This window comes from Mercenaria mercenaria, chromosome 2, assembly GCF_021730395.1.
Source record: "Mercenaria mercenaria strain notata chromosome 2, MADL_Memer_1, whole genome shotgun sequence".
Taxonomy (NCBI): domain Eukaryota; kingdom Metazoa; phylum Mollusca; class Bivalvia; order Venerida; family Veneridae; genus Mercenaria; species Mercenaria mercenaria.
In genome coordinates, this window is record NC_069362.1 from 35,492,819 (window position 1) to 35,636,997 (window position 144,179).

General features: G+C 36.7%; 7 protein-coding genes and 1 long non-coding RNA gene across 11 annotated transcripts; 6 read left to right on the plus strand and 2 right to left on the minus strand.

Moving 5' to 3' along the window:
* Positions 1–2,430: 2,430 nt before the first annotated feature.
* LOC128553743 (uncharacterized) lies at positions 2,431–15,046 on the plus strand. Its single transcript, XR_008369426.1, has 3 exons — positions 2,431–2,549; positions 7,734–7,834; positions 14,948–15,046. It is a non-coding gene; the product is annotated as an uncharacterized LOC128553743 (long non-coding RNA).
* A 13,409-nt stretch (positions 15,047–28,455) lies between these two features.
* Positions 28,456–35,790, plus strand: LOC123563702 (phospholipid scramblase 2-like). Of its 2 annotated transcripts, none has more exons than XM_053534933.1 (7): positions 28,456–28,467; positions 29,085–29,163; positions 29,486–29,613; positions 30,562–30,682; positions 33,515–33,660; positions 33,850–33,908; positions 35,467–35,790. In XM_053534933.1, the coding sequence occupies exons 2-6, from the start codon at positions 29,110–29,112 to the stop codon at positions 33,857–33,859; spliced, it is 459 nt and encodes a 152-aa protein (XP_053390908.1). In that variant the 5' UTR covers positions 28,456–28,467; positions 29,085–29,109; the 3' UTR covers positions 33,860–33,908; positions 35,467–35,790. The 2 variants fall into 2 exon arrangements, with proteins under 2 accessions (XP_053390908.1, XP_053390903.1); XM_053534928.1 differs by having other exon boundaries at positions 33,515–33,617.
* Positions 35,791–44,637: 8,847 nt separating this feature from the next.
* Positions 44,638–45,354, minus strand: LOC128549073 (kinetochore protein Nuf2 homolog). The gene has a single exon (XM_053525206.1). The coding sequence runs from the start codon at positions 45,352–45,354 to the stop codon at positions 44,638–44,640; it is 717 nt and encodes a 238-aa protein (XP_053381181.1).
* Positions 45,355–54,913: 9,559 nt separating this feature from the next.
* On the plus strand, positions 54,914–87,092 carry LOC123563703 (phospholipid scramblase 1-like). Of its 2 annotated transcripts, none has more exons than XM_053534952.1 (11): positions 54,914–55,020; positions 67,131–67,228; positions 70,898–70,965; positions 71,236–71,331; positions 72,213–72,290; positions 73,875–73,951; positions 75,179–75,306; positions 76,721–76,847; positions 80,771–80,855; positions 81,716–81,774; positions 84,274–87,092. In XM_053534952.1, exons 3-11 carry the CDS (start codon positions 70,935–70,937, stop codon positions 84,319–84,321), a joined length of 729 nt encoding a protein of 242 aa, XP_053390927.1. In that variant the 5' UTR covers positions 54,914–55,020; positions 67,131–67,228; positions 70,898–70,934; the 3' UTR covers positions 84,322–87,092. The 2 variants fall into 2 exon arrangements, with proteins under 2 accessions (XP_053390927.1, XP_053390933.1); XM_053534958.1 differs by lacking the exon at positions 54,914–55,020 and adding an exon at positions 55,496–55,757.
* A 4,003-nt stretch (positions 87,093–91,095) lies between these two features.
* LOC123563705 (phospholipid scramblase 1-like) lies at positions 91,096–113,497 on the plus strand. 2 transcript variants are annotated; one of them, XM_045356665.2, is made up of 10 exons: positions 91,096–91,253; positions 102,768–102,846; positions 103,876–103,980; positions 104,803–104,880; positions 105,285–105,361; positions 105,564–105,691; positions 110,981–111,104; positions 111,741–111,843; positions 112,567–112,625; positions 113,187–113,497. In XM_045356665.2, exons 2-10 carry the CDS (start codon positions 102,813–102,815, stop codon positions 113,238–113,240), a joined length of 762 nt encoding a protein of 253 aa, XP_045212600.1. In that variant the 5' UTR covers positions 91,096–91,253; positions 102,768–102,812; the 3' UTR covers positions 113,241–113,497. The 2 variants fall into 2 exon arrangements, with proteins under 2 accessions (XP_045212600.1, XP_045212601.1); XM_045356666.2 differs by lacking the exon at positions 91,096–91,253 and adding an exon at positions 97,196–97,218.
* A 6,893-nt stretch (positions 113,498–120,390) lies between these two features.
* Positions 120,391–127,259, minus strand: LOC123562666 (riboflavin-binding protein-like). The gene is made up of 2 exons (XM_045355282.2): positions 126,308–127,259; positions 120,391–122,685 (listed from the first exon to the last, which is right to left on the minus strand). The coding sequence occupies exons 1-2, from the start codon at positions 126,547–126,549 to the stop codon at positions 122,346–122,348; spliced, it is 582 nt and encodes a 193-aa protein (XP_045211217.2). The 5' UTR covers positions 126,550–127,259; the 3' UTR covers positions 120,391–122,345.
* A 3,107-nt stretch (positions 127,260–130,366) lies between these two features.
* LOC128549074 (uncharacterized) lies at positions 130,367–131,201 on the plus strand. The gene is made up of 2 exons (XM_053525213.1): positions 130,367–130,537; positions 130,794–131,201. Exons 1-2 carry the CDS (start codon positions 130,523–130,525, stop codon positions 131,199–131,201), a joined length of 423 nt encoding a protein of 140 aa, XP_053381188.1. The 5' UTR covers positions 130,367–130,522.
* On the plus strand, positions 131,198–132,607 carry LOC123550708 (uncharacterized). Its single transcript, XM_045339136.2, has one exon. The coding sequence runs from the start codon at positions 131,198–131,200 to the stop codon at positions 132,605–132,607; it is 1,410 nt and encodes a 469-aa protein (XP_045195071.2).
* The last annotated feature ends 11,572 nt before the right edge of the window (positions 132,608–144,179 follow it).

A 144,179-nucleotide genomic window follows, 5' to 3' on the forward strand; every position in this document is an offset into this window, starting at 1 on the left:
GGGAAAGAGGGTTTTTTTGGGGAAATAACTTTTAGCTAAATAGTAAAATTTAGAGTTGGAATCTACTGTACTTCCTTCAGTTTTCAATAACTGTTGTGCTGTTTAAAACAAGTACAGTATACATATATGACATAGGAGTAGACACTGTTGTGTTAACAAACTGTTCATGTAAACTTAAAAATAAATGTGTAACGTTAAATTAACATGTTATTATTGTAACAAGTATTTTAAATAGACAAATAAATTTTTCATTTTGGTAAGGTACCTTTTTGAGATAAATTCTATGGAATACATATATACCATATTCACAAATTGTTCATGAATATGAGAAAAGAAAAAAAGCACAATTAGTCGTTTAATTATTAGGGGTGTATGGTTACAAAAGCTGTGACTAATTGAACTATGCATACCAAAAGCATATCAAAATTATAAACATTTATATTGTATAAAACATGTACCTATTATTGTGTAAACTTACAGGTACCCTTTAATCATTGACGAAACGGACAACTCCTGTTCCTTTCACAGCCGATTTAGCAAATATTAAGAGCTGCGCCATGAGAAAACCAACATAATGCGTTTGCGACCAACATGGATCCAGACCAGCCTGCGCAGCCGCGCAGTCTGGTCAGGATCTATGCTGTTCGCTAATGGTTTCTCTCATTGCAATGAGCTTTGAAAGCTAACAACATGTACCCTGACCAGACTGCGGGGATGCACAGGCTGGTTTGGATCCATGCTGGTCGCAAACGCACTATGTTGGTTTTCTCATGGCGCGGCTCAATTATAACTTTGTTGAAACTGATGAAATAGATTTAAATGCAAACATACTAGCGGGAGATTATGTACAAGATATCAACATTCAAAGGGCGTCTTAACATACAATTATGAATAGAAATGGTAGATTTCTAATAGTTTTACAGATAAATCGGATTACGCATTACGAACGGACGGATAGGTCGAGATGCTCGAAAATCAAGATCATACTTAGCAGTCAAATGTTAACATGGCATGAACAGGATCTGTTTCGTGCCAGGTCTAGAAGTCTGCCATCCATCAAGACTTACTGTTTTACTTGACATAAATGTTCCCAATGTTGAGACGACGATGAATATTACGGGTTCTTCCAAATTAAACAAAAATCAACCGGGGGTCGTCTCAAAAACTTAACATGATCCTAACTTTGGCATCTTATTTGGTTATACATTGAGTGCACTTTTTTAATATTTCCCCGTTTAGGCCTATACTTAGTTTATACAGTTTATACCAAAGTGCATTTCTGTAAACACATGTACATAGAATCAAAACACATGCACATATCTATGAACCTGAAATATAATGTTCAAAAATTGAATCAACTGTAGAATAGGCTTCCTAAAACCGAACTGGGCATCTGAAGTTACGTTATTTCTGTCAGTCAGTTCGTACTTGGTTAGGAAACTGTACGACTTGGGTGTGCTTTCTTGCCATAATGGCACATGTAGTGTCATAACTGCCCGAGAGATTCAGCCCGAGGGCCATTATGAAACTCAGTGTGCTATTATGGCTTTGAAACTCAGTGTGCTATTATGGCTTTGAAACTCAGTGTGCTACTTTGGCTAGAAAGCATAATCAGCCGTTTATTGAATTTTTTATTATATACCTACGCTTCATATTCACCTTGGTATTTTCATTTTACATATTTTTTTCTACAAATTTATGGGGCCCAAGCATAACTTGCATTTATTTATCGACATTAGCATCAGTATTTGACAATCGATCTGAAAATGATTCAGTACCCTTTCACGCGCTATAATGACGTTGCTACATGACGTCAACATCAGAACGCGCTGACGTTCCGGTTACACGGCCATTATGATAACGGCGCGTGAGGCGCACTGCGCCATTTTGGCTTAGTCAATAGAGACCGTAATGAACGTTTTAAACGGTTGTTTTGATACTATTTATAGTAACGTATATAATAAAGTCGTTTATTGATCACTGAGCTAAATAATTTTGCTAAGGTACTTCTTGACGCAATACCCCTAAAACTGCCAGCATTACTGTCGTTTCCTTCTGTTACTAATTTTGGCCTCTTTTTGTCCCTTTTGATGACCCAGGCATTTCACCTTTTCTGCAATTTTTTCGTTTTATTCTTTTTGTTTTTAGCATAGTTTCATAACCATTCATAATTACAAATATTTACAATTTTGCTTTTATAAATTAACACTTTATATCCAGGTTCACTCATAAAATCCGAAAATGTCACCACAGTTTCATCTGACATACACTACTTTACCCGACATTGACCTTCATTATAGCAGACTGAGTCAATGAAATGTTCAAAACCTGCTAATGTACTATATTATTCAAAACGACCAGAATATACTACTACAATCATATACAAGACAGCTCCGGCTTCCCATAACGCTCCGCCAGTGTCATAGATTTTGACCGTATCGATTGCTCCTATATATAGACACAGAATACGGGTACTGAACGGGGCGTGGTTATACAGTACAATACATTCAGTATCGGCTTTTGTGGCTTTGATAAAGAATTCCACCACAGTAAGTTAAAACATTTTATACAGAACATGTATTTTAGTTAATCATAATGTTAGGAGAAAATTATAGTCTGTTAAGGTATTTAGAATTGTAATCAGTGTAAATTGCGGTCAACAGCTGATGACACTAAATAAATCTAGATCTACGACAAAAACTAGAAATAAAGGCTTTTCTGTCAAGTTCACTAGCGGATTCAGGCGCGGATACACCCGGCGCGCTCCCCCTCTAAAATCGCCGAATCATAGGTAATTTGTCTTATGTTCTGGATCAAATTTTCTTACTCGCTATGCTCGTGTTTACAATTTATCTTTTGATTTGACTGAAGAATATAAAATATGCACTTTTTCTCGCTCGCTACGTTCGAGTTCGAATTGCGGGGCCTCCGTGGCCGAGCGGTTAAGGTCGCTGACTTCAAATCACTTGCCCCTCATCGATGTGGGTTCGAGCCTCACTCGGGGCGTTGAATTCTTCATGTGAGGAATCCATCCGGCTGGCTTACGGAAGGTCAGTGTTTCTATCCAGGTGCCCGCTCGTGATGGAATAATGCACGGAGGGGCACCTGGGGTCTTCCTCCACCATTAAAGCTGGGAAAGTCGCCATATGACCTATCATGTGTCGGTGCGACGTTAAATCCAAAAAAAAAAATTCGAATTGATGATTTATCTTTTGTTCTGCGTGAAAAATATGCGTTTTTTTTGTCTCGCTCGCTCGAATACTTGTAGTAATTGTCTTCTGTTTTTTTTTTGTTGTTGTTTTTTTTCGTTTTTTTTTTTTGTTTTTTTGGTAAAATATAAAATATGCTCACACAGGTAACTTGTCTTTTGGTGACAAAGTATCGCTATGCTCGCACATTAAAAAAATTGGCAAAGTCTGCATGAGCTCCTATAAATCTGTTTACAATTTTTATGTTAAATAGTCCTGACCTAGGTTAACCTACCAAAAAAAAAAATACTCAGAAATCGGGCTAAGAAATTCCGAGATACTTGCGCGAGAATTTGTCTGACAGTTCATAAAACGTTACTATAATTGGCATGTTATTTGGGTTGATTTTGTCACAAAATGTGTCCTTTGTAAATAGCAAATAAAGTACCTCAGAACGCCCAGAATTCACCAGATGGATCCATTGTTTTAAAAATTTTCCTGGGGAGCATGCCCCCGGAACCCCTCTACTTCCTCTACACTAAAAATAATTCGCCCCCTCTGACACCAAATTTGTAACCACCCTTGAAGTTTGATTATACCAGTATACAGTATTCGCGTTTAACAACCATAAGTTATAATACATGTATATTTACAAACTGTAGATGTACACGCGATAAAAATATAGGGGGGAAAATATTGACTCGAGATTCTAATCACGGTCGGTTGATTTTTTTTTTTTTTTTTTTTTTTTTTTTTTGCCATTTAATTACATTGTATTTTGTCTCCCTCTGTTGTGCCTCCGCTGTATAAGCATTAGTTATGAATTGTAGGCTCTAGAGAATAAGAAACTGAAGAAATATTCTAATTTGCTGTAGGTTAGAGACATTTCAGTTCGTGACCAGAAACGTTTAAGCATGTCCTTCGTACCAATAGACTCTTGCGGTCGTGTTCCACCACCCTCCTCCGCCCTTCCTCCGTTTCCAGTGCCAAAGATGATGAGAGTTGAGTAAGTTTGAACAGTAATTAGTGGCAGATATCGTTAAAAGTGGAAAACAAACTTTTGGATAAGGTGTTTTTCAGCATCTTAATTTTATCTCGATATGCTTTTGAATTCATCTAATAGAAACAAGAAATATCTTTAAAAATGATGGTCGGCGAATTGTAATAAGGAAAGAAGTTTATGAATTTTTCATCTAACATTCATCTTTCATCTAACATTTTTCAAATTGCAAAACTAAAAACCGCACTTTAATAATTTAAAATGGTTTCTTTTTTTTTCGCAAAGCTTGTAGGGTTGCAATTTTGTTTTGTTTTTTTCCTTAGACGAATAATTACAGCAGTAGTTTGATGAAGATTCATGAAGCGGTTCATGAGAAGGGCGTCATTAGACCTGTTTATATTTTTAGCTAAATTGGTCCCTATCCCCATTTGTAACAAAATAGCAGGAGACCTTACGATATTGTTACACATCGAGTTTTATAAAAATCCATTACATTTTAGTGGTTAATGCGAAGAAAGGCATATCTACTTTTAGCTATAGTGGTCCCTAATAGGGCCCAAGTTCCTATATAAATAAATTTGGAAGAGGACCTTATAATGATGCTCCAGACGAAGTATGACAAAGATCCACCAAGCTGTTCATGAGACGCTGTATAAAGGCATTTCTAGTTTTAGCTCTAGCAGCCTCTAAAAGGGGTTAAATGTCCCAGCTGAACAAAGTTGGCTGCGGGCCTAATAAAGATGCTACAAATCAAATTTGATTAGAATACACGAGAAAAAATCAAAGTATTTATTATTTTTATTCATTTCTAAAATAGGCCAACTGATCCCGCTTTAACAAATGCATATTCGCTATTCATGAATCTTTGGACAATGACGTCACACCTATAAAAAAGTGAAGGTCAAGCAAAACATACAATTGTAATTATTTCAATACATGTATTTCTTTTTCATAAGTAAAGTTTGACCGTAGTCATATCACATAGATAAACTGTATTCAGCGTACCTTCATTTCAGAGTAATGAGATTCAGTCATTATATAGCATATATAAAAATAAAACAGATTTCAACTGAGTTCAATATTGCATCCCATACTAAAGAAAAATATTCATATATAATAAATCAGTTCAATAATTTATAACAAAAAATTTCAAAGCAAACAAGTTTCTCATTTTAATATGCAATCTGAATAAGTCACAAAGCAAGAAACCTTTTCATATCAGACGACAATTGTAACAAGGAAAATCTTTTAAAAAACACTTCTCTACATAAAAGGGCTCTTATTACACCCTTATTCTGTGATACGCAGACCGTATTTAGCTCTGTCTTTAATTTGTATATGTTGGTATTTTAACAGGTTTTTATCATATTTTTAAAGTTACTTATCATTTTGAGATATATCAATATTCTTGCTAAATATACTGAGCCAAAGTTAGCTTTAAAACTGTGAACAGCGTCGTTTAGGATAAACGATTTGTCTACATTTCACTCAGCGTAGCACAATCAACAGAGTGAAAGAAATTGACACTCTCGTCCTATCAGGCAGAGTGTTGCATAAATCTTCCATTTTGATAAATTATCTATAATGCGTTATCAAGTAGTTTGATTCGCAAACTGAAGTCACGTGGCATAGGTAACGAAAACGAATTTAGACGGCGTCGCCGAAAAAAACTACTTTATGGGACTTTTTGTCTGATTGTTGTTTCTGGAATTACAATTTTATTTATAACTCTTACAAGTATTGACATTGTTCTATATGTTGGCAACATCCTTGTTTCTATTCTGATCCATAGAGATTCTGATAATCCCTTAAACTGTGCCTCCGTTCTCTTTCATTACTCTTAAATAGTCTCCAGATTACCCTATTCATTTGAAAATGTATTGGAGTATCACTGCAATTAGCTAGCATGGACCATTCTATTTTCAATGTTTTCTTGACGGTCTTATTGTTTAAATTTATAATTTTGTATGATTTGCACGATCATACAATTGATAAAGCGTTACTGAATAAGAGTCTGTCGGTAGAATTACCCAAAATGGCCGAATTTATTACGGTCATTAGGCAATGTAAGCGATATGTGATACCTTAAATGGTCTGTTCACGAATACGTACATGTTGAAGCGTCACTTACATTTTAATTTTCTGAACACATTCTGCCTTTCATAATTTTATACAAAATGTAATAATTTCCACATATACGAAGAAAGAATATATTTTGAAACAGTGAACATCAAATCACTCGCAACTCCGTGATCAATATCCTATTGCCATCCATCATCGCATCCCTGCCATATCACGTGTCTCCAACGCTACCACTCCCTACTTCCCTACATCATCGCATTCCCTGTCACATCACATGTCTCCAACGCTACCACTCCCTACTTCCCTATACATCATCGCATTATCTGTCACATCACGTGTCTCCAACGCTACCACTCCCTACTTCCCTACGTCATCGCATTCCCTGTTACATCACGTGTCTCCAACGCTACCACTCCCAACTTCCCTACGTCATCGCATTCCCTGTCACATCACCTGTCCCCAACGCTACCACTCCCTACCTCCCAACATCATCGCATTCCCTGTCACATCACGTGTCTCCAACGCTACCACTCCCTACTTCCCTACATCATCGCATTCCCTGTCACATCACGTGTCTCCAACTCTACCACTCCCTACTTCCTTACATCATCTCATTCCCTGTCACATCACTTGTCTCCAACTCTACCGCTCCCTACCTCCCTACATCATCGCATTCCCTGTCACATCACGTGTCTTCAACGCAACAACTCCCTATTTCCCTACATCATCGCATTCCCAGACACATCACGTACACTGCCTCCTTCTCTTCACTATCACATCCCATGTCACATTTCTTGTCCTCGATATTATCACTCCTCAAAAATCAGAACTTTTTTACAAAATATTTGCGACAGATTTTAGCTCCTACATATATACTGTACTTTGATGCACAAGATCAGTCACTCAGGTTTTATATGATATTGTATATATAAATAGTGCGTTGCATTTGAGATTGTATAATGTTATGCGTTATTGAATAAATTTTAAATGGATTCTTGAGTCTTTGTCATAACAACAACAACGATTTAAGGCAAAACTATAGATGATACATATCCGGTTTTCCATGAGTAGTTTCCGGTGCATTCCATTTTCGAGGTATGGGGTCTCGCTGGTTCAAACGGATCATATCGCAAATCAAGAGAAAAGGTCGTGTTAATAATTAAAGTAGTAAACAGTAACTATATCCCGACTTATTGAAGCATTATTACATAAAATTTGAAGGTAAACCTCGTAACTTGAGTAACATTCTTTAATTCATAATTTAAAAACCAGTTCTATAATTATATCTCGTATATTTCACGTATATTTCAGTTTTTGCGTTGTCATTCTAAAATCTGATATGTGGATATTGAAGAAACCATAGAAACATAAGGTGTGCCGGAAAAGGTGAAATCGATAATGCCATTTCAACTAAACATAATTTGCAAGAATCATTTAAGATCTTTTATTTTTTATCATTCCAGAAAAGTTACGAAAACGAACATGCCGGCTGAGGATTTGTAAATTTTGGCGGAATAGTCGCTCAATAAAAGGGGGCAGAACATATTACTGAAGTTAATGTTTTGTAAGTATGGATACAATTCTTTGTGATTTATACACTTGAAATATTCTTTTCATATGCCACCAGGCCCCTTGTTCACAAAACATTTTCAATCTCAGTTGAGTTTGATAATGAAACTTTAGTTTGTATTTATATCTAAATAGCATGTTTAAAAGGCAAAGAAAGTCTGATTATGTGAAAGCCATCTTCAGACCTTTCATAATGCTAAAAGGATTTTTAAAATCAGACCACTATTGAAAAAAAAATATTACAGTTTAAAAATTTAAAAAAAATAGATGATCATGGAGGCGATTTAGGGTGTTTCTATCTATCAAAGCGCTGCTCTTAGTAGTTATAATCTACACTGGACACGTAGTTCCCAGTTCTTGCGATAACAATAGTTTGAATTTCATTAACCGAATCAGTTTTACTTGAAATGATAGTCACTTTGACCTGTTTTTCGTCAAATTTCAAATCGCAACCTCCAAGTCTAACAAGTTCACCGAAGGGTAAAAATCCTGCAAAACTCAAGAGGCATATAACTGTGAATCTAGCATCTATCAAGCATCTATCAAGTCCGACGTAAAGCCAAAACGTTTATTGCCAAGAACATAAGCAACAAATAATATTGTATTCCTTCTGTAGAATTTATTCTTATAACTGAAATGATTACAACATTCTTTTGTTTGTAGTACACATGTCAATAAATTTGAACATTAAAGGTCGATTTAAGAAATTATATATAGATAAACCATCTTTTAATTCAAGAGGTTACATGCCTAGGTTCTTATTTTATAGTCTCCAGAAAAACAGTTATGATTAAAAAAAAAATAAAGGAAATTGTTTCCTGCAAAGTAGATATTTGATAGTTAGAACTAAGTGTGTGATATTGCGACGGACCTCTACATGTACAGTGCTTTAGGGTTGACAATTTTTGTATTTAGATTTAAATGATTAAATAAACTGTTTACATAAACTTTCATTTTATTCTTTTACTGATAGGCATTCTGACTTACTCTTCAAATGTTTGCTTTCTGTGAAAGTTGTCATAAGCCATCATCATATGAAAATCGAAGCCATTGTTGCTGGTACATATCAAGGGCTCAGAGCGAAACTAGTATATCTGTTTCTGTTTCTATATACACTTAGACTAGTTTTGCTCCGAGCCCTCGATATGTGGGCTTCTGCCTCACTTGTTTCCATTCCAGCCAATTGTTTTCAAATTAGATATGCTCATTAGAAAACTTACCGATGACAGCGGAAATACATTTGTCCGGCCATATTTATAAAAACCGTTTCTGCGACACCGGCACCGCTTCTGCGAAAATTACTATCAGAATGGTAATGACGAAATCATGTTCCGCTTGGCTGGACAAAAGTGGCCGCCAGAGCTAAAGGTAGAACAATCTTGTCCGGCTTTCACAGGTCAAACTGCTGGCTGGATTTTGACGAAACTTCGCAGGAGTGATCTTCTGCATTGTCACTTGCATGTTCTGCTTCGCTTCACAAAATGTCAGCAAAAGCTAAAAATGGAAAAATCTTGTCCGGCTTTCACAGGTCGACCTGCTGGACGTATTTCGACGAAAATTCCCAGGATTGATTAGTATTAGACATAGTGTTGCACATCGCCGGCACGTTTCGCTTGGCTGTACAAAATGGCTTCATTTAAAGTGACAATGTTACAAAGTCCATCGGGGTGGCGCAGCTCGACAGTATCCGTGAAAACTAGGATTGTGAAGCGCGAAGTACGACGGGGAAGCGCGACAATACATGGTGACATTACTATGGTGAAGCGAAATAGTACGATGGTGAAGCGCGACAATACGATGGCGAAGCGGGACATCATGATGGCGAAGTGCGAAAGTACGATTGACTGTCACCATTGTACCTTCGCGCTTCGCTGTCGTACTTTGGTGTAATCGCCAGCATATTGTCGCACTTTGCCACCCTACTGTCGCGCTTCGCCATCGAGCCGTCGTACCTTCGCGGTCAAAGGAAGCTAACGCTGGCCCTAACAGAACACCTTACATAACATATGCCCTGCCATGTGACGGTTGTGAAGAAACAAAAAAAATAGACATTGTCCGCTTACTTTTTTATTATTATTATTTGTTTTTTGGATTTAACGTCGCACCGACACATGATAGGTCATATGGCGACTTTCCAGCTTTAATGGTGGAGGAAGACCCCAGGTGCCCCTCCGTGCATTATTTCATCACGAGCGGGCACCTGGGTAGAACCACCGACCTTCCGTAAGCCAGCTGGATGGCTTCCTCACATGAAGAATTCAACGCCCACCACCCACATCGATGAGGGGCAAGTGATTTGAAGTCAGCGACCTTAACCACTCGGCCACGGAGGCCCTTTTGTCCGCTTAAGTTCATTCTCCACCTAAACTTGTCCGCTTAAGTTTAGGTGGACAAAACCCAAACTCTGAGCTTCACTCTGTATGGTTTTATTCTCAAAAGGACATTAGAAGAATTACTGCAGCATTCTCATTATGCGCCTCTTATCACTTAGTCTATGTATAGTTAGTTCTCTTTACGTTAATAATTCTCCAAAATTTATATTAAAAACATTGTTAACCTAAAAAAATATATTCATTACCTATATTTTCCCATTTCATCGGGCACACTGCCTTTGTCATCTGTTCGTCCGTCCATCCGCCTGTCTTTTCTGCAGCGTTTAACTTGATCGCGCTATTCTGGTTGGATTTTAACGAATCTTCACAATACTGACATATATGAAGCCTCGTTGTGCATATCCTTTGATAATTTTTTGCGGAGTTGGGAACCCTTACAAGTTAATGTTAAACAACATTTTCAGATGTTATTTAAAGTCTTTTATTGGGGTTTTAATGTAATTACCCAGTGATCAGTAGGAATCCTTGTTGCGTTAATTACTGAAAAAGTTTGCACTGAGTTATGGCCTCTTGATTATCATACTCCTACTGTAACCCTCTGCCCAGATTTCACTGAAGAGTCACACAAACCAAACCAGATTTTTCTCTTTTGGATTCATCTGCATCGTTCAGCAAAATAAACGGCATCTTCTCGATTTAGGAACAATTCATGGTCGTTTGAGATACAAAAAAGTTGTTTCCCGGGAATTTTTCGCAACATTCCCGGGAATGAACACTTTTTCCGCGCTAATGTATGCTCTTAAAAACGCTTGCTTAAAATTTTTTGTTCAAAATAAATAAAAAATTTTTCTACCACATTGTCCCTTTTGAAAATTATTCCCAATGTTCCGATTAGACGCTGAATGAAAAGGGGAAATAGCAGTTTTTAAAAGTCATTTTGTCATTGGGATCTTTTGACCTGTATTCGATCCCTGGGCGAGATGTAGTTCTCGTAAACGATTTGTTTGAAAAAAATTTACGTCTAAAATAATTCGTTCCTTATCTCTTATTAATTTGGAGAACTTGGCAATTACTTGGTGAGAACATGTAACCACTGGTACACATCCATGAACACTGGTTATGTCAATTGTCCGCCATTACATAACTGGAACACTATCGGAAATGGTACGTAACTCATACTTCTCGAATAAATGAAAAACTGTATTTTGAAACGCCCTCAGCCCACATTCAATGTTCAAAGTCAGGCTTCACGTAAACCGACCATGTCTAATAGCCTATTTCAATATACTTTTCTCGTCTGAAGTACGGAGTTCGCCAATAGATAAAATACAATAACGCGCATCTAAATCAACTCCCCCATAACTTTGCTAACAGCAAAAAAAAACCTGTACTTTTTTCATTTTTTTAACTAACGTTTTTTGTCGACTATCCGCCAAAAAAATTCCCCCGCTTTCTAAACACCCGGGTCGGCGTTTGGGTTTTGGGTCGGTGTCAGCCCCTGCGTCGGCGCCACTTTGGCGGGGTTTATAAAATAATAAACCAAGTTTGTATTTTCAAAAATTTATTCTCTGAAATTTTTTTTTGTGTAAGTGGTTACTTTGGCTAGACCTGCAATACTTCGGTCAAGTACGAAACTCGAAAGACAATTAGGTCTAGAATATTGAATATAAGCCTAGATCTATTCATATGACGCAAAATAAACTTGGCACTGGTGCCATTTAATAATTAAATAGCGTGATTGAATAGAGAGATCGATATCCAGGATATCATAGATTTTAAACTCCTGTTTATATTGGCAGCAGGGAGTTCCCAGGGTTCATTAATTGTTAAAGCGACTTAGCAACACTGTGGTCCGTGAAAGATGAAATAAATTATAGAGCTTTAGGTCTAGATCTATAATGTTATGTAGCCTACAATCGTTTAGGCCTAGATCTACTCCAGATCTGCAATTTATAACAAGGCTAGCTAAACCCATTTCAAGCTGCAAATAGAGGTCTACTCACAAAAGATCTTCTTAGACAAAATGATAGGAAAACTCTGGTTCAGAGTAGATGTATGTCTCTAAAGGGGCTGCGTTTGAGGATCTCCAGGTAGAGGCCTATTCATAGAATCGTGTAAAATATGGCCAGCCAAAAGCAATCACAATCTTTCAAAGACAGCAGACAGATCTAATTAATCATATTTCTAACATTTCTAACACTACCCAAGACTTAGTTCAAGCAACCTACACACAGTTTGAACGTCACAGTTATTAGGTCTACGTCATAGCGCCAGACGCTGTTGTGGTGAGCTGGAAAAGAAAACCACACAAAACTGGTAAATATTCTAGGTCTATTAATATATCAAAAAATATAGATCTAGATCTGGATAATAAGTATATCTTGATAACATTTTAGAATCGAAATATTGTGATTTGCTCTTTCTTTCTCTCAGCACAACTAGATCTAGAATTTCTGATAACGATATCTTCCGGAAGAATAGATTAGCTCTAGATGTACTAGATTCTATCTCTTTCGGACGCTTATACGGTGCACCCTCCCTCCACTTCTCCCCCCAATACACATGCGCGCAAACAGTTTACCTCAAACGTCATTTCCTGTAATATAGAGGTTTCAATAAGGATTTATCATTCATAATGGAGAGTGACTTTGTATAATCAAATCTAGTAGATATCTATATCTAGGTACATGACTGCAATATCTAACTAGTACGTTACACCCTGGTGTTCAACGTGCAGTTCCAAAACCGATCATTGTGCCATAGATCTACGCAGGGCTACGATAGCATGCTTCTCCAGAAAACTTTGAATTATTTTGCATTTCTGGTTTCATGATCTTGTAGTCAATTAGGAAAAAATGGCGTCTTTCTCCCCATGTGCCGCAATTACGCGTTAATTAGTGTTTTTCTTGCATTGACTAAAGGCCAAAATTCCACAAGGAAACTGCGATATGACATTTAATCGTGCAATGACGAAGGGTGATCCATACAGTTATCATTCTTAATTTCTTATCCTTCCCTGTGTTGCTTTCATCAAAGTATGACCGGTCTTAGTGTTTGCATTTCACAGATCTACCAAAAATGCAGGGTAATAACTGAAAAATGCTCTCGACGGCATTTATTTCCTGAGTTTTGTTAAATTAAACAGCTTATGATTACCATCTCAAAAGCTCAAAATCTAGGAAGCGAAAATATCATATACCAGCCAGTCATGTCTGTATGGGAGAGATGCCGAAATTATACTGGACATGCTGAGGCTCTAGCGATTCGCGTTTTACACCGCCACGTGATCGTTTTCAATCACGTTAACGTCACCTACGTCTGAGTGTTGCAACATTAAAACCATTTTTCCCTTATCACTGGTTAATTTGTTTATCTTTTACGTGATATTCTTATCTGTATGCAATTTAATTCCATCAAACTTGTTTTTTAATTTGTCTATTTAAACTCTCCAATATGGACAATTTCGTCAAATTGCGCTTGGAATTATTCATTCTTTACTAGAATGAACTGTTTTCTCCTTGACATAAAATTACAATGCAAGACAATACAATATAATTTGAAATGATTTGCATAGCAGACTACAAAAACAATGAATTCCTATCATTTAATTAAAGTTAAAAGCTAGCTCAAACAAATACGGATAGAATTTCACGGACGTAAAAGATATCGGTATTAATCAAAGACTAATGCACAATAAAATTCTATTGTTTTTTTAAATTCAGCTTTTGTTCAATGGCGCGCATTTTCCTTCGAAGTTCGAAATATTTATCGATTATGATTTACAAATAATTAAGTAATGTATATGAAATGGTTTATTATAGATCTCACCGCATCATGCATGGATTATGCGACGCGGACCGGTATTGAATAAAGTAGCATATTTATATTCAAAAATACTTCGTTGAATTATTACGTATAAAAAGATAAACTTTTTGGCACACATTCAAACTTTTTCACATGTTTAATATTTTGTTATTATATAGAAGAACTATTTAAAATACTAGTAGTTACGGTTCAATAAGTATTGTCCGTAAGTATTGACCTGGCACTCATGAATATTCCGTATGTTTCCGTAAATTAATGTTCGGTGTCCGAACCCAAACAACGATATAACTATTGAAAAGCCAATTATATACTCTCATGTATTATCTGCAGATATAGCTGTGCGGACAAAGCGTTTTGCCAGTAAACTCAGGGTTGAGTGTTCGAGCCCTCTGCATTTTTATTGTTGTTTTTTTTTTTTATTTTATCTGTAAAAGACGGAAACTTGTCACACTTCTCATGATTTATCAACGAAATAATCTACCATCGATTACCGTTCTTCTACGTACATAAAACCGTTATACAAAATGTCGTTTAAAATCTTCAGGACCGGACAAGCATTCATTCATTCATTCATTCATTCATTCATTCATTCAACGGACAATTCAAGGAATTTTTGTTAGCGACACAAAATGCAGTGTTTTATGAAAAAATATATAATCATAGATACAAATACAAACACAAGGAATTATATTTTCTAAAGAAAATGGTGAGAAAAGAATTCGAACCCAATGGTAACGTGTTTCCAAGTCGGAGAGCTTACCACTACAACACTGTGCCGTTGGTACTCTAAATTGATTATTTTGATAAATCTAGATATTTTCAGGACACGAATATTACGTAAAATAACGAAAACGCCCGAAAATATTGGCGAAGATTAATGAGTGCCAGGTCAATACTTACGGACAATATGATGTAATCAAAACTCGATTTCTGTTTTTATTTGTTGGTAGGCCCATGACTGCAATAACAGTGATATAGAGGCATTTTGCATTTCAAGCCACATCTACGTGCATGTACGTGCGGATTATTAAAGGACACGATTAAACAGGTATGGACAATTATGTTTTGAAACTGCATGCTTTTGAAAAGGTAGTAAGGGAAAAATAGTATTTTAGGAAACTGATAAAATGTGTAGTTTTTTTACAGCTTTCTCATCGAAACTGTTCCTACTCATGCAGAAACTTAATAGCTCATGTTTTACATACGATTGCACCAAATGTGATATATTCTATAGAGCCGAAGTTCGTATTTAAGCCTGTTAGTGTCTGATGCAACCTTTACCACTAGAAAACATTTATAAAACTGGCGAAAAATGGTCGTAAGTAACAGATACGACATTAGATTATAATCTCAATTTCATTTGTATGGTACCAGTAACATATCTGCATGAAAAATACCAAGTTTCAGCTTGATTAAATCAGTTTTCCAGGTTTTATGGCATTTTCAGTAATGCGGGTCCCTGCGCCAATTTTCCTACAAAAATGATGTCGCTACATAATTTTTAACCAGTTCTTCTAGCCAGAGCTGGTTTTTGCCCTATTTCATAAATTTTCACCATAATTTGCAAGTAAATTACACACTAACACTTTGAAATATACCAAATGTTCCCTCTGAAAGGTATAGATGGGCAAAATTTAAAGTATAAATGTGCATTTTTTTTTTATAAAAAAATACACCCAACACAGTGAAAATGTGATTTTTTGGGTTTTTATCAATTTTTGCAGCAAAATTTCAATGATATGCTCTTTTTTACCAAAATCTGATCAAACTAGTTCATTTATATCAATATCTGGACAAATCTCAATTTTTGCCCAGATTTTCTTATAGGTCACAATAAGGTAAATAGTTTTCCCTATATATTCTATATAAAACTGACCTTTTTTAAAGAGCTACCAAACATAGCTAGACCCATTTCAGAAAACAAATCCTTACCTCATTTTAAAGAGTTATGATAAAACTGATATAAAATGAAGAGAAAAGTAGGGGTCATGTATCTTCTAAGAGAGATTTCTCTGGTCACATTTGCTTACTGTAAAGACATCAAAATCACACTGCTGTGACCTGGAAGTACTACTCGTACTAAAATTGAGCTTGACTTCACCAAATACAACCTGCTCTCCCATTTTTCCTACCAAAATGTCAAAAGTACATCCACAATGAAATTTAAACAGAAACTAGCTTCAATTTAGACCTCTGTTGCCATGCCAAGTGAAAAATTAGTGTTCAAATACCCGGCAGCCATTACGCGACTAGACCAGATGGCTCCCACGCTGGTTCCTTTAGTTTAGTTAGGCCTGATGCCCTGAAAGGGCCGAGATTTGAAATAAAACTTGAAACTTGTGACGTCATTTCTTATTGGTCAAACTAGCATAAATAGTAAATCTATTCCCTATGGTGGCATATTTCTGCATTCACTTAAGGTATTAGATCACTAATAGAGAACCTCCTTTTTGAAGAGTATTCAATTCCTACCATAAACCTACTTTTACTGCTGTTCTTAGGGGTGCGTAGGTTCAAGCCCTACTGGGACCAATTTTTCCCCCTTATTTTCCTTTTTTACTAGTAAGTTTTTACTTCTTTCAAGACTTATTATTGATTTTTTGTACAAAAATGGAAAAAGGTTAATCTTATAAGCGATTCTTGGTGTTAAAGTGGAATTTCTAATATATACAGAAGGGTAGAGTTACACATCTTTAAAATATTGAGTTTCTGGCGGTGAAAGTTCTCTATTTTGCTTCATCTAGATTATATATTGTGATGAAATTTAGGTAGGTTTTACATTTCCTGAAATTAAAAACGTTCACGGAAAAAGAAGTTTGTGGAAAAATTCCCGATATAGTGCAAGTTTTGCAGATAACAGATCGGATTGCTAACAAACTCTGATACAAAGGAGTTTATAAAAATAGTTGATTGGTAACCCAATCTGAATGTTATAATTAAATATCTATAAGTTTAAGACACTTTTAGGGGTGGTAGTCGGGGACTGACGTGGATATAACACACTTCATTCCATAAATGGACTAACTGGTTATCTTTATGCAGTTCAGGGCACTATTATGACAACCAGATAATAGATCTACTTTCATGAAAGTTTTCTCCTACTTTCACGAAAGTGTATTCAGGTTTTCGCGAAAAGTATTTTTTGTTGTTGTTGTTGTTTTTTTCCCCGCGAAAGTTCATTAAATTTTCAAGAATTTTATGATTATCGTATGCAGAAATATGCCACCATAATTCCCTATATATAAAACTATCATTTTTAATGAACTACCAAATATAGCTCCCGCCGTTACATGACTGAAATACTGTTGAAAAACGGCGTTAAACCCAAAAACAAAAACCAAATATAGCTACACCCATTTTAGAGAACAAATCCTTACCCTGTTTCATTTTAAAGAGTTATAAAGGAAGAGAAATGTTGGGTAACAGGTCCGGATCCAGGGCCGTGCCAAGGGGGGCAGCCCCCCCCCCCCCCCCCCCACACTCCACCCCCACCCCAAATGTGCAGAACCCGTCTCGTCCCACTGTCAAGGGCATAAACGCAATTCTATTTACGTATAATTAATATACCTCTATGATCCCAAATGACAAGTAGATCTATACCAAAAGAATACAAGAATACAGCTTCGGCTACCCATAACACTGTCATACATTTTGACCGTATCGATTGATTTTATATACACACAGAATGAGGGTAATGTAACACATGAAATGTTTCTGTAAAAAGAATGGTTATGAAATAAATACATTTAATATCGGCTTAGTGACTCGGATAAAGAATTCTACCTCAGTAAGTTGACATATATTTTGATATAGATTTGTTATAGTTATATCTTATTATAATGTTACAGTCCTCCGTGTCCTCCAGTCTTGTGTGTTTGTGTGTGTGTTCGGGTTTAACGTCTTTTTCAACAATTTTTCAGTCATATAAACGACGGTGTCTACTTGTAGCAGTACCCCCCCCCCCCCCCAACTGAGCACAATGCCCACTTTATAGTGCTGGCCTCACTGGAATATAACGCCGTATACCACGTTAACATGATACCACACCCAGTCACTTTATACTGACACCGGGTGACCTGTCCTAGCACTACCCTCTTAATGCTGAGCGCGCTAAGGAGGATGCAACTGGTACATTTTTTTTAATGTCTTTGGTTTGACGCGGCTGGGGATCGACCCAACGACCTCCCGCACTCGAAGCGGACGCTCTACCACTAGGCTACCGCGGCGGTCATCAGTCTTAAATGCGGCCAACAGCTGCTTGACAAAAAGTTATAAATCAGTTTTATTTTTTGGTTTTATTTTTTTATAGATTATAACATTAACAAATTGAATGAGCGATAAACAAAATATATATTGAGATCGTTTTTAACGTCAGCTTTCCTTGATTATTGATTTTTCTTTACGTCTATTTTTGCTTCGAGTCCGACTCGTGACGTAGATCTATCATTATGTCGGTCAATAGCTATACATAGCTAATGTTGTCTGTATATTAACACCGAGTTTAAATAAAATTTGTATCTTGTATCTTGCATCTTCATTTCAGTTCAGTCTGGTATTACACCGAACTCAAATATTCACGTTTTAATGGTCTTTAAAGTTAATGGCGGAGGAGTCAGAGGTGCCCATCCGTGCATTGTATCTTCAGATACGGGCACTGGGCAGCACTCCGGGCCTCCCGTAAGCCAGCTGGATGTTTCATTTTTTTTGGGGGAACCCTCAATCCGGTCACACATGACGCCTCTCACCGCCCCCACCCCGCCTTCCAAATTGCTTACTTTTTTTGCCGGATATATTTCTGTACCTTTCCTTACCACAAAAACGCATTGGAGGGGGATACTAATTGTAGAAATTTTTATTGTTATATCTAAATTTGTTCAAAAAAAGTTTAACAGCGAAGAATTTTTAATATGCAAAGTTTCATCTCAGGTGTATGTTATAACGTAAAAGTATTGTATAGTACAATAGTCTTTACACATCATGAAAGTATCAGAGTATCCAGTTCTTTTTTGTAAACATTATGTTTGTAATACAGTAAGATTGCCTTTTGTTACCTTCACTCAGGGTCCATATTTTAGTTTGTCTTGTATAAGAAACAACGTGAGCTCAAGCTAAAACAAAACATAATCAAAAAAATAGAAAGATCATTATACAAGTAGAAAAATTTTGGGTTGAAAACGTGTTATCGAATGTAGTCTTTTATTTATACTGATTCATTGTAGTATAGTGCAGTGGTTGACAATTATGTGCTTCCAGTATGTGATATTTTTTAGCTTGGCAATTCTTCGTTCACTTGTTATCCTGTCTTATATCATATTTTAGGGGCCCAAAGAACATTACTAGATCTAAACATGTAGAGTGTGGCCCGGTAACAGATACAGCCGATGGAAGTAGATAACTCCTCTCTCTCTCTCTCTCTCTTCTCTCTCTTCTTCTCTCTCTCTCTTTCTCTCTCTCTCTTCTCTGTTGTTGCTTGTTTTTTTTCATTTACAAGTATTGTCAAGTATGAATTTTTTAATAGTTACTGTTTATTTTTTAAGTATTGTATTTTTCAATAATATCAAAACCCAACACAGATATATTATTGTATATGTTATAGCAACGGTGATGAGTGAGGCACCAAAAACAGATACCCGCAAGTTTAGGAATATTTGAGCAGTTTGGATACTATCATTGGCAGCAGAAAAATGGAAAAACATGGAAGTAAATATAAAAACTCTTTTACAATGCTAATTACTCTGTATTGTTTTCATTTTAAAGTCTGGTTGATAAATTTTTAATTGGACTTTTACAAGCCCATCCTGAAATGATAATTTCGAGGTTCAATACCTGGATAAGATAAACGTATTCGGTAACAATGTCCATGACAGTTCATTATTAATCGCCTTTTATTTGACCGCTTATACATTTGGGAAAGTTTTCAAATACCTTGATGTAGGTACTGGATTAGTGCACGGGTTATTTCTGTACAGTCTTTAAACTGGGTTAGTACTGGTTTGCAAGAGCTAGTTATTGATTAAGGGTTAATACGTGTACAGGTTGTATGGGTGCAGAAGATAATGTGTACCGGATAGTTCCCATAGAGTAAAGCATTGATACAGGGATAGTACTGGTACAGGGTAAGTACAGGGTGCAGAGGATATGTGGTACCGGATTGTATTCTTAGAGTAAGCACTTATACAGGGTTAATACTGGTACAGGATAAGGTACCGGGTAAAATTTCATAGTGTAAGTACTGGTACGCGTTATACTGGTACATAGTTTGTATGTGTTCAGAGTTGTCAGGAGTAAGTCCTGCATGATACAGGTCGTTTCGGCATATTACAGAATCAGTTCTTCTTGTAGCAGAGTCAGAATGACTTTATGGTAACAGAGTCATGTTGCACAGACTAAGTCAATCTGGTATGGTGCAATGTGCTTAGTTCAGTACTGCATAGTGCAGAGTCAGTCTGAATGGTACAAATTCAATTTATGCTAGAATTGGCCTAGAGCGGAAGGTGAAACCTCCCCACCTCTAGGTTTTATGTAGACCCCATTATTTTTGAAGCCCTTGTATTTAGATCATATTTCTGAATTCTGCCATCTGGCAAGAGGTTCTGTATGAGTTACAGGCCTGTTATTGAGGTTACCTTACAATCATTTATAAAAAATGATAAACTGAAATGTGGTGATTTATATGGTAGAAACAACTAAAAACATTACCGAATGTGAGGTTTAGATATATGCAGAATATGCTGTTGTCAATGTTCCCGCTTTGTTTTGTTCTCTAAATCGCTCCCATTCATTTTGTAATTTACGTTACCATATGTTTTTTAAAAAAAAACTCTAAATTATTCAATAGGTTTAATTGTCAGAAAATATCAGATATGTCTGCAAGTTTAGGTATTTTCAGATGCATATTACATTGTATTTAGAATTTATCGTTAAACAGTTTAAGAAACGAGTATGTTACTCATGATTATATAGTTACTAAATTCACGATATAATATATTCATTTCTCAGTCATTAGATTGTTTATGTAATCTTGTAATGATGTTCAAACTAGATAATGCTAGTATCTTATCAAGTTCAAAACTAGTTGATATAGAAATGCATATAGCTCAGCACTGACATTGTAACCTACGTTCCGATACGTTACTGAATGTGTATTTTAGTAACTGAAAAATATACACAACGCTTATCTGTTTAACCAAACAAAATTCACTAAATCAAAATTGAGAAACTATATGGTTGCGGGGTTCAGTACCTAAGTTGTCATAATCACGGTCTGCTTCGTATATTGGTTTTGTCCCAATTGTATTGGTCATCTCTATTTTTCATAGTCATCATAAGTGTACCAGGAAGTCACATGTGTTGGATGTGTCACAAATTATTTAGCTAGTTCTTGAAATACGTATTATGGAATACTAGTCATTTTCATCAAACTTTCTGATCCAATTACTATCCACTTGCATTACTTTGGCTAGATTTGGGTTAATGGATAGTTCACACGTGTTATGTGCATTTTAATATGACCAATTGGCACAGTGAAATAGACTCGGGTCCACACTATTATATGTACTCGGGACATTTCCCAGCACGTACTTGATACTTTGCGTGAACATGTCATATATAAGTTGGTTGATGTTTTTGTATCTGTAATTCAAAAGATTGCACAGACATAATTTCGATGCCATTAAATAGGACATTAGATAATGATGTGTATGAACTACTTCTGCTAATGTTGCTACATACACACTGGTTTGTCTTTATAATTTGAGCGGTGTTAAGTTCCCTGGGCAAACAAAAAAGCAATGGTTGTGTAACTGTCAGACGTGTATTGCAGGCAATTGAGCAGATTCTTTCTCTTTGTTTATAAGATGTGCGAGCATTTAAATGGCATGTACATACTGCCTAATCCAGTGTAACATAAAACAGTATTTCGTGTTTTTGAAGATATACTCCACAAACAAATATCAGTCTGGTATCTGGGGATCTAAACGTGACTTTCGCCTTTTGTGTAGTGCTAGTAGTTACTGATTACTATGCAATGAATATTATACTTGTGTCTGGTTTACAGCCTTTGTATAGTAAAACTAGTGGTAAATTAAAAGGTCGTGCTTGACTTTTTCCATCTTCACTTGTTGAGTTACTAACACTTTTCACCATTGACAAAATAAGGTTGTAGTCTCTTCATCTTTGGTGCATAGGGAATAACATTTCATTGTTCGAAATTAGATTGATTAACTGTGTTTTGTTTTCACTATTTGACATGAATTCTTTCAGTCTACGTGGTACTTTTGTTTTTACTCCTGACATGTAAGAAACTTTGGAGAATTTCACGTCTGCCACACTGATATGATTTGATGACGGATGACTGTAAGTTGTCAGTTGCAAAATCGACACATGCTATCTTAGGCCTTGACTGAACACACGCTTCGGCTACGTCTTGAAAGTTGAAGGATGGTTTATAAGTTTGCAGCAGGGCGTTATGACATCATCAAAAACAATGTCATCTGTTTTGGAGGCTGCAAGCCTCTACATAGTAATGTAGTTGTGACTTGTATGTTTCATTGGCATTCCAGTTAAGAAGCATGTAATGGTCAGGTAACAGGTCCTAGAGGAAAGAAAGTGTCATTTCTAGATCAGTGTTGTGGCGATCAGTCAAAAGTGCCAATGTTCTTACATGTTACGTCTGCTCTCTCTGTAGTATTTTGGTTTGAGAATTGTTACTTTCCTCTTAACTTCAGCTGTGGTAAATGTTTTAAGTTTTCTTCTCTTTAATGGGGTCTTTGAAAAAGGAACTGAGAGGGGGGGTTTTTTCATCAATCTTCTATTGTTAACCCATCCATTGTTAGTTTTCAGTAACGAGCACTTCTGCTTTCGCAGGAATACCAGGGACAATAGAGATTTTCATCTTTGTTTCTTTTTTCAGCCTTGGAATGGAGTTCGTTAATGATTCTATACTATCATAATCCTCTTAACTTTTCTTCAACTTATGCCTGTCTGAGCAGGTTATTTTCTTTGTGGAGGGACTGTCTTCTCTATTTTGTTTGGCAATCGAAGTGTTTCTAGCATACCTGGCTCTGTAATGATACCAGATTATGCACCATTGGAAATTGCAGCTAGTTTCTACTGGAAACCAAGTTTGGCAACCTCAGAATTAGCTTGTGTTTTAATTGTCTGCTCTGTAGTAATATTTACGCATTTCTCAATACCGGTACAGAGGACCTAGATGCACTAAAATAATACTATCGGATTAAGCTCTTTGCAGCTACAAAACCACAAATTGAAGCAATTTGGCCATTTCTACATTTTGATTTCTGATTGAACTTGCCCATGTCTGTTGAAAATACCTTCAGGAGAGTTTTATTCATTTCAAACACTTTTTCTTGCATGGACTTTCAGTCCGTTTCTGTAATTCTAGTGCCTTCTGAAATGCTTTCCTTGCCAGGGTTTGTCTCTTCAAACTTGCAGTGATGCAAATCGCCAAGAGCTTCTATTCGTTTTGTGTACATTTAGGGTTACGGTTGTAGCATTTACCTGGTAATACTTTATCAAGTGAACCACTAGAACAAATCCTGTTTCTATTTTCAAGTTCTGCAAGACCATGTCCTTCATTAAATTTTCCTACAGGCAAAAATTTATAGAGCAGATTGTGTGAAGACACCCATTTCTAACAATTATGTACAAGTCCATCTCCAGCACTGCAGAAACAAGAATTTGCCTTCTTAGAACTGCGAGTCAAATATAACAATAGTTTATATCGGCAACTTCATTACATGCATTTACTGACGTTTTTAGCATATGCTGGAGTTTAGCATTATCATTGATTGAATATTTTGAAGGTGCCATATATATGAAGCCAGTTTGAACACTCACTCTTGGAAATCATTTCACACATTTGTTAATTTATTTATTTATTTATTTATTTAGTTATGTTGTCATTTAATATTACAATCAATAAATCCGGGTTTCATTTCACATGAAAAATTCACATGAAAATGACTTTTTGGTAGTTCTTGATTGCAAGTTCAGTTTGACAAAAAAAACTTTATATATTGTGTGTAATTAGTAATTTTCGATAATTAGTTTTTTAATTTGTGATATATTTATCTGTTTTAAAATATTTATACATAGTTGTGGAATTTGTACATGTTAGTTATCTGTTTAAACAAATTTTTACCATATCCCAAATATTTTTATACTTTTAAAAAAAAATCATTACAAATTTGAAACTCATATTGTCAACTTTAATTATTTTATCTTCTTTACTATACATTACCGCTTATTTTTTCGTAATAAGTTAAATAGTTTACAAGCGATATAATTTTGTCTAACTCTTATCTGTTATAACCACGACGTCTTTAACACTTTTGACATAGACACTTCAAATAAAATATAAAATCACATAGGTATATTTTTCATTTTTCGTTACAATTTTTGGTAACTTACATTTGATAACGTAAAGGCTCATGCCTATCCAGTGTCAATTTTACTTGCAAAACATAAAATCTGTATATTCTTCGTTATATATTGACATAATTGTGTAAGCTAGTGAATCATTTATGGCTAACTGTAATGCCAGTCAGTTATTTTCAATATATTTTATTAATGGTAACGTATATAGTAGGCTGTAAACGTAAAAAGGAAACCCGATGCTGATGGCTGAATTGCTGTAATGATAGCTCATTTTATATGCTTAAGGAAAATCATAGCGTAGAAATATCCCTAGAGGGGGGGATGGGGGGTTTTGTCAGCTCTAGGTCAGAACACAGTCATTCTGCATGGTATGATGGTGCAAAGTGCAGAGTCAGTTCTCATGGTGCAGAGTGACTCAGGTTTTACTTGGTGCAGAGTCATTTCTGCACAGCCTGAGTCATCTTCAGGTGCAAAGTGAAGATTCATTCTGTAATCGTGCAAAGTCAGTTCAGCTTCTAAACGGAACGGAGTCATTTCCACAAAAGAAGATGCATTCTGCATGGTGCAAAGTGCAGTCATTTCTTGTATGGCGAGGAGTCAGTTCTGTTTGGTGCAAAGTCAGGTTGCATGGCGCAGAGTCACGGCTGCATGGGCAGAGTAGGTTTCTGAATGGTGCAGATTTTAGTTCTGTATTATTAAAGAGTCAGTTACTGCATGATACAGAGTTAATTCTGATTGGAACAGAGTAATAATGCTGGAGCAGAATCAGTTCTACATGTTACACAGTTCTATGTTTTGCTGGGACAGATCTTTCTGTAAGTTAGAGAGTCAAATTTGCGAGAAGGAGTGCATGTTCAGTATTAGAGTAATTCTTTACCTATGCTCGACCTGCCAGTGCTCCGACCAATATTTATAAATGTACATGATTTATTGAAATAAACCTTTGAACTGGACGGTTTTTGATCCATTTATTTCCTTTCCCAGCATCTTTTATTGACATCATACATATTTGATCTAGATCTTTAAGGGGGCTTGTTTGTTTACAGACGACAGATTCTTTGCATCTGTGAAAATACTTACGTGAAATCTCCTCTTGAAATGATGGTCTTTCCCGATTCTTAAGGAAGAGTACTGAACAACGTATTTTAATAGTCTTTAACCTTTATTGATAATTTGACATAAGCTTATATCTGTAAACTATAGACTTGAAAGTAGATTTAAGATGTAAACAAACACGCCAACGCTCTCGAAAGGTCAAAACAAAAAATGGCGCTTCATTAGTTGCGTCTTGTAGACGCTTTGAGATAAAAAAGATTCACCGACGCATAAGACAAGTTGGATATTAATGATTATGACATTTGACTTTTTGAAGTTTTTGGGTTTGTTTTGATTGTTAAACAGTTTGATTTCTTGTTAAATTACTTGATGGATACTGCAGACACCCATTCCAATGTACTTTTGGCCGCTTTTCAGGTAGGAGTTTCTTCTCTTGTTTGAAAGTCTGATAACTTATTGATTTTAAAATATGAAACAGAACTAGAAATATGGAAGTTTTGACTATAAATATATTTGTTTGTTTTGATTTTGATTTACTTCTGAAAAAAGAATCGGTTGGTCGTGCATAGGAAAATGTCACTTTAAAATTTAGTGTTTTAAACCCTTTAGTATGAACGCGCATTATTTTATTCCCTGTCGTTGTCCAGCCCAAACCGCTTGGGTCGTAAATTTTCAATAAAAGCGTCAATTCAGAAAACTAAAACGTTTTCCACATACCTTTGTCGGTTTTTAATTTGTTCCGAGAAAAATATTGTAAATCTGGTCGAGCATAGGTAAAACGAGTCTAATGCAGAGTCAGTTCTGTATAATGCAAAGTCAGTTCTATATTTTTCATAGTCATTTTTGCCGTGAGCAGAGTCATTTCTGCACGGTATATAGTCCGTTCTGCATGGTATTGTATAGTGGCTTTCTTCTGCATGGAGCTGAGTCATTCTATAAGGCGCAGCGTCAGATCTGAATGGTACACAGTCATTCTGACATGGAGCAGGGTAATTTCATACATGTACGGAATCGTCTTGGAGCATGCTCAGTTACAAATGGATCAGAGTCACGTTCTGTATGGATAATAGTCAATTCCACAGATGTGAGCTGTTCTTTATGGTGCAGAGCTAGTTCTGTATTAAGCACGGGGCAGAGTCAGTTCCGTACGGTTTAGAGTCAGTTCTGCATGATGTTTAGTCAGTTCTGCAGTCAGTTCTGCATGATGTTTAGTCAGTTCTGCATTATACAGTCATTTCTGCATGATGTTTAGTCAGTTCTGCATGATGTTTAGTCAGTTCTGCATTATACAGTCATTTCTGCATGATGTTTAGTCAGTTCTGCATGATGTTTAGTCAGTTCTGCATTATACAGTCATTTCTGCATGATGTTTAGTCAGTTCTGCATGATGTTTAGTCAGTTCTGCATTATACAGTCATTTCTGCATGGAGCGTTGTCCGTTCTGTCGTGTGCAGAGGCAGTTCCACATGGTAAAGAATCAGTTCTATACGGTGATGTCAGGTCAGCATGGTACAAAGTCAGTTCTGCATGGTGCATTGTACCATACAATACAATAAGTTTTATTTTGAGTCGGCAAGAAGGCAACATTACAAAACATAAGCTCTGAAGAGCTTTTGAACCGACTATATTGTCGGTTCTGCATCGTACAGAGTCGGTTCTGCATTTACAAAGTCAGTTGCAGGATACAGAGTCAGTGCTGCATAGTACAGAGTCAGGTGTTTCAGGATACAGAATCAGTTCTACAAAGTACAGAGTCATTTGCAGGATACAGAGTCAGTCCTGCATAGTACAGAGTCAGTTCTGCATAGTACAGAGTCAGTTTCAGGATACAGAGTCAGCCCTGCAGAGTACAGAAACCAGTCCTGCATAGTAAAGAGTCAGTTTAAGGATCAGAGGTCATTCTGCATAGTAACAGGGTTGTTTCAGGATACAGAGTCAGTACGCATAGTACATCGTCAGGTTTATTATACAGAGTCAGTCCGGCTTAGTACAGCGTCAGTTTCAGATATAATGTCAGTCATGCATAGTAAAGAGTCAGTTTCAGGATACAGAGTCAGTCCTTGCATAGTACAGCGACAGTTTCAGTATACATGTCAGTCCCTGCATAGTAAAGTGTCAGTTCAGGATACAGAGTCAGTCCTGATAGACAGCGTTCAGTTTCAGGATACTGAGTCAGTTCTGCTTTGTACAGCGTCAGTTTCAGGATACATGGGTTCAGGTTTGCATTAGACAGAGTCAGTTTCAGGATACAGAGTCAGGTCCTGAGTAGAACAGAGTCAGTTTCAGGAACAGAGTAGTTTCTGCATGGTAGAGTCAGTTTAGTATACAGAGTCTTTCTGCATGGTACAGAGTCAGTTCTGCATTGGACATTGTAATGTCAGGTCTCCTGATAAATTCTTTATGGAGCAGTCAGTTCTGCTTTAGTGTAGTATCAGATTTTAAAGTACTGGAATTAACTTGTGGTACAAATCATTTGTTTGTGGTGCAAAATCAGTTTGCTGCCCCCCCGGTGTAAATTCTGCATGGTGCAGTGGTCTTTTGTTTTGTTTTGGGATAACGCCGTTTCAGTATTTCAGTATGTAACGGCGGGCAGTTAACCTAGCAGTGTTCCTGGTCTGTACAGTACAAACTGTATCCGCTAGTAACTGCATCTTCCCCATAAAAAAGAGGTGGTGGACGATTGATTTCAGGACACAGTTATTTTTTTATCAAAATCGTCACGGAGAACTTACGTCCCGCCGAGGACGAACTCACGACCTCGCGATCCGTAGACCGGGCTCTCCCTATTGAAAGTATGCGGGTGTTGGGCTACGTTTCAGTTTTGATGGTGCAGTGTCAGTTCTGCATTGTACAAATTCACGAGAAAATTAATATGTGTAATTTATTTTATGAAAATCCAGTTTGACGGCATTCTTCATTAATCGTAACATGTTATTTCAGCACTGTCAGGATTTGATATGCAAAACAAGTATCAAGTGATGAACAAATATTCCAGGACAATTTTCTTCGCGCGAGAACAGGTAGGTCGAGAGATATAATTGAGCAGTGCCATGGGAGGAAAACCAAATAGTGGGCTTTGCGACCAGATGGGATCCAGACCACCTGCGCATCGCGCAGTATGGTCAGGATCCCATGCTGTTCGTCTAACAGTTTCTCAATCCCAATAGGCTTTAAAAGCGTACAGCATGGATCCTGACCAGACTGCGTCGGATGCGCAGGCTGGTCGGATTCATGTGGTCGCAAGCCACTATGGTGGTTTTTCTCATGGCACGCTCATATTTAAATATTGATATAAGGTTTGTATATAGTGATTTCTGTGCTAAAACTTATCAGACCATATTTTAACCTGATGCCAGCTTCTTACTTTCACTATATCTTCTTGACATCTGCAACCTGACCGCACAAAAGGCTTGGTCTTGTTAAAGTATGTACATCTATAACTTAAGTACATGGTATCCCAAACGTCAATTTCACTTAGGTCAGATTCTGTAATATATTCTAAAACATTATGATTTTAATTATTTTCACTTTTCTCTTGACAAACATTTTCGAAAATGTCGAGAACACAGTCCTTTCAACAGCTCTTTTAGCAATCAAAGGCTCTTTTAATATTTACGATATCCTTTCAATTACAGCATCATTGGAGTGTGAGCGCCTGATGTGTCCGTGTAACCGAGGCTTTACTGTTAATGTGACGGACAATAAAAATCTGGTTTGTATTACCTCTTATACAATGCTTAACTTAGAGATTTGTTAGTCGTTAGACCTGATACCCTACCATCCCCTCCGTAGAGACTACTGTCTTAGAACGGTGTAGCGCATAATCATTGTACCTCCGATGACTCTAAGCCGCTCGAGATTCCCTAGTGCGACTTGCTTGCTTACCTTAGCTCATTTTAAACTGCATTTTTTAAAGCCAGCAATGCCCGTATAAAATAAAACTTTTTTGTTACCGGTACTTGTCAAAATCTTAATCTTGGATACTGTGCTATACTGTAAAATCGAATACTTAATCTAGTATATTTTATCTGCAGCAAATAATGCGATTTATGCGAGACTTTAAGTATTGCACCGGATGCTGTTGCTGTGGAGAAGGTTGCTGCAACATGACTGTCAAGGTTGAGTCTCCGTATGGCCGCTATTTGGGAAAAGCTACGCTGGCGTAAGTTGAGTCTCCGTAAAGCCGCTATCCGGATAAAAATTTGCTGGGATAAATTGAGTCTCCATACGGTAACTGCCTCGGCAAATTTTGCTGGGATAAATTGAGCTTCCATACGGTGGCTGCCTGGGCAGATTTTGCTGGGATAAACTGAGTCTCCATACGGTGGCTGCCTGGGCAATTTTTGCTGGGATAAATTGAGGCACCGTATGGTCGCCGTCTGGGCAAAAAATTTGGTGAAATAAATTAAGGCTTCGATCCCTATGGTCGCTGTCTAGGTAAATAAGCTTAGGTAAATTAACTCTGCGTATGAACGTTGTCTGGGTAAAACTACGCTGAAATAAATTGAGTCTGCATATTGCCGATGTCTGGGTAAAGCTAGGGTAAAATGAATATCCGTGTAGCCGCTATCTGAACAATTACACCGCGGTAAATAGAGTCCCAGTATGACCGCTTTCTGAGCAGGCAAAATACACGGTGGTATATGGTGTCTCGGTATAGTCACTTTCTGGTCATATTACGCTTGGGTAAATTGTGCCTAGATATAGCCGTTATCTGAGAGCTATCTAGGCAGAATTACACGGGGTTAAGATGTGTCTCCGTATGGTCGCTACTAGGGAAAATAACGATGGTGTAATATGAGTTTCTGTACGGATACCTTCTTGTCAAAATTACACCTGGGAGTTTTTATAACACGTGACATATATTATACCAAATAAATGGAGTATATGAAGAGAACACATTTCATTTATGAAAAGCACCTCCAGTAAACGGAATTTCTATTTGGAATGTTTTAAACTGTAGTCTTATTACCATTCGATTTCATCCGAATGTTACCTTTGCATAAAGTAAAATGCCTAGACAAAGAAGGTGTGTTTTAAGTTAAATAAAAAAAGCTAAGCCAACCTAAAGGTATAGTTCTACTTTAAATGATAACAAATTGTTTTACAGTAATTCCAAGTGGGCTACTCATATAAAGATTCTGGACGAAACTGATAAGCACGTGTTTACCATCTGGATTCCATGTTGCGTTTGCCAGGACGTCTGTTGTCCGGATGACATCGTAATTCCGGTGAGTCAGTAAGCAACACTTTTCTTGAACAGTTTGTTAAAACGTTGATTATTACGACAAAATGACGTCCTGTTTATTTATATTCGGATAATTGAAGTTTAGCATGGTTTTATCAAAATAGTTCGAAGAGCATGTAAGAATGAAAACAGTCAATGCCTTCTTGAGGTTTATCATCTTGTTTACCACAGGTCATCGTTGAGATTCTTAGATATTTAACCACTTGGACTAACGATCCCTTGGTTCATTTCCTACGCATCTGAACTCTGAACCGTGATAAATCAGGAGGCCTTGATTATTTGATAATCACGTGCTTTTACCAAGCCCGGACAAGTATAAATTGTCAATGAACAGGCAGCAGAAGAAAGTCGTCTGCTCTTCTGCTATTATTCCGTGTGTCGCGGTGTTACTCAAAGCAAACGCACTAGTACTGATCACTTAATCACAGCATCTATTGTGCTGAAAGGTATATTATCTATTGAACTTTATTATATTAGTCAGCATTATGCATACAGCTGCACCTGTTTTTAGTAACAGCGAGCTAGCTTTGGTAAAAAACCTGACAACTTCCTTTGTCGTCGAACTTACGCCTTTAATATTAAAGGATGTGCACATCCTATTCTCGTTGTAAGGGTAAGTGTTCTTGTTATATAAGATAAATTGATGTATAAACAAATATGTCACCGGCATACCTAGAGAAAAATACCAATACATTTAAAACGTTCACCAGATTCCATGGCAACACTGTCTTCCTGAACAAAAATTATTTCATACATTTCTCGTGTTAAATTTGTATAGATCATGTAAAGTATCTATACCGATTAAATATGACACTCTCTAAATAAGACGATAATTATCAATTAAGACAGATATCCATGTTTTTTCAGTTTTACAAATTTTGTTATACCCAGCAGGGTATATTGTTAATTGTATAAACAACAGTTGTGCAAAGTGCTCAGCTGCTAGCTTTTATCAAATTTATTAGGTACAATAGATAAAACAACAATACCAGGAGGCACACAAAAACATATATGTTGCTTAAAATCAAAAAAAATAACGGATGGTTTTTAAGGGCGAGGAGTTTTTATGTGGATGATACCAATTTGGGTGGATCTTGCTCATCTGCTACTTAGTAAACGCTTCTGTCTGTATTTTCTCAATGAAGATGCATGGAATTTTATACGTATTTACTTAGTTATTCCTGTTTAAACTTATTCCTAAATCCTTTACTTTTATATGAGCATCAGTGTCATTTTCATGACTGTGGTCGCTGGTGTTGTCAATAAGAAGATAAAATAATTCATATTATCCGCAAATATGAATCCCTTCACCTATACTTAATACATAAATACAATTCCTGCTGCAGAAAAGTCTTCACAAAACAGCAGGACACAAAACTAGGTGGTGATTTAATATACACTTAGCGGGTCAGTAAGTGTCTAATTATATGAGAGGAATGAAATTCAAAGGTTTTTTGTCAAACCCGCTTGGGGAAGCGGAGACATAGCTGTCGAACTGGCTGTTCGGTGTATGTGCGTGCATGCGTTCGTCATTGCGCGCGTCCGTCCGGATTTGATTGTCCGGACCATAACTTTGGCATGTATTGAGCAATCTTATTTATACTTGGCATGATTGTAAACCTCAGTGAGACGGAATGTCATGCACAAACCCCGGGTTCCTATCTCAAAGGCCAAGGTCACAGCTGGAAATCAAATGTCATGTCAGATCTTGTCCGGTCCATAACTTTGACATGCTTTGTTGAATCTTGTTTATATTTAGCATGAATGTTTAAGTCACTGAGACGGACTCTGTCTCAAAGGCCAAGGTCACCTTTAGGGGTAAAGGGCGGGCTCGACATGTTGCTCACGGGCATCTAGATTTTCTCAAATTCGGACTTGAATTCTGAAAATCTGCGTTTAAGGTATTAGATCACTATTTACAAAATAGCCTTTGCTTGGTATATTTTTAAAGGTAACCGTGTTTTGCACAATTTTGCCATTTTTAAACAACTTTTACAAAGCCGTTTTTTTTTTTTTATAAATTTTGTAATTAACTAATGTATCCTCCTCAAGTCAAGTAGAGGACAAATTTCAAAGTGATAGCCACTATCCAAAAATCGTTTGCAGAGAAACTCATTTTTACCATAATTTTCAATAAAAGAAAACATCAAACTAATGGTTATCACAATTATAAAAACACAAAATAAATTGTCAATATCATTTTTTCTATGGTGCTCAAGTAAACGGATTTAATGAGGACAAATTCATACACTCAACATTGAAAAAAATAAGGTTCGAATGACTGTTGTTTCTGTTTTGAATTTTGCTTACTCCATTCTAAAAATAACCTATGGCAGACGTTTTAAACCTACCTTGTCTTCACAATAATAATTAAGTGTTGAAGCAAAAAGAGAACTTTCACGCATGTAACTCAATATTTTTGAAGATGTGTAACTTACCCTTCTGTTTAGTAATACACTTGAACACCAGAAATCGCTTATAAGATTCATCTTTTTCAATCTTTGTACAAGAAATCAATAATAAGTCTGTAAGAAGTAAAAAATCATTAGAAATAAGGGGGATAACTTTGGTCACGTAGGCTTGAACCTAACGCCCCTAAGAATTGCAGTAAAAGTAGGTTAATGGTAGGAAGGGAATAATATTCAAAAGGAGGGTCTCTATTGTGTTGGCTATAGGGGATAGGGGAAATCTAAAAACTGACGATCTGTTGTACACAGCATAATAATGAATTCGGCGGTTATGTAAAACACTGGACTTAAAGTCGTTGGTTATATGCTAGCTTAATTCTAACATGAAGCATTATATGAATATTTAGATAACAGACCCGACACTTACTCAACAGATAGGGAGAATATCCAAGGTATGGCGTGGATGTTGTGTGGAAGCCATCGGCGATGCTGACACTTTTCGTGTGGAATGTATCTATAGTCCCTTCTTATTTGACGTTCCAGCTAATTTTAAGTATATAAGCTGTTTTTGTGCGACTGACACTTAAATGTTTAGTTTAGTTTTATCATATTTATTTTCAAGAGGGCATTAGTATTTAGCCCCTGCAAGGTAGTGTCGCTCGTGCGGCTTTCAAAATTATACATATTATTTGTTTCCAACAAGTCTAGTTATTTTATAGTTATTTGGTGGTTTGTATTTCAGTCCCGCTTGACATGGCGTTAAACACAAAAATACTTCTGATGGGCGCCCTGTTCATGGTTGTAAGTATGATGAATCAGATATTTGAGAGACTGTGACTTCATACGTGTACGCGTACGTGTAGTTAATCCCTATATATGACATGAAGGTTCTGCTCAAATTCTTCCACATTTTAGTTGAATTGAGCTTACACTTTTCTGAATTTGACACTTCGGAGGCTTATTGGGACCAGTGCCAAAAAACGAAAGAGAAACTGTAAAATTTGTGCGTCTGCCAGTCAGTGCTTCCGTAACACTTTTGTCCAATTTATAATTCCAAGACTCTAAAACTGTTAAGGGACTCTCTGGAGATGGTCATGTTCAAAATGGCTGTCGTTGAAATACTGAGAAAATCAAAGCCTTGAGATGTCTGGTGGTTGCGAGTTTTGCTAGATTTATTTTCTATTTAAATTAGCAATCTATAAATATACATGAATGAAAAAACAAATAATATGGGCGCTCAGATCTAAGTTAAACTGCTGTCTGACCTAAGCTTTGTGATGTAACTATGGGCTGGAAACCTTATCATTGGGGGATTTAGATCTTGTAAACCCCCCCCATTCCCCTCTATGATGGATTACAGATTGAATCGAAATGCTTGTCATTGATAATTAATCCTCATTGTTCATGAATGGGACTATTTTGTGTAGCACATGAACTTCTTTGGATGTGATGTGGAATCAAATAAGATGCTATATGATTGTCAGATTTACACTTAACTTGGTAGCGGAAACCTCCGCAACCGGGAGCTCCGTGGCCGAGTGGTTAAGGTCGCTGACTGTTCAAAATCACTTGCCCCTACACGTGTGGGTTCGAAGCCTCACTCGGGGGCGTGGATTTCTTCATGTGAGGAAGCATCCAGCTGCTTACGGAAGGTCGGTTGTTCTTCCCAGGTGCCGATCGTGATGTGAAATAGTTACACGGAAGGGGCTCCTGGGGTCTTCTCACCATTAAAGCTGGAAAGTCGCCATATGACCTATCATGTGTCGGTGCGACGTTAAATCCAACAAAAAAAAACCCCGCAACCAAAACCGTATACGTATACGTACTCGTACAATTATAAAATCACAGCCTCTCTGTTTACTTTTATTTTCTGGTCATATTTTTCTAATTCTGCTATCAGCTATGCGTTAAATTATTACTTTGAAATTACTTTAACCCTTGTCATGCTAGACACGATTGATTCTGCAATTTCAACCAGTGCAGATAATGATCAGCCTGCACATCCGTGAAGTTTGATCAACATCTGCACTGTTCGCCATTCAGGCAGTATTGTTTTGGTAAACGCCCCTTTTAAAGGTTAGTGGCACTGTCCAGATTGAAAGATGGACAAGTTCATTTTAAATATTTAGCAGGGTAAGGTTAGGCGATTTTATAAAATTATCAAGTCGAGTCTAACCTGTCTTTTTGGCAGTGAAACGCTTTGTAAATTCGTATGTAGCATGTTCTAATTCTAGAAATAAATACTGTTTAATCAACATTGAAACTCTTAAGTAATTGTTGAATGCAGTGTACTTAATATGTATAGATTAGTGATTTATTTGCTATCGATAAAATGTAGGTCGTTTTATTTTTTGTACAGGATTATCTGCGTTTTGAAGCGAATTAGTAAGATTATAGTGCATGCATACTTCTGTGTACCTTTATAGAAGTCACACAACCTCAGCTCATACTCGATCTAGCACTCAAACGTTTTTGGAGGACTTAAATCTCTACATTGATGTGAAAATTCTTTACACGCCTATGGCCTTGAACTGCAAGGAACTGTATCGAGCAGGGCGGCCAACGTTTTTAATACTTTTTTATTCACGTTGGCATGTACATAGATTTTATGACAGTTTTATTATTTATTTTCAGTTTCGTTTGTTTGATATAATTGACATTACATAATTGCGTTATCTTGTAATATGCATTGTTGTTCCTTTGTGCCATATCCTATACTTGAATTCTGACGCCAGTCACAATTTCTCCCTTGCCTGTTTTTCAAATTAATGATAAATATACAACGAAATGTTCATTGTATTTCATATAGAATTTTAGAAGACTAAACGATATTTTTATAAACATATATATTTTACATAACGAAGCTGGCCTGTCTAACCTTATCATATAGTTGTGTGCGCAATATCATAATGCCATCCATCACATTTCCTGTCACATCACGTGTCCCCCACACTACCACTTCATATCCCCACCCACCATCGCAGCTGCTGTCACATCACGTGTCCCCCACACTACCACTTCATACTACCCCCCCCCCCCCACCATCGCAGCAGCTGTCACATCACGTGTCCCCCACACTACCACTTCGTACTTCCCTCCACCATCGCAGCTGCTGTCACATCACGTGTCCCCCACACTACCACTTCATACCCCACCCCCACCACCTCCACCATCGCAGCTGCTGTCACATCACGTGTCTCCAACACTACCACTTCATACTCCCCCCCACACACACCATCGCAGCTGCTGTCACATCACGTGTCCCCCACACTACTATTTCAAACCCCATCCCCCCGCGCCCCAACCATCGCAGCTGCTGTCACATCACGTGTCCCCCACACTACCACTTCATACTCCCCAACCCCCACCACCATCGCAGCTGCTGTCACATCACATGTCCCCGACACTACCACTTCATACTTCTCTCCACCATCGCAACTGCTGTCGCATAACGTACCACTCCCTACTTCCATACACCATCGCATCCCCTGTCACATCACATGTCCCTGACACTACCACTTCCTAATTCCCTCAACCATCGCATCCCCTGTCACATCATGTGTCCCTGACACTACCACTTCCTTTTTTCTCTTTTATTTTTCAATCATAAATACAAACATACAAATCGTTTATATTTCAAATTACACTCAAACACAATAAAACAACTAGATTTACATGTTTATATCTAAGAGTTTTAAATAAAAGTTAACGAGTTTAGAAGTGAAAGGACAGTGGGAAAGATAATAAACATTCAGGCAAGAATGGAAGGATGAGAAGGGAGAGTGAGAAGAGTAAGAGTTGAGTTATGTCACTTGGAATCATGATCCTATAAGGCAAAAAGAAGGATATTTTTAAAGGATATTGTGGTTCGATTCCTGTTTTTCATAATTGATAATTTGGTACTGTATTGTATAGCTGAGAGGCTTGGCTTATTTCAATATTAGTCCACTTCAGTAAAATTTAACCATTTTTCTTCATATTTATGGAGCCTGTCATTAATCATTGCTATTTCTTTTTCAATGCTAATTCTCTGCTTGAAAAATGTAAAAAAGTTATCAAAAGAAGGAACATTTTTTGTATATTTCATTTTAAAGATAAAAAATTTACCAAGAATAATGATAAAGTTTAGGATATCTTCTTTATCTGTGTTACCTATGTAACCAAAACAAACATTCTTTATATTTAGTTTTAACTCATTGTATCCCTTATTTTCCAGAAAGACTTGTAGTCTGTTCCAGAAAATTTGTACCTTTGGACATTCCCAAATTAAATGTTCTATACTCTCATTACTCATGCAACAGAAATCACATAAATTACTTTGAGACAATTTACATTTATAAAGATATTTGTTTGTTGGGAGCAAGCGCATTAACAGTTTATATTGAAAACTTCTAAGATTGTTATCTATTGTGGCTTTGAATGGATTACTAAAAACTTTTTTCCAATCAATTTCCTTATCATCAAGAATGTTTTCCCATTTGAATATAGCTGTTGGTTTTTCATATGTTTTCTTACTCATTAAAAGGTTATAAAGAAACTTGTTTGGGGTTTTACTTGATTTCAGTTTCTCAATAAGGTGACGTGGTTGGTTTTGCTTCCATAAAGAAATTGCATTGAAATAAGGTCTTTAAGATTTTTCGGAATTGCTGATACTAACTGATGATATTCAAAAAGTCAGTCTCATTCTGATCAAGTATTTGTTTTGCGTCTTCAAATTGATACCATGTATTTGTTCTAAAATCAAAAAGTTGATCAATGAATTGTATACCTTTTTCATGCCATCTTACCCAGTAGATTACATTATTTCCAAGTTTAATTTCACTATTGTTCCATATTATATGTTTTTGTAATTCATTGTTTTCAGCATAATAACTGTTTATTAAAAACCATGAAACAAGTACATCTTTCAAAAAAGGGTAACCTGTGCATATTCTTGATACATCTTTCTGGTTCATATTGCATTGTAGAATGAAAGTATTACCAAACCTGTTAAGTATGTTTCCATAAAAGTCTTTCCAGTAACCATTATTTTCATTCGAAATTATGCGCTTTACCCAACATGCTTTAATAGAAGTTAGGAATGTATTAATATCCGTTAACTTAAGGCCTCCTAAACTGTAATTACTGAAGAGAGTGTTTCTTTTGATTTTATCATTTTTTCCATCCCATAAGAACTTAAAAATTTTTGTTGTTATATCTTTGACAATACTTTCTGGTGGATTTTCAAGTACTGTGAAGGGATATATAAGTTTAGGTAAAGCAAATGTTTTGATTACTGTTACCTTTCCCATCAGAGTAAGTTTTCTGTGCTGCCATTGTTTTAAACAATTTGTAAATTCCTGTAATTTTGGTTCTAAATTAAGTTCAGTATTGTGTTTTAAATCTGTATGAAAAGTTATACCAAGGGTTCTTGCTTGTTTTGATGTCCAAGTAAAATTCATATTTTCTGCATAGTTCAATTTAATGTTTTTAAGGGTTCCCAGTTTTAATACTATAGATTTTAATTTAATGCTAATCCAGATATTTTACCAAATTCATTTATAACTTTTATCAGTTTTTCAAAGGAAGTTTTTTCTCTATTATTTATATATGTAGCATCATCTGCAAAAAGGGTTTGTTTTATCTCTGTATTATTTATTTTTATTCCTTTAATTTCTGTGTCTCTGGCTACTTCATTTGTAAGAAGTTGAATACATATTATGAATAAGGAGGAAGATAAAGGGCATCCTTGTCTTACACCTTGTTTTATAGGGAAATTTTCTGTCAGATATCCGTTATTTATCATAATACTGCTTATATTTTTATAGAAGAGTTTTACCCAGTCTATAAGTGATGGACCAAAATTAAAATAGTATGATAAATTCATGATTTAAGCTATCAAAAGCTTTTCTGTAATCTGAGAAAAAGAGTAAGGCAGATTCATTTTTGCTTTCAATATATTCTATGATTTCAAATATTAGACGGACATTCTCTCCAATATAGCGTCCCTTGATAAAGCCTGTTTGTTCATGAGTAATGATCTTGTTAAGAACTTTTTTTATTCGATTAGAGATTGTTTTTGTTGCTATTTTGTATCAATATTTAGTAGACTTATTGGTCTCCAATTCGAGAGATTTGTTTGATCTTTATCTGTTTTGGGTAAGAGTGTTATTGTACTTTGTTTCTGTAATTCTGAGAGTTCACCTTTCCTATAGGCAAAATTTATACCATTCAAAAAGTAGGTTTTAATATCATTCCAATATAGTTTAAAAAATTCAGTAGTCAATCCGTCAGACCCAGGAGATTTCTGATTTTTCATTTGAAAGAGTGCAAGTTTGCATTCGTTTTCTGTGAGTTCACCTTCACATGAAGTTTGTTCTTCCGTAGATAATTTAACAATATCTTCTTAAAAGAAGTTTATATATGACTGGATTTGAGGTTTTTCTTTATATAGTGATCTATAAAATTTAACTTCTTGTGTCAGTATTGCATTATTGTCAGTAATTTCCTCTCCATCTATAATCAATTTTGAAATATTTTTTTTCTCTGCTCTCCTTTTCTCTAAATTTGCAAAATATTTTGAATTCTTTTCATTTCCATCAATATGGATAGCTTTGGATCTTAACAGAATACCGTTAATTTTTTTATCATACAGGTTTTCCAGTTCATTCTCTTTTTCTGAAATTCTATCCGTTATATTATTATTATTATTATCATTGTCATTATTATTATTGTCATTATTATTGTTGTTGTTGTTGTTGTCAATACGTTGTTCAGCTTCTTCTTTTAATTCATTTATTTCCTTTATTAATGTCACTTCTTGTATGTTATCATTTCTCTTTTTGAAGGTTGAATATCTAATAGCTGTGGATCTTATTGTTCCCTTTATGATTTCCCAAAGAGTGTCTGGCTGAGCCTCTGAGTTTATTGCAGCTGTTTCAATGATATTTCTTTGGAGTGTTGTCTTAAATTCATTATCTAGTAGAATGCTGTTGTTCAGCTTAAAATAACCTGGTCCCCTACTACTTTTTTCCAATTTTAAGTTTAGACTAACTGAAGAGTGGTCAGTTTTAAAGCCTGGTATTATGTTACATTTGCTCGCTAAATTTGAAAGGTACTCTGAAACAATAAAGAAATCAAGTCTGCAGTATACTTCAGGTTTTGTATTTGAGGTCCATGTATATTGGTGTGAGGTTCCATTCAATTTTCGCCATATATCCGTTAAACAACAATTCCTCATGATATCTTTCAATTTATTCCTAGATTTAGTATGTGTATGTAAGCGGCCATTTCTTTTATCAATTAACGGATCTAAGACAACATTAAAATATCCCCCAATAATAAAATTTTTGTCGTCAATTCAAGTAAAAAGTTTTCAAGTTGTTTGAAAAAAATGCTCATCATCATTATTTGGACCATATATGTTGATAATAGTAATATCTTGATCTTTATAATTTAAATCTAGTGCCACAAGACGACCTTTGACTATTTCTTTATAGTTTATAATTTTGTATGGTTCTGATATGTTTAGAAGGATAGCTACACCTTCACTATTAGAGCTAGTTCCACTGAAAAATGCTTTTCCATTCCAGTCTAATTCCCAAAATTTACTTTTATTTTGAGGTAAATGAGTTTCTTGTAACAGAAATATTGATGCTTTTGTGGACTTTAACCTTTGGAAAACTTGTTTTCTTTTACTAGAGTTTCCTAAGCCTCTTACATTCATTGTAGTAATTATGGATTCCATGTAACTATTAAATAGAGTGAGAACTGTTTTATCATTATAAAGACAGGAAACGAGCGGAGATTTCTGAAAGATATTGCTTTGTTTGATACACATCTTAGTGAGATAGGTCAATGGGTACACTTATTTAAGTAACAAAGTTACAATTTGAGTGCATACAATACAAATGTCAATTTTAAAAATTACATACAAAGACAAATGCAGTCCTATACAATATATGATAAGAGTTTACTTTAATATAAATTATTAAAGTTCTATGTAGTCAAAACTGGCTCAATATATGAATTTCTGAGTTTAATAATATTTAATTAAATTGATCCACCAAATATATAATAAAAGAACAGGAATTCTTGAAGAATGTTTCACACAATGAGACATTACTGAAAAATACTTTCGGAAAAGAATAAAAAACCAATAGAAAAGGATCCTATCGTACTCATCTAGTTTAATGCTATATATATTGTACTTTCATTTGTAGAGGTTGTCACGTTTATTTTATTGTATAACAACATGACAATGCGTTCATTAAAAAACTTGACCCACGGTCAACGTCATTCAACATCACACACTTACTGATCTGACCATTACGTAAAAGGTCTAAGTTTGGGATCTCAGTGTCTAATGCTAAACATTGTAATTAATACAGCAGTGATTCATTGTTATTTACATGTGCACATATTTTACGTGTACTTGCTATAATGGTAAACATTACCTTCTTATCAGAAAAAATATATACATGTGCACATTTTGCATATGTTTAACCAGTATCATACCAAAGTTCAATAACAATACAGTCTGTAACTAATTGACAAGGGCAACATTATGTTCACAATATTCATTCTAAATCTATAAATATCGTTCACCCATGATTTACACAGACTGGGATTTACCTAAGCTATAAATAGGCAATCATATTTCACCTGTTTTACACCTTTACTTGTTTCACAGATGGTTGTTAAAGGTGTGCGACCATATTTTAATTACAAATTCATTAATTGCTATGTCATATAATAAGATTGGTAAAAAAAAAAATGACATTATATACATTTGTACTATGGGTTATATAACGCATTTCTACTAGAACCAAAAAGGTAAAACAAAGGGGAAAGAAGATTCTATGCATAATTCACTTATCCAGTCATATTATGAGAGGGGATGTAACATGTTATAAGCAGCTGCAAAGATTTCACAGGTATTGTTTAATATTCCATGTGATACGAATGATCCTTGAAATAATTATTAGCTTAAAAGCTAAAAAACAGAATCATTTGTTTTCATTAATTGCTTAATATTCATGGTATTCAATAAGCATAATTGGCTAGTAGATACTTATAGATGTTGTAACACCTTCTCCATTTAACATATTTCTTTTCTTTTTTAGCTCACCTGTCACAAAGTGACAAGGTGAGCTTTTGTGATCGCGCGGTGTCCGTCGTCCGTCAGTGCGTCCGTGCGTCCGTAAACTTTTGCTTGTGACTACTCTAGAGGTCACATTTTTCATGGGATCTTTATGAAAGTTAGTCAGAATGTTCATCTTGATGATATCTAGGACAAGTTCGAAACTGGGTCACGTGCCATCAAAAACTAGGTCAGTAGGTCTAAAAATAGAAAAACCTTGTGACCTCTCTAGAGGCCATATATTTCACAAGATCTTCATGAAAATTGGTCAGAATGTTCACCTTGATGATATCTAAGTCAAGTTCGAAACTGGGTCACGTGGGGTCAAAAACTAGGTCAGTAGGTCTAAAAATAGAAAAACCTTGTGACCTCTCTAGAGGCCATATTTTTCATGAGATCTTCATGAATATTGGTCAGAATGTTTATCTTGATGATATCTAGGTCAAGTTCGAAACTGGGTCACGTAGGGTCAAAAACTAGGTCATTAGGTCTAAAAATAGAAAAACCTTGTGACCTCTCTAGAGGCCATATTTTTCATGAGATCTTCATGAATATTGGTCAGAATGTTTATCTTGATGATATCTAGGTCAAGTTCGAAACTGGGTCACATGCCATCAAAAACTAGGTCAGTAGATCTAAAAATAGAAAAACCTTGTGACCTCTCTAGTGGCCATATTTCTCAATGGATCTTCATGAAAATTGGTCAGAATGTTCACCTTGATGATTTCTAGGTCGAGTTCGAAACTGGGTCATGTGCGGTCAAAAACTAGGTCAGTAGATCTAAAAATAGAAAAACCTTGTGACCTCTCTAGAGGCCATATTTTTCATGAGATCTTCATGAATATTGGTCAGAATGTTCATCTTGATGATATCTAAGTCAGATTCAAAACTGGGTCACATGGGGTCAAAAGCTAGGTCAGTAGGTCTAAAAATAGAAAAAACCTTGTGACCTCTCTAGAGGCCATATTTCTCAATGGATCTTCATGAAAATTGGTGAGAATGTTCAGCTTGATGATATCTAGGTCAGGTTCGTAACTGGGTCATGTGCGGTCAAAAACTAGGTCAGTAGGTCGAAAAATAGAAAAACCTTGTGACCTCTCTAGAGGCCATATTTTTCACGAGATTTTCATGAAAATTGGTGAGAATGTTCACCTTGATGATGTCTAGGTCAAATTTAAAAGTGGGTCACGTGCCTTCAAAAACTAGGTCATTAGGTTAAATAATAGAAAAACCTTGTGACCTCTCTAGAGGCCATGTTTTTCAATGGATCTTCATGAAAATTGGTCAGAATTTTTTATCTTGATGATATCTAGGTCACATGTGCTCAAAAACTAGGTCACTATGTCAAATAATAGAAATAACGATGTCATACTCAGTTGAACACTGGGTCATGTGGAGATAGGTGAGCGATTCAGGACCATCATGGTCCTCTTGTTTTTGTTCTTGATTGTTGCTTTTTTATAAAAAAATCAGTTTGTATAATCACTGCTTTCAAAACAAAAGATGTAATGGGTACTGAAATATTATATACATAAAAACTGGTTTACCTTTACATCATGGAGAAGGGATTAACATTTGGTGTGTATTTATCAACTTGACAGTAGACAAAACAGCCTACAGGCCATTAATAGTTTCATCTTACTAGGCCACACAAACCAAACATCGTTTTCTAAGGTGACATTCTGTTTAGAAATGGGAGAAAAGGGGTCGAAAGCACAAAATGTCAAATAAGAAGGGTTTGATCTAAAGAGCAATAATAGTCATATATCCTGACTTTTTAAAGTCTTGCAAAACGAAAAAAGACTCACAAGCAGGACAATACTGAAAAATTGTAAAAGCAAATCATATCTCATCAAAACCCATGTGAATACATGCACTGTTATCAAGTTCTATGTTTTGTGTCCATTTCATATTTTTACAAATCATAGAGAATTCGTGTTTTACTGCATGTTTATTTTCTGTACAGAATACTTCAAACTGTCATTTGAATAGTTATGCCAACCTGTTAGAAGTTCCCCTTTACGTGGTGCTTCTGGCCATGCCAGGTTTTGCCAGAACCTAAAGTTCTTATAATGGAGCTGAATAACGTGGTCTGTGTGATCTTTATAGAAAATTTTCCCATTACTTAACCATGCTGCTTGGACCAGATCTGGTTTTTTGTATTTCACTGATTGAAGAGTTTTATAATTCTCAGCTGTTAAGTCATCCATTATGGATATTGATTTTGGAAATAACTTTCTGTTTCTCATTACTTTGTTTTTATCTAGTCTAGATTTCAACTGAGCAATAATCGGCCTTGGTTTATCACCTTTTGCCCCAATTCTATGACTGATGACAAAATCTTCACGTTTGAGGTTTAAACCCGGTACATATTCATTCAGTTTCTTCCTTACTATCTCTGTCGTCTGTTCATCGTTTTCTGATACTTGTTTTCCGTTTTCCTCCTCGGTGTTGTTTTCCGTTTTCCTCCTCGGTGTTACTTACTTTCATGGCGTATGTATCGTGGTTTGATTCCACACTTTTCTTCTCTGCACTCTCGCTGTTTTTCTCATTTCTAACTTGTATTTTAGGAAATGTTTCTTCTGGAATACCAAAAATTCGAATATTGTTTACTCTACTATATTGTTCACAGTCATTAAGGTATTCATCAGTTTTCAAAGCATTATCTCTCATTTCATATTTATATCTATCTATATTTGCATTTTGATCAGACATGTCCTTGCTCAATCTGCTTATATCTTCCTTCATTTTATCATATTCTGTCTTCATTTTGTCAATTTCCTTTTCTTTCTCAAACAGTTTACCTTCAAGTATTTCCACTTTCTTCTCTGTTGAGGCTAGTAGTTCTTCTTTCATAGTTTGTATTGTTTCTTTGATCAGCGTTTTGAGAGTTTCGTCATTTTTAGTCATAACATTTTCTAGCTTTTTGTTGATTTGCTTTAGTTCTGTTTGAATACTTTTCATTGTATTATCATTTGACTCTTCGTTTTGTTTTTCATGTTTTTGTTTTTTCTTGTCACTTTTAATTGGTGTTGCACTCATGCTGGTGTCACTTTCGCTTACACTACTCATTTCATTTCGTTTTCGCTTATCCCGTGCATTTTTGCTTTTACTATCTTCAGACATCCTGAACTTTTCCAGTTGTACAATATACTATATATTATATACCTAAGTTTTATTTTTTTTAGTTTGGCCTTATAGTCACTTCAATACTCTCACTGATTCGGTCCACCTAATCCATGTGTTTCTGTTACACAGTGTCCATGTATAGATAAATCTAATATACTCAATGTACACAATGGCTACCCATTCAATAACCTTTGACAAAAATGTTTACATAGTTCCTAATCCTGTTCTTGTTAAAAACACATTTCTTATTTCCAATTAGATACTTTTTATATTCAACAGTTGTTTTATGCAGTTTTATTTAATGTTGATAGTTTATTTCCACCAAAATTTAAAGTTATTATCAGAGCACAAGAAACATGACCATCTTATCCAAGGGACACAACTCTCTACCACTTCCTAATTCCCTCAACCATCGCACCCCCTGTCACATCATGTGTCCCTGACACTACCACTTCCTAATTCCCTCAACCATCGCATCCCCTGTCACATCACGTGTCCCTGATACTACCACTTCCTAATTCCCTCAACCATCACATCCCCTGTCACATCACGTGTCCCTGACACTACCACTTCCTAATTCCCTCAACCATCGCATCCCCTGTCACATCACATGTCCCTGACACTACCACTTCCTAATTCCCTCAACCATCGCATCCCCTGTCACATCACATGTTCCTGACACTACCACTTCCTAATACCCTCAACCATGATATCCGCTGTCACATCATGTGTCCCTGACACTACCACTACGTTCTTCCTGCTCACATCACGTGTTCCCGACACTACCACTCCCTTCTTTTCTCATCCATGCATTTCAAACTACATTTCTTGTCCTCGACAATTTCACTTTGCTAAAATCAGACCTCTTTTTTAAATATATTTGCGACGAACATTAGACATCGGTTTTAATTTAAAGACTGCTACATATATTGTACTTTCTACTGTTTCATACTGATTATAGCTTAGCAAGGCACAAAGTTTTTGTTATATCGCAGTCACTCGGGTTTTATGTGATATCTTATATGTAAAACTAAATTAACCATAGTTTATTTGTGTAAAAAGATTGTGATTGTACATTTTATTTATATTTGAGCCGTGCCATGAGAAAATCAACATAGTGGGTTTGCGACCAGCATGGATCCAGACCAGCCTGCGCATCCGCGCAGTCTGGTCAGGCTCCATGCTGTTCGCTTTTAAAGCCTATTGGAATTGGAGAAACTGTTAGCGAACAGCATGGAGCCTGGCCAGACTGCGCGGATGCGCAGGCTGGTCTGGATCCATGCTGGTCGCATACCCACTATGTTGGTTTTCTCATGGCACGGCTCATTTATAATTTTAGTTATACTATTCTCATGTACTATTTGTAACCGCCATAATAGTTTATGGCATTTGAGATTGTTACATGTTCTGCGTTATTGAATAAAGTTTAAATGGAATCTTGAATATTTGTCATAAGCTCAGAAAATGATGCATGTAGACCAACGATTTAAGGCAAATACTGATGGATTTTTCAGCCTTTTAGGATTAAGTTATAATGCCTCATGTTCTGAAAAAAGTCCGGATGTTCTATCCGACCTTTATGCTGCAAAATTGTTATGTGACAAATTCGTATAAATTCATTTGAATCAGTCTAGATTTTGTGTTTCTGACTGCCACTGTACACAAAAGAAAAATTTGTATTAAAGTCGTAAATAGTAATTATTTCCCGAATTATTCAATTATTGCAACATGATTTCTGCGTAAACCTCGTAAAAGTAAAATTCTTTAATTTTTAATTCAAATTAGTTGTATATTACGCATGTTTCATGTATATTTAAACTTTTTGCGTTGTCGTTCTAAATTCTTTTATATTTGTGATAATTGAAGAAAACCAAGATCGGGGAAAACATGTAATCGATAATGCTATTTCTACTGAACATGTACATGTACATTTGTATTACTAAAATCTAAATACCTAAGGTTTATTTGGTTTTATAAGGGAGAAGTTATTTAGTTTTATAATGGAGAAGTTTGTAAACATTAAGTAGAATAAATGAATGAGAACAAGTAGCTAAAATAAAGTAATACTTGTACTATGATGTTAATCAAATCAACCGATACATTCATGCTAAATGGGCTGTCTTTGCATTACTCTTCACTCTATAGACGCGGTTATATTTCCTGGTTTGGTGATCCCTAATAGTGCCGTCACACTGGACTGCGACCATCCGCGAGCTTACGGCGGCCAGAAAATGTACAAGTTCGCCGACAAACGTGAAGAAAACGCGAGAGAAAAGTCCCCCAAAAATACAAACTCTAAAACAGCCGCGCTGTAACCGCGACCTATGCGATAATACCGCGGTCTCACGGCGCGCCCGCCACGACTAATACGCGCTTATGGCGTTTCTGTCAGATCTATGGGTTGGGTAACGGCATACACCGTAAATCTCGCGGCGCTCTCACCACGCGTATGGGTTTTTTACCAGGCGTCTTCTACGTGTATCACGACTGCACGGTGACCTCACGGCGTTTCTATCACATGATCATGGCGGCTATAAAAGGCGGTCAGATTTTCGGAAATTTCATTTCTGAGAAATACGATGCAGAAGAAACGAGCAAGTCTGGTGAGCAGCTCATCAAACATATCTGGTGGAATTCTGAGGAAATTGTGGAAAGATGCAGGATCTTCGTGCCTCAACTCAGGCATGAGGCGATTGAAGTGCCCACATCTTCGGACTTCACATAGCCATGGTCTAACCCAACATCGTCTTCGCCTTGCCCTCCTCCTTCGTCGCCGTCTAATACGCTGCAACATGATTGTCTGCCTGCTGCTGCTGATGCTGCAGCAGCAACACAATAATCAATTGTAGTAAAAACAAGTTCTGGATATCTTCTGTCATAATGATGAATGTGACATACACGCGATGAAGACAACAGACACACTAGTGTATGAACTTTGGAACAGCAGTTTTTATAGCAGGTCACACATGAAAAGCATGGTCGCCACAGGAGCGTAGTGCAAGCTTGCTTAACCTCGCCATAGTCGTATCAAAGAACTCGATAAACGCAATGGGAACCCCATGAGAACGCAGTATGCGCACTGGGAGCCCCACGAGGACGTGTGCAATCGCATAACAGTGGTGAAATATAGTAAGATCACCCTAACAACGCTATAAGGACTCCGAACGCGTAGTGAGGTCGTGTCAGAAACCCGAGAGTCGTGGTGAGGACGCCAAGAAGTCGCCGTTGCAAATGTTACCGTTTTTGCAGTGTCTTTCCCACGCGTGTTCTGCGCTTATAATACGTTCATGGAGACGTTACGACGCTTGTCTAACGACCTTCGCGATTCCATCGCGCTCTCAATGCGTTTTAGAACGGATCGCCGACCACAACACGATGTCTGGCGTTTCCACCACGCTTATACCACGCTTATGGCTTATACGCTCTGGGCCCATTTTCCGTCGCCGTAGCAGCGCTGTAAGGGCGCCTCTCCGTTGTGACGGCACTATTAAGAGCTAATGGTATTATCCAAAGTTTCTGTCAAAGCATCAATTGATAATTTTACATCATCATAATTCAATTTGAGATTGTAATCATTAATCTTACGCGCGTCCCATTTGTACAAAAATCTTACCGTGCCTATAGCATTTAGGCTGATCGACAATGCGCAATGATCCGAAAATATATTAGGCTCATGTACATTGAAATCAAACATATCAATAAGCGACTGGCTACAAATTATATAGTCAACAAGTCGAAAGATTTCCTGCGGCCAGAAGTTATACAGACCAGAAATTGTTATGGATGTAACCTCTCAGCCTAACAAGCAACTTATGTGTGAATAGTTTGCTTGTTTTTGGGGGTTTTTTTTATCATACCATTACGCTTTAATGTAAATATTACTCCATTCTGCATGTTTTACAAGTAAATCAATGAAATATGTATTCTTAATTCTGAATGTTATTGTTTTTAGCAAAAATAACTATATTTCCCTTTCATGTATATAACATAACTTTTAGCTCAACTGGTCACTTTCCTTGACTACTGAAATACTTTACTAGAGCTGCCACCAATGTGATTGATGCCTTCAACTTCGTTGATATATAGAGCAAACAACGCAAGACCTTAATCCAGATCATTAAAGAGCAATTAAAAAAATTACCTTATGTACCACTAGGTATTAATATTGATTATTGCTGAAAGTTTTAATAAGTTATATGAAATATAATGAATGAGGAAATCAGGTCACAAGCATTTCTCTATATATCATATAGAGTGCCAGCTATATTTCAATAACGGCGTTCCATAAATGCGATAAGCCAATCGCATATCGTTAAAAAAATCACATGAAATCAACCAGTCTCCATGTGCTACACTACTTGTTTATTCCAATATGAAGCCACAGGTAACAAAACTACAACCAAAGCTACCGGCATAAGTGTAGCTGCCAACGCCAGCATCATGACCCATCCGTCCGTTCATAATGAGTAAGCCGATCTATCCGTAAAAGTCTATAAGAAGCCTAGCATTTCTATTTATAATTGTATCTTGAGACGACCTTTCGGTAGTATGTTTGCATTTACATCTATTTCATCATTTTCAACAAAATGATTATTTGAATAGGACTGGAATGCCTCATTTAAAGTTACATGAAACAGATGTTTCAAGCTTCGCCTTTTCATTATCCAATGTGTCAGATATTAAAACTTACAAGTACCCCTTTCATGACAATGACGATATATTATAGCTGAAATTTGCTAAAAGCCTATTTAATTTGCAAAATGATTTGTACGTTTGCTTATGTTACATTATAGAAGGTAGTAGTAGAGAGAGTTTTGTAGAAACGGTGGTTTATGACAGAACTTTGCCCAATATGTTAAAATATCAGTAACGAAACGGACAACTGTAACTTCCTATTACAGCAGATTTAGCAAATAGCTCTTCAGATATGAATCAATTTGTTTCAGTATAGCAAAATAATGGACGATGTCTGTTCAGATAATCCTTGGTTCGACGATGAATGCAATTCCAAAAGAAAGCAATTTTATGCCAGTCTAAATAAGTTTAGATGCAACCGAAATGAAAATAACAGAATAAATTTATTTACCGCATGGCCCCTTTGTTTTGACAATTGTTATTCTGCGTATCAACCCGAAAAGCACACGAGCGCAGGTACCAATCTGCGCTCGTGCTTTGCAAGCGACGTATACGCAATACATGTATACAAAATCAAAATTGTTGCTCCCAAGTAAATACTTTGATAATATGCTAAAGCATTCTTTAATGATTTCCCGGTCATTGAAATACAAATAAGTAGAGAAAATGGTCTGAATGCAGAGATGCATTGACGAAAAAAAGTGTTTGAAATTTACTACTCTTTATTAGTTCCCTACTGGTTGAAAATCAGTTTCAGGAGCTATAGGAATGCTCTTTTCCGTCCGTTCGTCCGTCCGTCATTCCGTCCATCCGCAATTTCATGTCCGTTCCACAACTCTGTCATTCATCAAGGGATTTCAATATTACTGGGTACAAAAGTTCTCATAATGAGACGACGTGTCATGCGCAAAACCCGGATCACTAGCTCCAAGTTCAATGTCACAGTTGGAGGTAAAGGTCAGCATGGCTTTTTTTCCCTGTCCCGTCCATAACTCTGCCATCCATGAAGGGATTTTAGTACTACTTGGCACAAAGTTACCCCATAATAAGACGATATGTTTTGCGCAACTTTCAGATCCCTAGCTCGAAGATCAAGGTCATACTTGGCAGTCAGATGTTAACATGGCATGAACAGGGTCTGTATCGTGTCCGGTCTAGAACTCTGTCATCCGTCAAGGGTTACAATATTACTTGACATAAATGTTCTCCATGATGACGATGAATATTACGGGTTCTTCCAAAATAAAAAAATTACCCGAGGGGCTGTCTCAAAAACTTTACATGATCCTTAATTTGGCATCTTACTTGGTCATACATTGAGCGCACAATTTTTATCATTTTCCCGTTTATATCAAGTTTATACAGTTTACACCAAAGTGCATTTCTGTATATAGAATCAAAACACATACATATGTCTATAAACCCGCAATATTATGTTCACTTAACGAGTGTAATGCAAAAATTGAATCAACTGTATAATAGCCCTGTAGAATAGCCCTTCTTAAAACCGAACTGGGCATCAGAAATTACATTATTTCTGTCAGTCAGTTCGTACAGTCGTTTATTGGTCACTGAGCTAAATAATTGGGCTAATGTATTTATTGACGTAATACTCCTAGAACTGCCAACTGTCGTCTCCCTTTGTAATTACTAGTTTTGGCCTCTTTTGTCCCTTTTGATGACTTAGGCGTTTCACCTTTTCTGCTATTTTTTCGTTTTATTCTTATTGTTTTTGGCATAGTTTCATTACCATTCATAAGTACACGTGTTTACAATTTTGCTCTTATAAAATTTAACACTTTATATCCAAGTACGCTCATAATATCCGAAAATGTCACCACAGTTTCATCTGACTTACACTACTTTACTCGACATTGACCTTCATTATAGCAGATTCGGTTTGACTTGAGTCTATGAAATATGCCAAACCTGTCACTCCACCTACCAGTTGTAGTATAATTAATTAATGTACTCTATTATTCCAAACGACTAGAATATACAACTACATTCATATACAAGACAGCTCCGGCTTCCCATAACGCTCCGCCAGTGTCATAGATTTTGACCATATTGATTGCTTCTATATATAGACACAGAACTCTGTACGGGGCGTGGTTATACAACACAAAATGGCCACAGTAAGTTAAAATATTTTAATACAGAATATTTATTTTAGTTAATCATAATGTTAGCAGAAAAATACAGTCTATTCGGGTATTTCGAATTGTAATCAGTGTAAATTGCTATCAACAGCTGATGACAATAAATAAATCTAGATCTACTACGACAGAAATTAGAAAACGTTTGTTTGTTTTTTTTGTCAGATTTAATTGTTTATTCACGTTTGACAATCATAGGTTATAATATATTTACAAATTGTAGATGTACACGCGTTAAACAAAATATAGGTGAAAAAAGAATATTGACTCGAGATACTATGCACGGTCGGTTGAATTTTTTTGCTGTTTAATTATTTCGTCTCCGTTTTTTTTTTTTTTTTTTTGCCTCAGCAGTATAATCATTAGTCATTGTAAATTGTAAGCTCCAGAGAATAAGAAACTGAAGAAATGTTTTAAATTGCAGTAGGTTAGAGACATTTTAGTTCGTGACCAGAAATGTTTTTAGCATGTCCTTCATAAAACCAATAGACTCTTGTGGTCAGGATCCTCCACCCTCCTCCGCCCCTCCTCCGTTTCCAGTGCCAAAGATTATCAGCGTTTTTTGAAGTTCAGTGTTGAATAAGTTTGAACAGTAATTAGTGGCAGATATCGTTAAAACTAAAAGACCATTTTAATAGGATGCTTTGCAGCATCTTAATTTTACCTTATTATGTATTAGAATTCATCTAACAGAGAAAACCTGAACAATTTAGAGAGCTAGAAAAGATGCCAACAGACTACATCCATAGGATACTTAGAACTGTCATTTGGAAATATTTGGCATCATGGCTTCACATCTGATATTGGTCAATTACTTTATTGATACCCAACAAAAATAAACAAAAGTAAGACATGTACATTATTTCAGTCTTATTTAATACTGACAAATCTTAATATTATTTATTGTATACACCGAGTTCAGAATTTTTCAACTTATGGAAAAAACGGGCATTTCTATTTTATTTTATTTGATTTTAAGTTAGGTCTTTTATTGTTATTTGTACCAATTGTAATGTAATGAAACTTACTTGTGCTGTTAAGTCTGCAAGTCGACTACCCCTATAAATTATTTGAAAATGCCATTTTCTACAAAAAAAACTGTTTAGGGACTTTTTGTCTGATTATTGTTTCTGGAATTAAAGTTTTATTTATTACTCTTAACAAGTATTGACATTGTTCTATATGTTGACATCATTCTTGTTTCTATTCTGTTCCATATAGATTCTAGTTGATCCCATAAATTCTGCCTCATTTCTTTTTTATTCCTCTTAAATAGTCTCCATATTAACCCATTCATTTGAAAATGCATTGGAGTATGTCATTAGCTGGCCCGGACCATTCTACATGCGGCACATTGAATAGTGGTTTCTTTCAATGCTCTCTTCACGGTCTTACTGTTTAAATTTATAATTTTGTATGATTTGCACGATCGATAAAGTATTACTGAATAAGAGTCTGTCGGTAGAAATACCCGAAATAGCCGAATTTATTACGGTCATTATGCAAATTAAGCGTTATGTGATACCCATGAATACGTACATTTTGAAGCGTCACTCACATTTTAATTTTCTGAACACAGGCCACCTTTAGACTTCCATAATTTTGTACAAAAGGGAAATAATTTCTACATATACGAAGAAAGAATATATTTTGAAACAGTGAACATCAAATCTCTCATAACTCTGTGATTAATATCCTATTGCCATCCATCATCGCATTCCCTGTCATATAACGTGTCTCCAACGCTACCACTCCCTACTTCCCTATATCATCGCATTCCCTGTCACATCACGTGTCTCCAACGCTACCACTCCCTACTTCCCTACATCATCGCATTCCCTGTCACATCACGTGTCTCCAACGCTACCACTCCCTACTTCCCTACATCATCGCATTCCCTGTCGCATCACGTGTCTCCAACGCTACCACTCCTTACTTCCCTACATCATCGCATTCCCTGTCCCATCACGTGTCTCCAACGCTACCACTCCCTACTTCCCTACATCATCGCATTCCCTGTCACATCACGTGCACTGCCTCATTCCCTTCACTATCGCATCCCATGTCACATCTCTTGTCCTTGATATTATCACTCCTCAAAAAATCAGAACATTTTTCAAAAATATTTGCGACAAATATTAGCTGCACTACATATATACTGTACTTCTGATGCACAAGGTCAGTCACTCGGGTTTTATAAGATATTGCGTATATAAATAGTTTGTGGCATTTGAGATTGGCTAATGTTATGCGTTATTGAATAAATTTTAAATGGAATCTTGAGTTTTTGTCATAACATAAAGAAAGGTGCATCTACAACAACAACAACGGTTTAAGGCAAAACTATAATGATCCACATTCGGTTTTCCATGAATAGTTTCCGGTGCATTCCATTTTCGAGGTATGGGGTCTCGCTGGTTCAAACGGATCATATCGCAAATCAAGAGAAAAGGTCGTGTTAATAATTAAAGTAGTAAACAGTAACTATATCCCGACTTATTGAAGCACTATTACATAAAATTTGAACGTAAACCACGTAACTTGACTCTTCTTTAATTCATAATTTAAAACAGTTCTATGATTATATCTCGTATTTTTCACGTATATTGCAGTTTTTGCGTTGTCGTTCTAAAATCTGATATGCGGATATTGAAGAAACCATAGAAACCTAAGGTTTGCCGGAAAAGGTGAAATCGATAATGTCATTTCAACTAAAATAATTTGCAAGAATTATTTTAGATCTTTTAAATTTTTATCTTTCCAGAAAAGTTACGAAAACGAACATACCGGCTGAGGATTTGTTCTTTTTGGTGGAATAATCGCTCAATAAATTTATTGGGGCAGAACATATTACTTAAATGAATGTTTTGTAAGTATGGATACAATTCTTTGTGAATTGTGCACTTAAAATATTCTTTCATATGCCACCAGGCCCCGTGTTCACAAAACATTTTCAGTCTCAGTCAAGTTCGATAATGAAACTTTAGCTTTCGTTTGTCATTTATATCTAAATAGCATGTTTAAAAGGCAAGGAAAGTCTGACAATAAGTTAATTTTATTTGAAAGCCATCTTCAGACCTTTCATAATGCTAAAAGGATTTTTAAAATCGGACCACTATTGAAAAAAAAATATTGCAGTTTGAAATTTAAAAAAAAATGGATGATCATGGAGGCGATTTCAAGGTGTTTCTAACTATCGAAGCGCTGCTCTTAGCGCTTGTGCCGTTTTCTGGAAAGGATTCTAATCCCATCAGTACTGCACTATCAGTACTTTGATTTAAGCTTAACCTTGGCAATATCCAAATTGTCAAATATTAAAATTTACAAGGTGAAAAAGGTAAAAACCCTTTCATGTTAGCGACTTACACCCATATACGCACCTGCTTTATCGCTTATATCTGCTCAGTGAGGTGTGAAATAATGGCAGATGTAATCAATATTTACTATGCAACATGCGCGTTTTCTCGTGTCAAAAGCTAGTTCATAATATTTGTGACACATTTACAACGCGGATTAGTGTTTTGGGACTTACTGGAGATTTGGATTATCGTCTAAAAAATTTACGTCGTAACACTGAGAGACCCGGGTTTGCACTATTCACATATAGTAAGTATATTTAGTAGAGATAGTACTTAAAGTTTTGAATTATTATAAAAACATTTAAGATATAGATTCGTGTTGATAAATAATTTTTAAGACTTAGTTAATTAAACCTTGAAATTTTGCCTTATACGACAGAAAGATAACTTATATTTTGAACAGGCAAAACGAATCAATATGACACCGGTAAAATGCATCATATAATGCAAATCGTTTCGAATGAAAGGGCCAGTCCCCATGTAAACGGTCAGAAGAACATCTATGATACATCTCACAGAAAAAAGTAGTGTTTAATTTATTGCCAAGAACATAAGCAACAAATAATGTATTCCTTCTGTAGAATTTATTCTTATAACTGAAATGGTCTGAAAAGCAATCGGGTCTGTAAAATATTTGGACATTCAAGCACATAAGGCTACAACTTTTAAAATATCTCGCATTTATAGCAGTATTCTTTTATATATTTAGCTAGATTGATTAAAACATTCTTTTGTTTGTAGTACACATGTCAATAAATTTGAACGTAAAGGTCGATATAGATAACCCATATTTTAATTCAAGAGGTTACATGCCCTGGGTTCTGATTTTATAGTCTCCAGAAAAACAGTTATGATTAAAAACATAAGGAAAGTGTTTCCTGTGAAGTAGATATTTGATAGTTAGAATTAAGTGTGTGATATTGCGACGGACCTCTACATGTACAGTGCTTTAGGGTTAACAATTTTTGTATTTAGACTTAAATGATTATATAAACTGATTACATAAACTTTCATTTTATTCTTTTACTGATATGCATTCTGACTTATTCTTCAAATGTTTGCTTTCTGTGAAAGTTGTCATAAGCCATCATCATATGAAAATCGAAGCTATTGTTGCTGGAGGAGTACATAATGTGGGCTTCTGCCTCACTTGTTTCCAGCCAAATGTTTTCAAATAAGATATACTCATTAGAAAACTTACCGATGACAGCGGAAATACATTTGTCCGGCCATATTTATAAAACCGTTTCTGCGACACTGGCACCGCTTCTGCGAAAATTACTGTCAGTATGGTACTGACTAAATCAGTGTGTATGTAAAAAGACATCAGTAAATGAAAAGTATTTGATAGAAATTTGAAAAAAAGTAAATGTTCTGAAAAGAGTATACACTGTTATTCTGATTTATAGCAAATCCTTGGATATTTGGGTAGCCTACGTGCTCATTTGAAACTAATGATGGAAAAAATGGTAACAGCTATTCTGATACACTAAATCAGCGCATAATTTAACAATGGCATTGGGAAAACACATGATTTTTTATGAAAAACGGAATGTTTTGAAAAATAGACGTTTTCCTTTTGATACACAGAAAAAAACTGCTAAATTCAATTTCTTTGAATTGGAAAGACAACTTTTTATAACGGGGATGGAAGTGGTTGGGTTGGGGGAAGGGGTCAGGGGAGAGAGGGGAAGACTGGAAATGGGATGTGTTGCGAACAGTTCTCTCAAAACCTTTGTTTGTCAACCATGTATAATTTTCAGAAAGACGCATTCAAGCTTTTTTCAAAACCCATGTATGTATTTTCTTAGTGTGGATGAACAGCTACTTACTCAAAAGTAAAACTAAATAAATGTAATATATTGACATCAATAAGTAAATAATAGGAAATAGATGAGTTATGAGTGATAATAGTAATTAACATGTAGTCTATACTAGATATGAAATTTTGATATAATTAGTATCTATTTTGTATGTAAATAATATTATTAAAAATTTTAAATAGTTTTGATAATGATAATTGGAATTTGTTGTCAAAATTTCTTTATATTTAAGAACATTTGGCCTAGTATAATAGTATTTTTTCAAATACTTTTTTTTCTATATTCTGACACTTTAAAAGATAGTGAAATTCATCCCCTATGTCCATAGTATTACATAGAAAGCAGGTTCTCTGATTAAAATGAATATTGACCCATCTACCTGTTTCACAAGGAAAAAAGTGATTTCCAGTTCTAAATCTGAAGAGATAAATATATTCAGACCTTTTCAAATTGAGCAAATATGGTTCTAACTTTACGTCCTCTTTAAAAGGCGAATAATTTAATCCTTTAGTCGAGTTTTGTAGACTGTCGTGCCAGGTTTGGGAATTTTGATCAATAAGAATTTGTTTTACTTGGTTTTTTAGTGATTTAGTTTGTATGTTGTTCTGATTCTGCCATATATCAGGTCTTCTTATTTGATTGAGAATTTGCTTTATACGTTTGATCCATTTAGATTCAAAGTTAGGTATCTGGAGCATGTATTTGTAAATCTGGTATGATAATTTATTTTGGTTGCCTGTAATTAATCTGTTACAAAAATTGATCATTCTACATTTAATTAAGACATGTAAGTGGTATCGGCCATCTTCTGCATAGAGACAATAGTGAGGCGTGGATATTCTAAGATTATTAATTTTTCCCAGAAAGTCTGTGTGTAATTTTTCTGATATGTTACTGTTTTCATATCCCCATACTTCCGATGAGTAAAGCAAGATAGGTACTATTGTATGGTCAAAGAGTTTTAATACCAAGTCTACAGGTAGAGAGAGGTTATTTATTCTTTTATATAGTAAAAACATTGCTTTTCTTGCCTGTTGAACCAAGTGTTTTCTTGCTGTTAAAAAGCTTCCTGATTTTGAAAAGAAAATGCCTAAACATTTATAAGACTGGTTATCTAAGATGAATTCAAAATTTTCATCATTTCTTGACCAAAAGACCATTGCTTTAGTTTTACTCATATTGATATTCAATTTCCAAGTTCTACAATATTCTAAACAATCACTTAAGCATTCTTGTAATTTCATGTGGTCATCTGATATTAGTATTGTATCATCAGCATACGGCAATATCAAAATTTTTAGAAAAGTATCTATTTCGCTTTCTATATCAATGAAACTAATCATCTCATGATTTTCATAAATGCAACATATGGCCAAAGTCAAATTGATAACTGACAGTTTTCGCTCTGGTTAATTTCATCCGAACAGCCAATTCAAACTGGTTGATGTGTTTACAACCCAAAACAGATTTTTTCTTTTGGATTCATCGGCATCGTTTAGCAAAATAAACGGCATCATCTCGATTTAGGAAAAATTCATGGTCGTTCGCGATACACGAAAATGTTGTTTTGCTGAATCTTTTCGCCACATCTATAAAAGATGAACAATGTTTGCCGCGCTAATGTAACTTGTATTCTTGAAAATGCTTGCTCTAGAAGTTTTGTATCTAAATAAATAGCAAATGTTCTACCACATTGTCCCTTTTGTAAATTATTACCCAATGTTCCGATTAGACGCTGAATGAAAAGAAATCATGCAGTGTTAAAAGTCAATTTGTCATCTCGGATCTTTTGACCTGTAGTTCGATCCCTGGGCGAGATGTAGTTCTCGTAAACGATTTGATAGAAAACATTACGTCTGAAATAATTCATTCCCTATCTCTTATTAATTTGGAGAATTTGGCAATTACTTGGTGAGAACATATAAGCACTGGTACACAATCCATGAACACTGGTTATGTCAACTGTCCAACACAAAAATACAACAAAATTTTACACGAAAACACGAAGTATAGAGGGTGCCAACATGACATATTTTTGTCGTGTTTTATTTGTAGTGATGTCGTGTTTTCGCCCCGCCGACACAAAAACATGAAAACTTGACAAATTAGGTATTTGTTGAGTTTTTGTGTTGTGGCGTTTTTGCCTCACTAACACGAAATTACTGCGTCATGATGTTTCTGGCGCGATAAGTTTTGTAAAGACTGATTCCAGTTTGTTTAGTTCTGTCCATTGTTTTCTCGTTTAGGGCAAACCCATACCTTATTTGTCGAGTTTTCTTGTTTTCGCCCCACCGGCACGAAAACACGAAAACTCGAAAACACGACAAATAACTTATTTGTCGAGTTTTCATGTTTTCGCTTTGACATCTTCCGTTAGACATGCGCACAACAATTACTGAACTGACACACAAGATAACTGCATGCTAGAAAATAAAAGTTTAAGAATAAAAATTGGCTATTGTTCTATGTATATTTCGACCGAATACGATTTTGTTACATAAAAAGATATTGAAAGACGAAGGTCGAATATCAAAATAATATTTTTTTACAATTTAGACCCAAAAATGAACAAGAGGCCACCATTGCATTCCTATATTTCAAACCTGTCCGTGTTCTATGTATATTTCGACCGAATACGATTTTGTTACATAAAAAGATATTGAAAGACGAAGGTCGAATATCAAAATAATATTTTTTTTACAATTTATACCCAAAAATGAACCAGAGGCCACCATTGCATTCCTATATTTCAAAACTGTCCGTGGGAATAACATCTGACCCCCTAAGTAGAGGACATGACCTCCTCGCGTTCCTCAAATTTTGGACAAAAATGCAGCAGGGACCACCATTTCATACCTATACTTCAAAAAATTGTCGTGTTGTCTTGGTTTTGGCCTGCCAACACGAAATGGCAGAAATCAGCCACCATACCTTACGGAAAAATCTTGTTTTATGGTTGCTGATTTCTGCCATTTCGTGTTTTCGTGTTGGCGGGGCAAAAACAAGACATTATGACAACACGAAAACATGACAAATTTTACACGAAAATATTAAAACGTTTAGAGGGCGCCGACACGACATATTTATTTGTCGAGTTTTCATGTTACATAAAAAAGTATTTAAAGACGAAGGTCGAATATCAGAATAATATTTTCTCACATTTTAGACCCCAAAATGCACCATAGGCCACCATTGCATTCCTTATATTTCAAAAATGTCCGTGGGAATACCATCTGACCCCCTAAATAGGAGGACATGACCCCCTCACGTTCCTCAAATTTTGGACAAAAATGCAACAGGAACCACCATTTTATACCTACATTTCAAAAATGACAAGGAGAGACACAGTGATTCCACTGTCAGGATAGGTTTAACCCCCGTACCTCAAAATTTGGACTCAAAAGGATGCAACAGGGACCGCCATCATATATTTCAAACATTTGCAGGCTGACAAGCCCTGACCTACCCTATATGAGAGGTTAAATAACCCCCTTCCGTACGTAACCCCACGCTGCTCGCCGATGCCGCCTTCATTCTTTAACTATTGCCACTCACTGTACCCCGATGAAATATTTCTGGAACCGGGTGTGTTATACATACACTTTGTATTCTTAAAACGATGACTGACATCTGACATAGTATTATTGTATTGTTTCATAATCTCAGATCTCCTAATGCAACTTTAGTGAATATAAATAAATTCTGAATTGACGGTTCCTTCGAATAGAAAGAAAAATGCTTCTAAAACCCATTGCCACTGGTTTCAGAATAACTCTACGTTTTATAAGAGATGTCTGAAAAGAATTTGTCGTTTTTTCGTGTAGTCGTGTCGGTGTTGCGAAAACACGAAAACTCGACAAATAGTCGTGTTTTCGTGTTGGCGGGGGAGAAAACACGAAAACATGAAAATTCGACAGATAAGGTATTTGTCGTATTTTCGTGTCGTCGGGGCGAAAACACGACTAATAAAGGGAGCCAACACGACATATTTATACTCGCCAATACGAAAACTCGACAGATAGCTCTATTTGTCGTGACGGCGCCCTCTAAACGTCAAGTTTCCGCGTAAAATGTGTCGTGTTTTCGCCCCGCCGACACGACAAGACAACACGAAAACTCTACAAATTAGGATTTTGTCGAGTTTTCGTTTTCACAGTGTAGAAACAGTGAACAACCAAAACGAAATAGCGATGTGATTATACGACATACACAGTATCTAGGTTTACACGCCGCTTTTGTTTTCATTTATTTTTACCGTTCAAGGGAATTTACAAGAATTTATCTGTTAGTAGTCATTAGTTTATATATTGAAGAGATAATTCGTCTTAGATTTCATCAGTAAGTGTGTGAAGTACCGTCGTTATGTTACCGTAATCAAAAGCAATCATCAATTTCTGTTGAAACTTCAGAAAGTGTCACACGAATAAACAGAGTTTTCCCTTCCAGTTGATAATGGACGTGTACAAAATTCATATTAAATAAGTCCAGCATTGTCAATAAATTGTTCTTGTACTCATTTGTTACTAGGTATTTGTTATTCATGTAGAAATATACCGATATCTGTAGTGAAGGTTTCGTTTTCATATTGAACGATTTATTGAAAACTGCCCATAATGATGTGAACGATTTGTTGCGATTTTTTGGAAAAAAATATAGCGAATAACTGGGAGTGATAATAGTAATTCTTTTTCATTTAACTGTTGAAATTGGAGAAATTTTGTGGACATTGCCAGTGGTATTGGACCTGAAAGAAACTTAAAGCATTTACATGCAGTTTTATCAAATACAAATGACAAACAATAACTAAGTTGTACAATATTTGTTTGTAATTTGGCAGCTTTTTGGTTTTAGTGCCAGTTGGGTATAGTTTGGATATATATATAGTTATATTTTACTAAATATATAAGCACAAAATCACAATTGGATTCCTCGGCCGGCTAGTTCACCTTTCTGTTGTTCCATACAATCTAACCGGTAATAACATTTCTATCAACGGGTGGCTGACTCCTTTCTGAGTTTTGAAATGTGTAATCTGCGGACAAGTTTCTGTGCTTTAAGTCCATAATCTTTGTTATGAGACAGTATTTTGTGTGTTTGTCATCTATTTGTTTTGGGGCGAGGACTTAGTGGCTTTCTTTCTCTTCCTGTGTTAATCTTTTTATCAAATGGCGGAAACACACCCTGTAAACACTGGCTCCACCTCATTTTCATGTAATAGTCTTCAATATGAGTGGTATTACAACATATAGATTGTACATCATGCTTAGCATTTTGAAAATTTAAGTCATTTTAAGACACTTTCTCATCATTTTTCTATTTCTCAGGTTATAATTAAGCAACTTATTTTTTCGAGTATTACTAGTTTGGTCTGCTTAACCTGCCAAAGCCTTATTTTTTTTAGTTTAAACATATTTCATTCCCAGTAATACATGTACAAATTAAATACATACATCGTAGTTTGAACAAGAAAAGTAGGAAAGGATAAGAATTAAATACACAGTGTTGTGGAATTCTTCTCCTTATTTTTTTCGAGTGTCATTAATTCGGACTGCTTAACTTGCCTTAGCCTCGTTTGTGTTCGTTTGCTAAGCACCAGTATTATTTGGTACTTTTTTCAAGGGTGATTCTAATTTACTAGCGAATTTTGTTATTTCTGTAGTTTTTTTTTCCTTAATTGATATTATCATTCTATTAATTGCTATTGTTAACTTCTTTTGGGATTACTCGGAAATCTTTTGTTAATAAAACTGTCTTATTTTTAACGTTGTCGTGTGTTTCAATTTTATTCTGTGTTTTCGTCAGTTTTGAATCAAGTTGTGTTTAATTATGTTTTCAAAGTCTGGTGTTGTTTCTTTGCAATAATAACACTTGTATTGCTTCACTGTGCCTAAAACAGACAGAAATCAGAATTTAATCGTAATTAATAATAAAAATATGCCATTCAGTATGGACAAAATCGTATAAAAAATATTTGCAATAAGTAGTAAAATTTGGTGTGTAAGAATCAAAATAATTTGTGTTTTAAACGAAAAATCAAGGATAAATTAAAGCTGAAATCGTGATCAATGCAAAAGAAAATATACGAAATTCGTATAATAAGACATTCATTCAGAAAATTTGCCTTATTTTTCATAAAACTGATTCATTTTTGGTATGCACCATCTAAACATTCACCCTTTAATCAACTGATTTCACCTTACCTACCGCTCATGTAAGTCATTCTGGACTTATATTGACTTTAAACATGCCTTTCGAAAAACATCTCAAGGAATAAACATACCTTTATTTGGTTATTATCCAAATAACAATCGAAAATGTTAGACCACGTTTATCATATTTCAACAAACAGTTGAAATCACATCGCTATTTCCGTTTTGGTTGTTCAATCGTTTCTACACTGTGGTTTTTTATGTTGTCGTGTTTTCGCCCCGCCAACACGCCAACAGACTAAATTGGCAAAAGAACTCATCTGTTGATTGGGACACTGATTTAGTATTACCAGTATTTAACATGCAGAGGAAGCAGCAAGTTTGTGTATTTTCTAAATAATTTATTCTCTGAAATTGTTTTTGTGCTATCATGTGGCTTACTTCTGGCTAGACCTGCAATACTTCGGTCAAGTACGGCAACTCGTTATTTAAGGTCTAGAATATTGAATATAGGCCTACTCATATGACGCAAAATAAACTTGGCACTGGTGCCATTTAATACTTAAATAGCGTGACTGAATAGAGAGATCGATAACTATGATATCACAGATTTTAAACTCATGTTTATATTGGCAGCACGGAGTTCCCAGGGTTCATTAATGGTTAAAGCAACTTAGCAACACTGTGGTCCGTGAAAGATGAAATAAATTATAGATCTTTAGATCTATAATGTTATGTAGCCTACAATCGTTTAGGCCTAGATCTAGATCTACTCTAGATCTGTAATTTATAACAAGGCTAGCTAAACCCATTTCAAGTTGCAAATACTCACAAAAGATCTTATAACATACAAAATGATGGGAAAACTCAGAGTGTGTCTGTAAAGGGGCTGCGTTTGAAGATCTCCAGGTAGGCCCTATTCTTAGAATCGTGTAAATAAGGCCAGCCAAAAGCAATCACAATCTTATAAAGACAGCAGACAGATCGAGACTTAGTTCAAGCAACATACACACAGTTTGTACGTCACAGTTATTACCTCATAGCTCCAGAGGCTATTGCGACGTGCTGGAAAAGAAAACCCACACAAAACTGGTAAATATTCTATGAATATATTCAAAAATATAGATCTAGATCTAGATAATAAGTATATCTTGATAACATATTAGAATCGAAATAATGTGATTTGCTCTTTTTGTCGCTCAGCACAACTAGAATTTCCGATAACGATCTCTTCTGGAAGCATGGATTAGACTAGATTCTATAGCTAGATCTACTATTTCTTTCGGACGCTTGCACCCTTCCCTCCACTTCTTCCCCCAATACACACGCGCGCGAACAGTTTCCCCCAAACGTCATTTCCTGTAATATGGAGGGTTCAATAAGGATTTATCATTCATAATGGAGAGTGACTTTGTATAATCAAAGCTGGTAGATCTAGGTACATGACTGCAATATCTAGTACGTTACACCCTGTTGTTCAACGTGCAGTTCCAAAACCGATCATTGTGCCATACACAGGGGTACGAGGGCATGCTTCTCCAGAAAACTTTGAATTATTTTGCATTTGTATGATCTTGTATTCATTTAGGAAAATGGCGTCTTTCTCCATGTGCCACAGTTACGCATTAATTAGTTGTTTTTTTGCATTGACTAAAAGCCAAAATTCCACAAGGAAACTGCGATATGACATTTAATCGTGCAATGACGAAGGGTGATCCATACAGTTATCATTCTTAATCATTCCTGTGTTGCTTTCATCAAAGTATGACCTGTCTTAGTGTTTGCATTTTATTTTCTGGGAATATATTTTTTAAGCAAAAAAATCATACCAAAAATGCAGGGTAATTACTGAAAAATGCACTCAGTGGCTATAGAAAAGACTGGGGCAATTATTTCCTGACTTTTGTTAAATTAAACAGCTTATGATAACCGTCACAAAAGCTCAAAATCTTTGAAGCGAAAATATCATACAGGCCGTACCAGCCAGTCATGTCTGTATGGTAGATACTGGACATGCTGAGGCTCTAGCCTTTCTTTTTTTCACACCGCCACGTGGACGTTTTCATTTACGTTACTGTCACCTGGTCAATTTGTTTATCTTTTACGTGATATCTTATCTGTATGCAATTTAATTCCATCCAATTTGTTTTTTAATTTGTCTATTTAAACTCTCCATTATGGACAATTTCGTCAAATCGCGCTTCGAATTGTTCATTCTTTACTACAATGAACTGTTTTCTCCTTGACATGAAATTACAATACAAGACAATACAATATAATTTGAAATGATTTGCATAACAGACTACAAATACAATGAATTCCTATCATTCAATTAAAGTTAAAAGCTAGCCCAAACAAATACGGATAGAATTTCACGGACGTAAAAGATATCGTATTAACCAAAGACCAATACACTTTAAAATTCTATTGTTTTGTTAAATTCAGCATTTGTTCAATGGCGCGCATTGCCGTGTTTTCCTTCGAAGTTCGAAATATTTATCGATTATGATATACAAATAATTAAGTAATGTATATTAATTAAATGTTTTATTATCGATCTCACCGCATCATGCATGGATTACGTGACGCGGACCGGTATTGAATTATTACGTATATAAAGATAAACTTTTTGGCACACATTCACACTTTTTCACATATTTGAACACTGGCACCAGACCAGAAAGAAAATGCCTCTGTACATGTTATACCCTACCCCTAGGTATTCTATAAGAACCATGGTCGTGAACGGGAAAATATACTAACTCATTTCAATCGCGCATTTCACAACTAAAACACGCAGTTCGGTAAATGTGTACTATGGATATTAAACACGCGATAATTTATCTTCCATTCTGTACCGGTCACTTTTCTTCAACACTTCTTGTCTTAGAAAACAACGCGTATTTTACAGTTTTTCAACGTTATACAAAAAAACTTGCTTGAACTTCCCTGGTGAAGTTCCGTTCTAGATTACAGAACCATTCTGATTGGCTGATGTGAAAATGTATGTCAATCGTCATTTTACTACACGTGTATGCTAAAATGCGTATGTGTAGGATAAATGTGCAAAATGAATTAAATAAACAGAACAGATGTTTACCAATGTATGATTTCAAATTCAAAATCACATACAAGATGAATTTCATTCATCATTTCGAGTTTTATTGTATAACTGTGAATATTTTGCATTCTGTTTTTGTTTGTTTACATTTCGCCTAACATGTGCACACTGCTGTGACCTCTAGACCGGATGTTCATTAGGGGAGTTCACGCAAGTTTTTTCTGTAACGTTGACGGAAGCATAAAATATGTGGAGCATCTCTGCAACATGGAATATTGAGACAATGTGACTGGTGCACGATGGAAGATAAATTATCGCTTGTTCAATATACTAGGTACGCATTCACCGATCTGCGCGTTTTAAGTGAGCAATATGCGATTGAAATGGGAAAGTATATTTTCCCGTTCATGACCATGGTGCTTATAGAATACCTAGGGTAGGGTAAAACATGTACAGAGGCATTTTCATTCTGGTCTGGTGCCAGTGTATTTGAATGATATTTTGTTATACAGGCACCATTTAAAATAGTTACGGTTCAATAAGTATGATGTAATCAAAACTCCATTTCTGTTTTTATTTGTTGGTAGGTCCATGACTGCAATAACAGTGATGTAGAGGCATAAATGCATTTCAAGCCAGATCTGCGTCAATGTACGTGAGATTATTAGGGGACACGATTAAACAGGTAGGGACAAATATGTTTTGAAACTGCATGCTTTTGAAAAGGTAGTAAGGGAAAAATAGTATTTTAGGAAACTGATAAAAATGTGCAGTTTTTTTTTTACAGTTTTTTCATCGAAACTGTTCCTACTCGTGCAGAAACTTACTAGCTTATGTTCAACATACTGATTGCACCAAATGTGATATATTTATGGAGCCGAAGTTTGTATATATACGCCTTTCGCACTTACAATTACATTGTTTTATCTAAGATCTCAGAATACGCAATTATTTAAGCCTGCTAGTGTCTGATGCAACCTTTACCACAAGAAAACATTCCTAAAACTGGCGAAAAATGGTCGTAAGTAACAGATACGACATTAAATTATTAACAAAATGTCATTTTTGGTCAAATAAACAATTGCCTCTACAATTGCAATTTTATGTTCAGATTTAAATATGGTCTTTTCATACATTCATACATGCATAGTAAATAACAGTTACGAGATGTACGGCGCAATGTGCGCTTTGTATAGGGAGTCATGAAACTAGTTTTTTTTTGTGTGTTTTTTTACGTGACACAGCTGTTAAAGTAACCAGAGTTAATAACAGTGGCGTACAAGTCGTTTTGTTTTTTGGAGGGGGGGGGGGGGGAACATTCAATCATAAGCAAAACAACATGCAAAACTGAATTTTACAGACAGAAGTTTGAGGGAAACAATTTAAGGATAAAACTGGCATACGGTCCCGTGAAAAATGAGTGACAAAATAAGTACCTCAACCTGTATGCACATTTGCTTATAATTTATTAGGTTTTCGATGCACACCGTTGGTTTACACAAAATTACCCATTCAGGGGAACCTTTTTAAAAAATCATAAATAATCAGTTGAGAGAGAGAGAGACAGAGAGAGAGAGAGAGAGAGAGAGAGCTATGAAGTACTTCAAGTTATTATATTTTAACCGTTCGAAAAAAAAAACAAAAAAACGATTTTTTCCTCTGATAGTGAAAAATTCTCGGATCAGCGCCCTGGAATTGTATTTAGACTGTAACCATGTATTATTGAAAAAACCTGTGGGGTTTAATTTTCAGGAAATGTACGACGGTTTCTATACTCCGACCATGGATTACGTGTCCCAGAGACGCATAAACAAGAGGCAAAATGCTTTCACAATATCGTATTTAATACATTGTTCCTCATTTAATAATTTATTGAACTATTGATAATGTTTTACTTCAGTTAATTGATTGAAAGCTCCTGTTTAAAATCTTTTGCTCATATTCCGTGAAATTATGAATGATTAATTTCATCTGAGAGTACTGTACAAATGGGTTGCAGGATACCTGGTTTACAGTGCACGTCTGACAGTTAAATGCACACTTTCAAGCACATTATGAAAACAGAATGGCCGCAGTTTTGTTGTTGTTGTTGTTTTTGTTAGCTCACCTGTCACAAAGTGACAAGGTGAGCTTTTGTGATCGCGCAGCGTCCGTCGTCCGTCCGTGCGTCCGTCCGTCCGTGCGTAAACTTTTGCTTGTGACCACTCTAGAGGTCACATTTTTCATGGGGTCTTTATGAAAATTGGTCTGAATGTTTACCTTGATGATATCTAGGTCAGGTTCGAAACTGGGTTATGTGCGGTCAAAAACTAGGTCAGTAGTTCTAAAAATAGAAAAACCTTGTGACCCCTCTAGAGGCCATATATCTCATAAGATCTTCATGAAAATGGTCAGAATTTCAACTTGATGATATCTAGGTCAAGTTCGAAAGTGGGTCACGTGCCATCAAAAACTAGGTCAGTAGGTCAAATAATAGAAAAACCTTGTGACCGCTCTAAAGGCCATATTTTTCATGGGATCTGTATGAAAGTTGTTCTGAATGTTTATCTTGATGATATCTAGGTCAAGTTAGAAAGTGGGTTACGTGCCATTAAAAACTAGGTCAGTAGGTTAAATAATAGAAAAACCTTGTGACCTCTCTAAAGGCCATATTTTTCATGGGATCTGTATGAAGGTTGGTCTGAATGTTCATCTTGATGATATCTAGGTCAAGTTTGAAACTGGGTTATGTGCAGTCAAAAACTAGGTCAGTAGGTCTAAAAATAGAAAAACATTGTGACCTCTCTAGAGGCCATACTTGTGAATAGATCTCCATAAAAATTGGTCAAAATGTTCAGCTTGATGATATCTAATTCAAATTCGAAAGTGGGTCACGTGCCATCACTAAGAAGGTCAGTAGGTCAAATAATGAAAAAACGTTTTGACCTCTCTAGAGGCCATATCTTTCATGGGATCTATATGAAAGTTGATCTAAAGGTTTATCTTGCTGATATATAGCTCAAGTTTGAAACTGAGTCAACTGCGATCAAAAACAAGGTCAGTAGTTCTTAAAATAGAAAAAACCTTGTGACCTCTCTAGAGGCCATACCCTTGAATGGATCTTCATGAAAATTGGTCAGAATGTTCAACTTGATGATATCTAGATCAAGTTTGAAACTGGGTCACGTGCCTTAAAAACTAGGTCAGTAGGTCAAATAATAAAAAAAACCTTGTGACCTCTCTAGAGGTCATACTTTTCATGGGATCTGTATGAAAGTTGGTCTGAATATTCATCTTGATGATATCTAGGTCAAGTTTGTAACTGGGTCAACTGCGGTCAAAAACTAGGTCAGTAGGTCTAATATTAGAAAAATATTTTGACCTCTCTAGAGGCCATATTTTTCATGGATCTTCATGAAAATTGGTCTGAATGTTCAACTTGATGATATCTAGGTCAGTTTCGAAACTGGGTCACGTGCGGTCAAAAACTAGGTCAGTAGGTATAAAAAATAGAAAAACCTTGTGACCTCTCTAGAGGCTATATTTTTCATGAGATCTTCATGAAAAGTAGTGAGAATGTTCACCTTGATGATATCTAGGTCAAATTCAAAACAGGATCACGTACCTTCGAAAACTAGGTCAATAGGTCAAATAATAGAAAAACCTTGTGACCTCTCTAGAGGCCATATTTTACAATGGATCTTCATGAAAATTGGTCAGAATTTTTATCTTGATAATATCTAGGTCAGTTTCAAAACTGGGTCACATGAGCTCAAAAACTAGGTCACTATGTAAAATAACAGAAAAGACGACGTCATGCTCAAAACTGGGTCATGTGGGAACAGGTGGGCGATTCAGGACCATCATGGTCCTCTTGTTGTTTTTTTTTGTGGGCGGGGGGTCATTTTACATTTGAAAATACACTTGTATGTACTTTTTTTGTAAATAAAAATAAGAAGGGCAATGCATTGAAGTTCATGCAAGATTTATTTGTAATTGTGGAGTTTTGTGAAATGTTGAGCTAATGTTGTTGCCCTACAGTCGGCGTCAGTATCTGCAACAAAAAGGTTTTGTATGGAAGCAGATAATATATTTAACACCCGTCATTTTCATCATCCAGCAATGACTTCGCAAACCATGTGTCCTTACTATAGCTTCCCTTTTTTCTAATACTAATATTATACATAATTTGGCCTGTTTTCAGCTTAGAAATTTTGGTGGAAGGTTTGCATATAGAAAACTTGATTCTGCCTAATGCTTTTGACCTATATACAACATCCTTGATCCGCAACGCAGTACATTCATCTTCTGGCGATGCCCGTTTGAGACGTAGTAATTTAAACCCTACCATTAATTTAACTTATTTATTTTTCAGGGGCGCTAACCGTATTTTGAACAAGAAATAAACAACCATGACACAAGTATCAACTCAGCCCCAGAAAAGTAAGTAACTGCTTACTGCATGCGGTTCTTTATCATAAAACTGACCTGTGTTTCATTTCGTTAGTTTAATAACGGTGACCTTTAAGGGAGACAAGCTGGTCATCACTGTCCAAAACGACGTATTCCTTCAAAAATTAATTCTCTTATAAATTAGGTACGACGTTATTTTTTCAACGATGAAAACATGGGGAAAACGTAGAATGGTCTTTGTTTTATTTGTGACTTTAAATCCAGAAATTAATAATATTCAGACACTTTTGACGTTTGCAGTGGATGTGAGCTCGGGGTTCGGGCACACTCAAGGTATCCAGTGTTTGGCGAGGCTGGACGAGGTCATTATTACACAGAAGATCAAGACTGTCGAATGTAAGTCGTGGTTACATATTTCTTCTGCAGAATCGTATCCACAAGTGTCCGCTAGTATACAATAAAGTCATGGTTGAATTTAATAGAAAAATCTATCATACTTCATAGATGAAATGCTTTTCAAAAAAAATGTTGACTGTAATCAGTGTGAATGATTTCAAATTCTAATACACATCGGAACCATTGGTTAGTTTATTTATTTTTCCAGTTAAATTGTATAGCTGTTGGATAAACGTCATTTTTCAATTGGTCATTTTGTCGTCCCTGACACAGCGGCTGAACGGCAGTTTTAGACCACCGTAATAATTTTCGCACAATGTGGCACATACAGAAAGAAAATTAACGGTTGTACATTTCGTCTGTAGACTGGCATCAGTCGTTAGAGTCATTAAATGTAAAGCACTTGACCATAAAATCAATCCTCTCTGATACCACTTTCTGAAAAAAAAAATACAATATCTCTTGCCTCTGTCTCTAACTGAGCCTAGAGAGAAAATGTTTTTCTGAGAAAATATCAGTGTCAGTTTGAAGAAATTAATATTATTACTGATTATTTGATCACAACAGACTTTGTACGTCTAATTTCGTCTGGTACGACAGAACAAAAAAAAACGAAACAGGCAAATATCAACCACCACGGGATTTGACATGATTTCATATTTAACAAAAACGTGTTTTGTCATACTCGTAGTATTAGTGCTAAAGTTTTCTGTCAAAAATGGTTCAGTTCTGTACATTGCATAATGCAATGTACAGTATTGCATGTACTGGTATGTAGCTATTATGGAGAATCGGGTCAGATTTAAGCATATAACATACCAATGTCTGATGTATAAACTTTGAATGTTGAAAAATTGTTCATCTTTACCTATTTGTTTCAGTACTGACAGGGTTTGAAGTCAGAAACAGATTTGTTATACTTGATAATCGGGATCAACAACTATTCCGTGTAGAAGAAGGTAACGTATTTTGTAAATAAAAGTGACGTATTCCTGACACAAATAGGTAACTTTTGTACAAGAAAGTAACGTATTGTTTGTGTTAGAAAGTAGCGTACTATTTGTACCAGAAGCATTTCTTTGTACAAGAAGAAAACATACTTCTGTACAAGATGAGATAATAAATTATTTTTTGCAAGAAAGTAACGTTTTCTTTGTAGAAGAAGGTAAGGCACTTTTGAATAGGAAATTTTAGCGTATTTTATTCAAAAGCAAACGTAATCTATTTTTAGCTCATCTGATTTTTTGAAAAAAAATGATGAGTTATTGTCATCACTTGAGCGGTTGTCGGCGTCGGCGTCGGCGTCGGCGTCGGCGTTGCCTGGTTAAGTTTTATGTTTAGGTCAGCTTTTCTCCTAAACTATCAAAGCTATCGCTTTGAAACTTGGAATACTTGTTCACCATCATAAGCTGACCCTGTACAGCAAGAAACATAACTCCATCTTGCTTTTTGCAAGATTTATGGCCCCTTTTGTACTTAGAAAATATCAGATTTCTTGGTTAAGTTTTATGTTTAGGTCAACTTTTCTCCTAAACTATCAAAGCTATTGCTTTGAAACTTAAAATACTTGTTCACCATCATAAGCAGACCCTGTACATCAAGAAACATAACTCCATCTTGCTTTTTGCAAGATTTATTGCCCTTTTGGACTTAGAAAATCAGTTTTCTTGGTTAAGTTTTATGTTTAGGTCAGCTTTTATCCTAAACTATCAAAGCTATTGCTTTAAAACTTGCAACACTTGTTCACCATCATAAGTTGACCCTGTACAGCAAGAAACATAACTCCATCCTGCTTTTTGCAAGATTTATGGCCCCTTTTGGACTTAGAAAATATCAGATTTCTTGGTTAAGTTTTATGTTTAGGTCAACTTTTTCTCTTAAACTATCAAAGCTATTGCTTTGAAACTTGCAACACTTGTTGACCATCATAAGCTGACCCTGTACAGCAAGCAACATAACTCCATCCTGCTTTTTGCAATAATTATTGCCCCTTTTGGACTTAGAAAATCATTTTCTTGGTTGAGTATTATGTTTAAGTCAACTTTTCTCATAAACTATCAAAGCTATTGCTTTAAAACTTGCAACAGTTTTTCACCATCATAAGTGGACACTGAACATCAAGAAACATAACTCTATCCTGCTTTTTGCAAGAATGATGGCCCTTTTTAGACTTAGAAAATCATGGGTAGGACAATATTTCTATTACACAAAAAAAATCAGATGAGCGTCAGCACCCGCAAGGCGGTGCTCTTGCTTATAAAATCAGATAGCTTTATTCTACATTCGAGGTTATCGAATTGATATTTTGTTACTGTTTCTTCATACTTTTTGTTGTTACTTTTGTTTGTTTTCTCTTTAGTGAGTGCGGGAAGTGTAGTTGAGAACAAATAGCTGCAAGACTTTTTCATTCCATTCAACATTAAATCGTTTCATAAATTCTCATATAGTGAATTAACGTACCTGGATAGGCTGCGATATTCGTTGTACAGTGTTTTCTTTTTGTGAAACAAAGATCAGTCATAACCCACTTCTTTTTTTTTCAGAGTCGGATGCATGCATGCGTGCTTGTTGTCCGATTAGCCGAGGATTAACACTCCATATCACTGATAACAACGCACAGGTGAGTGAGTATGGTTCAAACAAACTAAGCTTATGCTGACCTAGTAAGGTGAAGTGTCTTGCTCGTTAGCATTAGTATTTATGGTTAGGCTATAGTTAACTCTAAGTTGCCTCATAGTTTGCTTGGTTATTGATTTTGTTTTCCATGCAATTTATAAGTCTACAGACAATAACCTTCAGACACTTTGGACAAGCTGCAGACTAATAAAATTTTATGTAATTTTACAAAATTCATAAGCTAGACGTCTGACCTTGCTATAAAGTGCTTAATAACTTTATAAAAAAAAGTTTCATGATACGGGAAAGTTATAAAAACTCAAGCTGTGACAGTGAGACTGTCATCTATTTATAGACACTTACAAGTGAAGTCTCGGACCTTCGGTCGCCGTCGTCAACAGTAAACCTTTTTTCTTGATTGGAGGGAGGAGTAGGGGCGGGGAGGGGGCAGTGCACCAACTTACAAGATTAAGACTGAAAATGATTGTAGCTAAAACATGTGCGCTCATTACGAGATAATTGACTGCGGTCAGTCTTTTACCTTTATTAGGTCACTGGTCAACGACACACAAAAATGATTCCTCTAAATAAATGGAAAACGCTCAAAGACCTACTGTAGGAAAAACTTTATTGTATAATATGATGGCGTTTAAAAGGTCATGGTTACCGCCTCGATAAGCTAGTGGCAGAGCGTCCGTTTCGACTGCGGACGGTCGTGGGTTCGATCCTAGGGCCCAGTTATTCGAAACTTTAACAGACTGTTAAACTAATCGCCCGTTAAATTTTGATTCAAAATACCAGTCTTGGCGAGAAAGACTAGTATGATGTTTTAATTTTACTGTAAAGACGTTTTAGTGATCATAATCCTTCAATCATACATTTGTTTTTCTAAGTTTTCTATAGTGTTGAAATGTTACTTTAAAAGTTAATCGACTGTTAGCTTAATCAACTGTTAAAGTTTCGAACAACTGGGCCCAGGCCGCGTAATACCAAAGATGTTAAAAACCCTTGCTTGACGCTCATCGTTAAAACTGGCCTCTTCTCTCATACCCTCGTGGCGGATGGATTCCATCAGGAATGAGGTGTCGAGAGTGTTTACAATCGACCTAAAATAATGTGTAAACTAACACTGAATAACTGAAAAAAGTAGCCCACCACTGGTCGTATTGGAGGAATATTCTTTTTTTTTTTTTTTTTTGCAATCAGCTCTTGTTTTTATTTTTATCCATAGGAAGTGATGCAAATTAGTAGAGAGTATAAATGCTGCGTAGGCTGCTGTTGCTTCGCTGGCGGATGTTGTATGATGACACTGCTTGTGGACTCCCCTATTGGCAGGCGTTTGGGCACTGTCAGCTCCGCGTGAGTACATCACATATTTGAAACATCTATAAAAGTTTTGTGTTGTGTAGACTGAGTACAAGTTTTGCAAATGATTGTAACACTGAGGTACATTCAGGGCAGGATGGGCACTCCAAATGATTCTGAAAACAGGTACAGTCAAGGTAGAATTAGTTCTGCAAATGGTTAAATATGCCCATCAAGGACAGGGCGAATATCATTTAGACATGTACATTAAATATAAAGTAGTTGTGCAAAAGGTTAAATCTAGAGTTATTCAAGACAGTATGTGCAACGAATAACTGAGGCGGTGGAGCAATGGTGATTGCTGAAGTAACTTCTTCCGAGTGTCACTGGTTCGGATCCAGGTAGAAGCGTTAACTTTAAATACGATCTCCGCTATCATTAGTACTGGCCAAATGTACAGCGTAGATAACATGAAATTGTAGGAACTTTCTCTGCAAGCTAGTTAAAATAAATCTAATCTGAAATACTAATAGGAGAGGAAGACTTTGGATGCCCCTTTGGGAATAGTTTATCAGGAATTCTCCCTGATAAATTACTTCTGGCACAGGCAGACACAAGGGTAAAACCAGTTAGGGCAATGGATGTGGCAAATTTGAAATTTTACTGTATCTCTTTCATGATTTCGAAAACTCAGTGATACGGGGACGACCTTGACCACACTAGTAGGTCCCGAAAACAGTTTTGTAAAAGTGTAGTAAGGTGGTCTGATGGTCTAGTGGTAACGCGCATGACTGTCAATCCAGAGGGCCGGGGGTTCGAATTCTGGTCCAGGCACTGGAAATTTCTGAGATGCTCTTGAATATCGCCCACATAACTAAGAGGTCAGTACTGGTTCTCCCCAGGAAAGACGGCTTCGCGTGTATTAGTGCTATACACCGGGTACGTAAAAGAACCGGGCTTTAATATTAAACTTTACAATAACACACTGTATTAGATCAATTGGGCACATCATATGAAACAGGTGGAGCTAATACATTTGCATAACTGATCCAATATGAGAAAAGCAAGGCCAATACGAGAAAAAAGGGCAGATACGGAATTCAAGCATTCTGATTGGTTCAAAAGAGAGGGCCAATAGGTAGAAGTCACTTCCATAACGCCATTCCGTTTTACATTAAAAAATCAAGACCTAAGTTAAGTCTCTCTCTCTCTCTCTCTCTCCCTCTCTCTCTCTCTCTCTCTCTCTCTCTCTCTCTCTCTCCTCTCTCTCTCTCTCTCTCTGTTTTGGGGCTTTGTCTTACTCGCTCTGTCTGTACTAGTATAGTAGATGATGAATGTAGCTCCCTGAGTGGCAGCCTTTGCGCTATGCCTTTGAACGTGTTTATCATGAAAAGGGCGCTATATAAATCTGGTATGATAATAATAACAATAGAAATAATAAAATAGTAACTGCGATACTTTTTTTCAGAACTGCAGCATGCAATGCCCATATGAAAGTGTTTGACGCCTCTGGTAATCAGTTGTATAAACTATGGGGCTCAATGTGTCCCTGTCAGTGTTGCTGCGCCGGATGCATGGAGGATATTGATTATCCTGTAAGTATTTCAGGTCATCTGAATTTTTAGATAAGCCGCGCCGTGAGAAAACCAACATAGTGCGTTTGCGGCCAGCATGGATCCAGAGCAGCCTGTGCGTCCGCGCAATCTGGTCAGTATCCATGTTGTTCGCAGACGGTTTCTTTAATTACAGTAGGCTTTGTTGAACCGTAATTTTCACACATACGAATTCGTCACATGTGTGAAATATCCGTTCGAATTCCTCATACATTGTTCTGTACTTATACCCCCCTCAAAGCAGAAGCGTATACTTCACAAGTCCAAAAAAAGTAGATAAACATACGTAAATATATTCTTCTTACGAAAATTTCACACATTCCAAACAACACTTTATGCTACTAAGACAGATCAGTGGGGCATATTGTTTTTGCTATAATTGAAAAAGCCTCATTTTTCACAGGATGCTAGAACATATTGAGTGGATGACCCATGCATAATTTTGGGTCATTGGATCAAAGGTTAAGGTCACAGGGGTAAAATATCATATTCTTCAGCACTCAATATTTGGATAATCTTTGGTCACTGATACTACCGATTTTGCAAGTTCCGCCTTCGGGAACACTTCTGGGTCCTAGTGAACGCCAGGTCTAATTTGAAAATGTGTAGCGTGTAAAAGAAACCGGTCCGTAGTCAACGGAAAAGGTCAGAGTGTACTTTTGAACTTTGTTGATTTTTTACCTAATTGTTGATCATGCTGCTATTCTGCTGGAGTTATTCTGCTATTCTGTCAACTTCACACATACCCTCAGTTGGACCGTAATTTTCACACACGAATTCGTCACAAGTGTGAAAAATTCGTACGAACTCTTCACACATGTACGACATATTTGTAAAGAATTTCGTTAGTACTAAGAGGTGGTTAAAAAATGAGGCTCGAAAATTTCACAATATCTACTTGTGACATAATCGCACATATTTGTTACGAAATGTGTGAGGAATTCGTACAAAATTTTCACACGTGTGACGAATTCGTTTGTATGGAAATTACGGTTCAACAAGGCTTTGAAAGCGATCAGCATGGATCCTGACCAGACTGCGCGGATGCGCAGGCTGATCTGGATCCATGCTGGTCGCAAACGCACTACGTTGGTTTTCTCATGGTGCGGCTCAAATGTATTTTTCGCTCTATCTTCGAAGTCGGCCCTTGAGTTCTTGTTTGCCAAATTTTTCAGTATTTAGGTCCGTTTGGTCATATAGTTTTGTAACTATTACACTCATTAAATATCACGTCGATCAACAATACTGATGAAATTACATCCCTTTTTATTGCTGTTTTAATATTAACAGATATGTAAAATTTAGTATATAATTACGATCTGCATAATGTCGCAAAATGTGCAGGTCTGTGGTATCTAAACTGACGTTTTGTCATCTATTTTATTATTGTACCCCACGACAACAAAGTTGTAAGGGAGGGTATACTGGTTTCAGGTTGTCTGTCTGTCTGTCTGTCTGTCCGTCTGGCCGTCTGTCCGTAGACGCAATCTTGTGCACACCATCTCTTCTTATCCCCTTGACACAATTTAATGAAACTTCACACAAGTGATCAGTACCAACAGTAGTTGTGCATGGGGCATGTTAGGTTCTTTTAGAAAAAAAAATTTGCAGAGTTATGGGACTTTGTTTTCTTTTGTTACTATACTATATACATAGACACAATCTTGTGCACACCGTCTCTCCTCATCCCCTTGACACAATTTAATGAAACTTCACACAAGTGATCAGTACCAACAGTAGTTGTGCATGGGGCATGTTAGGTTCTTTTAGAAAAAAAATTTGCAGAGTTATGGGACTTTGTTTTTTTGTTACTATACTATATACATAGACACAATCTTGTGCGCACCATCTCTCCTCATCCCCTTGACACAATTTAATGAAACTTCACACAAGTGATCAGTAGCAACAGTAGTTGTGCATGGGGCATGTTAGGTTCTTTCAGAAAACAAATTTGCAGAGTTATGGGACTTTGTTTTTTGTTACTTTACTATATACATAGACACAATCTTGTGCGCACCATCTCTCCTCATCCCCTTGACACAATTTAATGAAACTTCACACAAGTGATCAGTAACAACAGTAGTTGTGCATGGGGCATGTTAGGTTCTTTCAGCGACAAAAATTGCAGAGTTATGGGACTTTGTTTCTTGTTAACATACTATGTACATACAGTCTGCATATGCAATCTTGTGCGTGCCTAATCTACCAAACCCTTACACACAATTTAATAAAACTTCACACAAGTGATCAGTACCAACCGTAGTTGTGCATGGTGCATGTTACATTCTTTTAGATAAATATTCTGCATAGTTATGGGACTTTGTTTTTTGTTACTATACTGTATACATACAGTCTATATACATACAGTCCACATAATTATGCAATCTTGTGTGCGTCAAATTGCAATGTACTGTGTCAGTGCATGCGGGGGGTACATTCATCACCTTTAGTGATAGCTCTGGTTTTAGATGTTTAAATTCCATAAGGCTTTAAATTTTATGTTAAAAAGATGAAGAGGCTGCCCAGATAGTTGTTATATATAAGTACAAGGGCTGGAAAACTCGTAGTTAGATCCATAAAGGTAGGTAATCAAAACAATGGATTCAATAAAAATTCTAATTCAGACCTTTGACAAATTGTAATGAAAAAGATAAGAGAAAATAGGGTTTAACTAGAAAGAAGTACCTAAGTATTTTACCTAAGGCAAGGGTTGTCATTCTTCACGAACACAGCTATAAAGTCAACACTTTAGTTGTTGATATAAACAAAACTCATAAATTTTACCAGTGGTTATCTGAAGGCCATAGAAATCAATTTCTTGATTTTATTTGATATCTTTAGATGTCTTTGAAAATTTTGCGTTCTATATCTATCTTGGTAGTTCAATACGATCAAGTGTAACTGCACAAATAACGTTCTCATTTTATATTTAGTTCGCATACTATTGTTTGTATGTATGACTATTGAGCATATAAGACAATCTTGATCAGGAGATTTCCTTTTAATTTTGTAGTTCTCTTTAATATGGAAAATAAATTGCAAAAGTGACTCGCCTAACTCTTGCACTTATTTTGTACTCTGTAACACTATTGTGAACGGGTATATTGTGCCTCTTGCTTAAAACTGCGCACGTGAATGTCCTCATCAACAAGCCCAACATAGATTACCATCTCTTAATAGATTTTTGATTTCATATGAAGATGCTTAGGACAACTTAAGAAGATGATGTTTAGTCGGACATCCCTACGGAAACGATTGTTAATATGAAAGTGTTCAGGTGGACAACTCGACCGAACGGAATAGAATACTTAAAGTGATTTATATGCGGGTTCATCAATTTGAGAATTGAATGGAATATTAATGGTGCAACAACTAATATTAGTGTAGTTTAGAATAAGCATGTCTACAACTGTTGTGGTTATCTGAAAAAAAACATTCCATGAACTTGTAAATTCCTTATAGTATATACCCACTGGTACTACACTTCGCTGAAAGTGCTTCATTCAGTGGACTGATGTATTCATATTAGATAGAAATTACAAAACACCACCAGCTCACTGAATTACACACTTCCTGAAAAGTTAAGAACCATGTACATGTTATGAATGCAGCTCATAAAATCTTTCAGGTTAATACAATATATGAGCCGTGCTATGAGGAAACCAACTTGGTGCGTTTGCGACCAGCATGGATCCAGACCAGCCTGCGCATCCGCTCAACCTGGTCAGAATCAATGCTGTTCGCTTTCAAAGCCGTAGTATTGCAATTAGAGAAACCAAAAGCAAACAGCATGGATCCTGACCAGACTGTGCGGATGCGCAGGCTGGTCTGGATCCATGCTGGTCGCAAAGGCACTATGTTGGTTTTCTCACGGCGCGGCTCATATACGTATTGACATTTTTCAGGTAACGGACCCATCGTTAAAAACTTGTGTGGGAAATGTTGCCAAGCAGTGGGTGGATATCAAAACTACAAAGTACTGCGTGTCCTGTGAGTGAGACAATTTTCTTTAATATGCTAATTAAGAATTTGATGTAGTGCTACATATAAGGCAAATGTCTTAAGAAAAATAGGAATTCCTTCAGAGACACAAACTGCACGTATTTTCTGCCTGTTTTTTACTAAAGAGTGTTAATCTGATTGCACATATATATGGATTTATTACATACAACAGCATATCTGTGTTATATCAGAGTAATAGAAAATCTGTTCAGACCTTTCTTTTGTTGGCGGAAACACATATATAGCAAGCATTGTCCATTAGTCCGTCCATCCGTTCCTCTTTCCGACTGTGCCCGGGTAGTAATTTCTAATTATATTTAATTGTGACACAATTTCTTGTCTTAGCAATGCGCACTGAAGTGCATAGAATTCGGTATCATTTCCGGTCTCAAAGGTCAAGGTCACTAAGGGCAAGAAGGGTCATAAATACAGCGCTTTCTTATCCTTTAACTATATAATAATATTTTACTTATATTGAAGCATGCGGAACGAATAGAATTCGTCTATTTATATGAAAAGTGAAGGACACGTTTGCCGGAAGGATCAAGTTATTGTGCTTTCCTGTTTGGTTCCTACTTTCAATTGTATAATATACTGGACAAGTATCTATCCTGAAAATTGGTGTTTGGAGCCTCGAGACCATCTGTAAGGTCATGGTCATTGGGGGTCAAATAGAATTTTTGAAACACTTTCTTGTTCGGGGCATTTCTTACACCGGCATTAGGTACTTAAGCAACAAATATACGTTGAAAAGTGTTTCTTTAAATACAGATTCAAATTACATAGTGTTATTTTCTTTTTACGTACATTTCAAAAACAGAGAACTAACATGAATACTTTTTACACAGTTCCTGCAAATATGTCAATAGAACACAAGGCATTGTTGATAGGAGCAACGTTCCTAACGGTAAGTTAAATCTATCTCGCACGTGTCACGTGCACTTTTCCTTTTTTTCTTGTTTTTGACTTACATCATCGTTTGTTAAAGTTCTACCAAGTTTTCTGTCTTCTATATTTCTTTCCTTTATTTCAACTGATGTTTAGCGATCGACGTTTTCATCTTTACATTCAATAATAGTCGTTTTGGTCTGTCATTATTTTAGCTAAGTCAAGTAAAATAATTTTCAAAGGATCTTCTTACAGATTTTATCAGTTTTTAAGTGCCTTGTGGAGACTGTAAATAGTACCCCCGTTCCAGGATTCAATGTTGTTATATTTTTCTGGTCCTTCATGATAAGGGAGTTTATTCTGTTTAACTATAATAGAATTGCTTGGGGCGTGAGAGGTGTTAAACATTTCGTTTCCTCTCATACACAGACTCGATCAAACCGAGTATGCTGTTATTTTGCTTGGTTATGTTTTATCCCGGAAGATCTTCTTACAAATTTTATTTACAATAAGGCATTAGCATTGATGAATTCAGTTAAAAAGCATAAGAAAATACAAACTTTGTTAAAGCATTGGCAGTTTGAACTCTTGGTTTTTGTTTAAAAATTAATTTCAACTTAAAGCCTGAATGTAAGCTTCTTGTGGAAGGTACACACACATACATTGGCCATGTATTCATGCGCAGTGTTCTGTGCTTACACTATGTGTTCTTTAACACGAATTATAATCTGTTGTTATGCTGCATGTTCTGGTCGCAATTTCACGAAACAGTGTGAAGAAATGACTTAGTTAAGTCTGTTGTTTTAAAATCGTGCTATTTCTAATGTTATTATTATAAAATTTTGATTTTTTAGCTAAATTACACTATTGTTAGTAGTATTTGTCTACAGTATTTATTTCAGTCTCACAGATAAAATATTTCTGTTTAAGCCCTATATGTCCAGCTTATTTGCTGAAGCATATTTCTTATTTTTATACTTCGTTGTTTTTTTTTTTGTTGTTTTTTTTGTAAAATTCAGAGGTGTTGTTTTATATATTTATGAAACAGTCATATTCTGTTCCGGTATTGAAAATTCAACATTGCAGAAGCATAAAGGGCAAAAACAAGCATTTGAAATAACAGACTTAGCTAAGCAATTCTTTGAGATAAAGCCAGACAGACAGAGATAACTTTTCAGATACAGACGTGTCCGGCTAACTTAGCCTAGCTCTTTTCGAATAGTCTGGTTCTTTAATTAACGTGCCCGGTGAGTAGCACCGATACACGCGAAGCCGTCTTTCCCGGGAAGAACCAGTCCAGACCTCTAGTTAGGTTGGAGACACTCAAGAGCATCTCAGAAATTTCCAGTGTCTGGACCTGGATTCGAACCCCGGGCCTTTGGATTGACAGTCAAGTGTATTACCACTAGCCTGTTCTCACACTGTTCCCAAGCTGTATGTTCTGTTCTCACACTGTTCCCAAGCTGTATGTTCTATTCTCACACTGTTCCCAAACTGTATGTTCTGTTCTCTCACTGTTCCCAAGCTGTATGTTCTGTTCTCACACTGTTCCCAAGCTGTATGTTCTGTTCTCACACTGTTCCAAGCTGTATGTTCTGTTCTCAAATGACTGAACCAACATTTCCTTTGATGTATTACAGTGAAAAATTCTCCAACAAATCTGTCAGATTTCAGTCATCTATATTTTATCTTTTACTTACTCAAGCCAGTCGACAATCATATTGCACCGAAAGGAGATTTTAATTTTGCTTTGTGGTTCTAAATCTTAACATTTCAAAACTAACACTGAAAAATATTACTGCACGTAATAAACTTGATTAGAATTTATTATGAGAAACACTGCCTGTTTTTAATATCAAATCTTTGTGGCCTAAACCGGAAATTTAATGCTGACGAAATCTATCATTTCTGTCATACTAGACACTAGGGTAGGGTATCCTGTAAACAATTTTACTTCTGGTCTAGTGTTACCGTCCTACTTAATCTATCTTGTTTATGAAAGACATACTATAGTAGAATCGAAACACACTGAACCGCTTAAAAAAGATAAATATACATATCTCAAAAAAGTCCTATTTTAGGCTTGAGTTTTGACTCAAAACTTCTTAGAACGGTGAAGTATATAACTCATACACCCTGTACTTGACAAAAATATGAATTTGAGGAAACATCTTTTTTTCATGACTGTAAACTTCGTAAGTCTGTTTCGTTTAAACGTCAGAAGTCATACACAACAGGTTTCTGTTTCCCTGTAATATCAAAAATATTTTTAAAATATGCTTCATTTATTCAATATACATCTATAAATTTTTACTGAACGTCAAAATGTGTTGCGTTTTTAAAACGATTCGATGTATCGAAAAGTGTCGCACCAATGAGGCATGCGGGTTACTCACTCGTGAAATTATTCCGCTGGACTGAAAGCCAGTTTTTACAAAAACATTATTTCTTAATATACTACATTGATAATATCATATACTTGAAAAAAATGAACATCAGTGTATTTCCCTTTTTTCAGGAACTCTACGTAATGGAACAACTGAAACAACAACAAGGCGCTCAGTAAGAACAACAAGTGGGCGTGTTTTCAGTGGATTTTAATACATATCTTTCGCCAGAGATTATTGTAATAGGCCTGAAGTAGAAACTTTAATGTCTTGTTAATTTATATTAATACTCATATTCATTTGTTTTACTCAGATCTTGCATATTCGATATTTGTATCGAATATCTGAGTTTTAATGTTAATATCTTTTACAAAGGTTATACTCATTGTAAGAATGTACAAATCATATAACAATATACATAATATGCACTGACTATAGAAATGTGTACAAGTTCATTATTAATGTATTTTGTGACAAAGTTTTGCAAGGCACCAACGATGATTGCGTTCCAGTACTTGGAATGACGTTGGTCCATCCGGTCAAGAAAAAAATGAATTACATACTTACAGACTTTTCAAACAATATGTAATCTTCATAATATCAGCTGGAATCATCTGTCAAACAAGTAAATTTCGAACTGGGGTTCCCGTTGGAAAGCCATTCCAGAAAATCAGCGTATTTGTCCGACATATGATATATCCTTAGGACGGCTTGCACATATTTATGCAATCTCGCCAGGCATATGTATGTTTTTGACAACACAGTAAATGACGTCACTCGACCTTCAGCTATTTCCGGAAGTAAATGAAATGAAAGTAGAAATGTTAAACTTGAAAACGAAAGCTGCATTTTGATTCGTAGATAGTCAGGGGTCACGCGCAGGGGTCACTCCGTCTAAATGTATGCGCGTGGACTTCTTTTTTTTTTTTTCTTTTTTTTTCTTTTTTGCTATTGGGGAGCCAATTTTCAGCACTTTATCACGAATTGAAATTACCTGGGCTTTAGTACAGCATGTCAGCTTTTAATCTATGAAAAAATATTTGAGCTCTTGATAAACACAAATCCCACAGGGGTCCGTAACGGACCAAGGGTACATTGATGATTTTGGAACTTCATCAAATCGCTCAAAATGTCATTTTTGATGTTGTCTGAGAGTGTAAGTATATGCCTCAGGTGTAAGATATAACCGTATTTGAGAGCTGCAGACCTAGACATTTCAGAAATATTTTCAAAATAAGTTTCGTGTAATAAATGTTGTTTCTACGGAAGCGTGAAAGGGCCATCAGACGCTAATACGTTTTAGTACGTTAAGCATGTGGAAAGGATATATCAGTTGAAAATGAAATAAGTGTTTTGTTTGAATGCAGTGCTTATCAATATTTGAGAGATAATCAAAATACTAAAGCTTATATTAATAATGATTATGTCAGTTTCAAGAAGCGGAAAGAATTGGATTTTGTGCTCTCCATCAATTTTAATGTTGCTGCTTAAATCTGCTGTATGATTTTAAAAACTAGGAATAATCTGCTGTACAAATAAATTGGTATTTCTGTAGTTTTAACATGATTGAAGAATTGTCATTGTTGAAATCACGATGTGATATGTAACAATGTTTTGTTTTGGATCTTAGAAGGTTCGCTAATTTGCAAATACTTCTGTTCATAAATGTTGCTTATTTCATAATGAATAAATGGTTATCTATGCAGTACATGTACATGTACTATGTTTTAGCAAGTACAAGTTCTTCAATCGTTCTTAAACAGATCACTACCAGCTTGTGAGGCTTTTTATCTTACAGATTTAATGTGTTAGCTCTATATATGATCTATTAAATCCAATTTAGAAACATTGTTTATTCCCCAGTAGCACCCATATATGTCTATCTATAAGTCAGTTTATTATCAGTACTTTAAGGTGTGTGATTCAACAATTTTCAGTCATATAAACCAGTGAGCAGTGACACCGGGCTGACCAGTCCTTGCACTATCCACTTAATGCTGAGCGCCAAGCGATGAAGTTTGACGCGGCAAGGGAGAGAACCCACGACCTCACGTACTCTAAGCGGACTTTCTATCACTAGGCTACCAAAACAGTAAAACAATGAGTGATTAGCAGTGTTGGTTTAGTTTTAAAACACTTGTTTTATGTTGTTCTATGTATTTGATTCAGTTGTGTGATAGTCATGTTGTCTCTTATCACTCTTCAGAGTTTGGCAATGTACTTTTGTATATATTGTTATATGTTGTTTAAATTACATTGAATGAATTTTGCAAGAGATCTCATTTTACAGTTTCTCCTAACATTTCCTTGCATAGTATGTAAAGAAATTGAGAACATAGTGACCGGGCTACTAAAGCCAAGGACATGATGGATAGGTTAAAATTAATAATAGTAAATAAAAGTTAAAAACGATGTAATTCAATACGTTTCAGACATTTTTATACCAAAATAATTATATGGTCGGGCAGATATATAATAACGCTCTGCTGCATGTTTTGGCACACACTAAAATTGATGAAGCAAAATAAAGGATATTTAGAGGTATTTTATGTTATAACCAGACCAAGATCCAGAAATGTATGGAAGGGTGGCCTCTGGGTCTGAAATTTGGATGCAACTTTAATAAGTATAGGCAACTTCTCAGCCGGCTGGGTAGGGGTGGGGCACGAGCCCCCTGGATCCGGGCCTGATAACAATGAAATATCATGTTTTAATATGAAATTATTTATTTATGACTCCGATCTTTTTATAGCAGATGCTAATTTTACAAAAAGTGATGTTTTGATGAATATCTGCAGGGATGACAAACTGTTGCGGGATAACTAGGCTTCAAAGTATCATGGTTTTAAATCCTCAAAAATCTTTTAATTCCTAATTTGGTATGTTTTAATAGTTTTACATACATTGAGCAAGTGCACAAATTCTATGTGGCTGTTATGTTTAACCTATTGGTGCAAATGATAGAATGCTTCAAAACTATCTTTAAAAAGAAATCTTCAAACCATATAATCTATCACTAAATATTTGTGTCGTCTCTTTGAAAGCATTAATCAACATAACTTTTTTTCCACGTTGGAAAATGCACATATAGTAACTGTCGGGACTTGATTTGGTCAGACTAGCTGGATTTACCACCGGCCGGTACCAGTTTACCCTTGGCAAATTCTTTAATATAAAATATTTTATATAGTACATCTTCAGGTGTCGCTGACCTAATAAACATATGAATGTAAGTCGGCAATTCAATTTTACCTGAAATACATTAGTAGGGTGAGATATGATGTTTCAGAAGACTAAATTCTTTCAAAAGAATGTCATTATTTGTAATTTAGTGAAAAAGTAAACTTCATTATGTTCATACCCAGGTTGCTCAAATACAGTTATGAAAACTGTGACGATCATTTTAAAATGTGTTTATTTTATAATATGTTTATGTAGATTTAAATGTAAAAGGGAAGTGTTTATCTCGAGTACAGACAAACACTCTCACAAATCAACGTTTTAGATAACAAAATGACCCAAAAAAATACTGAATCGGTAGGGGTTACTGGAGGTACATACTTTGGTATCAAAACTTTAACATGCACTGTGTCTCGTGGTCCTCGTGGTGGTACGTACTGAAATATCAACTCTCAAAACACGCACGGATTTTAAGAGTGAGCGGGGGAAACTATAGTAGGTACTACAATATCAGTAAACACTCTATGTCCGGACTTTATCTCAGGGGCCGCACGGTGTTTGGTACTGCTTTATCGGCACTCTCTACTTGCACTGATTTCGGAGGCCGCAGCAATATCAAAACTCTATATATGAAATGAATCTCAATGGCGAAACAGAGGTACATTCGGCGATATCAGCACTTTATACATACACTAAATCCCAGGTACACGGTATGAATCTTGAGATTCACGCGGTGGTACGTACTGCGATATCAACTCTCTATATATGCGCTGAATCTCAGCGGTTCTACTGTGAAACATTCTGCAATATCAACAAACACTTATACACGCACTGAATCACAAGGTCCATACATTGGTATGTACTGCGATATCAACACTCTGTACACGCACTTAAGGGGGTAAAACAGTGGTACGTATTGTGATATCAGCACTTTATACACACTCTGCATCTCGAGAGCCGTATTGTGGCAAATTCTGCGATATCAGACTCTACACTCATACTGAAAAGAAGGGTTCGTTCACACAGTGTACGTAGTGCGATATTAACACACTATACACGTACTTTATCCCAGGGGTCACACGCTTAAAAAGCACTGAAACTCGGGAACAACACGGTGGCATAGACTGTGACTTCAACACCCTATACTAGTATTTGCACTGAACCACAACGGTCCTACATTGGAACATATTCTATACACGCACTGAATCGCAGAGTCAACCTAGTGGGTATGTTCTGCGATATCAACACTCTGTACGTGCTCTGAATCTTGAAAGGGTGGGGCGGGGACGGGGGACACATGTGGTACGTACCGTGATATGAACAAACACGCTTCAGACACACTGAATCACAGAGAGCACACCGTGGTACGTGCTGCAATATCAACACTATACGTAGCCAAGTGGTTAAGGTCGCTGACTTCGAATCACTTGCTCCTCATCGAACCTCACCCGAAGTGTTGAATTCTTCATGTGCTGGTTTAGGGAAGGTCGGTGGTTCTACCCAAGTGCTAGCCCGTGATGGAATAATGCACGGAGGGGTACTGGTGTCTTCCTCCACCATCAAACCTGGAAATGAATGTACCTCAGTGGACCCGTTTATTTCAGTGCTTGTATATAGTTGATGTCGCAGTACAAACAAAAGCGTCTGCTGTTGTGCGGAGAAATCACTCATTTTGCTGTCTTCGACGCTCATTATCGAGTAATAAAAATATAGGCAAAAGTGTGTAAGATATCCGAAAGTCACGTAGGTTGGCCGCCCTGGGTAATTAAATAACACAGAAAGCGTCACTTTGCTCAGAAATCCATTACCAAAATTAAGACTCGTCCAAAACCATTCATCTTGTTACTAGAAATGAAATATAACAGGACCATGTTTTAATAGATCCGACAATCCGAACCAGTTACACGCCACGTGTAATAATTTCACATCTAAGTATTGTTTAGATATTATTTTAAAACATGCTTCTGCTTCTGCTATAATATTTATAGTATATCTTAAACGATACCGCTCTTTACAGTATATTATGGTATTTCGTAATAAATGAAGCATATAGTAACAATGTGACGCGGTTTAAAACAAGTCCAATAACATTTAAATGCTTAAATAGCGTGACTCAAAACCTTGTGGAGTGATCGATATTTTAATAGTTATGAGGGACGGTCATTCAGTTCCCGGATTGTTGATTTTAAAACAAAAACAACTATAAAACTAGGTCACGGATATACTTTAGGCTAGATTCATATGAACTACTTAACTAGCCGAACAAAAATATGATAATTACGTCAAAACGTTAAGTTATGGACACTTCTTTTAAAAGATACAGGTAATACCTTATTAAAGTAATGTGTTTAAGCGCACGTAACAAAGTTCACTGTTCTAGTAGGAGTGACATCGACAAGCACGCGTTAGTTTCTCCAAAAAGATAATTTTATCTTCCATCAAAATAATGATAGATCTTACGATTTGAGCGCTTTAATCATTCTCCATATAGTTCGGGTGTTGGGCCTATTGACTTCGCTGTATCCCCAAGCCTGAATGCTGATCTGCACGGAATCAAGTTCGAATCGTTGTACGAGCTCAAGACGACAACAGTCAGTCAGTGACATGGCGGGACTCCGCATTGTACAGATGCCTAGTAACGGGAATATTTTGAAACAAGAGGGCCATGAAGGCCCTGTATCGCTCACCTGACCTAGGAATCATCAAGATTAACATTCTGACCGAATTTCATTAAGATATGGTCATAAATGTGGCATCTAGAGTGTTTAACTTTTTCTTTGATTTGATCTGGTGACCTAGTTTTTTACCCTACATGAATCAGATTCAAACTGGACCTTGAGATCATCAAGATTAAAATTCTGACAAAGTTTCAAGAAGATATGGTCATAAATGTGGCATCTACAGTGTTAACAAGCTTTTCCTTTGATTTGACCTGGTGACCTAGTTTTTGCCCCCAGATAACCCAATTTTTAAGTCGTCCAAGATTTAATTGAGGGTAACATTCTGACTAAGTTTCATTAAGATCGGGCTTAAATTGTGACCTCCTGAGTGTTAACTAGCTTTTCCTTTGATTTGACCCGCTGACCTAGTTTTTAACCTCACATAACCTAGATTCGAACTTGACCTAAAGACCATCAATATTAACATTCTGACTAAGTTTTATGAAGATACAGTCATAAATGTGGCCTCTACAATGTTAACAAGCTTTTCCTTTGATTTGACCTGGTGACCTAGTTTTTGACCCCATCTGACCCAGATTTAAACTTGACCTATATATCATCAAGATTAACATTCTGACAAAGTTTCATTAAGATATGGTCATAAATGTGGCCTCTAGAGTGTTAACTAGTTTTTCCTTTGATTTGACCTGGTGACCTAGTTTTTGAACCTACATGACCCAGATTCAAACTGGACCTTGAGGACATTAAGATTAACATTTTGCCCCCAGATGACCAAATATCAAACTCGTCCAAGATTTCTATTGAGGGTAACATTCTAACCAAGTTTCATGAAGATTGGGCCAAAATTGTGACCGCTAGAGTGTTAACAGTCAAACTGTTGACGACGACGGACCGACGGACGACAACGGACGACGGACACAGGGCGATCACAAAAGCTCACCTTGAGCACTTCGTGCTCAGGTGAGCTAAAAAAAAACGTTGACGTTTGAAATGATCCGTTCATATAAAAATCGTCGAGTCTTTTACACTATTGATAGAGATACATGTTGCGGTACGACATGTCATCTTACAGTCCGACCATTAATGACTGCCCCTCGTAAAACGGGGATCGATAACTAGGACATCGCGGTATTGATAAATAAACTCCGGTAAACGATTGTCACGGACTATTTGCCCTGGGTAATTCATTTCACAGTGTGTACCCTTAGTGTCAGTATTCTTTGATCCGATCATTTATGGATTAAGAACAGGTATGTACATGTATATGTAGTTATATTTCTCTTTATCGCTGTTTATACTGTCTAAATATAAATGTTATAAACATCAGTGTATAAACATTTTTACCTTTAGTTTACAAATTCGCAAATTATCACGCTTTCTTAAGTGATATTAATGTTAAACGCTTCAGTTCCTCAGGGAATGATTTTCAAATACAGTCAAAAATATACAGGTCGTAAGGGAATAACAAACTGAAAAGTTATACTAGTATATTTGTTTTACAGATTTCTCACCAAAAACGTTCATATCCCTTATTGTAACCTCATAGCGATTTTTTAAATTACTAACAGAATCCATTGTCATATACTGAGCTGGTGATATTTAAGGAATTTTATATGCCTTTTACAGCCGTTGATAATGGGTCGTATCCGCTACGACCTATTTACCTGTCTACTATACAATATTTATATCATGCAATCTTAAAAGGTTGTAAGTGGAAGACATGTGTGGTGGCTGATTTGTGCCATTTAATTATGTCGTTCTGTCCAAGCGACACAACGACAAACGTCGTTATAGCATACTGCCGAACGCCGCCCCGCCAAACGTCGCCCGCCGAACGTCGTTATGGCGCCCCAACAACGCAGCCCCGTAAAACGTCGCCCCGCCGAACGTTGTTATGGCGCCCCGACAACGTCGCCCCGTCGAACGTCGCTCCGCCAAACGTCACCCTGTCGAATGTCGCCCCGCCGAACGTCGCCCCGTCAAATGTCGCCCCGACAAACGTCGCCACGCCGACCGTCGTCCTTTCGCCTTCCGTATTAATCAGATTTGTGATAAAAAGGAGTAAGACATTGGTAGTATGATATATAGTGAAATGTTATCAGAGGAAATTGCTCACTATTGCCCCCACCTCCGCCTCCCCCCAATCGTTTTTAATCCATCAGTGACACGATGTGTAAATTACAAGATTTTTTTTAAAACATAAAGATAGAATGAGGACAATGGCGCAAATCGGTCACAATAGGAAATAAAGAAGATTTCTCTAAAAGTGTACTCTACGAAAGTAACTGCTCACTAAGTTCTGACATGATCCTCGACCAACTCCCTCTGCAAAGAGTGACATTGACCTTTCGAATAGGGCCGACGTTCGGCGGGGCGGCGTTTATAGGGGCGACATTTGGCGAGGCGACGTTTGTCGGGGCGAAATTCGGCGAGGCGACGTTTGACGGGGCGACATTCGGCGTGGCGACGTTCGGCGGGCGCCATAACGATGTTTGTCGTTGTGTCGCTTCGACATAACGGAATTATGAAGTGGCACAAATCATAGATACAACCTTTTTCTTCAGTAGATTTTTATAACACTTAACAAAAACTAGGTCGTAAGTAAGAGATACGACCTTTTATTGCAAACTCAATTATACATTCCGTTATGTTTCATATCGGGTGCTTGACATCATTTGTGACGTCAGCTTAATACATGTCGTCACGTTCCTATAGCTATCCTGGGATAATGTCAGTGACTGTCTTATATTTAAGGAAAAATTAAGAAAAAGCCCTTATTATATTAATACATTAATGTTCTAAAACTTCAGTCATGGTTTAAGTGTATCCAGTATATGATGATTTACATATATATTCATGCTGAAACTTTAGTGGCAGTGATAGTTTATGTGTGTAGGGTGATTTTACAGATATATTTATACTGGTACTTTGATGCAAATCATAGCTTAAGTGTATAGTGTGATTTTGCAGATATATTTATACTGGTTCTTTGATGCAAATCATAGCTTAAGTGTATAGTGTGATTTTGCAGATATATTTATGTTGAAACTTTGTAGTCAATCATAGTTATAAGTGTACAGGGTGATTTTACAGATATATTAATGCTGAAACTTTAGTGTCAATCATGACGTGTACAGGATGAATTTACAGATATATTTATGCTGAAACGTTGGTGTCAATCATGATTTAAGTGTACAGGGTGATTTTACAGATGTATTTATGCTGAAACTTTGTTGTCAATCATGATTTAAGTGTACAGGGTGATTTTACAGATGTATTTATGCTGAAACTTTGTTGTCAATCATGATTTAAGTGTACAGGGTGATTTTACAGATGTATTTATGCTGAAACTTTGGTGTCAATCATGATTTAAGTGTACAGTGGGATTTTACAGATGTATTTATGCTGAAACTTTGTTGTCAATCATGGCATGTACAGGGTGATTTTACAGTTTTATTTATGCTGAAACTTTGGTGTCAATCATGACATGTACAGGGTGATTTTACAGATGTATTTATGCTGAAACTTTGGTGTCAATCATGATTTAAGTGTACAGGGTGATTTTACAGATGTATTTATGCTGAAACTTTGGTGTCAATCATGATTTAAGTTTACAGGGTGATTTTAGAGATGTATTTATGCTGAAACTTTGTTGTCAATCATGACATGTACAGGGTGATTTTACAGTTGTATTTATGCTGAAACTTTGGTGTCAGTCATGACGTGTACAGGGTGATTTTACAGATGTATTTATGCTGAAACTTTGGTATCAGTCATGGTTTAAGTGTATAGGGTGATTTTACATATGTATTTTTGCTAAAACATTGGTGTCAATCATGATTCAAATCTATAGGGTGATTTTACAGATGTATTTATGCTGAAATTTTGGTGTCAATCATGATTTAAGTCTATAGGATGATTTTACAGATGTATGTATGCTGAAACTTTGGTGTCAATCATAGTTTAAATGTATAGGGTTATTATGTCTCCCACCACACAGTGGTGTGGGAGACATATTGATGTACTCCAGTCTGTCTGTGTGTGTGTGTGTGTGTGTGTGTGTGTGTGTGTGTGTCACAAAGCTTGTCCGCACTCTAAGTCGAACATTTCTCATCCGATTTTCACCAAACTTGAACAAAATGTGTTTGACCATAAGACCTAGGCCAAGTTCGATAACTAGCCGAATCGGTCCAGGCGTCTTGGAGTTATGGCCCTTGAATTACCAAAAATCGGTCTTTTTACACTTGTCCGCACTCGAATTCGAATATTTCTCATCCAATCTTCACCAGACTTAAACCAAATGTGTTTGACCATGAGACCTCGGCCAAGTTCAATAACTAGCCAAATCGGTCCAGGCATTTTGGAGTTACGGCCCTTGAATTATAAAAAATGGCCTTTTTACTCATGTCCGCACTCTTAATCAAACATTTCTCATCCGATCTTCACCAAACTTGAACAAAATGTGTTTGACCATGAGACCTCGGCTAAGTTTGATAACTGGCCAAATCGGTCTAGGCATTTTGGAGTTACGGCCCTTGAATTATCGAAAAATCGGCCTTTTTACTCTTGTCCACTCTCTAAGTCGAACATTTCTCATCCGATCTTCACCAAACTTGAACAAAATGTGTTTGACCATGAGATCTCAGCCAAGTTCGATAACTAGCCAAATCAGTCCAGTCATTTTAGAGTTACGGCCCTTGAATTACCGAAAAAATCCGTCTGTTTACTCTTGTCCGCTCTCTAAGTCGAACATTTCTCATCCGATCTTCACCAAACTTGAACAAAATGTGTTTGGCCATAAGACCTTACCCAAGTTCGATAATTAGCCAGATCCGCCCAGGCTCTTTTGATTTATGGCCCTTGAATTACTGATTGGATCCACTCATCCAGACCATCTAATTGGATCCACTCGTCTAAAACATCTAGAGAAACTAACATTTTTCATAGGGGCAGTTGAGGGAGACATGCGCTTTTCTCAAAAGCATCTCTAGTTTAACAGATATTTTATGCTTAAACTTAATTTAAGTGTATAGGGTGATTTCGAAGATATATTTATGCTGAAACATGGTTTAAGTATACAGGGTGATGTAACAGATATATTTATGCTGAAACGTCTTTGGTGTCAATCATAGTTTTAATGTATAGGGTGATTTTACAAAAATATATTTATGCTGAAGCTTTGGGGTCAATCATGGTTCAAGTGTATAGGGTGATTTTACTACAGATATTTTATGTTAAAACTTTTTTGTCAATCATGGTTTAAGTGTACAGGTGTTCAAGTGTACAGGGTGATTTTACAGTTATATTTATGCTGAAACATTGGTGTCAGTCATGGTTAAAGTGTACAGGAAGAATTTACAGATATTTTTTCTGACTCTTGATGTCAACCATGGTTCAAAGTATATAGGGCGATTTTACAGATATATTCACGCGGAAACTTTTTTGTCAATCATAGTTTAAGTGTATAAGGTGATACTGCAGATATATTTATGCTGAAACTTTGGTGTCAATCATGGTGTAAGTGTATAGATTGATTTTACAGATATATTTATACTGGCATTTAAGTGTCAATCATGGTTCAAGTATATTGGAGATTTTGATATATATATATATTTATGCTGAAACTTTGGTGTTAAGTGTCAATCATGGTTCAAGTATATAGGGTGATTTTACAAATATATTTATGCTGAAACTTTGGTGTCAACCATGGTTTAAGTGTACAGAGTGATTGTACAGATAAATTTATGCTGACATTTAAGTGTCAATCATATATTATATAGGGTGATTTTACAAATTTATTAATGCTGAAACTTTGGTGCCAGTCATGGTTAAAGTCTGTATAGTTTAGGATGATTTTACAGATAGTTATCTCTTGCTGAAACATGGGTAACAGTTGTATTTCACATGTGTAGAGATACTAACTTTAATTTATGTTCTTGCCAATCATGGTTTGTGTCATTGAGCACATGTTTCAGCGTCGGTACTCGATGCCAGTGACGGTATTAACTAAAGTTGATTTACATATATTAACATACTCCCTATTCTATTCCATTGTAAATTATGACGTTCATTTTGTATAAAAAGCAAAAGGAAAGACGCCAAAGTTACGACAGCGCTGATTAATGATATCTGGCTGCTGTTTTGACGACGTCCGCGTACAGTCAAGGAGAATCTTCCTTAGATGACGTCGCGTTTGTTCCACCTGGTGAACATAATTGTGGGAAGCTATTTTTATCACATGTTTGACGTGGTGGGATTGAAATAAAGTCATTGCATAAATTTGGTATTACACTGGAGTAATAAAGGTTTGACGTTCACGTCGTTTTAAGTATTGGAGACGCTTGTCGGATTTACTTAGCCTATTATAGGTAAAGAGACAAGAAATGTTGATGTTTCCACAGTAAAAGCTAATATGAGATAAAAAGAATATTACATTTGTGTTTTTTTTTCCAAATAGAATTTATCAAACTCGTTGAATAAAATTAATAAAATGCTAGGCAGAGCCTCGCTTTTTTATTTTATTAAACTCGTTTCATAAATTCAGTATGAAAAGACCCTCATTTAATGTTAAATGCAACAAAATGTGTGCAATTTATGATATAACCTTGTTTACAAATTGACAGGAAATATAATTTAAGTATAAGAAATGAATAGGATCCGCAAATAAACATAAACCGCTGGCGCAATTCATGGATTTTCCGTATCTATTCTGTCGTTCATTTCGCATGAACTCCGAAAAAAAAATCATTTCTTAATTATGTCAGGAAATACATATTTGGAAAATGTCGTATCTGTATGACGAAACGTTACCTATTTTGCTGTATGCATGACTAACTTGAAGCCGATAAAAACAAACTTGATTATGCCTCTTTATCACTACACTTCAGCACACTTTATAATTCATAGATATTCATCAAAACAGTGATTGAAAAGTTTTCGTAATAAAGAAAATACACATTTATTCATGTTTATTCATAGTACATATTCTTGTTAGGGTAAAAATGAAATTACACGAATATCTTTGCCTTCAGATGTTCAAATTACATTTGAACAAATTTCGCATAGACAGACCGGATGTTTTCTATACCCGCTTTAGAAATGATAAAATCTTGAAATAAGAGAAGTGTGGTAAGGATTTTGACATTGGTTATTAGAATGCTTTGTCAAAAGAAACCGATGTTAGATCTATACATTCGGGATAAGTTTTGAAAGAAGGTAAATAATTATTCGATTCACCTTATTTATTTTGTCACTGTCTTTCACAGAGAAAGAAATGATAAGGATGGACGTGTGATATTTACAAAGTCAACTGACCTTCCTATTATGCATTATTGAAAGTGTAATCTTACGACCAACCGGCGCAGCGGTTGATGACTGATTGATTGATTGACGGACGGACGGACGGACCGACCGACCGACCGACCGGCGGGATCGATTAAGAAAGTTAAACACACGCTGTTCAAAAAATGAGAAATATAAAATTCCATTGACCGTAACACATGTTCAACTATTACCAATTTTAAAACTTTAATCCCGTTTTTCACAGAATGCCAAAAGTTTAATATTTTCTGGCTTTGCGGACATGTACTGCAGGTCATAGAGAAACGAACACATTACACTGGTGAAAACTCGACAATTTGGTTTATTGACAATCAATATAATATGACAATGAACAAGAGCTGTCCGTAAGACAGCCAAGCTCGACTATTCGAAATATTGTCACAGAAGCAGGAAATTATTACCCAAAATGTTAAATATCAAAAGAGTTTTAAGTTCGAAACGGGACATAATTTGACCAAAATGCATATCAGAGTTATGGGACTTGATGCTATCAACTAGTTTAATAACCCCGAAGAAACATGTTAAGTTTCAATTCCATATCTGCATTAGTTTTGGAGATAGTAACTTGCATGTAAAACTTTAACCAGAATTTTCTAAGTCCAAAAGGGGGCATAATTTGCTCAAAATACATGTTAAGAGTTATGGAACTTGACCCAGTGAGGTTGGTAACTGACCTAGAAAAAGAATAAATAAGTTTCAAAGCTATATGCCTTTTGGTAATAGCTGTATGTACTTGCACGCAAAACTTTAACCAGGATTTTCTAAGTCCAAAAGGGGGCATAATTTGCCCAAAATACATGTCAGAGTTATGGGACTTGATTCTATCAACTAGTTTTATAACCCCGAAGACACATGTGAAGTTTCAATTTAATATCTGCATTAGTTTTGGAGATAGTAACTTGCATGTAAAACTTTAACCAGGATTTTCTAAGTCCAAAAGGGGGCATAATTTGCTCAAAATACATGTCAGAGTTATGGGACTTGGCCCAGTGAGGTAGGTAATTGATCTAGAAAAAGAAAAAATAAGTTTCAAATCAATATGCCTTTTAGTAATAGCTGTATGTACTTGCACGCAAAACTTTAACCAGAATTTTCTAAGTCCAAAAGGGGGCATAATTTGGCCAAAATACATGTCAGAGTTATGGAACTTGACCCAGTGAGGTAGGTAATTGATCTAGAAAAAGAAAAAATAAGTTTCAAATCAATATGCCTTTTAGTAATAGCTGTATGTACTTGCACGCAAAACTTTAACCAAAATTTTCTAAGTACAAAAGGGGGCATAATTTGGCCAAAATGAAGGTCAGAGTTATGGGACTTGGTGCTATCAACTAGTTTTATAACCCCGAAGACACATGTGAAGTTTCAGTTCAATATCTGCATTAGTTTTGGAGATAGTAACTTGCATGTAAAACTTTAACCAGAATTTTCTAAGTCCAAAAGGGGGCATAATTTGCTCAAAATACATGTTAGAGTTATGGAACTTGACCCAGTGAGGTTGGTAATTGACCTAGAAAAAGAATAAATAAGTTTCAAAGCTATATGCCTTTAAATGATAGCTGTATGTACTTGCATGCAAAAACTTAACCAAGGTGTGACGCCGACGCCGACGCCGACGCCGACGCCAGGGTGAGTAGAATAGCTAGACTATTCTTCGAATACTCGAGCTAAAAAATGTCATACCAGTGAAAGTGACCATACCTCAATGTTTATATACAATATTAAAATCATTTTATCATAAACGTGCAATTATTTAGTATGTTTCACCTATTGCGTTAGCGTAAAGAATTTGAATGTTATGAATGTGAACAAACATCATCAAGATTGAAGTCATTTTTTGATTACGACATATTCTCCTCAATTCAGCTATGCAGGTAGACGGAAACTACATTCTTATTGTATATAGTTCATTTACAGTTCATTCCTTGGCGTAATACTCCATAATACACCTATTTACCATCGTGTACACTGTCACGTGAAAAATGATTTCGAAATATGTGGATTACGAAATACGAAACAAGATTTAAATGAAATGGACATAATCCCTATACAAACAAACATTCCTATTATGATCTATAAAATCAATGAATATTAGAACAGCAGTCTACGGGCACCAAAACTGTACATGTATTCAAAAACGTAGTAACACGGAGTACGGAGTCTCCGGTTTTATGTTTGAAGGCATTTTTCGCAGATATATATTTGTGTTAAAACAATGGAGCCAGTCACGTTCTAAGTCTATAGGTACTTTTTTCACCGTTGGTTTTATAAATATATCATTGTGTTGAAACCATGAAAAAAGTCGCGTTTTAAGTCTGTATGCACTTTTTCACCGTTGATTTTACAGATATATTTATGTTGAGGTACTTACTGCGGCATCAACACTGTATTAGTGTCCTAATGTTTTAGAATTTTGAAAATATTCGTTCCGACACCCGCATTTGAGAACAATAATAAGTTTCCTTTGTGTGTTTTGGATTAAACTGTTCTACGATCTATTCACAAAGAGATTATTATACAAGTCACAGGCACGAGTATCGGACCTGGGACAAAAATCTGACGAGACTGATAAAAAAAACATGTTTTCATCCTAAATGAGTCCAAAATGAAAAATTTGTAGTAAAATATGAGCCCCCTTCAAATGATACGATCTACTGAAGGCCGGAATCCAGAGATTCGAGCCTGCGAGTGTTGGTTTCACTTCCCAGGCCATTGTGAAATAAATTCTCCAGAAAATTACACAAACTTTCTCTCATTACTTCGCGTATGTATTTAGTTACAAAATGAGACCGACTGCAAGTCTCTAGCCCTTCCCGTTCTTGAAATATCTGTCAGGAAACGAGTGCCTCCCTGCTGTCCCATGTATAGATAAAAATGCTGCACAACAAAACGATATGAAAATATCGGGTGAGATATGGTTGTCAGCCAAGCACGGATCAAATTCACTAGCCATTGTCTATGCCTATGTTCTACTATTAGCAATCGTTAACGATCACAAAGAGAGAGTAAAGGTCAGGTTTAAAGTAAAAGGAAGTTGAATTAGAACTGATAGAAGGGTGGCAACTGCCAAGCAACTATTTCTAAGCTGGGACTAGCTGCTTGCAAAAACACAGGGAGACTGTTCCATAGACGTATATTTCTGGAAAAAATTGAGATTGCATGGTAAATTGTCTTTGAATACGGTATCAAATAGTTCAGGTTTCTAATTCTTCTAAGGTGACTATAAATATATGGTCAACAAAAACAAAGTGTTGTTGGATCTTATACAACATTGTAACTGCACTGACCTTCCGGTGTTGTTCTAGGGCTTTCTGGTTTAGTTCATTTAACATTTTGTAAACACTACTGGTGTAACTATAGTCATTATAAACATACCTTGCTGCTGATCTTTGAACTTGCTCTATTTTGAGGGTTAGATATTTTTGCCACGGATGCCATATGTTGGAACAGTACACTAACTGGGGTCAAACATAAATTTTGTATGCAACCTCTTTGACTCTTTTATTTGGGGTTTCGTTTGAGGAATCTTAGGGAATTGTTTGCTTTGGATGTTATGTTATTGGTATGATTTGTCCATGATAGGTCTTTGCTGATGGTTACACCTAGATATTTGGCAGAATCAGCCGATTTTAAATCGGTGTCATGCAGCTTATAGGAGAAGATTACGGGATTTCTTTTGCGACTGATTCTGAGGACTTCACACTTGTCTGGATTGAATTCCACAGAAGATGTGTGTAAACACTGATATATTTGTACAGAAACTTTGGCGTATGCGTGCAGTCACTTTTTCAGTGACAGTTTTACAGATATTTTTGTGTCAGTTACTGTTCATGTGTGTAGGCACTTGTTTCAAAGTTGAGTTTATGCACGTTGAAAATGTGGTGTTATTTGAGGATTTTGAATATTTGCACTTGTTTCAACAGTGAATTTGGAGTGAAACTTTAGTGCAATTGGATGCATTTTTTCTAGTGTCGAGTTTAATAAAATTACGATATTATACATAGATACTGCAGGTTCTACAGAAACCCAGAGGCAAAATCATACACACCTGGCATTCGTCATCATGTGATTATTGAGTTAATTAGATATATCTATGGAAGCCCTGGAGGGACAATTGATTTCCGTACTTCCCACTTATGACTTCTAATTTTTGCACTTCTCACTTCCAACTTCTTGACTTCCTACTTCCAACTTCCACACTTCTGACTTCTAACTTCCGCACTTCTCACTTCCAACTTCCTGACTTTCGACTTCTGATTTCCAACTTCCACACTTCTTACTTCCGACTTCTTGACTTCTTACTTCCTTCTTCTAACTTCCTGACTTCCGACTTCCAACTTCCGCACTTCTGACTTCCAACTTCCTGACTTCTTACTTTTGCACTTCCAACTTCCACACTACTTACTTCCAACTTCCTGACCTCTTACTTCCGACTTCCAACTTCCTCACTTCTGACTTCCAACTTCCTGACTTCTTACTTCCGACTTCCAACTTCCACACTTCTTACTTCCGACTTCTTACTTTCCTCTTCTAACTTCCGCACTTCTGACTTCTAACTTCCACACTTCTGACTTCTTACTTCCTGACTTCCAACTTCCGCACTTCTGACTTCCAACTTTCCCTCTTTGGATGTCGGAAGTAAGACTTGGAAGTTGGAAGTCGGAAGTAAGAAGTCAGGAAGTTGGAAGTAAGAAGTGCGAAGTTGGAAGTCGGAAGTAAGAAGTCAGGAAATTGGAAGTTGGAAGTCGGAAGTCAGGAAGTTAGAAGAAGGAAGTAAGAAGTCAAGAAGTCGGAAGTAAGAAGTGTGGAAGTTGGAAATCAGAAGTCGAAAGTAAGGAAGTTGGAAGTGAGAAGTGCGGAAGTTAGAAGTCAGAAGTGTGGAAGTTAGAAGTAGGAAGTAGGAAGTCAAGAAGTTGGAAGTGAGAAGTGCAAAAGTTAGAAGTCATAAGTGGGAAGTACGGAAATCAATTGTCCCTCCAGGGCTTCCATATATATCCGATATACTCCCGTTGTACATCTAATGCAGCGAAAAAATGAATGATTCATTTCATTTGACAGTTTTACAAACGAAGATTATAAATCAAATCTAGTCAAATCAAATCAATATTTATTTATTGTCCTAACAAACATATGCTATATATGTTTATATACTTATGTACCTTAGATGCTAACGTCTTCTTCGAATACACGTTGATAACTATCATACTAAAATTACTTAATTAAAACAATATTTATTTTTTTTATGAAACTAACTGTTGTAAGAACTGTATATAAATGGATGTGACCCTTTGATCTTGACGACGGAAAAGCTGAATCCTTATGTTGTAATAGCTTTTGTTCTTGTTACTCATTATTAATAAATGCCTGGTATTTTCATAGAATACGCATCATTATAACATGCTGACCTATAATATTTCTTCTACTAGGTGTGCTGAACACGTTTTGCAGGTGGAATCAAGAAAAGAACAATCATGACTTCTCCAGTATCAAATCAACCGCAGAAAAGTAAGTACAACAAAAATGTGTGCGAGCGTGCGTGCGTGCGTGTGTGTGTGTGTGTGTGTGTTCGGGTTTAACGTCTTTTTCAATATTTTTTAATTTTTCAGTCATTTAAACGACGGTGTCTAGTCTACTTGTAGCAGTGAGAACAATGCCCAACTTTATAGTGCTGCGTCACCGGAATATCACGCCGTAGACACGTGACATGATACCCCACCCAGTCACATTATACTGACACCGGGCTGACCAGACCTAGCAGTACCCTCTTAATGCTGAGCGCCTTGAGCGAGGAAGCTACTATAGTAGTTCCATTTTTACGTCTTCGGGATGACGCAGTCAGGGATTGAACCCACGACCTCCCGCACTATAGCGGACGCTCTACCACTAGGCTACTTGGGCGTTTACAGCAAAAAATGGTAGCAGTAGCATAAAGTGGCTAATGTACTAGCTTCTTACTGGTACGTCCAGGGTTCGCAGTGTCGCCGCTAAAGTAGGCAGGTTGGCTTAACAACATATTATAATGTCTCTATATAAAGTAATACTTTGCGCTGAAGAAATCGGTTTGATAGTTGTTTATTTTGTCGACATTATAATATATTACCAAATGTAAATTTGACCTGTATTGACATTGGTGCAAGTTATGGTTTAAGCTCTTTTGTAAATTTGTGCACCAGTGGAATGTCTTTAATATATATATCTGATTTGCTTTTGTTAAGTTCGATGTAAATAATGTATGTGAATTTTGAAAACTTATCAAATTATTTTACCACTTTACCATAAAGCTCCAATAATACAGCTAAGAAGAGAACTTGTTCGTTTTTCATTGTAAATTTAACTGTTAAAGACTCTATTCCAGGAAGAGTAATTAAAGTCACAGACTGGACGGATATTCCGGTTCCCTGTCCCGCCGTACGTCTAAGACATGCTAAGGGTAGGCAATGAACCCATCCAGCCGGCTTGCACGATGACTTTGGTATTGGACGTGAATTGGTATAAATTAAAATATATATTGTGATATATTGTTGTTGTTTGTAGTGGAGATGGGTCTGAATCCAGGGATGACCGGCCTGCCTCCAAGTCTCCAGTATCTGGCTGGACTGGATCAGATTATCATCAAGCAGAAGATCGAGGCTCTCGAAGGTTAGTTGTAGCTGGAAATGCCCTTTTCAAAGTTTCGCGCCAAAAATCAGATGTCCGCGAGAATATGAAAAAAGTAATAGAATTAATACGTGCATACCGATGTATTGAATGAATGGACGATTGTCTATAAGTGAATTACTTTGTTAAACAGTTCTGTAACTTTTGATGGTTTTTATCATAATCTGTATTTATCTATGATGAAAAGTAAATAAAAATATCTTCAAAAAAGTAGTTTTTCGCCATTATTTGCAACCGAAATTTTGGTGATTCATGATAATAAAATATTTATTTTTACAATCTGACTAAAGTACTTGATCTTCTAAACGAAGATCTGAGAACGGCCTATTTACATTCGTCTTCTGTATATTTTGGATTTCCATTATCCAATCAGACGACTTGTTCGATTGTCAAAGGATAAGAAAAATATGCGGTTATTCCAGGACTCGAACCCGGGACCCCTCGCTTACAAAGCAAGTGGCCTACCGACTGAGCTAACCGGCTATCTGATACATTACGACATAAGAATTGTAAATATCAAAAGTCAATGCTACATGTAGATTTGCAAGATGTTGTAAGCTAGGCTCTGATTGGCTAGCGAAAGAGCCGTCAGAACGAGGCAATGAATAGGTCGTTTTCAGATCCTATGCGTAGCGTAATAGGATATGTACTTTAGTCAGATTGTTTATTTTTATTACTAGGGTTGGTGTTAATTTTAGCAGTTTCAGATTATTTCTTTAAAAGAAACTGCATTTTAACTGTACTTGATCTTCTTTGATGAAAAATCGTTCAAAACAATAGCTCATCCACGACTATGTATTTCAGTACTGACCGGGTTTGAAACCAGAAACAGATATGCTGTACTGAACAACCAGGGTCAACAAATATTCTTTGTACAAGAAGGTAAGATATTCTTATCAAACTGATACTTTTCCATTGTTCTTTGATAAGCATGAATACCATTAGTTGTAAGACTTCTTACCGGGATAAAGATAGCGCTCTTCTTTTCATTTTGCACAAATGTGAGTGCATATCTATGTAAAACACCTTACATTAAATTTCATGCAATCAGTCAAGCAAAGCCTAACATTTTCAGTAAGGTATTGATAAGCATTTTCAGCAAACATTCATTTTCAGTTACTATTAGCTACATGTGAACATACTCTTATTTTTAATAGCTATATGTAATCATGTGTCCATTTTCAGCTATCTATATGTGTCCGTACGTTCTTTTCAGCTGTTTAAATGTGAGCAAACTAGTTCATTTAGCGCCATTTTATAAGCAAGTATATGCTTCTTATTTTCAGAGTCGAGTTTATGTGAGCGCTGTTTCTGTCCAATGAATCGAGGACTAACCTTGCATGTCACGGACAACAACTCGCAGGTGAGTAAGCCGATATTACATTTTAAGATAACGGTTGCTAAGTGCAAACAGTAATTGTGCAGTACCATGTGTAGTGCAGAAAATGAGATACCACGCATTGCAAATAAACCATAATTGATGTAAAATATTTTGGGGGAAATGTAACGGTCTGGAAATGAATACGTAATTAGTCATAACCAGCACTGGGTATTATCTACTACAGGAAGTGATGCAATTCAGTAGGGAGTTCAAATGGTGCACCGGATGTTGCTGGTGCGGTGAAGGATGCTGCAACATGGCCTTTGCTGTAGAGTCCCCTGTGGGCAGGCGTCTGGGTACTGTAAGGACTGGGTGAGTACTGAAAATACTTGAAACATAAAGCATCTGTAACACGGCCATTGTACTTTATCTTGAGGGACAGGGTGACTATGGCAGAGCGAGTGGTGCATACGTTTGAAACAAGAATGTTAATGATTACGACTGGTACATTCATGCTATTGCGAGCACTGTCAATGCAAGACGAACACTCTTTGTGCTTGAGGCATGTACACTTATAGTATCGCGCATTCTCAATGTAAGGCCAACACTACGTGAGCCTTGAGGCATGTACGCGCATGGCCTTGCGAGCACTGATAATGCAAGCCGTGCACTATGTGTGATTGAGAGATGTATATTTAAGGCACTGCGAACACTGCCAATGTAAGACAAGCACTACATGTGCTTGAGGCATGTACACTTACGACATTGTGAGCATTGCCATACAAGGCGAGCACTACATATGATCACTGCAAGCACAGCCAATGCAAGGCGACCACTACTTGTGATTGAGGCATGCACATTAAGGACATTGCGAGCATTGCAAATGCAAGGCGAGCACTACATGTGATTGAAGCATGTACATTTAGGGCATTGCGAGCATTACCACTGCAAGGCGAGCACTACCTATAATTGACACATGTACATTAAGGGCATTGCGAGCATTGTCAATGCAAAGGGAGCACTACATGTGATTCAGGCATGTACATTTGTACATTGCGAGTGATCTCAATGCAAGGTGAACACTACGTGTGAATTAGACATGTAAATATAGGACATTGCGAGCCCTGTCAATGCAAGTGGAGCACTACGTGTGATTTAAGCATGTAAATATAGGACATTGCCAGCGCGGTCAATGTAAGGCAAGCACTACGTGTGATTGAGGCATGTAAATATAGGACATTGCCAGCGCTGTCAATGTAAGGCAAGCACTACGTGCGATCGAGGCATGTAAATGAAGGACATCGCGAGCGCTGTCAATGCAAAGAGAGCACTTCGTGTGATTTAGACATGTAAATGTAGCACATTGCGCGTAATCTTAATGTAAGGCGAGCACTACATATGATTTAGGCATGTAAATGTATGACATTGCAAGCACTGTCTTGGCAAGGCGAGCATAATGTGTGATTGAAGCATATACATTTACAACATTGTGAGTACTATAAATGCAAGGCGAGCACTGCGTGTGATTTAGGCATGTACGTGTAGGACATTGCGAGCACTGTCAATGCAATGCGAGCACTACATGTGATAGGGACATGTACTTTTGGGACATTACTTGCACAGTAAATGCAAGGCGAGCACAACGTGTGATTAAGGCATGTACATTTAGGAAAATGCGTGTACTGTCAATGCAAGGCAAGCGCAACGTGTGAATAAGGCATGTACATTTAAGACATTGCGTGTACTCTCAATGCAAGGCAAACACTACGTGTGATTAAGGCATGTATATTCAGGACATTGCATGTACTGTTAATGCAAGGCGAGCGCCACGTGTGACTGAGGCATGTACATTGAGGATATTGCGAGCACTGTAAATGTAAGGCGAGCGCTACATGTGACTGAGACATGTACATTTAGGACATTGCATGTACTGTCAATGCAAGGCGAGCACTACGTGTGATTAAGGCATGTACATTTAGGAAAATGCGTGTACTGTCAATGCAAGGCAAGCACAACGTGTGATTAAGACATGTACATTTAGGACATTGCGTGTACTCTCAATGCAAGGCGAACACTACGTGTGATTATGGCATGTATATTCAGGACAATGCATGTACTGATATGCAAGGCGAGCGCCACGTGTGACTGAGGCATGTACATTAAGGATATTGCGAGCACTGTAAATGCAAGGCGAGCGCTACTTGTGACTGAGGCATGTACATTTAGGATATTGGGAGCACTGTAAATGCAAGGAGAGCACTACGTGTGACTGAGGCATGTACATTTAGGATATTGCATGCACTGTAAATGCAAGGCGAGCACTACGTGTGATTGAAGCATGTACATTGAGGACATTGCGTGCAATGTCAATGCAAGGCGAGTGCTACATGTGACTGAGGCATATACATTTAGGACATTGCAAGTATTGTAAATGAAAGGCGAGCACAACGTGTGATTGAGGCATGCACATTTAGGACATTGCATGTACTGTCAATGCAAGGCGAGCACTACGTATTATTGAGGCATGTACATTTAGGACATTGTATGTACTGTCAGTGCAAGGCGAGCACTACGTTTGATTAAGGCATGAACATTGAGGAAATTGCGTGTACTGTCACTGCAAGGCGAGCACTAAGCGTGATTAAGGCATGAACATTGAGGAAATTGCGTGTACTGTCAATGCAAGGCGAACACTAAGTGTGATTAAGGCATGTCCATTTAGGACATTGCATGTACTGTTAATGCAAGGCAACCACGACGTGTGATTGAGGCATATACATTAATGGTATTGCGAGCACTGTAAATGCAAGGCGAACGCTACGTGTGACTGAGGCATGTACATTTAGGACATTGCGAGCACTGTAAATGCAAGGCGAGCGCCACGTGTGACTGAGGCATGTACATTTAGGAATCGAGCACTGTAAATGCTAGGCGAGTACAACATGTGATTGAGACATGTACATTTAGGATATTGTGTGCACTGCAAACGCAAGGCGAGCACTATGTGTGATTGAGACATGTACATTTAGGACATTACATGTACTGTTAATTAAATGCGAGCAATGCTTGTGATTGAGGCATGTACATTTAAGACATTACATGCACTGTAAATGCAAGGCGAGCACTACGTGTGATTAAGGCATGTACATTTATGAAATTGAATGTACTGTCAATGCAAGGCGAGCACTACGTGTGATATAGGCATGTACATTTAGGAAATTGCATGAACTGTTAATGCAAGGCGAGCAACACGTGTGATTAAGGCATGTACTTTGAGCACATTGCGAGCACTGTAAATGCAAGGCGAGCGCTACGTGTGACTGAGGCATGTACATTTAGGAAATTGCGTCAGTGCAATGCGAACACAATGTGTGATTAATTCATGTACATTGAGGACGTTGCGAGCAATGTCAATGCAAGGTGAGCACTACGTGTGATTGAGGCATGTACATTTAGGACATTGCATGTAGTGCCATTGCAAGGGGAGCACTACGTGTGATTGAAGCATGTACATTAAGGACATTGCGAGCACTGTCATTGCAAGGCGGGCACTACGTGTGATTGAGGCATGTACTTTTTGGACATTGCGAGCACTGTCAATGCAAGGCGAGCACTACGTGTGATTGATGCATGTTCCAATTAGGACATTGCGTGTACTGTCAATGCAAGACGAGCACTACGTGTGATTGAAACATGTACATTTAGGACATTGTGAGCACTGTCAATGCAAGGCAAGTACTACGAGTGAGTGAAGCATGTACATTTAGGACATTGCGAGCACTGTCATTGCAAGGCGAGCATTACGTGTGATTGAAGCATGTACATTTAGGACGTTGCGAGCACTGGCAATGCAAGACGAGTACTACGTGTGATTGAAGCATGTTCCATTTAGGACATTGCGTGTACTGAAACTGAAACTGAAACTGGTTTATTTGCTTAATGGCGTTTTACAATACAAGTTGAAATAAAATATTAAATATAAATTATTTTAAATAAGATTAATTAAAACGAATCAAAATAGCAACTATTAATTTAAAGTCAATGATAATACTGTCAATGCAAGGCGTACATTACGTGTGATTGAAACATGTACATTTAGGGCATTGCGTATACTGTCAATGCAAGGCGAGCACTACGTGTGACTGAGGTATGTTCATTTAGGGCATTGCATGTACTGTTAATGCAAGGCGAGCAACACGTGTGATTAAGGCATGTACTTTGAGCACATTGCGAGCACTGTAAATGCAAGGCGAGCGCTACGTGTGACTGAGGCATGTACATTTAGGAAATTGCGTCAGTGCAATGCGAACACAATGTGTGATTAATTCATGTACATTGAGGACGTTGCTCGCAATGTCAATGCAAGGTGAGCACTACGTGTGATTGAGGCATGTACATTTAGGACATTGCATGTAGTGCCATTGCAAGGGGGAGCACTACGTGTGATTGAAAGGTGTACATTTAGGACATTGCGAGCACTGTCATTGCAAGGCGAGCACTACGTGTGATTGAAGCATGTACATTTAGGACATTGCGAGCACTGTCATTGCAAGGCGAGCACTACGTGTGATTGAGGCATGTACATTTTGGACATTGCGAGCACTGTCAATGCAAGGCGAGCACTACGTGTGATTGAAGCATGTTCCATTTAGGACATTGCGTGTACTGTCAATGCAAGACGAGCACTACGTGTGATTGAAGCATGTACATTTAGGACATTGTGAGCACTGTCAATGCAAGGCAAGTACTACGTGTGAGTGAAGCATGTACATTTAGGACATTGCGAGCACTGTCATTGCAAGGCGAGCATTACGTGTGATTGAAGCATGTACATTTAGGACGTTGCGAGCACTGGCAATGCAAGACGAGTACTACGTGTGATTGAAGCATGTTCCATTTAGGACATTGCGTGTACTGTCAATGCAAGGCGAACATTACGTGTGATTGAAACATGTACATTTAGGGCATTGCGTATACTGTCAATGCAAGGCGAGCACTATGTGTGACTGAGGTATGTTCATTTAGGGCATTGCATGTACTGTAAATGCAAGGCGAGCACTACGTGTGATTGAGACATGTACATTTAGGATATTGCGTGTACTGTCAATGCAAGGCGAGCACTATGTGTTATTGAGGCATGTACATTTAGGACATTGCGTGTACTGTAAATGCAAGGCGAGCACTACGTGTGACTGAGGTATGTTCATTTAGGGCATTGCATGTACTGTAAATGCAAGGCGAGCACTACGTGTGATTGAGACATGTACATTTAGGATATTGCGTGTACTGTCAATGCAAGGCGAGCACTATGTGTTATTGAGGCATGTACATTTAGGACATTGCGTGTACTGTAAATGCAAGGCGAGCACTACGTGTGATTGAGGTATGTTCATTTAGGGCATTGCATGTACTGTCAATGCAAGGCGAGCACTACGTGTGATTGAGGCATGTTCATTTAGGACATTGCATGTACTGTCAATGCAAGGCGAGCACTACGTGTGTTTGAGATATGTACATTTTGTAGAGTATACCGACAGGGTTAGTATTGTTAATGATTCAGTCAACTTCCACTAGGACTGGACATATGTACCAAATTATTCGGACATGTTTCTTAATTACTTAATTACATGTGGAGTTGTAATATGCCATTTATATTTTCAGTGACTCTAAATGCAAGGCCCATATGAGGATTTATGACGCCTCCGACAAACACATGTTTACACTCTGGGGTCCGTGCTGTCCGTGTCAGTGTGTTTGTGGATGCACGGACGATATCGACTTCCCTGTAAGAACTATTTTTGCTTTGTGAAACTGTCATAAACGGTAACATCATCAAATGAGCCGTGCCATGGGAAAACCAACATAGTGGGTGTGCGACCAGCATGGATCCAGACCAGCCTGCGCATCCGCGCAGTCTGGTCAGGATCCATGCTGTTCGCTAACAGTTTCTCCAATTCCAATAGGCTTTAAAAGCGAACAGCATGGAGCCTGACCAGACTGCGCGGATGCGCAGGCTGGTCTGGATCCATGCTGGTCGCACACCCACTATGTTGGTTTTCCCATGGCACGGCTCAAATAAACCACATACTGGAGACTTTGATATTGAAGTGGAGCATTTCTTGATATCGATGTACCTTAACGATGTATCATAACGAAGTCATTGAGAATATGATTATACAAAAATGTTTGTGTAAAAAAGTAGGTCTCCAAAATGCATATATTGTAGAGGCGGATCTGTGAAACTGTTTACAACCATTCATTATTAAATTTCTTAACTGAAGAGGACAAGGCGGCCAGGTGGCACACTAATTAATTGTCGGCTCTTGAGAACCCAATTCTGGCATGAAAGTACATTTATGGCGTTTACATGCATTTTGTAGCACTGCAGATTACGGATCGAAGTATTACTAACTTATTTCAGATAACGGACCCATCATTACAAACACGTGTGGGCAATGTTGCCAAGCAGTGGAGAGGATGTTGTGTGGACACGTTCACGGATGCGGACCAATTCTGTTTGACCTGTGAGTGTCAATTAGTACCTGTTTAATATTTTGTCATCTAAACCATTAAACAAATTTTCAAATGAAGGATATGCACACTGTCTCTATATTTTCATTGTCTCCATGTGGTCCAGTTAAATTGAGAGAAAGAAAATATAGCTTCTCTTGTCTGTCAAATAAAATGATTAAATCGTCACTACTGATTTGTGAGACATGATAATGAAGATTTGAGTATATATACACATATTGAATCAATGTGTAGTATCGTTCTGTGGCATGCATATAAAGCAGTACTGAAACCGTTAACGTAATTGATCTGGTGTTTGTGACCATCGTTATTTCATTCACCTCTCTGTCCTGCAGATATATAAGGGCGACAGTATGATATCATTCGCATCATATCACCGTGTTTTCGCATCGTTTTATCGCGCCATCGCATCGTATACCTTCGCATACTCTTCGCATCGTATTATCAAACTATCGCCCTTTCCAATCTAAAGTTTCTTATATAATTCTGCTTAGAAGTCTGCAATTGTCTATCAGTAATTATTATCTATGCTAATATAAAGATTAGTAAAAGACGGTGTTTTCTTTTTTTCGTTTGACAATATACAATATCGTAATATTTCAAAACTTTATATATAATTAATAGTGGCAACTTCATGCATACGCATACCATGCATAATATTTTCTTTACCATCGTTTCCCTATACATGTATAAAATAATATGAATTTATTTTATAGTTCCTGCAGATATGACAGTGGACTGTAAAGCGTTGTTACTGGGCGCAGTGTTCTTGACGGTAAGTTACTTCTTCTCTTCTTACCAGCACACGCACTATTCGTATAGCCTTTCATCGTCACAATAGTTATTAGTATGTATTGCATAAGTAAAAGTAAGTGTTTTCAATGAAATCGGAAAGAATCATTGCTGCCAGAAGGCTTCTCCAAAATTACCAGAGCCGACAATGAATAATCAAACACACATTTGGAGGGACACTATCTTAGGTTTATGAGCGACTTACTGCATTAGGTTCTGTTTTCATTAAGTGTACACGTTAAAAAGGGCCAACATTCCCTTCAATATACTATAGTATAAGACCGATAGCAAACTTATTTAGGATTTTTATCCAGAATTGTACAGTACATAGGTTCACGTTGAAACGTTCAAAAATTCAAAAACTGTTAGTTCGTTCATACGAAAAATATTTTTTTCGGAAATAGCGGTATGTTAGATAATCCTTTACTACTCAGAATCTATGCAAGTTTTTTAAAATACTAAAAAACTGTTGTTTTTAATGGTTTGATAACTACATTGCGAATATTATAACGGATTTTAGCATCACTTTATTCTCAATCTTCAGGAATTCTACGTGTTTGAGCAACAGAAAAACAACAACAATAGTGGCGGCTACTGATTGCTATGGAAATGATAAACAGATGTTTCATTGCCTATTCCTTAGATTGTAACGCAGCAACTGGTTGTGGTCAAAGAATATTGCATCGCCTATTATGATTTTTAGCTAGAATATAACATCACATTGAAAATATTTGACAGTATACTGTGTCTTTTTATATAGACTTTATTTATTATCTGATATTATTACAGTACTGCTGATATATTAAAAATGTATGTACATATCTTTTTATAGAAATAAATAACTCTCTTCTATGAGTGCTCTCCTATGTTCGTGCTCACGTTCTTACGCTTCCCGAATGGAAAGCATATAGTCGCCGCTTCGTCTGTCCGTCTGTCCGTTCGGCATTTCTTGTCCGGGATATTTCTCAGCAACCACTGCTTGGAATTTAGCGAAACTTCATAGGAAGCATGACTATCAAAAGGAGATGCGCATATTGTCTTCCGGTCGGATGATTTTTTCACAGAGTTATTGCCCTTTGATTATTCAACAGTAGTATACTATAGTACAATTCTTGTCCGAAATCTTTCTCAGCAACCACTGGTTGGAATTTAGCCATACTTCATAGAAAGCTTTACTATTAAGAGGAGATGCGCATATTATCTTTGTGTTCCGGTCGGATGATTTTTGTGCCCACACTATGTGTGGTTGGGGCATATAGATTTGGTCTTGTCCGTGCGTCCGTCCGTCCGAAAAAAGATTGTGACGCGCCTAGCTCAAATAGTATTTGATATAAATTGATAAAACCTTGCATTAGTCTTTAACATGATATGAACGTGTGCATCTTCTTTTTTTCGTCTGGCTCCGCCCCCTATTTCCAGAGTTATGGCCCCTGAAATAGTCAAAATGCACATTTTCACCTTGTGACGCGCCTAGCTCGATACTGGTATTTCATATAAATTGATGAAATCTTGCACAAGTCTTTATCATGATGTGACCTTACACAGATAGCCAAAATAGTGGATTGTTTGTTTGTGATGCGCATAACTCAAAAAGTATATGGCCTAGAATAATGACTCCTTTATATATAAAATGTTTTTGAGGCTAAACCACCTTACGAATGCAAACATTTGAATTATTGCCCCTTATTTGTGACAAATGTACCAGTCGGGGCACACCCTGTATCCTACAGACATATTCTATTTCACCCAGTTATTGCCCTTTTATTATTCAACAATAGTATACCATAGTACAATTCTTGTCGGGTGTATTTCTCAGTAACCACTGATTGGAATTTAATGAAAATTCATAGGAAGCTTGATTATCAAGAAGAGATAAGCATATTGTCTTCGTCTTCTGGTCGGATGATTTTTTATCGAGTTATTGCCCTTCCATTATTCAACAATTCTTGTCCGGAGTATTCCTCAGCAACCACTGGTTGGAATTTAGCCATACTACATAGGTAGCTTTACTATCAAGCGGAGATGCGCATATTTTCTTTATGTTCCGGTCGGATGATTTTTAACAGAGTTATTGCCCTTTGATTATTCAGCAATGATATACAATGTACTAGATCTATATTCAACATTCTTTATTCAGCAATGATATACAATGTACTATATTCAACATTCTAACATGGCTCGATTTGATTTCCAGTTAAACAAAGAAGAAAATCAAGCTCTATATATTCTGCGATAAACAACGGTTGACGCGCGGACCGGTAAGAGAGCATTATGACGTCAATTATGACGTCATATTGCCGCATGACGTTCGATACATTACTCCTCGCGTAAACGAAATCCATATTCAACAGTATATATAATAGTGCAATTCTTGTCCAGAGTATTTCTCAGCAACCACTGGTTGGAATTAAGCGAAACGCCATAGGAAGCTTCACTATTAAGAGGAGATGCGCATACTTTTTTCATGTTCCGGTTAGATGATTTTTTACCCGGCTATTGTCTTTTGATTATTCAACAATGGTATACTATTGTCCCGAGAATTTCTCAGCAACCACTGTTTAAAATTTAGCCATACCTCATAGGAAGGTTCATCTTCAAGAGGAGATGCGCATATTATCTTTGTGTTTCGGCCGGTTGATTTTATACCGAATTACTTCCCTTTGATTATTCATTCTAACACTTAATTTACCGTGTATTGCCTTGTCTTGGCAAAATGACCTACTTCTGGCTTTTCCACCTAAAAAAGGATTCCAAATTAGTAAATTCGAACGTGTAAGAATGGAAATAGATTTTAGTTTTGCGTGCTTTGTTGGCAAATAAAACACGTTTTTTCATTCAGATGCGCCGTAATTAATCACTCAGGCCTTCGGCCTTCGTGATTAATTACGACGCATCTGGACTCAAAACCGTGTTTTACTTGCCAATCTACCTTTGTGATTAGATTACTACGAATCTGAACGAAAAACCGTGTTTTATTTGCCAACAAAGCACGCAAAACTAAAATTTATTTTCCAAACAGTAGTACATGTATATTGTAGTACAATTCTTGTCCGGAGTATTTCTTAGCAACCACTGGTTGGAATTTAGCCATACTTCATAGTAAGCTTTACTATCAAGAGGAGATACGCATATTGTCTTCTTGTTTCAGTTAGATGATTTTTCACTGATTTATTGCCCTTTGATAATTCAACATTAGTAAACTATAGTACCATCATAGTCAGGAGTATTTTTCAGCAACTACTGCCTGGAATTCAGCAAAAATTCACAGGATGCTTCACTCTCAAGAGGGGGCGTGCATGTTTTCTTCATTATCCGTAGGAATGAGTGCAAATTTCGGTTTTACCGATATTTCTTGTATTTCAAATAGTCTGAAATACTACCACGTGGAATTATATCAGGGATGCCAATCCACGTGACTTAGATACCGTACACATGGAGAAAACGTGGCGAAAGTGTTACCTGAATCGAGACGTTTTCATATCCAAATGTCACGTGAGTTGGCCACCTTGTTATATTAGTATAATTGCATATTTAAGTAACATGTTGGTCTTATAACAGTAATGGCATGATAATCTAACGTGTCTGTGCACATAAACAATTAAAGTGACCTTTTGATATCATATTTTGAGACAAAAACTAAACCGTCTGTATAGAGTTATTATTATACTAAACTTACGGCTGAATCGTTTATATGATTACGAATTAGATTAAAATAAACTACTTTTTGTTTCCAACTACCCGACCGACCTTTTTTCCGTTGGCCTTGGACATTTCTATTTCGTATAATGTGTATTTTTATGCAAATCTCAACTACATGCACATAACAAATTGTTTAGATCCACAAAAATCACTGACTCTTATACACGTCTACTCTCATATTTAGCAAAAAAGTAAGCAGTCAGGATGTACTATCATAGATTTTCGTATAAAATTTTATCCCATTGACAGAAAACTTTCGGCATAAGCTGGGTAATACAGTTCCTGCCGCCACATTAATGGTTACCAGTACTACCGTTTATACGTTAAAATTGGCCTGCTAAACACGATCAAAGATGCTGTTCGTAAGGCAGTCACACGGGCTGCCAAAGTCTGTCTCTACCAGTATAGACACAGAGTGGTCTGATCAAAGGGACAGACCAAGAGAACGCCCCCAGAACAGAGAGCTCTTTTTGCTTCTGCCATGCCTAATTCTTTTTAACAGACAGATTTGTTCTGTGAGGTGTCTGGTTTATAGCACCGATACACTAGAAGAACCTTTTCCTATGAAGAAACGGCCTCTTAGATCGGTGGGAGACACTTCAGAGCATCTCAGAAATTTCCAGTTTCTGTACCGGGATGAGCTGTTTGTTTGAAAAATATCCACAGAAGAATATAGCGAATAATTTTATTTTATAAGTGACATAATCACATAGGTGCCGTTAGTATATAGTTATACGTGCACGATATATTGCGACGCATAACTACATCAAAATGACGGCGTTAATTTTCGTATTTTTACATTTTGAGGTTTCACTCAAACCTGCACGTTAGTAAGTGAACTCAAACCAAGAATAGATATTAAATGAAGCCAGAAAAAAAGATAATATCCAACAGGAAACAGGAAAAGCAAAAATGCAGCTTCCCCAAACCGCACGCGGACGTGCACACGACAAAACGTGAGCACATGCACATACACAAAGCAAACACAGGAGGACAAAACAGGAACACAATGGGACACCGCCTTAGAACGGTCAATGGCAAAAACAACACTGGAGAGAGCTTTAACCGGTTTATGGTGCACCTTGTTTTAATACATCTAAACAATATGAAGAGGATATACGTCTGCCGAATGATTTCATGAAGACGTTACCGGAGTTGAAATATTTAAATATGTCAAAACACGGTCATGCTTTATTTTGATTGTTTTATGTGAACAATAGATGAAATTGTGAAGCATTATTTCAAGGCGCATGTATGACGCCAAATATAGTAAATTGGCGTGACGTCAACGTGTAACCGTCCTGTTGTATCAGCTCGATTCTGAAACGTCTTTTATTTAAGAAATAATAAATCTATTCCTATATTTTATCAGTTAATAAGATATGGGCAGGAGTTTGGATGCGAATAATTAAATCACTCGTGCTACGCACTCGTGATTTAATTATTACGCATCCAAACGACTGCCCATGTTTTATTAATTGATAAAATTATTGGAACATATTTATTATTTCGATTCTAACAACGCAACTACTTCACATTTTACAGTACTACATTTTCAGCGTAATACTTCGTATAAGTTAGATAATACATAAAAGTGTGTTACCGGCTGGTATCATCATGCGCGGGGGAATCTCAGGGAACGTAATTTGGGTAGCAAACGAGCCTCGTAGAGGCGAGTTTGCTATCAAATTACGTTCCCTGAGATTCTCCCAAGCATGATGATACTCGCCGGTAACACACGCGTATGTTTTGTCTAACTGATTTATTGCATGATTAAAAACAGGTAAACTGAACACATTTTTTAAATATCTTAAATTTAAAATATTTAAAAATATTTCCCCTCTTGAGCCTCCCTTAGAAACATTTCATGGTAAACCCCCAACTACCATATAAAAGCCAGAAGATGGCGCTGGGCAGGTTTTTTATATAAATTATGCATGCTTCACATCAGAGATCCCTTTTTCAAAGTTTTAAATAAACTACTAAAAAAAAGTTATAAAAAGTGCATAAATACGCATTGAAACATTCTTTATCAATTGGTGTAATTGTTTTTCAAAACAAAAAGTTGTGAAATAGAGTTTCAAAAATAATTTAAACTTAAACTGCTAAAAAATTGAATTTGCTGGGAGGTGTGGGGTGGGGAAGGCGCTACGGAGGTCATGAACCCTGGAGAAATAGGGAATGTAAACAAACCCCACGTGGCTAATTCTATCAACAAACGTTTCATGTATCTATGAAATTAACACCTAGAGCATATTGTAAAGCTTTGCCAGAAACGTAATTTGAATTTTTAAACTGAATAGAATATCATAATCATTTTTGCAGTTATATTTTTAAGTTATTTAAAAAATCAAGTTTTAAATCAAGATGTAGAGAACTAAACTACAGAACTACAGTAATATATTATTTCAAATAGCTGATCATTTTCAATACATTATCACAGCAACACCTGCTAATTTGTGTGTATTGTTCTACACCCCAGACAGAGAAAACTGTGAGCGATACCTGTGTGCAACGGAATTTAGAGCACGGCTAACCGTGGCGATACCAGAATTTAGAAAACACAAAACTTCAAAGGAAAATGCCGCAGTCATGCAATAAATTCGGGTCATATGCTGTTACAATTTACCCCCTATGGTTAGAAAGAGTTGCATAGCCAATGGAACGTATAGATATTTGTTTCTTTTTATCAGAATTTTGAGAAGTATTTATGAATTAGTAATCTAACAGCTCGCAAACTAATTATGAAGAGAATCATCAAATTAGGCGAGTTGACCCTGTGTTACAAGTTACGAGCTTAACTTTATATGACGTCACATCATTATGACGTCATACTTTATGTCATACATTTATGACGTCACCGCTGAATCTTAATTAAGCTAATTGAATTCGCTCGTAGAGATCAAAACGTGTTTTACGGTCCTACACATAAGTCAGTATGACTTTTTATCATATTTGTGTTTTTGAAATGCTGTTTTCAACCGTTTGGCCCTTAAATAATTCGTATGTAATGGAAATGAAGTAGAATCTCTTATGTCACAATCATAGGGGGTGAAATGTAACAGCCAACCATATTTTATCGTAGATTCGTGTATAGGCGATTTCGCTATTTGTTTATATAGCAATTGCTGCAGATCGTGTTAGAATAGTAGATCAAATATTGTAGCACCGTGATATATCACAAACATTTTTATTAGGATTTTAATATATCGTTGGTTCTTTTTCATCATTTGTTGGATTTTGGTTATTGAAAACGTTTTGCTAATTTCAAAGAGATTTAAGACTAATAGTGATGATAGACTGAAAAAAATAATAAAACCAAAGTAAGAAAATACTATTTGAATTTCCTGGTCACGTGATATTTGTGACATCTAGAAAAATCTATGCCATTTTTCCCAAACCCGATGGACAGCGAGGAATGGAAAACCGAACGCTAGAGTCAGAAGGTTGTGGAAACAAACTTCCCTTACTCGGCAGACATGTTAGATCATTGGATTGCCTACCGATTGTATTATTGCAACATTAAAACACTGTAAATTTTATCAAACACTTCGTCGAATTAAGACGTCATTATGCGCACCTATAGGTACGCTGATCTCCTACTTGGATAACATTGTCTTTCCTGCTTGGAGTATGTCTTCCTCGGCACCTACATGGATAGCATTGTCTTTCCTGCTGGGAGTACGTCTTCCTCGTAACCTACACGGATAGCATTGTCTTTCCTGCTGGGAGTACGTCTTCCTCGGAACCTACACGGATAGCATTGTCTTTCCTGCTGGGAGTAAGTCTTCCTCGTAACCTACACGGATAGCATTGTCTTTCCTGCTGGGAGTACGTCTTCCTCGTAACCTACACGGATAGCATTGTCTTTCCTGCTGGGAGTAAGTCTTCCTCGTAACCTACACGGATAGCATTGTCTTTCCTGCTGGGAGTAAGTCTTCCTCGTAACCTACACGGATAGCATTGTCTTTCCTGCTGGGAGTAAGTCTTCCTCGTAACCTACACGGATAGCATTGTCTTTCCTGCTGGGAGTAAGTCTTCCTCGTAACCTACACGGATAGCATTGTCTTTCCTGCTGGGAGTAAGTCTTCCTCGTAACCTACACGGATAGCATTGTCTTTCCTGCTGGGAGTAAGTCTTCCTCGGCACCTACACGCTCCTCGTAACCTACACGGATAGCATTGTCTTTCCTGCTGGGAGTAAGTCTTCCTCGGAACCTGCACGGATAGCATTGTCTTTCCTGCTGGGAGTAAGTCTTCCTCGGAACCTGCACGGATAGCATTGTCTTTCCTGCTGGGAGTAAGTCTTCCTCGGAACCTGCACGGATAGCATTGTCTTTCCTGCTGGAAGTACGTCTTCCTCGGCACCTACACGGATAGCATTTTCTCACTTATCGGACAGAAAAATCTCTATTTTTAGAAGTGCTGGAAAATCTTATCTCACATGGGTTATCCCACACTCCTGTGACGGACTCCCTTCGTGCGCTGAATATACATATTATTTATGTAAAATAATTAAAAATCAGGTACCTTTTTCTTTTCTCTTCGTTCCTTATAGTGTATTTCTCGATTCAAAATTCATTACTTTATGATAAGAACGTACCGTTACGTTACAAACGATAAAACTAAAGCGGAACTTTGTTATTGTGCGTCACTGAAATATCACGACGTCACTTCTGCTTACGGACGCCAATTTCCCGCGTTTTAAGTAGTTTCATATTTCTATGCTTGTTTTTATTGTTTTTGTTGTGGTAAGTGAGAAATAGAATCCATCATTGGTGTTCGGTGAAGATCGGAAATCCCAACCCTCGGGCGCACCGCTCAAGTCTTAAACTCGGCTCAGCCTCGTTTAAGACTTGAGCGGTGCGCCCTCGGGTTGGGATTTTCTGATCTTAACCGAAGACCAATGATGGATTCTCTATGTCTTTCCTGCTGGGAGTACGTCTTCCTCGGCACCTTCAATGGGCCAGATAATAAGTCGGTCTGACGCCAATATACGCCAAATGTGCATATTTGATTTTCATATTTTTAGCTAGATATATTTTTCTTGCCTTACAGAAGGGGATTTCCGGTATTTTTACCGGTGCTGGAATAATCCATCTTACACCCCGGGGTAGATGACACCCGTGCTGTAAATTACGTATTACGAACTACATACATGTAGAAGATTTATGTAGTAGGCCTAATTTATATTTCATTTAAAAAAAAAACGAATAAAAACCCAATACCTTGACAGTTCCCCTTAGTTCCTGATAGTAATTCTAGATTAGAAAAAAAAACGCTATTTTATCAAACATTCATAACGTTACACTGCAACTGATAAAACAAAACCGGAACTAAGCATTGTTATTTGTCATTGAAACGCCATGACGTCTTTCCTGTTTACGGACGTTGGTTTCAGCGCTTTGTTTAAATACGCTGCTATAAGAAATAGTTCTAAAAAGAAAGCCGTTCGATTGATGTTATCATTATTATTTTTGCTTGAATACGGTATGCAAGAAAAAGATTCTATCACTGGTTGTAGCTGCAAATGGGAATATCCGGTTCTCCGGCAACTGTTTACGCGGTAACTCGACAGAGCGCCGTAACCGCCTTAGCAGTTATCCTCGAGGCCGGCAATTCCCATCTGCACCTACAACCAGTGAAAGAAGCTTATAGTATCGTTTGATATATGCTACAATAATTTGGCAGAACTAACAGATAATTTAGATATGTAATTTTCATTACACTGTATAAAGTACATGAGAATCCTTCAAAGCTATACCTTTACGCTCAATGTTTTATATAATTTATTTTGGTTATAATTCACGTTCTGAAGTAATATCTCTCATTTCCAACAAATGAACAATTTTAAATGTGTTATTCGGTGAAAATTCGTTGAAAAAATATAGCAATAATATTTCAGGTGGTGTTGGACATCTTTGTGTTTTCCATGATAACACAAACATCATAGTTTTCATAGCTGATGAAACACCCGTGTGGCCACTTAAAAACTTGCGTTAACATCATGTTGCTTTCATGATAAAGCAACAAGTTAAAATCATAGAAACAGTAACTAACAGCACAGGGTAGACACCGGTAGCGCCAGACACACGATTTAATGCGAAGTCTGACAGTTCTATAAAACAGTTTTTATTCGCCATCGGTTCACACTGAAAGTTTCTCTTCTCACAAAATTCTCTTCCATTCGTGTACAAGTCGCCAATAACCGACCCCTTTAATATAGAAGAAGAGCAAGCGGAGTACCAGGCGTTACAGAATTCCTCACAAACTGTTAATTTCTCCTGGCCGTAGAATGTGTTCTGATATGGAGCACAGATGTAGCACATTAGGTAGTTTGTGTACCTGGAAAATAAGCACAGAAATACCTTTAAAATAACTCAAAAATACAGAGTTGATACTGATACTTGTGCTTTGATATACCGCGAAAGAAAAAAGAAACTGTCAAGATATAAATTCTCTATATCAATAGATGTGGAAATTAAAACACTTTGGAAATGATTCCTATACATGTAGTTAAATCGTCTGAAGGAACTTTAGCAGCAGCGGACGATCAAACCATTTTTTTATTTGGCTGATGTTGCAACATTTACTTTTCTGTCAGAGAACCACTAGTAGTAGTGAGAGATTTCTTCGTACAAGGTCCGGATCCTGTCGCCTGGGAAATGACCTATACTTGTCAAAGTTTAGGCTCAAAATGTACCAGAGGCCACCATTTCATACCTGTATTTCAAACATTTTCAGGAGTGACCCCCTGACACTTCGTTACATATTAGGGATATCCTCCCGAACCCGCCCCACCCCCATTTTCCCAAAAATGTTGAATAGATTAAGAAGTTTTGCTAAAATCATGTCTGCAGTTAGGTCGTTATACGCCTCGGTCTATCAATAACATATTTGGGTACTCAAAATTTAGACCCGAAAATGCAACAGAAACCAACATTTTATACTTATGTTTCAAAAGTTTCCCTGACCCCTTACAGGAGGGGGCACCCTCTCATACCTATACCCCCTTCCCCACTCTGTGCTACTGGCCTTGTCGATGAAATCTTCATTCTAAATTTTGCCTAACCCCATTTAAAACCTGGAACCGGGCTTGTATACCACAAGTTGGCGGACCCACCTTTTATAATTCCGTAAACTGACTGTAGAAGATGCTGTGTAACTCATTACCAACACTGGAGAGCTTCCATAGTGCCATATTTTGTAGTAAAACTGACTGTATCTTATCATGTTTAACTCACTATATCTATATGGTTGCATAACTCACTGTACATAATGTTGCATAGTTCGTCTTTGACATTGTAAGAAGTTTTCACGTTACCACATGTTGTATAGATCATGATGCATAGCTCAGCTTTGACATTGTTAGAGGTTTCCACATAACACATAACAAAATGTTGCATAGCTCATCTCCTACGTTGTTAGAAGTTTCAACATCATCATAATGTACATGTACGTAACTCATCTCCTACATTGTTAGAAATTTCAACACCATTATAATGTACATGTTCGTAACTCACCTCTGACATTATTAGAAGTTTCAACACCATCATAATGTACATGTGCGTACCTCACCTCTGACATTTTTAGACCATCATAATGTACATGTACGTAACTCACCTCTGACATTGTTCGACGTTTCAACACCATCATAATGTACATGTTCGTAACTCACCTCTAACATTATTAGAAGTTTCAACACCGTCATAATGTACATGTACGTACCTCACCTCTGACATTGTTAGACGTTTCAACACCATCATAATGTACATGTTCGTAACTCACCTCTGACATTATTAGAAGTTTCAACACCATCATAATGTACGTGTACGTAACTCACCTCTGACATTGTTAGATGTTTCAACACCATCATAAAGAACATGTACGTAACTCATCTCTGACATTGTTAGACGTTTCAACATCATCATAATGTACATGTACGTACCTCACCTCTGACATTGTTAGACGTTTCAACACCATCATAATGTACATGTACGTAGCTCACCTCTGACATTGTTCGACGTTTCAACACCATCATAATGTTCATGTGCGTAACTCACCTCTGACATTGTTAGACGTTTCAACACTATCATAATGTACATGTACGTAACTCACCTCTGACATTGTTCGACGTTTCAACACCATCATAATGTACATGTACGTAACTCACCCCTGACATTGTTAGAATTTTCAACATTATGACATGGTGCACAAATCTCACATTTGGCATTGTTATAAGATTCCACATGACAATATGTTACATCTCACCTTTGACATTGCTATGGGTTTCCAATATACCAAATGATGCACAACTCGCATTTGACATTCTGGGGAGTTACATGGTTATGGTTTCACGGCACGGAATAAAGTACGGCTTACATTTAAAATTTTCTTCATTGTACCGAATACATGTAATGCAAAACTCACCTTTGACTTTCCGAAGAGCTACCTTTTAAAGGTTTTACACCTCCAAATGACGTAAAATTCCTATCAACACTGAAAGCTACTGGGGACCAAATAATGCTCAAAACGACTTTGACACTCTGTAGAGCTGCCGTTTAGAGGTTACAAAATACATATGATGCATGATTCACCTTAAAGGCACTGGCCTCCAGATTTTGGCTAAAAATGATCTTTCTTTATGATTGAAGTTTGGTCATAAAAAATCATTATGAACATTAGAATATGAGGGGTTTTTTTTTGGTGTCGAAAGATCTGGAGGTCAGTGGCTTTAAACATTATATATGTTTGTTCTGCAATTGCTTTACAAAGACTTACATTATGGAAACATAACGAAAATCTGCCCCTATAGTGATTCTACGGTACCAAATGCTGCTTCACCGTCACCTTCGACATTCTGGAAAACTGCCCGATACCAAATGCTACTGAACTCAACATTGACATTCTGGGGAGCTGCCTGGTACCAAATACTGCTGAACTCACCTTTGACATTCAGGAGAGCTGTCCGGTACCAAATACTGCTGAACTCACCTTTGACATTCTGGAAAACTGTCCGATACCAAATACTGCTGCACTCACCTTTAACATTCTGGAGCCTCCGCATGATGATCTGCCCGGTACCAAATACTGCTGAACTCACCTTTGACATTCAGGAGAGCTGTCCGGTACCAAATACTGCTGAACTCACCTTTGACATTCTGGAAAACTGTCCGATACCAAATACTGCTGCTATCACCTTTAACATTCTGGAAATCTGCCCGGTACCAAATACTGCTGAACTCACCTTTGCCATTCAGGAGAGCTGTCCGGTACCAAATACTGCTGAACTCACCTTTGACATTCTGGAGATCTACCCGGTACCAAATGCTGCTGCACTCACCTTTAACATTCTAGAGATCTGCTCGGTACCAAATACTGCTGAACTCACCTTTGACATTCTGGAGATCTGCCCGGTACCAAATACTGCTGCACTCACCTTGAACATTCTGGAGATCTGCCCGGTACCAAATACTGCTGAACTCACCTTTGGCATTCAGGAGAGCTGTCCGGTACCGAATACTGATGAACTCACCTTTGACATTCTGGAGATCTGCCCGGTACCAAATACTGCTGCACTCACCTTTAACATTCTGGAGAGCTGCCCGGTACCAAATACTGCTGAACTCACCTTTGACATTCTCGAGAGCTGTCCGGTACCAAATACTGCTGAACTCACCTTTGACATTCAGGAGAGCTGTCCGGTACCAAATACTGCTGAACTCACCTTTGACATTCAGGAGAGCTGTCCGGTACCAAATACTGCTGAACTCACCTTTGACATTCTGGAGATCTGCCCGGTACCAAATGCTGCTGCACTCACCTTTATCATTCTGGAGATCTGCCTGGTACCAAATGCTGCTGAACTCACCTTTGACATTCTGGAGATCTGCCCGGTACCAAATGCTGCTGCACTCACCTTTAACGTTCTGGAGATCTGCCCGGTACCAAATACTGCTGAACTCACCTTTGACATTCTCGAGAGCTGCCCGGTAGAGGTTTTACTGTACCAAATGTAGCATCAATTTCTTCTTGCTTGCAACAACTATTCTTTTTGAACCAGGTACAATTCCTTAGGCCAGGCTGCGGTGATGGAGCCCTGTTATTAAAGAATGAGCAAAATTCCAGCGAGTCCACATCATCACCATGGCATTCAGAGTTAATACAGGTCAGCAGTACTAAAACTAATTTCCATATATCTCCATACATCTTTAATTTTCATCTGCCTTCAGTCATTTGTACGTTAAACTTTGCTTTTTCACGCTTGAAGTCCATTTTCTTGTACAAAACTAACATAGTTCATTGCGTCTTGCTGGATCTATATTTCCATATTTGAGCAAATATAACACGAGCCAGTATTGTTTATTTTACCATTTTATCAATAGAAGTATTGCCAAGCAGAATACTCTTAGACTGCTGGCTGCCTGCTTAAGACTGCAGTGATCAATACTAAACAATCAATACCCAACATTCAAATGGGCCAGTAACTCTACTGGAACAATTTTTGTTACGACAAGGCAGTGTGGCTGTAAATACAAAGTAATTTGTGAATGCTCTCGGGACAACAGTCCCTTTTATGTTAGATAACAAAAACAATAGATTCTATTGTTATTAATTTATTATTATTAGCTAGCCTAGTTCAGAAATATCAAATTACGCATAGATATAATTTTATTCCTTTTACTGCCTTAGATACGCAGATATTATATTATATTAGATCTATACCAGATTTGTTGAGCGCCCTTTTCATATGGAATATACGTTCAAAGGCGCTTTACAATTAAACATGTAACACATCGCAGATATGTAGGAAAATAACAAAACATGACATATGTAATCACAAAACTGAAACTGAACAATTTGATTAAACGCCTTTTTTATAAATGGCGTTGTACATAATAATAATAAATAATAGTCATTACAACAATATCATAAATGAACAATGATAATATTTACCGCCTTATTGTAACAAACAGCCATGACCGCACTCCTCCACTTGAGGTCGTTTTACCCCTATTGCCAATGCCAGTGCTTTAAACACCTGGTACGCCCAGACGGGCTGCATATAGTGGTTCAACCTACCGGTAAATGGTGCCATCATATACTGTATTAGACAGAAATACCACACACTTCAAGTGAAACTCAAGTCTTGCAAAAAAAAAAAAAAAAAAAAAAACCACACACACACACACAGAACGTTATAACCCTTAAAATGTGATATTAGTTGTGCTTTTAGAATAAAAGTTAATTCTTAGATAAGATGTAACTTTTGATATTTTTGATGAAAAAAAACACACAAAAATAAGTTGTCATTTTCATATTTAGATTCTATCTCTAGATTTTAACTTACAGAAATTTTCAAGTGGATTTTTTTTTGACTTTTCAAAAATGTGTTCAACCTTTATTATGGCATTGTTTGATTTTATCATATACTTTACTACAAAAAAAATAACAACAAAAGCCGTTAAAAAAGCTGTTGGCGAATCAATAATGGCGCAGTGTGCCTCACGCTCTATAGGTTAATGGGTCCGGGTAACCGGAACGTCATCGCGTTCTGACGTTGACGTCATGAAGCAACGTCATTATTACGGGTGAAAGGTTTATTTTCAGGTCTATTGTCAAAATAATTATGGCCGATTTCTGCCATTTCGTTCTGGCGTGTCGACGCATTTGAAGAGCGCAATACAATTACAGTATACTAGTCTTTGTCGTATTGGCGTGCTTATTGTTTTTTGGCGTGTCGGTGCGCCAATACGACAAATACAGGTTGTTGTTGTTCTTGTTTTGTCTTAATTGAGCGCCATATGTCGTTCTGCCGTGTTGGCGTCCTTGGGAGGATCCAGCGGGGGGAGGGGGGCGGGGTTCAAAGTTAATGGTGAAAACTCTCACAGTTGAACAAACAGTACAAAAATCGTATTATAACGTACTGCGTACATCAGGAAACATTCATTACAAGACATATAGGAAAGCCCTTGGAAAAGATTCCTACCTTTTGAAACACGAACTTTTTTAGATCAAACGTCAAACATCCACATCGATAATGGCAATACGTGATTTATATTATATTTTAATAACCCTTTAGAAGTCGGCGAGTCTTTGGCAGGGGGCTTAAACTTAAAGGCCAATAATGAATTTTTCATTCTTTGTTCATCCGTACCCCAACTACGCTCGTTTTCATATCATGGGAAAATTTGTAAAATAATATTGGATTTCTAATTTTCGAAGTGATGATTACATTTTTGATGGGATTAAGATTCTTGTTTTTCTTACTCTAAAACGCTCGAAATTTGCTCTCCATTGACCCCGAGAAACAAAACTTCTCCGGGGGAGGCCCCCGTACCCCCACCACCAGGAGAGGGACACCCCCTCCCGCACCTGCACCCATCTAGACCCCTCCTGGAAAATACATACCAAATATCAAAGGCCTAGGCCTTGAACTTTCAGTCAAGAAGATTTTTAAAGATTTTTCCTATATATATATATGTCTATGTAAAACTCGGTGCCCCCAGGGCAGTGCCTCTTTTCACCACCAGGGGCATAGTTTGAATAATCTTGGTAGAGGACCACAAGGCAATGCAACATACCAAATATCAAAAGCATAGGCCTTGCAGTTTCAGACAAGAAGATTTTGAAAGTTTTTTCCTATATAAGTCTATGTAAAATTGGGACCCCAGGGCGGGGCCTCTTTTCATCCCAAAATCTATTGAGCAATTTTCATAGAGGGTCATTAGATGATATCACATGCTAAATATCAAGGCTCTTCGCCTTGCGACTTTTGACAAGAAGATTTTTAAAGTTTTTTTCCTATATATAAGTCTGTGTAAAACTTGGGACCCCAGGGCGAGGCCTCTTTTCATCCCAAAATCTATTGAGCAATTTTCATAGAGGGCCATTAGATGATGTCACATGCTAAATATCAAGGCTCTTCGCCTTGCGACTTTTGTCAAGAAGATTTTTAAAATTTTTTTTCCTATATATCAGTCTTTGTAAAACTTGGGAGCCCGGGGCGGGGCCTCTTTTCATCCCAATTTTCAGAGGTCACATGCTAAATATCAATGCTCTTCGCCTTGCGACTTTGCGACTTTGGACAAGAAGATTTTTAAAGTTTTTTTCCTATAATCGTCTGTGTAAAATTGGGACCCTGGGGCGGGGCCCCTTTTCACCCCAGATTCATATATTGCAGGAAACATGTGCTATTTACCGACATTATAGCTTTTTACCGACATTATAGCTATTTACCGACAGTATAGCTATTTATCGACATAACACCCGTTTTCCTGTCTTCGAAGCTTTTTATCTTATTAAAATCTTATTACATTAAAAGCAAAAATGTTACCTGAATCGGGCGTAAAAGTCACGTGGGTTGGCCGCTCCGAGCTATGTTGAGTGCGGACCGCTACGGCTTTCCATAACCGCGCCTCGATATTAATAGATCGAGGTCATGTGACAGGTATATTCTGGTTCTAAAAGTAGTCCATTGTGGATGTATATTTGCTTTCAGGTAAGCTATTGTTTTGTTTTTTTCTTGTCACTTAAATTGAACTCATTATTAAAGCAGAAATATGTTTTATGAATAATACCCTAAAGGTAATTCAGTAAACGCAGAAGTAGAAAAAAATTAGGTTTATTTTGAAATGTGAAAATTTTGAAATGTAAAACATTTGCTTATGTCATTTGTCACCGATTCTCGTACGGATATACAGTAGATATAGGTAGGTTTGTTTTTTTTACTGAATGTGAGTTTTATTTAGTGTAATTTATATGACGGGTAAAATTAGTTATGCACGGCACTAAAACTAGGACAGCAATGTTATTGATAATTGTACGCAGGAGCGGAGCAGTGTATTTAAATTTTAAGGGAGACAACTAGATCTGTCTGTTTATCAGTTTTCCTCCCTCCCCCTCCTCTTAGCAATAACTACAAGAAAATGACTATTGCAAACATCCAAAAAAAAATGCGACCAATCTTTCCAAAATGGAAGTATTAAAATAAAGCAAATACATGTAGCAGAAAAAAATGCAATTTATATCGTTGGAGTCCATAAAATCGCGGAGACCATTAATTCGCGGCCATTTTGTTTTTCTCCCCGGTCATGTGATTTTTAAGCTTCACGCGCCGGAAATCACGTCAGCGTTTACTACAGTGTTTACTCTAGCGTATCCAGCTGTCAGACAGTAAAAAATGCGTTTTAAGCAGGTGAGTGCACTAAATATTATTCAGTTATATAAATTTTACCTTTAAACACTATTCCCTTATTAAAGCCATTAAAAACACACATTTTTTTTATCACAAAATGAATGTTTGGAGTCAAAAACTCCTCCGTCTGCTTTGTTGACATTTTATCAATGGGGGTCACGTGACAATAATTGTAACAAATTTAGGCCAATTATAAAAAAATAAGTTTCATGTAACTATATCCCTTAGCTATAATATTTTTTTCTTTACTTTTCAGACCAATCCTCAGCCTATCAGAAGCAATCCTCAGCCTGTCAGAAGCAAGTACAGACTGTATTCACCAAGTGCATTAACAAGTGCATACAGATGTGTTAAAGAAGATGGTTTGTCAGTGCTGAAGGCGTCTAGAATGTACAGTGTACCTGAAAATACACTGAGAGACAGGGTTCTAGGAAAAATTGACCCAGAAACTGTTGTTATGGGAAAAGTGCCCCTATTTGATCAGTATGAAGAGTCAAAAATAGCAAATCATTTTAAAGAAATGGCTAGCTACGGATACGGTTACACAAGACAAGAATGTGTTGATATAGCTTCAGATTATGCTGTCCAGTTGGGAAAAAGGGATAAGGACAAACGTCTGTCAATAAATTGGTTGAAAGGATTTTTACATAGATGGCCAGAATGAAGGTTGTGAAACCACGTGGATTAGAGTTTATTCGGGCTAAAATGACAAAGGAAAGCACAGTCATGGAGTACTTTGAACATTTAGAGAGGTGCATTAGCAGACATGACCTAGCAGATAAACCACATCTCATCTTTAACATTGATGAAAAGGGACTAACTATAGACCACAAACCCCCCTATGTGGTAGGAAGCTCAACATCAACTGTGCAAGCTGTTACTTCTGGTAAAGGTCAAACAGTTACAATGATAGGCTGCGGAAGTGCTAGTGGTGTCTCAATTCCACCTTTTTTCGTATTCCAAGGGAAAAGAATGAATTCTGATCTTTTGAATGGGGCCTCACCTGGAGCTTCAGGGACTATGTCGGAAAGTGGCTGGTCAAATACTGATGTGTTCAGGAAGTACTTGAAAGATCACTTTATGAAGTTTGCACCTGGTCGCCAAGGAGAGAAGATCATACTTTTACTAGATGGTCATCGTTCCCATGTTGCAGTTGACCTTGCTGAGTGGGCTAAACAGATGAATATCATTATCTTTGTGTTACCAGCCCATACAAGTCACATATTGCAACCCCTTGATGTGGCTTGCTATGGGCCCTTTCAAAGGATATATAATAACCTTTGTCACAAGGTTATGAGACAGACCTCAGCTGCTATAACAAGGTACAATATTTGTGAAATAGCCTGCAAAGCATACTCCAAGGCCTTGTGTGCAGAGAACTTGCATGCAGCTTTTCAGAGGACAGGTATTTATCCCATAAATAAGGAGGCCATCCCAAAGGAGCATATGATCCCATCAGAGGTGTTTTGCAGTCAGACAGTGGCTAATGAGGATGGGAATGACAGTGACGCCACAGTAGAAGGGGGTATTACTACAAATGCAGCAACACCTGAAGATCTTTTTGAAAAGCAAACCCTCAAGCTCAAAAATGTGAAGTCGAAATTAATTAATAAACCACGAAAAACCATGAGCAAGCTTGTTTCAGGAAAAGAGCTGACAAGTGATGAAGTATGTGAGGCCATACAACAGCACATAAAAGATCAACAGAAACCTACCAAAAAACCTGCTAAAAAAACTGCCAAAATGTCAAAATTAGTGAAAAAGTCCCCAATGAAGAAATCAGTATCACCCAAACCAGGTCCGTCACACATTAACTTGCTTGCTAGTTCTGAGTCTAGTTGTGATGAGGATATTGAAGATGAAGAAAAATGTTGTGTTTGTGGACTTTTTACACCAACAGCACTAGCTAATGCAGTCTCCATCACATTCGCAAAGTGGGCTCAATGTGATGGCATGGTGAATGGATATCCATGTAATCACTGGACCCATCTTATTCACTGCACAAATGTCAGAGTAATAAGAAGAGGGGACACATTCCTATGCCCTCACTGTGAAGTCATGGAAGAGTAAAACTATGTTGTAGGCCATAGTAACTGTTAATAGTTATTTGTTTGTTACTGTTGTGAAATACTTTTTAAAAAAAAAAAAACACTAAATACACGTTAACCTACTAAATGAATAAGTTTGGCCTTTTAAGTCACGTGATTCAAGTACCAGGATGCTACAGCCTCGTTTCCGCGAATTTATGGTTTGCAAGCGGCTGACATTGTTTATTTGACAGGACTGTTTTGAATTAACTTTACTTCTTAATTAAATGGAACAGAATTTATTGGAATGGTGTTTGTACAGTATAATAGACATATTTGATAAGGTATGTAAATATTTTCTTATGACAACCTTTATTTATTGAGTTTACGCTAAATATAAATAAACACCGCGAATCAATAGTCTCCGAGGATATTAGCTGCAGACACTTTTGCACAAAAAAATGAAAAAGTTGTGTCAAGATCTAGGACATTACCTACAGTAAGTAATAATTTAACCACCTATGGAACTTTATCAATAAATCTTAGGTTCAAAAACACAATTGATTTTTGATTAATACACACTGTCACATATAAGAGTTAGTCCAACTAATTTGACGCCTGGTCCTAGGAAATATTGAGATAATTTTTTTCAAATGGGCAATATCCCCATTGTTTAGATTGCCAGTCACAAGTATCAAATATAAACAGTCTGAACATCGAATTATTTTGACTAATATACGAGGCAAAAAGCAGTATTTTCATCCTGTAATCAAGTTCACCAGCAAAAAAAAAACGGCAAAATAAGTAGTGGTTGTTGCTAGATCTACTAGATCCACTTCCTGCCAAGATACTTTTGTGCTTAGAACTGTGCTGTCCTAGCTCTTAATGCTGAGTGCCAACGCCAAGAAGCTGCTACATGTACAAGTCAAGTACTACCATATTTCATGTCTTTGGTATGATCTAGTCCTGGCTTCCAAAACTCTAAATGCTGCTTTTTCATATTTATTTTTTTCATAGTTGCGGCTTTAAACCGGGAGCGCTGAAGTACCTTAAGCTAGGTATAATGATGCAGTCAGAAAGCACACCTAAGACTGCCCACACTCTAATTGGGTGTATACATGTACATAGGAAGTAAAATTAGTTTTGTGATAGGTTAAAAGGGTAGCTGAGCAGATTCTACGTGCACTGCTTTGCTGTACAAGTGTTTGAATAGAGCTCTATAGTAGACAACCATATGATAAACAGAGTATTACATTTGTGACTTTCTGTAGATATTGAATTTATTAAACTCATTTTATGAAATAGGTCTGTTATAGGTCGACTGATTTTTAAAGTGTGTGCCCTCCCCCCCCCCCCCCACCCCACCCAATCTGAAAATGCTTCCTACGGGCCTGTGAGGGATGTGGTGCAAAGGACTTTTACTTTACCGATTGTAGAATGAAAAAATATGAGACAGTAATTTCTTGTGTTTATTAAAAGAAAGTCTGACAGATAATGATCTTAACATTTCTGCAACGTTAGGTATTTTATGTTTCAACAAAAAACAAAAAAAGCACCTTATATTGCAATCAGCATGTCAGGTTACATTTTAATCGTTTTAGAGTTATCAGATACCGTATTTTAGTACAAACTACCAGAGCTTTGAATAGAAAAGTTATCTTTAAATGTGTGTGTTGTCACAATGAAGTATTTAACCAAAGTTAAATTTTTGTTTACTCATTGACAAACATCTACTTGGTATCAGAGTACAAAGTTTCAAAGTTAGTTGAAAGAAAACCTTACATCCAGGGAATATGTATACCAAAATACCAGGTTTTGAAATTTAGTTATATTATACTCTCTCCTTGACTAGAAACAAATTTATATATTAATGACATAATACAGATTATCTGGAATATAATGTAGTTTTTTACCCATGGAGCAGAAACATTATTTTAATTTCTTTTTAGAATCTTTTTTGCAGAATTTGGGCTTGCATATTTTACACAGGTGGGACTTGATGGAAGTGTCCTAGTTATTGGCCTATGTTGAAATTTCTCTGGCCTAGAGACAGAGTTCACTGTAATCTGTGTTTATATTTTCATTAACATACCATACCTTGTTCCAGATTGCTTGATATACTTTTGTAGTAGTCGCAACTTGACTGCGATGGTTGACCTTAGGCTGATTATTCATATCGATTATTTCATTGTAGAAATTTGGTTTGCTTAGGGTAGCCGTGTATTTAAAATGAATGCAATGAGATGAAGCGTTTTACATACACACCTTTTCAATAATAGGTTGTGCCTCATTATGTATTATAATAAAAAGGTCAACCATCGAGGTCAAGTTGCGTCCACTATATTTGTTTCTTCTTCCATTTGTGTACAGGTCCCACTCTGGGCGACGTCGTAGAACAAAAGTATTGTTTTTAGGAAAACCCACAATTAATTAGCAATAAAACACTTCAAAATTTAAGAATCCATTAAATTTACTGGATATTTGGCCCCGGTTAATTGATTTACTAAACTGCTCACAAATAGTTGAAATTTTGTATCTTAGAAAAACATGACATAATTTACCAGTCCTAGAAGTATCTAATTGAGTGATTTTGGCATTTCAAAAGTTTAATGCTTGCCTTTCTTGATCTAAACTAAAAGTTATTAACTGAATAAGCAATTTAATCACATTTCTTTGCTTGTTTGTTGTTGGTGTAGCCACATTTTTAAACAGAATTTCAGTTATATAACAACAGGTAGTTAACTTTAATTCTGTATTAGTACTAACATCTCTACATCTCTGCAAGTAACTGCCAACTTCTCCACGTAAATCAGAGGTGGTGAATAATTGATTTCAGGCACAATATCATTTAATAGAACTCAGAACCCTTTAGTCTGAAGATCTGCACTCTCCCTATATTATTAATTGAACTAAGGATGAGGACAACTTGCTTTTCTGGTTGGGTATCTTTTTTCACCCCCTGAAATTGGACATTTTATGGGATCGTCGAGGTGGGCAGCATCAATATCAGTTGTCAGCTGTCTTACTTGAAATGTTTTTCTTATCTTGGTAAGAGAATGTATGGGTAAAATAATAATACATTATATTTTAATAAACACAAGGATGGTGCCACTGGCTCTGAAGTAACTGCCTATCAAATACTCTAAATTGCAAAAACTTCCAGTGTCTGCATTCTTAATTTGAGTAGTTTTACCCTTGTTCTCCAGGCATATTCAGAATGCTTATGGGAATTGTATCTGGACCTCAGGATAGAAATACATTTAAACAAGTCTTTTTCCTTTCGGGAACTGCTTGATGGATCTTCATCAAACTTGGTCTGTAACATCATTGTAATGGTTCCACTTGGTATATATTAGGGGACACTACAGCTGCAATATTCTGTATATTTCTGTAAAATTTTGGTGTCTGAACCTACAAAAAATGTAAATAGCGATAAAACAATTACATATATACATACAGGAAAATTGCCAAACTTGAAAATATGATCAAATTGATCATGTTTTTTTATGGTTCATTTATAAATTTTATTGAAAGAAATACACTTGTATTCAAGTTAATCCTTGTAGATAATGTCTAATAAAAATCTTTGAAAGTGTCTTAGATAAAAAGACGAATTACTTGTCACCAGCGTTTCCAGAAAATAAAATGCTACAAGAGAAAAGAATTAAAATTTGTCTACCATTTCATTGGTTAACTATCATGGTTATTTTAGTAAATTGAATATAGAAAACGAAAACACCGAAAATATTTGCAAAGATTAATGAGTGCCAAGTCAGTACTTAGTACAATAAACATTCAGATATTTCACAAGGTATGTAATAGATACAGTACGAGTTTTTAGCTCACTTGTCACAAAGTGACAAGGTGAGCTTTTGTGATCGTGCGGTGTCCGTCGTCCGTCGTCCGTCCGTCTGTGCGTGCGTCTGTCCGTCCGTAAACTTTTGCTTGTGACCACTCTAGAGGTCACATTTTTCATGGGATCTTTATGAAAGTTGGTCAGAATGTTCATCTTGATGATATCTAGGTCAAGTTCGAAACTGGGTCACGTGCCATCAAAAACTAGGTCAGTAGGTCTAAAAGTAGAAAATCCTTGTGACCTCTCTAGAGGCCATATATTTCACAAGATCTTCATGAAAATTGGTCAGAATGTTCACCTTGATGATATCTAGGTCAAGTTCGAAACTGGGTCACGTTCCCTCAAAAACTAGGTCAGTAGGTCTAAAAATAGAAAAACCTTGTGACCTCTCTAGAGGCCATATATTTCACAAGATCTTCATGAAAATTGGTCAGAATGTTCACCTTGATGATATCTAGGTCAAGTTCGAAACTGGGTCATGTGCCGTCAAAAACTAGGTCAGTAGGTCAAATATTAGAAAAACCTTGTGACCTCTCTAAAGGCCATATTTTTCATTGGATCTGTATGAAAGTTGGTCTGAATGTTCATCTTGATGATATCTAGGTCAAGTTCGAAACTGGGTCACCTGCGGTCAAAAACTAGGTCAGTAGGGCTAAAAATAGAAAAACCTTGTGACCTCTCTAGAGGCCATATATTTCATGAGATCTTCATGAAAATTGGTCAGAATGTTCACCTTGATGATATCAAGGTCAAGTTCGAAAGTGGGTCACGTGCCGTCAAAAACTAGGTCAGTAGGTCAAATAATAGAAAAACCTTGTGACCTCTCTAGAGGCCATATATTTCACAAGATCTTCATGAAAATTGGTCAGAATGTTCATCTCGATGATATCTAGGTCAAGTTCGAAACTGGGTCACGTTCCTTCAAAAACTAGGTCAGTAGGTCTAAAAATGGAAAACCTTGTGACCTCTCTAGAGGCCAAATATTTCATAAGATCTTCATGAAAATTGGTCAGAATGTTCACCTTGATGATATCTAGGTCAAGTTCGAAACTGGGTCACGTGCCTCAAAAACTAGGTCAGTAGGTCAAATAATAGAAAAACCTTGTGACCTCTCTAAAGGCCATATTTTTCATTGGATCTGTATGAAAGTTGGTCAGAATGTTCATCTTGATGATATCTAGGTCAAGTTCGAAACTGGGTCACCTGCGGTCAAAAACTAGGTCAGTAGGGCTAAAAATAGAAAAACCTTGTGACCACTGTAGAGGCCATATATTTTATGAGATCTTCATGAAAATTGGTCAGAATGTTCATCTTGATGATATCTAGGTCAAGTTCGAAACTGGGTCACGTGCCATCAAAAACTAGGTCAGTAGGTCAAATAATAGAAAAACCTTGTGACCTCTCTAGAGGCCATATTTTTCATGGGATCTGTATGAAAGTTGGTCAGAATGTTCACCTTGATGATATCTAGGTCAAGTTCGAAAGTGGGTCACGTGCCGTCAAAAACTAGGTCAGTAGGTCAAATAATAGAAAGACCTTATGACCTCTCTAAAGGCCATATTTTTCATGGGATCTATATGAAAATTGGTCTGAATGTTCATCTTGATGATATCTAGGTCAAGTTCGAAACAGGGTCATGTGCGGTCAAAAACTAGGTCAGTAGGTCTAAAAATAGAAAAACCTTGTGACCTCTCTAGAGGCCATACTTGTGAATGGATCTCCCTAAAAATTGGTCAGAATGTTCATCTTGATGATATCTAGGTCAAATTTGAAACTGGGTCATGTGCCATAAAAAACTAGGTCAGTAGGTCAAATAATAGAAAAACCTTGTGACCTCTCTAGAGGCCATACTTTTCATGGGATCTGTATGAAAGTTGGTCTGAATGTTCATCTTTATGATATGTAGGTCAAATTTGAAACTGGGTCAACTGCTATCAAAAACTAGGTCAGTAGGTCTAAAATTATTAAAATCTTTTGACCTCTCTAGAGGCCATATTTTTCAATGGATCTTCATGAAAATTGATCTGAACATTCACCTTGATGATATCTAGGTCAGTTTCAAAACTGGGTCACGTGCGGTCAAAAACTAGGCCAGTAGGTATAAAAATAGAAAAACCTTGTGACCTCTCTAGAGGCCATATTTTTCATGAGATCTTCATGAAAATTAGTGAGAATGTTCACCTTGATGATATCTATATAAAGTTCAAAACAGGGTCACGTACCTTCGAAAACTAGGTCAATAGGTCAAATAATAGAAAAACCTTGTGACCTCTCTAGAGACCATATTTTTCAATGGATCTTCATGAAAATTGGTCAGAATTTTTATCTTGATAATATCTAGGTCAAGTTCAAAACTGGGTCACATGAGCTCAAAAACTAGGTCACTATGTCAAATAATAGAAAAAAGGACGTCATACTCAAAACTGGGTCATGTGGGAAGAGGTGAGCGATTCAGGACCATCATGGTCCTCTTGTTCTTCAAAAGTGTCCCTCTTACAGACGTAAGAAGCCGTTTCGCTAGGACGAACACCAATATTGTCCGAGGCGAAGCCAAGGATAAAATTGGTGTTCGTCCTAGCGAAACGGCTTCTTACGTCTGTAAGAGGACACTTTTGAAGAAAAACGAGTAACTGTATCTGACTTATACGACGATAATTGTACAGAATATATTAATGAATGAATAAGTAAATGAATAGAATTTTTTTTTCGAAAGATAAACATTAAATTATTATCGTGTGCCTTTCTAAATATACTGTATCAACTAGTGGTATAACCCGAAATTTTCGTGCATTCAAATTTCAAACGGGTGGCTGTACATGTTTGTACATTGATATACATCACTACATGATATACAAGTTCTAAAAATGACAGACGCTTTTTGAACGAGGAAACGAACGAACAGGACGAAATCCCAGACCTCTTAGTACCATCCTTGACTGTTTACATTGAGGCATCGGAGCTCCATTGCTGGATGTGTCATTTTGTAATGTAGGTACGATATATTTTATCTGTTTATAAATATTACGTTTCAGTAGTCAAATAGAGGTTTGTTGTGATTTTAATCTTGGTGTATAATATCTGTTATTGTCCGTAAGTATTGACCTGGCACTCATTAATCTTCGCCAATATGTTCGGGTGTTTTCGTTAATTTACGCAATATTAGTATCCTGAAAGTACCTATATTCGCAGTGGAGAATCACATGATCAAAATAATCTCTAAACCAAAATAAATTTATGAATAATATGGGATGAAATTGAAGCAACTTTTGCTGTAAATCTAAAATATAGCCTATCATATGGCAACATATATGTATCCTAAAACTACATAGATTTCAATCACAATCACTTCCTCAGATTATCTAGGACACTTCAAGAAACTGAGACTTCTTATTTTCCTTAGTGTTTGTAATTACAGGATATCTATCACTATTGTCAACTACATAATAATTTAACAACTTTCATTAATCTTATGTTAGTCTATGTTTAAATTTTATATAATATCCTGGTATGAAACTTATTCATGTTCTTCAAAATATAACTTTTGTTTAGAGATTATTTTTTATGCCCCCGGCATCTACTGATGCGGGAGGCATATAGTGATCGTCCTGTCCGTCTGTCCCTTCGTTCGTCCGTCCGTCCGTCCGTACAAGGTTAACCAAATGGGACCGTTTTTTCTAGCATCAATACCCCTTACTAGAATGACTTGATACTAATGCAGATGTAACCTGTGACCATTCCTCATCTTTAGACATCACCTGACCTAAGTTTGACCTTGATCTCATTTTGGACTTAGGTTGCTTTATATGGGCCATCTCTTGGTTAACCAAATGGGACCGTTTCGTCTAGCATCAATACCCCTTACTAGAATGACTTAATACTAATGCAGATGTAACCTGTGACCATTCCTCATCTTCAGACATCACCTGACCTCCGTTTGACCTTGACCTCATTTTGGACTTAGGTTGCTTTATATGGGCCATCTCTTGGTTAACCAAATGGGACCGTTTCATCTAGCATCAATACCCCTTACTAGAATGACTTGATACTAATGCAGATGTAACCTGTGACCATTCCTCATCTTCAGACATCACCTTACCTCAGTTTGACCTTGAACTTGACCTCATTTTGGACTTAGGTTGCTTTATATGGGACATCTCTTGGTTAACCAAATAGGACCGTTTCGTCTAGCATCAATACCCCTTACTAGAATGACTTGATACTAATGCAGATGTAACCTGTGACCATTCCTCATCTTCAGACATCACCTGTCCTCCGTTTGACCTTGACCTCATTTTGGACTTAGGTTGCTTTATATGGGCCATCTCTTGGTTAACCAAATGGGACCGTTTCGTCTAGCATCAATACCCCTTACTAGAATGACTTGATACTAATGCAGATGTAACCTGTGACCATTCCTCATCTTCAGACATCACCTGACCTCAGTTTGACCTTGAACTTGACCTCATTTTGGACTTAGGTTGCTTTATATGGGACATCTCTTGGTTAACCAGATAGGACCGTTTCGTCTAGCATCAATACCCCTTACTAGAATGACTTGATACTAATGCAGATGTAACCTGTGACCATTCCTCATCTTCAGACATCACCTGACCTCAGTTTGACCTTGAACTCGTTTTGGACTTAGGTTGCTTTGTATCGACAAGGATGCCACCGGGGGCATCAAGCGTTTGTTGAACGCAGCTCCTTGTTGTTTTTTTTTTAATACTAAAGTAACATGTAAAATAAATCGATGACACGGTGGCGTAGAGGTAAGGTGTCTGACTTCCACGCACATTACCACGGGTTCGAAATCACTTACTGAATAGATGTCTTTTTTTTTTAATTTAATGTACTGTAATGTTATCGTTTACATTTTTTATGTATCATATTTTATGAATTTTAATTGTTTTCTCTTGTTGTATTTTTTTCTGGAACGCTGGTGACAGGTAATTTGTCTTTTTTTTATCTAAGATACTTTTAAAACAATTTTATTCCACATTTTTACAACGGGTAAATATAATTACTCTTAATAAATGAACCATAATATCACGATACGTTTGATCAAATGAGTAGTAAGTCTGCATAGAAAATTTGGGGAAAAAAGGTATGGTCAGACGTAGGACTCGAACCCACAATCCTGATATTGTGATATTGACAGGTAAACGCTTTGTCCGTACAGCTACCTGCACATGTGACAGTTTATTAGTTAAGAATGATACATGTAATATTTAGTTATATCGCTATCTATGTTCGGACACCGAAAATTAATTTACAAAAATATACGGAATATTCATGAGTGCCAGGTCAATACTTACGGACAATAGCAATTCACTCGCCTTAATGTTTTAAAAACAGCCTGTTAAACAAAAAAAAGGCCACAAGAGGTAAAGTGAGCTATGTAGGCTCACAAAAAGAATGGTTACTAAGCTCAACTGAGGACATAATGCTCTTTAAGGATCGATGAATGCCGGCTCCATGTTTATATTGATTACCTTGCTAAATCATTATGTATCTAACTTAAACACAATACTCAAACAAATATCACCAGGCAGAGTGTTATTTATAAGCAAATAACAAATTGTTTACTTTTCTCGCGAGAAATTAAAAATATTTAGGGCCTAATATAAATAATATTTGATTAGGTGTAGAAAACAGTCGTTTGTTATCGCTTATCTTTTGGTAATCTGTGTTCCTTCAATAAAGTTCGGTTATGTTCTTATAAAGTTACGTTACACAAGATTATTAGTAATTCTGATATGCTTGTCTCTGTTAAAACAAGTTTATACGAGAATGACATCACCTTAACGTGCGGTTACGTCAAAGTTTATGTTGCGACCAAAAAAGAGCGCTACTACATCTTATCTATTGTTTTAGATAAAGGGCATATAAGAATCGAAATAATATATAGCAAACCGTGTTTTAACACTATTTATACACTCGGGCGGTAATAAGTCGTACAAATAAGTTCTGTGCGTGATTGACAGGACGGCAACAGTACGATGGTGAAGAACAAAGATGCGATGGCAGAGCACGACAGTACAATGGACTGTCACCATCATACTGACGCGCTCCACCATCGGACTGTCGTGTTATCGTCATCGTACTATCGCGCTTCGTCATGGTACAGTCGTACCTTCGCCTTCACAGGGAGCAGTCGCTGGCCTTAACGGAACACCGTAGTTTTCACATGGCGCGACCCACTTAATTTTTCATTTGTCAGGTATTGCAGTTCGGTCTAAAGCTATCATTGCCGTTCTGTTTATAAGTTGAAATTAATAATTCTTTCTTATGTTGTTTAACAAGCTTTTTTTGCATTGCGATTCTAAATTATTGATACCTTCAACAGAAGATAGTCAAAAATTAATTCACCTTGAAAAGGGACATTCTTACATCAGGCGCAGTTTATGACTTTGTTCACGATTTTCACATGCAGGTAGTTAACTGATAGATTGCGTTAATACAGGACACTTCTATTTATAAAGTGTCCGCTTACAACCGTAAGAGGACACTTTTACAATAGCTCTGCTGGGGGTATAGTCCTATAAGTCAAGTATACATTCCTTATTGATTATAGATTTGTCTACCTTCTTACAGCCACTACCTGTTTATATAATATTCAGAATGGACCAGTGGCTGAGTCAGTGGGGTAGTGTGCCTGTCTTATAGGTGTCTTGGGTTCAGTACTCTGACAATGGTGTAATTTTATCATGCATATCATTAATCCAAGGTATTTTTGTAATTAAATGTCCTTAGATCTAGTATTGTCAGTACAAGTAAATTTCATGTCAATGCAAACTACTGTTCAATATGCTTCATTAACAGTAAGTTTCTTCAGCTGTCTGTCCGAGTCCAGAGTATCATTTTTCACCAGCCAAGCACTTAATAATTGATACAATTAATATTTTATTTGCACATAAATACAACACATAGGTACACTTTTTATAATGTTATAAATATTCTTGTTATTTATGTGGATCAATACATATACTGTATATACCTAAATGTTGTCTGTTTATGTAATGCTGACTTGATATATATATATATAAAAATGTATCTGTTACCAGCACTGATTGTGTATTCTGTAAAATATTTTACTTTCCTCAAAAAAACAACAACAACTATTGAAGCGTCCTGGTGCCAGCAGAGAGATTTAAATTTGTCTTACGTACGACTTACTATCTCCTACGTAGGAGTTAGTATCTCCTACGTAGGACTTAGTATCTCCTACGTAGGACTTAGTATCTCCTAGGTAGTACTTAATATCTCCTATGTAGGACATAGTATCTCCTACGTAGGACATATTAAGTACTACGTAGGAGTTAGTATCTCCTACGTAGGAGTTAGTATCTCCTACGTAGGACTTAGTATCTCCTACGTAGGACATATTATCTCCTACGTAGGACATATTATCTCCTACGTAGGACTTCGTATCTCCTATGTAGGACTTAGTATCTCCTACGTAGGAGTTAGTAACTCGTACGTATGTCACTGACTAAAAGACTCTCAAGCATGACATATTTTGCATCTGGTATGAAATACCGTGAACTGTTACTTTGTCTTGAAAAAATAAATGGGTTTAAAGTTTCTTTACGAAGCCTTAAACGGATATTGTCACGTATGAAGTTATTTAGACGCATAAATAAAAGTGTTGAACTTAGTGTTGCTCTCTGTGTCATGGAAAATGTAATGACATCCAGCAAACAACTTGGATACAAGATGATGCATCAGAAACTCCTTCAAGAGGGTTATGTTGTTACAC

Excerpts from the sequence above, each read along its gene's own strand:
- LOC123562666 (XM_045355282.2), bottom strand. The coding sequence starts at position 126,549 with ATGTATGGAGATATATGGAAATTAGTTTTAGTACTGCTGACCTGTATT. Across the intron at positions 122,686-126,307 it reads AGCTCTCGAGAATGTCAAAG|GTACACAAACTACCTAATGT; the intron begins GTGAGTTCAGCA and ends CTTATTTTCCAG.
- LOC128549073 (XM_053525206.1), bottom strand. The coding sequence starts at position 45,354 with ATGTCTGAAGATAGTAAAAGCAAAAATGCACGGGATAAGCGAAAACGA.
- LOC123563702 (XM_053534928.1), top strand. The coding sequence starts at position 29,110 with ATGTGTCCGTGTAACCGAGGCTTTACTGTTAATGTGACGGACAATAAA. Across the intron at positions 30,683-33,514 it reads CGGATGACATCGTAATTCCG|ATAACAGACCCGACACTTAC; the intron begins GTGAGTCAGTAA and ends ATGAATATTTAG. Across the intron at positions 33,909-35,466 it reads TGGGCGCCCTGTTCATGGTT|GATTATCTGCGTTTTGAAGC; the intron begins GTAAGTATGATG and ends TTTTTTGTACAG.
- LOC123563703 (XM_053534952.1), top strand. The coding sequence starts at position 70,935 with ATGACACAAGTATCAACTCAGCCCCAGAAAA. Across the intron at positions 70,966-71,235 it reads ATCAACTCAGCCCCAGAAAA|TGGATGTGAGCTCGGGGTTC; the intron begins GTAAGTAACTGC and ends TGACGTTTGCAG. Across the intron at positions 80,856-81,715 it reads TACAAAGTACTGCGTGTCCT|TTCCTGCAAATATGTCAATA; the intron begins GTGAGTGAGACA and ends CTTTTTACACAG.
- LOC123550708 (XM_045339136.2), top strand. The coding sequence starts at position 131,198 with ATGAAGGTTGTGAAACCACGTGGATTAGAGTTTATTCGGGCTAAAATG.
- LOC123563705 (XM_045356665.2), top strand. The coding sequence starts at position 102,813 with ATGACTTCTCCAGTATCAAATCAACCGCAGAAAA. Across the intron at positions 103,981-104,802 it reads GAAGATCGAGGCTCTCGAAG|TACTGACCGGGTTTGAAACC; the intron begins GTTAGTTGTAGC and ends TATGTATTTCAG. Across the intron at positions 105,692-110,980 it reads CTGGGTACTGTAAGGACTGG|TGACTCTAAATGCAAGGCCC; the intron begins GTGAGTACTGAA and ends TTATATTTTCAG.